This window comes from Chelmon rostratus, chromosome 17 (genome assembly GCF_017976325.1).
Source record: "Chelmon rostratus isolate fCheRos1 chromosome 17, fCheRos1.pri, whole genome shotgun sequence".
Taxonomy (NCBI): domain Eukaryota; kingdom Metazoa; phylum Chordata; class Actinopteri; order Chaetodontiformes; family Chaetodontidae; genus Chelmon; species Chelmon rostratus.
In genome coordinates, this window is record NC_055674.1 from 14,747,887 (window position 1) to 14,851,685 (window position 103,799).

The following is a 103,799-nucleotide window of genomic DNA, read 5'->3' on the forward strand; positions in this document are numbered from 1 at the left end:
AATGCTCCACTTCCACCTGCTGGTTGCTAACTGTGTCCGCTGTTTAGTGCTGAGCAGGTCGTGTGCAGTGGTTTTCTAGAGCTCTTTTGCTGCAGCCTGCTGCTGTTCAGACACAACGCTCGGTAGAAGCAGTGAGAGCAAACTAAAAGAGTAAAAGTTGGGGGCGGACAGCTAAACAATGAATGAAAGACACTAAAATGCTCTGCAGAGCTGAAGGGAACTGCATTGTCGGGTATGCATAACTGTCTGTGTCAGTGACCCCTTTCAAATACTGTACAATTAGTAATTTGTTCATTTTAATAACCTATAATCAGCTGAGAAACAAATAAAACGTAGTTAAGTAAGCATTTGTTAAGATTTTTAGATTATACTTTATATATAATGTGATGAAATGAGCGTTGATGCTTAGTGTAGTTTTTGATGTTTTCACCATTATAACCATTATATGCTTTTTTTTAAAATCATTTAATAAAAATAGATTCTCAGCATGAACATGTATGCATCTCAGTCATGCTGTTTATCTGTTTTCACACCAGTCAGTATGGTATGATAAGTGGACTCTGTTATAGCCATAAAAGCCCAGAGAAACAATGGGAAGCAGACCAGCCATTGTCATCAGAGTATCATCCTTCATCACCAGCCTTTTCTCATCCCTCATGTTAACTCCCTGCGAGTTCACCACCTCTTTCTCTTTGGTTTTTCCTCCTCCTGTCTTCCCCAACATTTGCCTCTTGCCTCTGTCTCCCTGCAGGCTAGCGTCTGCGTTTAGGCCGCCCCTCCGTGTGTTTCCCCTCTGACCGGCGGTGCTGTTGTAGGCCGGCTGCAGCAGTGCAAAGCTCAAGGTGGCTCACTGACATTTAGCTCAATCTCCCTTTGGGATCAGGTTACTGTGGCTCATCCTAAGCACCGTGCTCTAATGCTAATAAAACACAGCAGTGATAATGCTGTACCACCCGTGCAGAGGCACACTTGCACACACACACACACACACACACACACACATACATGTATTAGTGTTCTTGCACAGTGAGGAGGCAATTCTCGAAACACTGGTTTAGGATCATTTCTTGGAAAGAATGATACGGTGTGTATCATGCATTCATGCAGTCATTTGAGCTGTCTGTGGTCACACGTTAACTCAAAAGGACACTTCACCTCAATATTGCAATGACACATTATTCCTTTTGCTGACACCTAACTTTTAAGAAAATAAGTTCGCTTTAATCACAGAATGATATAAATACAAATAGTTTCACTTCCCTAACTTTAATGGAAATGTGCTTATCCAGGTGTTTATTGGTTAAAATAATTAGCTCTGCTTTGCTAACCTTATTCTGACTTTGATGAAGTGATTGTTTGGTGTTAGCTGCCGAGCCAGCTGGTCAGATTTGGCAGATGTACCTATGACATCATGTTTTCAAGGTGCTATTGCTCGCAGAGGGTTAACATGTCATGTTTCCTGTTGTGACTGTTGACTTAAGGATATTTAAGTCCCGGGATATCATGGACAAGGGAGAGGACACAGTACGTCTAAAACAGGACGTCCTCTACTGTCGACCCCTCAGTGCTCTGCAGCCTGCTCAAAATCTCATATCAAGCTCTACAAATGCAAATGTGCCTTCATAGCAGACATTGCTTTGTCCTCTCAGTAACTTCAACATTCACCATTCATATTGTTTTCAATGAATGCAAATATGGTAGATACAACTGAATCTGTTTTCTTTGCACTTCAGTGTATTTGCCATGACCGTAGGTGCCATTATCAACAAAAATAAGCCATAATTACAGTAAGGAATGAAATGATCATTATTTCCAGGTCTCTTTAAAATTGTATTGATGTTGTAGGCAAAATTAAGGACAAATGTAATACAGCAACTAGCAAGTTTTTTTTTTTTAATCGCTTCATCTATAAAACATCTGGAAACATTCTGAAATGCTTGTCCAAGTTTCTCAGTCCAAGGTGACAGAAAACAGAAAAAACCAGATCCTCACTTTGAAATTTGCTATTTTTGCCCAAAAAATTAACTAACTGATTAATCCATTATTGCCTTGGTAGAGTGCGTATCAGTTGTCAAAGGCTGTGTCCTTACCACAATGGGCAGGGTTCGAGTCCCCCTGCTGCATGCTGTCCCCCCGTCCCCCCTGTCCATCCTACAGTCACCATCAAAAAATTATAAAAACAGCAGAAATGTTTAAAAAGCTTTAACAAAACATTGGCTAATTATCACTCTGTCAATTAGCCCATTGACTGTTGCAGCTATAGATGAATAAATCGACACAAACAAATTTTAGAAAACTCTTTTATACCTGTCATGTACCTGCTGGTGAAACATGTTTAAAACAGAAAACATTAAAGCAGACAAACATGCAACAGTCCCTACATTTTAAAGCGTATCTTTAAATACTGTATGTAAGAGCCGACAATAAAAGTATTCAAGTTTTCAAGTTTTGCTGTCTTACAACATTGAAACAAAGTGGATTTAATGAGGCATTTTTAATTACAAATATAAGTATAGTATAGTATAGTATAGTATAGTATGAGTGTTCATCTCCTTTAGTAAGACGCACATAAATCACAGAATTAGTTCAGTGGAGAACACCCGCGTGTCGTCAAGGGGCTGCAGTTGATTGGTCGCATCAATGCACCTGTAGCTTGTTAAAAGTTGTAAGACGGTAAAACATGAAACCTAAATGTTAATTATAAGTGATTATGGGTCTATTTTTGCGCCGTAAATATGTTTTCAAATATAGGGAGACTGGAAGACATGTGGTGGCCATCAAGTTTTACCTCATAAAAGCGGGTAAAATCAAAATTCTAGGACTTCAGCTTCACGGCTGTGACTTAATTATCTTCTAGCTTTTTTTCACCGTGGACTCTGTGCACCTGTCACAAACATCCTGCAGTTAGAGACCACGTCCTCCTTACTCCAAATGATTATGTGCATAATGATTTGGAGCTGGGATGGGGACAGGCTCAGTCGTGATGTAACGAGTGTGTGTGAGGGCTCGTTGGCAGGCAGCTCAGTGTGTGTGTGTGGTGTGTGTGTGTGTCTGTGTGTGGGCAGGTAGTGCTTATACTGCATTGTATTATTAGCTGAGGCAGGGCAGCTGGGGTTTGAAGTGCCCCACTGTAACTGTACCTATAGCAGCAGTTGTGCTCCTCTGGTATAAATAGTGCAGTGGGCATGTGGGCAGGCAGTTATGACACACTGGCAGAATTTCGGTGTTCTTTCAGGGAGGTTTGAGAATGTGACACCCTGCAGGCGAAGACCCTCAGATGCTACCCTGAGGCTTGAAGGTTACATCAAGGTGGGGATGAGTGCTAACATGCACTGCAATAAGAAGTTTATTCTCCTGTTTCACCATGTAAACAGAAAAGCCGTTTTCCCTTCAATTAAAGGATTAAGATCGACACAGTTAATGGAATTGTTCAACATTTTGGGGAAAAAATCTTATTTGCTTTTGAGCTGAGAAGATTGGTACCACGCTCACGTCTGTGTGATAAATAGGAAGCTGCAGACAGCAGCCCATTAGCTTAGACAAACACAAAGACTGAAAATGGGGAAAGATCTAGCCTTGCTCTCTCCAAAGGTTATAAAATCTGACTACCAGCCAACCAACAGAGTAAAAACTATTTCCCTGTTTCCTGGGGATTATTTACTGGGCTGTTTCTTGGCCAGGAGCAGTAACTCTCTGGAGTCTCCACAGGTTGGTCAGAGCCAAGAAAGAGTCCAGCACTTAATCTGTAAAAAATCTAAAACCACAATTTCTCGTTTTTACACTTGAGTTTTTGCACAAGCAAACAAGATACAACATGCTAGACAGTGAGCTTTAGAGGTGCTCATAGGAAGACTTTTTTAACCCTGGACCTAACTGAGGCTAGCCGTTTCCCCTGTTCTCAGTCTTTATGCAAAGCAATGCTAAGTGGCTGCTGGCTTTATATACAGACATGAGAGTTTCTATCTTCTCATCTAGGTCTGTGCAAGAAAGTAGATATGTTCTTTTTCTTTTTCCAAAATGTCAAATTATTCCTGTAACACAGCTTTTTCTGCTGATAAAACCCGTTAACTTTGACATGCAGGCCTAAGCTAACTGTGGTCACTTAGAGATTTCTCACCTGTGCAACATTAATGAGGGTGTCAAGTAATAGCATGCTGAGAATGGATTGGTTTTTTAAAGTAATGGTGCACATTAAACACTCTGCTTGTAAAAGGCTGTAATTTGCAATTTATGGGAAGAATAACAACTTCACCACCTCCTCTGTAAGGTTTTTCTCTGTTAACGATAGCAAGGAATTCTGGTGACTGAAAAACATGCAAATGTATAAGCATCTTCTCTTCAACCTGACGACTGACAGGAAACCAGTTTTATGTGCATGTCGTCAGTGATCGTCATTTAAGTCTCCTGTTAGCTGAATAAAATATAGCGTGTTCCAGTCACTCGCGCTCTTTCTCTCATTGCGAAACTTTGCTTTAACAATAGCAACTACTGTGATCCAGCTCATACGTATGTGTGAATATTCTCCCGCCTCCGGCCATCCCAGCTATCTCTTGCCCGAAATCTCCCTCTTCTCTGTTTCACCCGCTCGTGATTCCTGTCCTCTCCTGCACCCGCTTCATCACTTCTCTGCCACGTGCCTCGAAAACGGTCCCTGGAAGTAAACCAAGGGCAGGCGCTCTCTTAAGTAAGTGCGGCCCTGAGAACATCAAGTGAGGACACACTCCAGGCTCTCGTGTTGCTCTGTTATGTCACCAAATCTCAGAGTGAGGCGCCCCCCACCCCCAACCCTGGTCCAAGCAGAGACTCGAAACCGATAAAGAGCCACTTCCTCCTCAGAAGATCTGTTTGGGCTTTGCAGTGAAGCACAGCCAACATGACACAGGACAAACACACACACAAACACACTCTGCACCCTGTCTCCAAGATCTGTGTTGTGGTTTTGTTTACAGTCCTGTCCAGTCTTTAATAAGACTTATGACATCGGTAAATGGCTCTGTACCAGCTAATGCGCTGCTGAAGTATCTTTGATATATGCCTTCCTTCAAAGTGTCCCAGCTAATCTGTCCTTCAGATTCTTTGGATGGGACCTTAAATTTGATTTTATGGTGTACACACAAGTGCTGTTCACACTTATTTTAGGTTGTAATCAAGATGCCAAGATTATTCTATCCAACTATCAGGGCTGCAACTGCTACTGAGGACACTGAGGTCACAGCCTTTTTCTGAATTCAAAGGTTTTTAGCAAGTTAGGGGGAAACAACTTTCTTATTAGCTTATTCCTGTATTTTTTGACTCATCGTGTATAAATTAAAAAAAATTTAGAGCAAAGAAATGATTCAAAAATAAAGGCATCAGCGTTATTCCCCAAATGTTCTTTGTGGCAGTTTAGAGGACTTTAATATCAGTTTGATCTTGTGTTGAAAAAAAGAAAAAAGGAGTTATAATGGAAGTTACATAAATAAACAAGATGCTCAATATGATATGATATGATATGATATGATATGGCATGAGTTACAGATGTGCAAAGAAAGCGAACATGTCATGGTGAAATGTGCAGAAATATATACAGTTTGAGTATTATCCATTAAATCTATTGAGCAGCTTTAAAACTTGCTGTTTTGGGTTTAAGTTTTTTTACTCAGTTTAAGTGAATCTATTGAAGCACCAGTATCCAAAAACTGTGGAAAAAATGTTTCTTCTAACTTGAAGCTACATCAAGGAAACTTAAGGTACATAGTAGCAACATCAGGATTTAGCTTTTTAATGCTTTCATTAAAATTTGTGTCACTCTGTACCTCTTGCTGTGTGATTGCTCTTGCTCTTGCGTCACATTGGCTTTTACTTTAATTTACCGGATCAGTGTATTACATTTATTATTTCATACTGTGTGTTCAGATGTCTCAGTGTTGCTCTGCCACAGTGACTCAAGAAGAGTTTTAACGTTCCTGAATGCACCTCATAGGTGGGACTGCTGGAGAAAATGCTTATGCTAATGAGTTGTGTGTGTCAGAACCCCTCTGCTCCGCAGTGCACCTCCATCTGCCAGGTTAGGTGGAGGAGTTTGGCATTCTTGGAGCTTCAGAGTATATTTAACCCTGTGGCTCCCCTGCCGGATGGCCCCGCCATATACGGGCCTGAGAGCGGGCAGGCTGGGAATGACTGGGTGCACAGGGCTGGAGAAACGGCAGCGATGACGGGATGATGGATGAGTGTTGAGCAAGATCAGGGAGTCCACTATGGAGGAGTCGAGTTAGAGACATGGAGGTTGTGGAGGACAAGAGAACTCAGTGTTTGTGCCCTCTCTGCTCGTTTTTATTGACCAGCTGTGACAGACTGAGGAGTACTGAAAGATGCTCCAGCTGCAGGTTCAATGCACTTGCATTTAACTGGTGGTATTTATCAACTGATATATCTGTGCTCAGTAGTGGAAGAAGTAGATCCTTTACTCAAGTAACAGTGGGTTTTTAGTTCTTTTAGCCATCAGACAAATGTAGTTAAGTGAAAAGTGTAATGTTTCCCTCTGAAGTGTAGTAAGTGTAAAATTGAACTTATTGGAAATTCTGTCCGTGAGAAGTTGTTGGCAGCATGGACGCAGGCTGCAATCAGAAAAACAAGAGTAACAGCGGCCATGTGAGACAGTATAGAAATGTGACCTTGCAGACAACATCTCTGAGCACGTCACAGTATGTTCAACTGTGACTGTGAGACAGACAGATGGACAGACAGACAGAGGGACAGACAGACAGAGTGTATGGTATGCATCAGACAGGTGTGTGTGTGTGTGTGTGTGGGCATCCAAGCACATGCAAGGGTGTGTATGAGTGTGTGTGTGCGTGACAGGTGTTTAGCTGGAATGGTGCTAAGCTTTAAGTGCTGTCCCAACCCAAGCCCTGTTCCTAGGGTACACACACACACACACACACACACACACACACACACACACACACAGGTGTAACCACGTTTTGTTTCTCCCTCATTATTTAAGATACAGCTGACGGTTCACCAAACCCCTCCCTCAAACAGTGACTGTCCAATCATAGCTTAGCAACTGTAACTAGCATGGCAGGTCTGTCTTTGGACTTCTCTACATACCAAAGCAATGTTTATCGGGCTGAATATTAAGACAGATACCACATATATGAAGTTAGCGTTTGCTATCTTTTTTTTTTTATCCCTTTAGAGCCAAAAACACAAGATTAAAAGTGAAAATGATGTAAGATACTAGCATTAGCATGTCTAAGCTAACCTGTTTCTATGCAACCTATGCAGCTAAACATTGTTTTATTAGTATATTTATTTTTTTATAGTACTTATAATATAAGACTCTACACTGCAATACAAGAGACCTGTTTCTTTATTTCCATGTCTTCTACATTTATTGCCAACCTGTGAGGATGCTAACTTTTTGCTAGGGACATGTAGCGTTAGCCTTTTTTAGCCTCACTTTTTTGTACACTATCGACCATGTAGCCTAGCCTTCAAGTACATATTTGAGAGCTCTCTTTATAAAACAAGTTAGCTTCAAATGTTAAAAAGTCAGCTGGAAACATCATTTACAAACAACTCAAGAAGCTAATGATAGCGTGGTTATCTACGGTTGATCGTTTGTGCCAGTGACAGTTGTAATATTAGAACAAAAGCAACAGTTGTTGGCTGGAAATGAGAAGCTGTCTGTGTAAAATCAAGTACCCATTGTGTCTAAAATTACCAAGACTTTTGAGTGGTGAACTATAGCATAGTGCTGTGTGAAAATGGGAATGCGTGACAGGCATAGAGCTGAGGGGGCCGGGGCTCAGCGGTCGGCCGGGTGGGTTTTTGTGAGGCCTCTTTAAAAAATGGGAAATACATCTAAGAATAAAGAAAATTTTCCACTAATTGCTCTTCAAATGATCTGACATTACAGTTTAAAGTATTTGTTTGCACAAAAGGAATTAAAAAGTACTCTGTCTGCATGCAACTATAGACTACCAATCATGAAAAACATGTAAATCTTATTGTACATGTTTAATGTCCATTCTGTCATGTACAAGCAGTTTCAACAGACCTCATAAACCAATGACAAATGGGCAAATAAAAACTAGCTAACAACCACAGTCGTATCCCCCTTGTGTCACAGTGTGTGTACAGTATATGCAGGCAGGTTGTAGCAGTCGGGGGGAATAGCTGAGGACAGGGCTGCTGGATGGCGACCCCGGGGCCTATAAATCACCTGCAGTATGTGTGGAGCTCGATTACCGCTCCAGAGCTGGAACCAAAAGAGCCCAGTGTTGAAAGAGGAGCCAAGTAAATAATATAACACTGAGTCCATCACTGCTGCTCTGAACAGCTTTCTGTGGGAGCCTGTGATGGGAGAAGAAAACAATGCCCGTGGACTTTTAGACAAACAAAACAGACTGCATATGAGGAGATTTAATATTTTAATGCAAGAACAGATCTTAAAAGTAAGGAAAAAAAGTTTTGTCGAGGTTAGGTCTTAAGAGTTTGTGACACAGCATCTAGGATTAGTTGTGGTGCATATGAAAGCAATTTTATGGTCCTTAATAGTCTGGAAAATGAATGTAATTGACAGTGTGAGGGGTCACGGCTACAAAGGACTGCAAAAATAGTTAGCCGAACAGAAGGTCTCATTTCTCCAGTGCCAGTTGACAACACTTCCTATTTATAGTGAGGATTGTCCTTGGGTATTTTTATAAAAGGAGATGGGTGTGTGTGTGTGTGTGTGTGTGTGTGTGAGGGAGGTAAGGCAGAAGGGGATGAAGCTTTCTCAGAGAAGACGGACAAAAAAAAGCTCGTATTACAGCAGACTTACGCACCGCTCGGCTAATGCGTCAGACTTTGCCTTCACTCGTTGGCTTGCACCGCCCTCCCCAACTCTCCTCCATCCTTCTCCGTACACTTGGTGTCACTTATTCCATGTATCTCTGTTTTTGTCTGTCATTTTCTCCACAGTCCTTTTTACACACACACACCCTTGGTCTATTTTTAGCATGCTGTGGGGTTTGAAGGTAGAGTTGTGTCGACCCCTCGTCTCACCCCAGCTCCAGGCCTTACAAGGACCCCCGGTGGACACTGTTGCCTAGCAACCGGCCATGTTTGCACCTAAGCTGTGAAGGTCCAGCGCGCGACCCGCACCTGCCCTTCATCATCTTAATTATCAGCGGCACCCTCCCCCATCCTCCTTCATATCATCATCGTCATCTTTTTTTTTTTTTTTTTTATCATGGTTTAGTTTGCTAATGCAGCAAAAAGGAGATATGTGAAGTGTGTCTTCAGTTGTGGTGAGGAAACTGATAATGTGAGTGTGGAGTTTTAGTGTTTTTTTTTTTTTTAATAATGTTTTAGAAAGAAAGTTTCGCAATTTGTTCATCACATTTCACTCCTGGCATCACATGCTTGTGGAAAACAAATGGGTTATCAGTCCTTGCAAACATACTGAGTAGCTGAAGCAGAGAAAGCTCAGTGAGGATTTACTAATTAGGAAATCTAAGTATATCCTCTTTCCCTTTTATCATTGAATTCAATGATAACACTTGTTATCACTGTTAAAACACTGTCAGACTCATAATGGACGGTTAAAAAAAGGAACCAGAGATATCTTCTTATTTATTCTGTTCATTCTTCCTGGCTGCTACCTTTCAGACTGCTACACTAGTTTGATATCGCTATCATGTTTGTACAGGAAATACAAAGCTACTGCAAGCAGCACATTAGCCAAGCTTAGCACAAAACCGGAATAAGGATGAAGGAGCTAACCTGGCCCAGTGCAAAGAAAACACAAACTGCCTACAGGGAGTTCTGCTTACTATTTAACGTGTTATATCTTATTCACATAACCTGTGCAAAAAGGGCTAGCTGTTTCCCTTTGTTTCTACTCTTTGTGCTAAGCTAACTAGCTGGCTGTAGCGTCATATTTACTGAGTGATATCAATATAGGCTAACTCACAGAAAGTGTATAATGTCAAACTATTTCTTTAACACTGAACAACCCAAAGAAAGTGTTTTTATTATTGTCCATTTTAGCATCAGACTGGATATCAGGTGTGCTAATATATGCACGTTAATAAAGGTAGTTACATAATTTGCCTTAATTTATACAGCAAATTGAGCCTGTAACTATTCATTACTCTAATGATGAGATAACCCTAACCCTCTAATGATGGGTTCCATCATCATTAGCTCTACAATCAGCTTTGAACATTCAAGATCATCTGTTCAATTATTATCACAAGCACACTGCTATAAAAGCGTTTCCCAGGATTCTTCATCATCATCATCATTATTATTGTCTTTCTATGGCGAGTCACCATTTCACTCCATTTCCCCCCTGATGTCCACCAGTGTCATAAAGTCCAATTATGTCAATTACCACACCAAGGCACAGAGTGAGCAGCACAGGGTGCGACAGTGAGCTGTGATAATGATGGCAGGGCTAGAAGGAGAGTGGAGGAGCAGAAAAGGTCGGGGCCATTAGAAAGAGACAGCTGCTGGAGACAGAGTGACACATTGGAGGGCGGAGGAGGAGCACAGACACCGCTCTACTGCAAGCACCAGTCCTGTACCAAATAAATATCTGCACAGTCTGAGGGCAAGCAGGAGGAGCTGATATAAGGTGACAGCGACACAGAATTTAGTAAATTAAGGGTCAAAAATGGGCGGTGATGCTCTTCAAGCTCCTTCGTTTAATGGAACTGCCGAATGAGTCTGGCTTCACAGAGAGGGCGAAGTCGGCAGACAATGCAAAGGATTTCATTAGATACACAACTCTGATTGTTCCGTCTTCAATTTGTTCGAGCTTGAAAAGGCAGATAAAAGTGTCTGAATGAACCATTTCTGCTGCCCTTTACAGTAAAAATCACGAGTGAATCACAGAGGGCAGAAAACTTCTGCTGCACAGCTCTCGATGAGATGAAACTTGTTGCACATGTGATCACACATCCTCAACGATCAGGTTTTTACATTTGATCGATGAGTCAAAAGGTTCGTTCTGTAGAAACTCATTTTTAGCCACTTGGTGTCAGCGGAAACAAGCTTAGCAAAGAGTTGCTTAGTTACACATCCTCACACATGACAATCCACCTGGAGAGTGTTCCTCCAGTGGTCACTCTCTTTTAGCTCCGTGTTTGGTCTCCACCGACTCTTAAGATATATTCATATTGGGAATATATTATATTCTGCCGTTTGGTGCTGAACAGGTAGCCTGGTGGCTTATGGTCATTATTTCCCTGAATGCTAGTATCCACTTTGTTGAAATTGAGGCGAACTGCAGAGCCACACAATGTTTATTTTTTATTTCTTCATGACAAGTGACCTTGCAAGTAGTCACATGATCCATTGTTGATACACAAATATTGATTATAGCTGCTGTAATGCAAATCATCTGCAGAAACATGAACACATAATAAAGCATTACTGCACTAGTTCATGTGAAGGCTAAAGTAGCTCTTGTGATGTAATGCTTCTAATTGCATGTAGTGTGACCATATATTAAATGATGATTATTTTGCTTGTTACTGATTTGCACAGAAAGTTATGATATAATGCACCACAGTTTGATGTCAATATTATTGCCACATTCTGTAATTACAGATTATTACTGTGCTTCATTTTCCTATCTGGCATTTGAATTACTGAGCAAAACCAAATCAACAGCATCAACTTTTTAGGGCTCTCTCTCTCTCTCTTTCACACACACACACACACACACACACACACACACACACACACACACACACACACAAACACACACACACACAAACAACACTGAATAATGTTGTAATGACAGATTTATTACAGTATAGAAATTACTGCTTATACAAGCTACAAAAAACTCTTCATATAACTCAATCAATCATTCATTTTGAAAAATCATCACGATTCTCAATACTGGACAAATGCATAAAATCTAGTGAAGCGCAGACATGTTTTTTTTTTTTTTTAGAAATACATAATCTAAAAGTTACATAATTATTGATTTTAGACATTGATTGTGTAAAAATGTCACAGAGCATTTCTCCAGGAGCACTAAAAACATCCCTTATGCTCAGAATGTGAACTGAGGAGCCTTTTACAGTGGACGTGATGGCAAAGTAAGGACGGTATAAATTACTCATAATAAACTGTAGTTCACATTTGATAAAAGATGATATCATGTACTCAGACAAAGAATGGATACACACGATTAAGATGAACTCACTTTCATTTAAAGAGTGGAATTAAGTCAAAAATGTAAAAATATACATGACATATGATATATATACATACATTATAAGAGAACCCACTATTAAACCAGTTCTTTCCAGTTTAAAGCCAAAAAGTAAAGTATTCCCAAAAAAAAAAAAAGATTCTTAAAACAAGTTTCAAGGTGGAGGAAATCAATGCCTTATTTTGGGATCATATACTTTTTTTGAAATATAACAAAAAGGGGCTCTGACATGTAATCTGTAATCCACACAAACAAAAACACTCATTCAATTAAAGGAAGAGAAAGTGGATAAACGAGAGATAAATGATGAACTGATTGTCAGGCCGGTTTAACGTCGCTGGTCCCGTTGTCTTTCTAACAGAAGACACTTTAACCTTTCAAATGTTAGTATAAACCTTTAAAAGACAGATGAGCAGAGGGGGGAGCGGGTTGTTAAAGTCATTTCCACAGGCACCAGACTCTGGCCAGCAGGGACTGTCAGGGTCCACACACACACACACACACATACAAACACACACGCACGCACACATACACGCTCACATTTTCAACATGGTCCAGTTCTCCTTCATTGACATATGCATCTGTCTTGTTAGTAGCACATTATACATATACAGTATAACATCTGGATTACAATAACATGAAGAGAAATAATAAAAAGGAGAATACTATATTTTGCAGAATGGCTTGAATTTGTCTGCGGCCAATAGTTAAACAAAAAGCTCTTTTAGTGTCATGGCAATAAAAAAAAGTCTTTCTGATGTCTCCTTGCAAAAATCATTGTAATATCTGCGTGAGAGAAGGTGTGTGTGTGTGTGTTATGAGGTGAGCTGAGGTGCCCTATAGGTTGCTGAAGAGTTCGTTTTTCTTGGTCCAGTCCATGGGCGGGGCTCTCTTGTTGGAGCGTTTCTGGTGGGCGAGCTCTTTGACCTGTTGCAGGGACAGGCTGAGTGCTGGGATGGTGTCTGTGATCAAACCCTGAGTAATGACAAAAAACAGACGGAGATAGAGAACAAAAACCTTAACATATTTCAGCGATAACATGCCATTTGTTATGTTTTGTGAAAGACGGTTGTGCTGCAGAGTATTTTCTGTGACGTACCTCAGGTGGGGTGTTTGTGGGCGGGGTTGTGAGCGAGGCATTGGATGAGGCGTTGGATGGAGAAGGACTGACTGACAGCTTTGAGTCCCTCTCTGCCTCTTTGGCTCCTCTACTGTTCACCTGGGAACACAAATACTCATCAGCATCACTTCGTTATATATACTGACAAACCATTAAATATATAGACAACATTATGAACATTTATCCATTAAAACTGAGCGAGAAGGGAGACACAGTCAGAAAAGTCTGACTGGAAACTATTCTTTTTCTTCCAACCATGGTGTAGCACTAGAGCCCACCACATGGGGGCAGCCTTGGATTTGAGTTTTTTTTAATTGCACACAAGTAGAAGCCTGACATCTTCAAAAAATGTCTTTTGACCACGAATACTTGTAGAAAAGCAAAATGCTGTGAAGCATAACAATAATTATTTTTATTATTTTAGAATAAATTTGTATTTTTTATAATAAAAAGTAAAAAGTATGACGACCATCCTTTTTGGAAATGTTTCTGTCAAACACCCATGTCTGCAAATTTATTGATCTGGGAATCACTGAAAGGAGGCATTTAGCAATCTGTGGGCAGAGAGAAGGTCATGGAATCAGTAAAAGCACAAATTTGAAAACTCTTCCCACTTCTCTTCCTGGTTTAATTAATCGTTTCATTCAGAGTTTTTCATGTAGCAGTGTGAACGTGCTGGAAAGGTTGCAGGACGAGACATTTCAGCTCCAGCGCCTCAGTATAATTATCAGTATTAGTATCTCAAGCTCACTCAACATAAGACAGTAAAACCTACTCATACCGAACAATTCTTTACCCACTCCAACCCACCAGCCTTTAAAGATTACTTCTTGACCTCTGGCGTCATCTCTCCCTCTCAGCGCTTCAACTTTTTGACCAGTGTCTGCTATGCAACAACATGTAACTTCACTGCTACACATACATCCCTGACAAATGGGAAGGCCAGGTCAAGCTTCACTTCGCATATTGGCCAAATGCCCGAGAGGAAGGCAGCCACACAGTGGTTTCTTTCAGTTTGTGTTCTGGTGTCTTCAGCCTGGAATTATCTCTGTCTTATCAACACTGATTTGCATAAAAGTCTAGTGTGTCCATCTGGGAACGAGACACTCTAGTAACATGAGAGACCCTCAAAAAGCATTTCTGTGATGCCACTAGCAACCAAGGAGAGGTTAAAATAACACACACACTCAGAGTTTGTGTGGGAATAAACACTGCACAATCTCAATGTGAAAGTTGGACATTTTGAGGGATACACTTTCCGATGGAGAGTTAAGAAGATTGATAACAAAGTGTACCTCTGAAGCTCACCAAGTAACTTGTTTCTAAGTTGTTTGTTTTATCTGGAAAAAAACTTAAGTGTACAAAGAACAATTCAGCTTTCACAAGGGCACAGTGGTGGAAGAAGTATTCAGAACTTTTACTAGAGTAAAAGTAGCAATACAACACTGTAAAGATACTTTGCAAGGAAGGTCCTGCATTCAAAATCTTACTTTGGTAAAAGTATAAATGTATTAGCATTGAATAACACTTAAAGTACCCAGAGTAAAACTGCTCATTGTGCAGAATGCCACAGAATAATGTATTGTATTATTATTATTATTACTGTATTATATTTAGTGATTAATGTGTATCACTTCATCACTTCACTGTTGGAAAGGTAATTAATAAGTAAAATTCATTTTAATCAATTTATATACTGCTGTGTACATTAACCTATAATAATAGCTAATCATTTATGAATTGACTTATATTGGTTTTATTAATTTTAATCTGCAAATTAGCAAGCTAGCTATCAGTGGATATACCAGTGGATAAATGCAGTGGAGTAAAATGTCCAATTTTTTTTATGTGCTGGACTATTTCTTGGCTGGGAGCTGCAACTTCCTGGAGTCTACGCTGGTTGCCTGGCAACTGCTCATAAGAGAGAAACAGTCTGGTCCATGGCCCCTGTAAAATGGTGATTTGTCATTTGGAAGGTGTGTTCAGGCAGAGTTTCCCCCTCGTGTCGTTCACATGAGTTTGTTTGCTGCTTACGGTTCATATTTATTCACCCCAAACACCCAATGTACCAACTGTGCAGACGTTAGCTGTAACGCTAAGCTAGCTAGCTGTGTGTTTGCGTTTAGCTCGGCCTCTGAATAAACGTCACCAGAACTCTTCCTATGATTGTCCTCCAGTCCCTCTCCTTTTTCACCTTGTCTGTGTATGTAACTTTACGTCTTTTCATGCACGTATGCAGTCGGGCCGCCTCTAAAATAAGCTTCATGTTCTGTCTGAACACAGTTACGCTTCAGTTTTTGTACAGATAAAACTAAAAAGATAGAGTGTGTTAATCAGTGAGCGTTAGAGATGATGGAGGGCAGATTATGTAACCTTTGGACAGAGCCAAGCTTGGTGTTTCCCCTTTTCCCCTTGGTGTTTATGCGAAGCTAAGCTAACTGGCTGTATCTTATATAACCGCCTGACATGAGAGTGGTATCAACATGCTCTTACGTTCTTTATGCCTCAGCTCAAAAGTGTAGCTTCTACTTTTAACATACCTATCATACAATACGCTATAAAGTGTTTGTCAAGCCACTTAATCTATCTGATAATTTTTATCTTGTACACACAATCTGTCCTTGGTCAAACACTTTCAAATAACTCAAAGTTAATGTAGCACCAGCTGGGTGGGGTTTTCCACCGAGCACCACACAATGCACACCACGACTTTAGACAATCACAGGAAAGTCCGCTCAGTACACGTCTCTGTGATTAATAAGTCACTTCAGCAGCGCCTCAGTTCTCCACACCTGAGACAACGCTGCTTTCAGGCCCTGTTCGACTTTGGCCTGCTGGGCTGCCTGTGCCACACGAGGAGCTGCGCAGCATTCAAAGCAGAAGGCTGAATTATTATTGTCCTCCTCTCTGCCAGGAAGGAGAGGCTCCATCGGTGGAGAGGCAAGTTGCCGCTGTGGGAGACCGTCAGCTCTTCACACACTTCAAAGTTCAAATCCCAATTCTGGCTTTGCTCTAAAGCACATTTCCAAACCAAATTATAGCCCTGCACTCTTTTAAGTGTCATCCTGCGTTTGAACGTGTCATGTGTTTGCTGCTGGTGAATCTTACCTTCTCCTCCATCCCTCCGTTAATGGCAGGCTCGGGCAGCGGACCTGTAGTCATGAGAATGACACAAGAATCGGCCATTAGACTTCAAAAACACAACTCTGCCTGTCTTTCCCTGTCTGTCAGGACCGATGTGAAGCCGTGACACCCGCAGTCCTTCAGCCCCAGTCCTGCACCATCAGAGCAGGGAGCTTGGAGCTGCTAGATCAAGAGTCCTCCTGCAGCTCACCTTTCACTCCACCAACACCTACTCTCTTACATAGCACAGGTATGAGCAGATCATCTATTATTCACACGTGGTTCATCTTCTATGAGCTGGAGCTACCTCCTGGTCCTCTTCGCCTCCCCTCTCCTCTTCCTCGTCAAATTAATCCCTCTATGTGTCAGATCGCTGCAGTGGAACGTTTCCCCTCAGCTTGTTTCTCATAAAAGTGCCTCGATGTTCCCCTGCAGCCATGTTTGAACACAGCTTTAGAGAGGTGGTAACTGCATCACATCACAGAGGTCTTACCTTCCATCCCTCTGATCCTTCGTACAGTCCCAAAGTGTTTTTAAGCTAATGATGGTTCTCACAGGAAACAGCAGCTGCTCCTTCAGAGTTAATATCAGGTCCAAGTCCTCCTCAGGTCTTTGCTGTGTGCATGTGTGTGTGTGTGTGTGTGTGTGTGTGTGTGTGACTCTGAGAGGAGCCTCTCCAAGTCCAAGCACAGCTCCAGCTCCAGGCTAAGAGGCCACTTGGAGTGAGCGCCTTGGAAACCAAACAAAGCTGCTGGCCAGCCAGGCTGCTCACAGAGAGGCTGTGTGTGTGTGAGTGTGTTGAAGTTAAGAGTCAGTGTGGGCAGGCGTCCTCTGAGTGGGCAGCATGTGAAGTGCAGGCAGTTACCTGGGAAACACCTCCCTGGAATCTCTCCCCTGTAGGGCGCTATTATTTTAATCCTGGACTGAATCGCTGGAGGGTTCAAGAGTCCAGGAAACTATGAAACATCGGCCTCCGTACACAGTTTATTAACGATCAGTTGGGAGCACAGGGAAAACTGTTTCAAACATCAACACTAATCTCAAATCTAACACATAAATACATCTCTCTGAATACACAAGGCAGCATCTCAGCCCCCTCCATTTGGCCAGACACACACACACACACACACACACACACACACACACACACACACACACACACACACACAAATTTGCCTGAGGATTTGCGGCTGTGGAGGGACAGCCCTCAAAAACAGAAAGGCATCACAGACTGTACCAGAGCTCCCCCTGGGGGCTGTGGTAGGTATACCAGGACCTGACTTGAGCGCCTTTGAGCACAGCAGTGAAGCATTAGCAGCTCCTGGGGTAATCATTTCATTTTTTTGGGAGGGAGAAGAAGGCAATCCCTGGAATCAGTCGTTCATCCATTTATTGGCTTGAAGGTTCATTATTGACCTCAGGAATAGTTTGACATAAAAGTCCTGACATTGGTTCCCTGGTTCCTGGATATTTTCTGGAGCTTTCAGGCATATCTTGTGGCCTTCATCAGAGGATGGACTTAGGTCAAGTGATAATAACCAGACAATCTCCGTGAGAACTGAACCAACTCCATCTGATGATGAGATGCAGTTCAAAGGTGCAGAAATATGCCAAAATTTGCCTTTTTTCTAATTGTGTTTGGTCAAACTGTGTGATTGTTGTTTCATAATTATTTTTGAGTGTCAAGTTGCGATTTAATAATAAATTTTGTGAGACGGAGAAAGAGAGAGAGAGAAAGAGATCTGCTTTTAAGCCTTTCCACTTTGCAAACAACACTGTTACTCAATCCAACTCTGATCTGTCTGATCTGATCTATTTATGTCTAAAAGATTAACTTTCTCCGCAGGGCATCAACATGAGGTGCAGGACAGGAAGTGGCTCAGTGTCTCTGTCTGCCTGTCTTGGCAGAGAGAGAAACAGAGAGAAAAGGAAAATAAAAAGAGCCATGCAGGGCTGAGAGAGTCACAGAGAGATAGAGAGAGTTAGAGGAGGAGAGGGATAGCAGAGGCAAACATTATGAGCTAACTGCAGCCATTCTCCGTCCTCTCACCGGTCAGGTGGTCCGAGGTGGGCACCACTCGGCACCTCTTGAAGAAGGTGTCTGTGTCGGGGTCCACCACCAGCAGACGGGTCACGCTCCCGCCCACTTTGATGGCAGCCACTACCTCTGAATGTGTCTTCCCTTCCACAGAGACGCCGTTAACCTGAGGAGAAAAACACATGATTTCAGCTTTTATTAAACTCTCTTTCTTCTCTTTGTTCCCACACAGAAGCGAACAAACTGTTTTTATCACTGTCAGGATTTCTTTCTCAATATTATCACTCCGTCTGCCAGAGGCTCCGGGGCAGGAAATCCTGTGTGTCGTATGCACACACACACACACACACACACACACACACATTCTTTCAACTACTAACTTAAAAAACAATCATCACAATGTGCTCAATAGTCTGTTGCCCACATAAATCCTCATTTTTTGCTTTACTTTGTTCCTTCAATAAACTTTTGTCCATCGTGCTTCCATGTTATGAGGCACTTGGCTGTGTGACAGCTGTACTTTAACTCTGTGGTGTACAGTAACTCAACATGTCAGGTGGCCCTCCAACACCAGCTGAGCATTCTGGGATAAAATCACCATGGGAAAGCATGTGAGAAATGTCTCAAAGTGTGTGTGTGTGTGTGTGTGTGTGTGTGTGTGTGTGTGTGTGTGTGTGTGTGTGTGTGTGTGTGTTAGGTCATAGGGTGGACCTGCATGTCTTAGCCAGTCCCACAGAGGAAGCTGGACAATAGCTGCCTGGCCAGTAACGGCAGTAACAATGGCTGTCCGCTCCCCACAAAGCCCCTCTCCTCAGTGGGTGGTGTGGCTGTCTGGGGCCCTCTGGGGGACTGGAAACCCCTCGCTAGACTCTCACACAGACCTGGACCTCTGTGGTACTTTTAATCCCCCTGTCCTCTGTCTGTCCTTCTCCTCTTCCTTTTCATTTTACTCTAGTTCTTTCTCAGGGGCTGAGGGGAGGCGTGTATGACCTGCCATCGCTCTGATTGGACCGTGTGATGATGTATTACACTGAATGAGTCAGAGATGTTCGTTCTGAGTAGCTTCTGCTTCTGCTGGCTAAATAATAAGTGGAAGGATGGTAGATGGCATGGTTGTAACATCTATTAGTGGACAATAAAAAGCAGGCATGTGGCCTGTGGTTAAAGTAGAGCGACGGCTCTGTCTCTCACACATTAGGACACATTGCAATCACATTTTGTGGAGCGTAACAGCTCCATCAGATCTACTTTTATCAAACATTTTAATGACAAACTTGGAGGAAATTTGCTGGTTTTCACCAGCATTGTATGACACAGTTTATTTTGAGCATCCTGCGTTGCAGCTGCACCTATGTGACGTGGAAATTACAGTAATTCACACAGTAATTTTTGATTTTTTTGTTTCTGTTTCTGTACACCAAGAAAGAGGGTGGTCTGGCCGACCCCAGACCAGTTTTGAAGCTGATTATTCCAGCATGAGGCTGCTAACAGTGACAGGTACACCAGAGTCCTCTGGGGGATTTAAGACCCCACACAGTGGCTAGTGGTTCACTTCACATTCCTCTGAACACACAGTTAACTTTGAGAAAAGAGCTGACTGAGAGCAGTATTCAGACGACCTGGATGACTTAGATACTACTGGAGAATATCTTTCAGGTGGATGTAATGAGTCAGACATTTTTCTGCAGCGGTGGAGGAAGTATTCAGATCTTTTACTTCAGTAAAAATACAAAAAAAAAACTAAATTAAAAATACAAACCCTGCATTGAAAATGCTACCTAGAAAAAAATATTTAAGTATAATCAGGAAAATGTACTTTATGCATTAAAAATACTCAATATTATTATTACTCATGCATTAATATAAAAACAGCGTTGTGCTGTTGTAGGTGGTTGAGGTGGAGCTCATGTTGAACTATTTTGTATTTTGTACAGCAACTAATAATTATTTTCTTCATTACTTGGTTTGTAAAAATTCTGAAAATATTGAGAAATGGCGTCACATTACACATTACCACGATGCTTGTTCTGCCTAACCAATGGGCCAAACCACACAAGTATTCAAAACAAATAGAAAGTACTAAAATAATCGAAAGGAAACTCATTAGTGAAGCTGAAACGATGAAATGTTTGGTCAATTAGCTGACAACTTCTTTCAGCTGTACTTGTACATTTTCAGAATTTTCATGTTTTTTCTGTGCAAAAATCTTGATTTGTGAAGTAACTAGTAACTAAAGCTACCAAATAATTGTAGTAGAGTAAACAAAATGCATGTAATGGTGTAGAAGTAGAAAGTGGTATGAGAAGAAAAGATTCGAGTCAAGTAAAGGTATCTCAAATTTGTACTTAACTACAGTATTTGAGTAAATGTACTTTGCACCCTGCTTTTCTGATTGAAATTTTTTTTTTTACGTAGCTAGTCCCCCAAATTTGTACTTTGTTACTTTTATATGCCGTCCTAAAACAGCTTAAAATGTCTTAATATGTATATTAAGAGCTGATATTCAGTCACTGATGGCAATGATGCAGCTACAACGTCTGCAAAGTCTGTAACAAGGGTACATTTTCATACCATGTAACTAAAGACACCAGAAAAGCATGAACACAAAATATTTCTCTTCTGTTTTTTCATAGAAACTAAACAGGCTTTCTACGTCATATCGCTCAGTGTAGGTGAGGCCTGATTACACAACACACCATTCTTCTCTATTTTTATCCAAATAAAACAATCCCTCGAGGCTGCCTGGAGTGGAAATATGGCAGAACAATCAGGACGCACTATTCAGGTGGATATTTTTGTGTAACTCTACGGATTCCCGTCATTTACTTCTCATAAAAATTAGTTTTAAGTCAATTTCCTTAAAACGACCAAAGATTGACATTAATGCTTCTTACATAAGACCAAAGTCTGGCACCCTGTTCAAGGAGTTTCTAAATTAGAAAATCCTCTTACCAGAACAATAATAATTTTCCTAAATGTCCCTTTTATCACACCATGCTGGGTTACTGCCTGCATGCTCTCCCAGTATCCCAGCATTGACCTCACAGAGTACCTGGACTATCCTGTCCTTGGGCTGCAGGCCTGCCCTCTCTGCTGGAGAGTCCTCATCCACAGCCCTGATGAACTGACCCGGCCGCGCCCGCTCGCTGTGCAGGTTGAAGCCATATCCGTTGGACCCTCGCTGGATCACGCAGAGACGTGGCCGCAGTTCAGTGCACGCCTCCTGGATGAGGCCAGAGAAGAGAGCAGACAGTATATCAACACGGCGTATTTGACATGCATCAACAGACAAAACACAAGCTCTTAAAAATACCTCCACCATGGGTGTCTGTTCAGGGAGAACAAGAGGCACAAAGATTACGGAGAGCTCCTGTGACTCGTTAACCATGAATATGAAGCCGAGGTTGAACATACAGGTGGCTGCTGCATGCTGATGTGTTGTACAGTGTGCTTTTGACAATCATGAGTAAACCGAGGCTGCAGTTCGACTCCACGTGACCCCGCAAACTGCTCGCCAGGAAGGAAGAGGGGCTCGGAGGCATGTGATTGGAGGTCTGCTGGGAAGGTTCGTGGAGAATTTGGGGAGGGGTCAGATCGACTCTGGCCTCGTCGGCTCGAGGAAGGGACCAGTTCCGGTGTGGCCCGATAGCCCTGCTCGCTCCAGGCCCCGAGGAGGACAATGGAAGCTGGGCGTTGACCTCTGACCGCCTCCCCCTCGCCAGGTCCCGCTCTGGGATGGCAGGAAGAGTTAGAGCTGTATTGTCATCCAGGAAAAAACTGGAGCTCAAACCAAGAACCTCCCTTCCGCTGTATGGATGAGGCAGTTTCTGTATTTAGCAGAGGTGCCTTTAAAGGCGCTGTCATCGAAGAGGTCAATGAACAGAGCGAGTGCAGACAGCGCTGGTGGTCAGGATAATCTTTGTCACTGTGACCAAACCTGACCTGACACTCCCTCCACATCACTCCCCGTGTGCTCCCACCCTCGGTCAACTGAACACTCGAGGACAATCAGCAACCTCTGTTAATGTCATTCAGTGTGAATGACTCACATTCTGCAGAAAACACAGGCAGGAGGCTGACTGATTAAAGCTACTTCAAAACATCAGTGGACATCAACAAACTCATAACAACTGAGGCGGTCTGACTCAACGTTTTCTCTCATACGCTGTACAACCAGCACTGAGCGACTGTCACTTCACTGGATTATGTAAGAGAACTGTTTGAAGCCAACAACCCACCCGCCTCTGCCAAGAATGAACTATTATTCTGTCAGTAAAACACCTGGAAAAAAACAAGTCTCCAGGTCACCCCTGGTCCCAGTTCCATGAGCATGGAAGAAGGAGAGGAAGAAGGAGATATTTTATTTCCTTTTAGAAAAATAAATCAGAATGAATGTAAATAATGAGGGAACCTTTTTAAAACACACTTTGTCATCTTTGAAGATGGGTGGCTTCGAATGAGAGTGAGCTGTACTTTCAAACTATGAATTTTCAATCCTAGAAATCATTTCTGTATTAAGATAAAGAAGCCAAACTTTAAAAGGATAGTTTGACATTTTGGGGAAACATTTGTCTGCTTTTTTGACAAGCGTTAGATGAAAAGATGTCATGTCTGTAAGATACAGTCAGTAGCCGGTTAGCTTAGCTTAGCATAAAGACTGGATACAGGGAGACACAGCTAGCCGGACTCTGTCCAAAGGAAATTAAATTTACCGACCAGTACCTATAAAGCTTTATGCTCAGCCGTGCTAACCGGCAGCTAGCTGTATCTTAACACTTAACGTACAGACATGAGACAGACATCAAACTTCTCATCTAATTCTCAGCAAGAAAGCAAATACTGTAAAGATGTTTCCCAAAATGCCAAACTATTCCTTTAACACAGCTATTTATGCTAACTTGATCAATCAAACCTTTACTAGCTGCTTACTGTCACACACGTCCTCAGATATAATACATTCAGTGTAGTGGCAGTCTGTCTAACAACAGTCGGTCCCCATCAGAGATGCAGATTGGCCACCTTTGCATCCATCTCCGTCAAGGGCCTGCTGATGATAGCCCTACAACATAATGGTAACTGATTAAACAAAAACGGTCTTTGATTGCAAGTCCTTCACCCACTCGAGTGCTACAACCAAACCTCAAGAAAAACCACCTTCCTTTACAATCGCTTTAAAAGGAAAAGATGCAACCCAAAGTACGGACTAAACAGAAAAATGCTGTCTTTTCTATCCCTTCTTTTTAGGGTAAATGGTTGGTTTAGCTGTTTAGTGTTTCTTATTCCAGACCTTTCCTCCTCTAAAAGCCTGGACTGAACTGAGCTTTCTCTGCTTTAGCTGTGTGATGGCAGAGTAAAGCATCATTTGCATGAAGTCTGAAGCATGAAGCTCGCCACAAATTAGATTACAAGGTGTTTTCATTTCCGAAGAAACAATATTTATGCAAGACAGTAACTCAATAACTCAAGTGCCTGGTGTTGGACACCCACATGCAGATAGCAGGTAACACTGAGGGCCATCAACACACACTGCAGCCTCCCACCGGCCTCCCTGACACTCATCAGGCTCTCTGGCTGACCTCAGGCGTCCCGGCGCAGTGAGAGAGGGTGAGAGAGGCCTTGGCAGGGACAACAGAGGAGGGTTTGTGTTGGAGTGGAGTGGAGGAAAGAAGAATCTCCACGCGGGTCTGAAATCTGTGGAATCTGCTGAACACGCACAAGCCTGGGGGGGGGGGGGGGGGGGGGGGACCGAGGTCCTGACTGCTTGTCAAATGTGCGTGCTTGTGTTTCTGCTGCACATCGCTTGAATCACCTGTTAACAACAACAAATGCAACGCAAGTTCTCCAGAACGTTACATCATACAGCTGTGAAATATACTGGTCACATCAAAGGTACAAACACAGAACATTCATTTGACGTTCTGTAAAATACAAACTGATATAACTCCTCCACACACAGTGCAATCAGCTGAGACTTCAGGCTAAAACAACAGCTAAACATTTGTTTCATACAGGGTTAGCGTCGACCTGAGGTCAGCCTAGTCCAGGAACATTTGTGTACTTCCTTTTGTTTAAGATACTTCTCACAACCTAAAGCGTTTGCAAGTACCTGATATGTGTAAGGAAAACCGATTAATTCATCTACTTCCTCTGATTTAGTTTGGCTGTTGTAAGCCAGTGGCAGGGCTGTGAAAATCCTTGACTTCCTCATGTAATGTGACAGTTGACAGTCCACCCTGATACGTTCAGTTCAACAACATCTCATCTGTGTAAAATATTCTCGATGGGGATCAAAAATTAATTTCTCCAAATAGTGAAACGCTTAAAATCCTCATTATTGATATTTCTCACTGTTAGTGTCACTTTAAGATCAAAGTCACGTGGTTTCCTATTGTGTGAAATGTTCCTCTGGGCCCAGAAAAATAGCATTTCAACATTTCAACTCTCTCTGTGACACAGACTTTCCTTTGAGGAGGGAAGCGTTGAACAGGAACTGTTGACACATCTTCCCTCAATATGCTTCCTCCTGCGCTGGCTCAACTTCCTCACATGAAAGAGAAATCAATATACAAAAACTCACCCAAACGTATGCGCAAAAACACATATGCACACATGCACAGCATCATGGGAAAGGAGGCTTTCATGAGCCAGCCTGTGGAGGAGGAAGCGTCTCTGCAGAGCAGAGAATTGAGTAAGAGTGTACGACATCTCATAAAAGAAGCCAGGCATCAACAGGCCTCTCAGAAACGCTGGTTAGCAGCACCGCGAGGCAAATCTGACAAGGCTTAGGAAGTCAACTCGCCCCCAATCCCCCAACATAAACATTAGCTATGACATGACACTCAGATCCAGCCTAAAGCTGAAAACATACAAGCTGGCTATGAGGGAGGGGGGGAAGGTGGGAGGAATGATCAGCTGATGATGCAAACAGTAACGCAAACATGGAGGAACAATTTCTGCAGCGCTCTCTCTTCTTACAGGGACCAGGATTTCTTATTAACTTGGCATCACTGGAGTAGTTTAACATTTAGTGTTAAAACAGTAATTCAATGTTTTACAGGGGGTCCTGTGAAGGACTATTTCTTGGTCGTGACCAGTAACTTCCAGAACAGCCCTCTGGTTGCCTGGCAACTGGTCACAGCCACCCCCCCCCCCCCCCCCCCCCCCAAAATAGGTGTATTTCCCAAAATAATGACGTCCTCTTTTCAAATGAATTAAAACAGCTTGCTGGATCCTTCTTTCATTCTACATCTTGATGCTTTCAGCTGCGTACGGGTGTTAAAAAGGCTCACTGTCTTATTTCATTCATCTCATAATGGTGTGAGTAAATGCACTTTGCTTCATATCAACTTGTCGGCTGGAGTAGATATTCAGCCAACAGAGCCCTCTATTACAGAAACTGAACCACACACAAGGTGAAGCAACACTGGACAGTCCAAATAAAGGGAAACCCCTGCCTGACATGTATAAAGCAGAATTGCATCACATTTGTTTCCACTTTTGCCTACTGAACCACCTTCACTCTAACATCCGCTGCTGTGAAGCCTCTTTCAGGCCGCTCGTGTCTGCGTGTACTTTCTGTCTCCACTGCACAGACTTCAGATGGCTTTGGCAACCAAAAATAAGACATCGCTTTGAATACCAATCACTCCAAAACAATACCAAGGCTCGTATTAATATTCTCAAAACACACTTCTGAGTCACGCGGCTGTCTCATAAATCTCACTGCTGCTCCAGCACAGTTTGTTTCTCTGTGTGTTTTTAATAGTTTACAGGTTCCCCACCCAGAGGCTGATGTAACCCTGTTTCAGACTTGTTTCTGGTTTTTCTCAGGAAACTGCGATAGCCAAGAGATAACATATCAAGGCAAAGTTCAATTTACAGGCCTCTGCTGCAGCAGCAGTATGTACTGTACGTAGAGCTGATCTTGCTGAAGATTTAACTCTCTTGAGCCTTAAGTGAAGTGCTGAATTCCAAAATCCTATAAAAAAAATATTTTTGGAAAATCTTTGCTCTCTGGAATGTAACAGTGAATATTTAAAACACAAATTATAGCTTTGAAAACACTGCATTTGTGTAACCAAAGGTCACAGATGCTTAAGGAATTTTCATGGTCAGTCAAAAGGGCCTTTTCTGTCATGCAAGACATCTTATGTGGATATGAATGAAAGACAGCACTAATGGGCTAAGTAGCAAGGGATGACATTATCAACTATTGCTAATTATTCTATTTCATGCTCATAACCTAGCAAGAGCATGTGTTCAAGGCACAAATTAACCAAATTAACAAAGCGTCTACAGCCACACTAGCAGCTCTGTGCAGAGCTCTGAGCTAAATGTTAATATAATTGTGTGTTAATGTAGAGGATAATTCTTCCTGAAAGGAAAATGTGTTTATCATATTTTATGGCAACCCATTCAGTGGTTGAGATATTTTGCTCAAAACCACAAATGTCAACCTCATGGTGGTGCGGGAGTTTAAGTCAGAGGATCACAGACGTCACCGGGATTCATCCTCTGGGGACCATGAATGTCTATACCAAATTTCATGGCAATCCATCTGATAGGTGTCATGCATGTTGCTCCACAAATACAGCACATGAGCACAGAGGTCTCATTTTTGCCTTCCAAGTACCCACAGGTGAGTGTCTGACAAGCTATATTGATTGATCTGCATCTTCAAACCCCTCTCAGGGAGTATTAAAAAGCACCCGACTACCTCCATAACAACCATCTATCATGTTTATCACGCGCTGCCACCCTCTGACTCTGGAGATTTGCATCTGCCAGGCTCTCCTGCTGATTCTCTTCGACAGAGGAGCGCTGTAGCTGCGAGCGCTGTCTGGCATGGAAGGAGCAGCCTGTGCGAGAGAGATGCCAGCGGCTGCAGCTCTGCCAGTCAGCATGCCAGTTACTTCATATTTTCCTCATGCCTGGCCAGTGGACTAATGTGTAACTTCACGTCTATTACTGTAGGCTTAAGTCAGTCCTGCACAGCTCTGGTTCTCTGACTCAACTACTTGTGTTGTTTCATGTACCCAGAATAAAAAGGTCACGTGCTGAAATTTCCTATAATTACATAAGCACCTCACTGACGCAGTCCAACTGTTCTGTTCAAACAGCCACTTTTGTCCCATTAAGGCACGAGTCAGGGGCGTGAAAGCAGGCAATGCGCTAGGGCCCATCATGACCTTACACCAGTGTCACGAGTCCTGCAAATCATCAACTGAAACCTGTCACACACAGCTGACCTTTGCATGCAGATATGTCCTCTAAAGCAGCCTCTCTTTCATCTATATGTACCGCCCTCTCTCCTTCTGCTGCTTACTTCACCCCCCCCCCCCTCGCTCTTATAAGAGAGGCAGCTCTCCCGTGAGTTTGGCCTCTTTGATCAGCATAAAGAATAACCGTTAAAGTGACAGATTGCCAGGCACCATGGTTACTCAGTGACATGACACGTTGTTGGCCTCCTGGTCCTTGTGATTGTCATGTGTAGTTTTTGATGGAGATTAACAGCCTCAAGGGCAGATGTGATAAATGTTTGATGTAAACCTGGTTTCCTTTTTAACCAGCACAGCACAAGTTTTGTCCCATTGAGTGGCTGGAGCGCACCACTCTCAGGCAGGATGGGGGTGTTGGATTTCAAGCTGGACCATTGAACCAGCTGCGAGGCAGGCAGAGGGGGGGAACAAAGCACCCTACTGTCCCCCCCTTCAATTTGAGGATGGGACAAACTGGCTCTACAAAAGACACCAAAAGAAAGGTTCTGCTGAGGGTTCCCATTACAATAGACTCTTTAGGGGGACGGCCTGGAAATAGAAAAGTAATGCCAGTCATCACAGCAGGGGGACAGGCACTGATAAGACCAAATGGAGTGGTCTTGATTACCAGAGAGGCCTCATCATTGCTTTAAGATCTTTCTGAAAATGGGACTGGCAGGTTCTGCCTTTCCTCAAGGGTCTTCTGCAGCGTCCATCTTGAGTTTGTCCCCACTGCAGTCTACTTTTTTAAAAGCATGATTGCATTCCGCCCACCAAAAACCAAAGAGTCAACAAGCTTTATCTCCTTAAACAGCTTTCCTGTCCCTGACCCTCCACCCTTGCAGACCTGAAACCACAGCCACAGCTCAATGATCTCTAACACAAGTCTCTCCTCCACCTTTAACACACAAACACACGGAGCACTGCAGTGTCTGATGTGAGAAATGCATTTAGAGAAAGAGGGGGAGGTCCTACAGAAAAAAACTGCAGAACCTCATTGTCAAATTCAAGCAGATGTGATAACATGATGGGGTTTATTACAGAGAACTAAATGGTTCCCAGGCACTTGTTGTACCCAGCTGTTAGTGGAGCATGTAGGTGACCAGCGAGAATGAGGCCAAAGGTGTTAGCAGGGGCAAGAGACTGAGAACTAATACTGAAGAAAAGGTCATGCCCTTTACTCAAAACATACCTTGAGGCTGTCTTGCATTATTTAGGCAACTGTTAGTGAAAAAATGTATATTTAATCTCTTTGCTGGTGAAATGTAAAATGACGAGTTGCTGAAGACTTGTCTCTTTGCAGCTGGACATAAAATATCTCAACATAATGGCCACTCCTCTACTGTACTGAATGTCTGTTATTTGTCTCATCCTCTGGAATAACAACAAGATGTGAGTGTCTGCAGCCATGCTAGCAGCTCTGTGAGGGTGTGCTAAGAAGCAGCGATGCTTTGATGCTAACATGCTCACGCTACAAATATTTACAGGTATGTTTACCATGTTCACCATCTTACTATTAGCATGCTAATATTGCTAATTAGTACTAAACACAAAGTACAGCTAAAGATGATGGGGACATCATGCTCACACTGAAGAAAAGCCAAAATGGCAAGAGCACATGTTACAAACAAATGAAGTCATATCTAAACAAGATAGTTTACAGTTAACAATAGAGTTTACAACCATGTATCACAGTGGTGATTTGAGCTAAATGCTAATGTTAGCATGCTAACATACTAACAATGACAATGCTAACATCCTAATGTTGAGCAGGTGTGATGTTTTCCAATGTGCACCATCTTACTTTAGTGTGTAGCATGCTAACATTTGCTAATTAGTGCTAAACACTACGTAGAGGTGATGCGAATGTCATTAGCTTTGTACTATTAGTCATCAAACAAGTAATGGACAATTCATAATTTTCACTTAATGATGGCGCTAGATGAAAAGTGAAGGGATGAACAGTTATTTTCAATTCATCCTGAGGAGTACAGGAATGTGTGAACAAAATTTTATGCTAATCTGTCTTTTAGTAGTTGAGATATTTCACTCAAAACCACAAATGTCAGTCGCATGGGGGCGCTTGATGAGAAGTCAGGAAACGTCCCCTGGGGACCATAAATATCTGCGCAAAATTTAATCTCAATTTATTAAGATAGTTGGACCAAATATACTGAAAGTGGTGGACCAACCGACAGACATCTATAGAGCGTTGCACTGAGCAAAATGCCACCACCTGGAGCACAGAAAGCCAATTATATTACTAATTGTTGACATTAAACAATAGCTGAAGTATTTTGGGATAGAATTTTCTTGCGTTCCTCAGTTCAGTGTGTGTAAATAACACCAACAATGCACACGAATTTGCTCTGTCTTGGTTGTACTCAATGCATGGCGTCTCTGTCTTGTACGGTGGGAAGGGAGGTGTACGGCAGGGGGTGAGTCTATTTCAGGGCGAGCGGCGAGTCATTTCCACCCCCTCCCACCCCCATCAGGGCGCGGCCCTCCGGCGCATTGTCCGACCGGGGTGGTGAACCTTCAGCAGAATGGAGAGGGAAATGGAATGTGGCATTGTAGAGTCTCCGTCCAGTATCCCATGAGACCAAATCACCAGCAACCCCACCACCCACACACACACACACACAGGGTTCAGGTTCCACCCCTGACCTGGGCCACAGTGGTCTCGGCCGTCGGGACGGGACAGTGGTGCTGTTGTTTGGACTGACGTCACTGAGAAGTTCCAGTGAGCGGGATCACTATGATTCGCAAAGGCAACCACTGGTTATTTGTTCCAGCCCTTATCAATAGAGCAATGTAATGTTCTCCTGTGATGTGGTAGAACTGTGTCCTTCTTTTGCTCAAGACGTAACGGTCAAACCTTTTGCCAGTTTATGACTGTGTGACACACTCTATGTACTTGGGTTAGCATTAAAAAAAGCTAGTATTGGCTTGTCCTGGTGGCCTGTAGGATGCTGACCATGAAGTTACAGTGTCTAGGTTGCAGACCTTTGAGAGTCCTCGCCACTTTTCTCTCTCCCTTCCCTACTTCCTGTCATCACCTCACTCAGCCAATAAGAACGCCAAATAACGGCCCACAATACTTACAAAAAGGTGAATACCTGAAGCACTTTAGTACAATCTGTTCCTCTCATGATACTATGTTTCCATAGTTTTGTTTTTTTTTTAAACCTTTTCCTGGCCATACTCTAATGAATTGTGCGTTGACTGTCTTGCAAAACACTGCTGATATACTGGTGGTTATCTTGGCCAACATTTTGTTGATAGTATCGTATCATGAGTTACTCCGTGCGACTCCCACCCACAATACACACAAAAACAGCTACTCCTATGAAAGCCACTGGACCAGCGCTGTGTGTATAACATAGGCTGCCAGCGTTTGGTGGTGGTTACTAAAACACAAACCGAACACATAGTGATCGCTGAATAGGGAGAATCTGGCCACTGCATGCAGCTTGGAACTGTATTAGATAGAAGTGTGGGTTTGTTTACTTTGGTATAGATTAAACGTTATCTTAATGGCTCTATTATAGTTCTGTGGTACACAATTATTGAGTGTATTTAGCTGCTATTAATTATTAAAATGAATAATGTCATGCAAACATTATCAATGATGTGTTTGTCTGTGATATTTGATTTAGTCAGTATCACTCAGCATATCTATATGTGTGACATATATATACATACATATTACGAATGCACAAATCTTACAGTAGACACGGAGTGAAGCCCCTCTGCCATATCTTATCATGGGGGCCATTTCCCCTCGGACACACAGCCCAACAATCAACAGCAGGACAGGGAGGGGTGATTCCCAAACTTTCTCACACACACGCACAAATACAGTAATGTGAAAACACCCACACTAAACAAACACAAAAGCAACGTATACCCAAACCATACTGCGTGAGCAAACGTGGAGCGTCGGCCTGCGTGAAGTCAGAATGAATCGTGGAGAACATCTGATCCGGTCAGACAAACACAGTGACATGCACTCCATTACCCAAACAGAGCCTGAACAATACCTGGCTTTGTCACAGCGGCTTCAGTGATAATAAAACCAGCAAACGCTGCTGGAGATACTGTTTACTTTGAACCACGATTCAGTGTCTGTTGCTGGAGCAACATACTATTCAGCCTGCGTCTGTATCATTGTGTTATATTTTCTGTTTAGCTCAGACACACAGCAATGCTGAGATAGCTTCTTTAACCCTTCAAGCTGCAGTTTACTGTCCTGCTACGAGCTGCTGGGACTCCGGGGGGGCGAGAAGAGGATCAAGACGACGGGGTGGGGGGGGGATCTTCCGGCGATAACAATGACAGGAAACCGGCACAAACGTCCTGGGGTCTGCGCACAGGCCGAGCCTCCCATAGACAGCAGCAGGCAGCCAGAAACACACCCCTGACCATCCTGGCTCGAATACTTACTGTAGGTGTGGCTATTTGTGCCTCTAATGCACGACAAATGGTCATCGAAAGTTTATTCTAATGAAGAAAATCTCACCCAGGGGCTATTCCTGAAGGCAATACATCAGGTGAATGTGGACTTGATAAGAGTTAAAGGGAAACTCTATCCTGCACATGGAGAGGAATGCCTGAGCTGAACAATCCCTTTAAATGGTCCAATCTGCCACTGTGGGAAAAAGTATTTGAATGTCGTAACTGTGATGATTAACTTCAGGGCTTGCCTCAAGCGACACGCACACACAGACACACACACACACACACTGATTGGACTGTTAAATTGAACTACAGAGGATAACCTATTAAAGCCAATTAAAAAGCTCATTGTCATTCACTGAAGGCCATACAGTGAAGTGTATACAAATATAGACTGAGTCCTCCCACGCAACAGCTCGGGGATGATTTGTTTAGGGAAAACACGTCGTCCCGTGCAGTTAAAGGACCACGCTTTCTATGTCCAAACCAAGCATGTGCGGTGGAAGCAGTGGAGGGCTTCGAGCTCTTTAATAAGCAGGTTTTATGTGAATGTGCAGATTAGAGGCTCAGATTAGGGGAGGGGAGCGACAGCCAGCACATCCTCATGAAGTCATCTCAGAGATCACACACACACACTTACGAACACTTGCCAGTGTACCAGATCTCATCTATCCGCGGTCAATTTCATCTGACACAGGCGCTCCTCTTCTCCTGTAATTAGTGTTTATGTAAGCAGCCGGCGCCCATTCAGGAAGACTCCCAGAAAAAACTTCTCACCCTCACACTCCCTTTCTCTCCCTCCCTCTCTCTCTCTCTCTCTTTCTCTCGCTGTCTTCAGCCTGAGTGAAACACTGAAGAAACAGCCAGAGCAGTGCGATGACGCAAACACATTTTAATGCCTTTCACTGGAAAATGTTTCTGCACGGAATAGCTTGTAGTCTACTGATTTGCATTTTTAAAATAATGATGGAAACAAATCTGGAGGGATCATCTGCTTTTCATCAGTGTGGAAATAACTGATCGATGAGTTGAAAACTGCCAAACATCCTTAGAAAAAATAGTTCAGACAAAACAGAACCAAAGACCCCCCCTCGCTGTCCTCTTCACTTGCAGTCGGGGATATTTAAAAATGTTTTGTTTTGTTTTGTCGACCTGTGGTCTTCTCCTACGCACCTGTCACTCCACAGGTGTGCAATAAGTGTTTTGCCCACAAAAAGCTGCTGATTGCAGCTTCTGAAATATGTTGATTTTCAGCTTTTCTCTGTTTTATATCATTGTTAATTGCATGTTTTAGGTTTTGGACTGCTAGTGGGACAAAACACAACATCTGAAGATGTCACTTTAGGCTCCTGCGATGGACATTGTCACGTTATTCCCTGATGTTTAAATGGTTAAACAACAATGGTTGTATTTGGACAGGTTCACTTTTTTAAGGTCTTTTTTGTCTCACAACAACAGTCAGATGCTTGTATGTAAATTGAAAACAGGTTTTGCTTGCTGGAATCATTCCTCCTGTTCATAAAAGATACTTTCCTGGATGAGCTGAAGGATCTAGATTGGTAATACGAGCTGAGAGAGAGCATCCGCTGCTACTTCGCTGCACTCAACAAAGGCTGAGTGAAAATTTTACTGCCTGGTAAACAAAACGACGACCTTTGGAGCAGATGATGTGTTTGTGTGTGTGTGTGTGTGTGTGTGTGTGTGTGTTTTGTTCCACGGTGACGACAGCGGCTCCTATTTTCTTCCCGGGCCACGCTCCACGTTTCGACCTTCATCACTGCTCGTTCCATTTTTTCGCACCTCCCCTGCGCTGTCTCACTTTCGCCTACCTCCATCCTCACACATGCACTGCACGCACACACACACACACACACAGGACATCAGCGTAACCATGGAAACCTCGAGCGAGGCTCCTCAGTTTCCGGAGAAGGCGTCGCTCTCTCGAACCCTCTTTTGTGTCGCTTCAAAGACGAGGCCAGACGGGCGGAGTGCGGACGTCAGTGTGACTGTTGAACCGACGCTGTGTGTGTCTTCCAAGGCTGTACATGAGTGTGTTTGTGCTTTGTGTGCGTGTGTGTGTCCCTGGCCGGGCACAGGAATGCCGGACAGGATGTAGGGAGAAAATTCCAGAAAGAGTCAACGTGAGAAACACACCCTGAGGTGCCTCTGTCTGTAACATGGAGAACTCTAAACCAGGTCCCTCGAGTCTAACTTACACACTCACACACTCTGCTGTGCCTTCTGTCCCCAAGCACCTTCCTCAGCCTGTCAAATCTTGGTTTTGCACACACTGTGCCTTTGTATGCAAAGGAAATTCCCAGCCGCGCTCACTGTTCAGCATGATTCGTGCTGGATTCTTGCTCCGTATGTCAAACACTGGGAGGCTGCTGAAATTAAAAAATCCAAGTGGTGAAAATGAGTTTGTTAGGAGTGCTGTTGTTTGTTTCGACGCCACTTCCCTCTGGGTTGCGTGCCAGTGTGAATTGTACTGCCACAGCTCCATTAGGCCATCTGTGGAGAGTATTGAGAGTAAACACGGGAACAATCGCTGTATATTCCCAGGACAAACAACATAACCCAGCAGTGTTCAAGTGCTGTGCAAGTGTGGGCTGAGAGAGGGAAAGAAAATCTCTTTTAAATTCCCGGAACATGAGTCGAAAAGGCTCTGCATGCTCCGCACATGTGAAAACTGTCATTACACTGGTGTCATGAAAGAAACAATGTAAGGAGGGCGTGAGTGGCTCAGCAGAGCTTCAGTAATAACAATGTGACAGTTCAGTTGTGACCAGCTGGGTTCATCTAAGGAGAGGGAGTTTACTGATAGCTAAGCAACACCATCACTGCAAATTAATGAGAAAATCTCAGAGAAAATCAAAATATTTGGATTTTGTGACCCTGCAGACAGATTCTTTGTGCATTTCAACTGGAGCTGAAACGAGCAGCCGATTGAACAACTACTACAACTGCATCGATTTGAATGATTGATTCTTCTCTTTAAAGTCAGAGTAGAGTGAAAATGCAACAAATTGCAACAAAAAAGAAAAGGTTCAAAGTCTGGGAAATGTGCTTATTTGCTTTTTGCCAACAGTTAGAGTAGAGTGATACCAGATCAACGTCTGTGCAGTAAATATGAAGCTACAGCCAGCAGCTGCTTAGCTTAGCTTAGCACAAAGACTGGAAGCAGGGGGAAACAGCTAGCCTTGCTCTGTCCAGTGGTAAGAGAATCAGCCTACCAGCTCCTCTAAAGCTCAGTAAGTAACATGTTATACTGTATTTTGTTGTTTTATTTGTACAAAAACCAAAGTGTAAAAACAACACATGGTTTTACAGGGGGAACGTGGGCCGGACTATTTCCGATCTTTCCCTCGCGAAGAAGCAAATTAACATCTTTCCCAAAATGTCAAACTATTTATTCAAAACTCACGAAACAACAACATGCAAACTACACTCATCTCACGATTCCTCTACAAAAAGAATCTGCCAACCTGACTGCACACCATCACAGAGTGTCACCACCTTTTCGACATCCGGTCAGTTTTATCAGACGCTGAACAGCAGCATCGTTTGCTTGTTTAAGGTCCCGCCGTTATGACATTGTGTAGAAAAGCTTCAATCGCAGAGCTTGCTCTCAGCTTCGCTCTTGTTCATTTTTGCCTCCACAAGATCATACAGATGCCAGAAAGGCCGCCATCTGTCTGTCACATGGGCGGAAAATGAGATGCACTACATGACGTGTTTACGTGCTATTAGGCAGGGTGACACAGACACAGGCAGGACCACTGCAGGGTCTTCTCTGCTGGCTCTGCACACTGTGGCCCTTCTGCCCACCTCTCTCCCACCTACAGTGATGTACCGAGGAGCAGAGCTGGACTGAGACAGCCTCGGGGGTAAACATCCAGGAGGCAGCGAGGGGCACAGATGTTCCGGACTGGAGGGACCCTCTTCTGCTCAAGAGCTTTTTAATAAACCCTGGTTCTGAGTTCACAGCCACACACACACACACACACACACACACACACAGAGGCAGACAGACAGACAGCGTGGCAGGAGAAAATGAGGGCAGACCCAGCAACAAGTGGCTACTGCGGGAGCGAGAATGCGCCCATAATGTTTTACAGGCGAAGATCAAAAGGTTGAAAAAAATCATTTAGCGGGACTCATTTTGTGGCGATTAAAAAACTTGAAAACACTAAGTACTTCCTGTTGTTTGTTGTGGAGGGGTTAGCAATGTCAGATATTTGTTATGGTCTGGGTTTTTTTTTTTTAACAACACAAAGGCACAACACCACGTCTCTCAAAGTGTTTTCCTCATGCTGGCTTTGGTGTGGGGCTGGAGCCTGTCATTGCTGCTGACTCCATGCTGAACCATGTGGCATCGCTGCAATAACAGAAGGCAGAGCTGCTCTTTGAGGCACTGTGAGACACATCACCATCACTTACTGGACAGCAGCAGCTTCAGAGGTTTACAGACCGACAGAGAGAGAGAGAGACAAAGGGGGGTCACAGTTTAGCTTGGTCCCTGTTCTCTTGATCCCGGAGCTGAACCAGGTTGTTTGTCCTCTCGCCCACAGTAAATGCCCCTGCCCACAGCCTGGCAGCCCTGCAGCATGTGGGTGCAGCTGCCCATGTTATCCATGCTGCACACACAGAACACCTATTCTCTCCAGGGACACCCTCCCTCCGTGATGCGTTCACTAACCTTAATGTCATTAAAGTAAATCTGGAGGAAACAAACGTGAGCATAGTGCAGAAACTTTTTGTTTTGTTTTTTACCTGCACTTCTTCTAACTTTGTCAGACTCACCTTCTCAGAGTTGATGCTCAGCTTTTTCTCGACGTGTCCGTGGATTTCTCCGTTTCTCTCCGGCACCGGCGTGGACTCCCTGGGTGTCCCCGTCTGCTTCTCCTCCTCCTTCTCCTCCTCCACCTCCTCCTCCTCCACCTCCTCGTCCCTCTTAGCGTGCCGCTCATCCCCGTTTTCCTTCCCGTCTACCTCCACATCCTCCTCCACCACCACCTCCTCCTCCTCGTCGTCGTCGAAGGGTAACGGGACCCCGTCGGTGACATACTCCTGCAGACACTTCATGTTGTGTTTCTTCAGCAGCTGTTCCGTGTCCGGGTCCACCACCACCAGCTCCAGCCGGCCCGTGGTGGCTCGTATCCGGGACACGACCTGCTGGTGGCTCTCGTTCTCCACGTCCTCGCCGTTCACAAACACCAGCCGGTCTCCGGCGCGGAGCCCCGAGGTTTCAGCCGGGCTGTCGGGCTCCACCAGGCGGATGAACTGCCCCGTCTTACCTTTCTCCCCGTGGAGGTGGAAGCCGTAGCCGTTGTCCCCCTTCTCCAGCGTGCACAGCCGGGGGCGCAGATACTGGCTTTTGCTCGGCATGGTAGGCTTCAGTCCGCCTCACACTGCTGCTGCTGCTGCGGCTCAACCTGTTGCTGCTTTTAAGTGGAAACGACTGGAAGACCTGCTCAGGATGCTGCCGAGGAGGGGTGTGTGAGTGTGTGAGTGAGTGGTACCCTCTCAGAAAAAACACCCAACCCCCGCCCTCTCGGGGAGATTAGTCCGTGGGAAGCGGTGCTGGTGTTTGTCCCACTCTCTGGTCCACTTTCCCAGACGAGTCGGGGTCTGATGTGGTCTTCACACCTGCTGTAAATCCCCACCGTGGCTTCTGCGTCCAGGCGGTCCTGAGTGAGTGTCCTGACCCGGGGACTGAGACTCGGGTTCACTCGAGTCACGTCGCTTCTTTCAGCGCGCGACAAAAAGTAGGATAGCCACTCAGGAAGAGGGAGGTGCGTTCACGGAACAGCCCAGCTGGCCGCCTCATGCAAAGTGGAGAGGAATGGAGGAGTAAACACAAACCGAGGCTGTCCGGGAAGACTAGATAGTGTTTGGATGAAGTGTTTGGACGTTATCTTTTCGCAGTTTGTTTTTAAATTTGTTTAACTTTTTTCATTTTGTGCACATTCTGCTCACTTCTCTCTCATTTTTGGCATTTATTTTGATTTAACAAAACTTTTAAAATTCCTTTATACTCTTTCATTCTATTTCAATGACTGCTATAATTTTGTACACTTATTTCTTCTAATGTAGTGTCTTTATTCTCTTTAATTGCTATTTATTGCTGCTGATGGGCAAGGATCATAGGGATGAATTAAGTGTCCATCCAACCATCTACATCTATTAATGTCTGTAAAATCTGGCCTGAGGGATGTAAACTACAGTGTGTCTGTCTGTGATATTTCACAGTGATTATGCTGTGAAATTAGCACATTTAAAACCATTTATTTGTAAAATCATATCATTTTCCACTGCCATAAAACAGAATTCCTCTCAATAATGTGATGTTTTAAATACATAGAATATACAACCATTATTACAAAGGGGTTTGAAAAATGATCAGCATCATTTAAAACATGAAATATGAGCGACACGACTGTGAAAATAGAGCCTGACAGGAAGCGGCTGAATTTAAACCTGGTGAAGGATTTGACTTTTCAGCTGAGAATGCTTGACCTGATAAGAGGACAGAGACGGGATCGCTCAACACACTCTCCAACCTCCAATTTAAAGCTACCAGGCATCAGTACTGATAGCTGTAGTATGTTCAGGAGAATTCAGCTGTTTAGTTTAGGTAACAGAAGGTCATGCAAATAATGTTTTTTATTTTCCACAGTAAAGGATAGTTGCAAAGGCTCCTTAATGTGCCTGCAGTGTGACTCATACTGGATGTGAGTGGGAGTGGAGGTGCATTCAGGTGTACAGCCCAGTACAGTGAATCATGAGCACGACTGTGCTCCGTGTTTATAATGTCCACTAACTTCACCTAACATCTGAACACAACCTTAATGCAACCACATTATTAACAACAACAGCAGGATACAGATTCGGAGCATCCTTTCAAAAATGGGAACCATAGAATGACATAAAATAAACTCTAACTCTACCCACATACTCTACAGTATCAACATGTGTGCTGAACCTGCCTGATTGATTAAACACAATACTTGTTCCTAGTGTGACAGAGAGAATAAACAGTGTAGCTGCTGCCACACAGTGGCTCATTAACCTCAGCACATCCTGTCACTCTGTGATTCCCGCCCCTTTCCTCCAAAACCCCAGCACACACACACACACACACACACACACACACACACACAAGACACACAGACAAGACTTACTTCAATAAAACAATACCACATACATTACAAAATATATATTTTATATATATATAATATGATAACAAAGCACTTTTTTATGGCACTTTGTGATCACTGTGACACCTCAGAAGAGGGACAAATGTGACATCGAGCAAATTGGACAAGCAAACATTCAGAATGAACATTGTACAAAGAAACGAGTTACACGATGCGGTGCATGAACAAATACAGCTTCGGTACAGTCTAGACAACAAAGTCCATCAGCAAAGGAGACACAACAATGTTTGGGGGTGCTGTGTGCATCTCTGTGAGTGTGGATGGTAAAAGGCAAATCTCATGCCAAGGAATCTATAACCAAAGAAAAAGAGAGAACATAATGATAATAATCTCTTTGTAAAATAATATGGTGCAATAGTGGTGTGATCCTCCAGCAGAAGTTACATGTAGAGTACTTTGAATGTAATGTAATGCAAGTGTCACTGGCCCTGAATTGAATTTAAAGACAGACACATAGTGGGCGAGCGCCCTCAAAACATTGGCTTTATTCTATCTAACAGCAGTACAGATGTGAACAGACGGGATCATTTTAGCTACAATCCGACTGTGAGACTGAAGTCCACTTCTCAAACACACTCAATTGTCAAAGAATCATATTGAAGACTGGAAGGCCAAAAGGGATTCAGTTCACAGCCTGGTAAAACTGGGATGAAAACAAACTAAGAGCTGCATGGCAAAATGCTATATCCACGTAAACAGTCGCACTGATTGTTCATACAATCATAGATCAGGAGTCAGGCCTGCAAACCCCGGTGAGAGGGAAAAGGCCTTAGTTTTGAGAATGGCGCCAAACTTTTTTTTTTATTTATGGTGCACGGCTTTCAGTGGGTCATGTGCTGATGCTTGACTCAGCTTAAGCTAGGTTTACGTTCAACGCAAGGGTGCGCACACCAAAAAATGACATTATCGCATCTTTCGCATTGAATATGAAGGCTCCGCAACTAGGCACACGTAGACTGACTGAGAAGGTTCACCTTTACAGACACCTCTACGACCCTTCCTTGAGAGACCACAGGCACAGCTAGATGACACTGAATTCAACTGAACAACTTCAACTTGGAGGTAAGCGACAGTAAGTACACAAGTGCAATATCTGGCGGTATGTCAGTGTTTACTACTGTTGCCAGCCAGGCAGCACGTGCAGCCATGTTGGATAACGACGTACTTCCAGTAGCACTCGTTGGCTTCTTGCTCATTCACAGAATATTTTGTTGCCCCTGGACATTTCAGCGAATACTGCAACAAACAACAGAAATGTGCACGCTCCGAGCCAACTTGCCACCTGCAAAGGCCCACACCAAAGTATAAAAAGCAGGACGCTGGCTGATCAGTGCCTTAGACTGTGCCTGTCACGTGAAGCTGCGGGGAGTGAAGCAAGCCCGATAAGCTCAGAGAAACGACGTCATACATGAACATTGATTTCTCTGTAGTGGCAGAAAACACAGCACACGGGCCTGCAGATAACAGTGCTAATTAGTTTTTATCAAGATATGTAGGGCCAAAAGATAGAAAAAGCATGGCTATGACCGGAGAGCCTCTCGTAGTAGAGCTGTTAGCCCCACTACAACACAGCTACCCACACAGTGACTCTCTCAAAGGGTCGTACATGTGCTTCTAGGGACTATCAAAGCTCCACCAGACTCCCGTCTTTCCAGCGGAGACAGAGAGAGTTTAACAGTACCTTCTCATGGCTGGTTAATCACTCTAACTACCAGCTCTACGCTGCTGTTCATGCTCCACTGAGCTGTGGTCAGTCAGTGTCCCGCCTGTCCCCTGATCGTCTGCATCATGCACTGCACGGCCACGAGGTCATATAGGTTTTGCAGTTTGGTGCTTTTGTCCCTGCAGATGGATATAGCATTTCAGATTGTAACTCCTGACTTGTAGTTTGATACAACTGTCACCACAAAGACCACAAACATCTCTACGCATGACATAAAAGAGATTTAAATTCACATTTCAGATAAGGGATGGCAGCCAATCCAGATTCACTTCCATTCAGCTAAAAGCTCAGCGGAGAAGACGAGGACGTCCGCTTCTCTGGTGTGGCGCTGGGATTGGCTTTTTTGTAAGAAAGCAGACCTTTTTACCTCCCTCTCTCCCTCCCTCTCTCTTTCTGTCTGTCTCTCTCTGGCTTGTGATCAGGATCAGCTACATGAGGCCACAGCAGCCAGACTTCTGCTTCTGAGACTCGATGTAGTCGTGTATCTGGAACTTAGGCTCATTGGGCTGCTGTGTCGCTCTGTGCTTCAGCTCCCTGATGGAGAGAGAGATACAGGAAGTTAGATACAGAGGGGGTGGATGTGTGGGATGCAGCACAGACAGGGTGAGCAAATCAAGAAAATGAGAAAGGAAGAGAAATAAAAAGAGCGAGCGAGGGAGAGAAACATCCCTCTGTACTGAGATTTAATCAAAATGCCTCTGGCATGAATCATTTAATCTAACTTGCACTTAAAATACCCATCGCATGAAGATAGCAAATCACCTACATTATTTTCTTCCACAGCTCTGGGAACATGCTGTGCAAAGCGTCATTATTAGACTGAATAACAATCCTTTTCATATTTCCTGCCATTCAGTAAGAAAGGTGTGTGCACACGAGTCTCAGATGTGCACAATCCCATTATAACGAGCCAACAGGAACAAACAACAAATTAGCTAAAAAACCATTAGAGTGTATTAGTTGCAGCAATCAGGGGGAGGCGTGTGAGCATAAATGCCAAGTCAAATAAAAGTGTAAAAATACTCTGAGTCTACAGCAAGATGTCGGCTGTGTGCATGCGGGAGATTAAAGATCCTTTATGTTGAACCTCTGTGTTTGTTACTCCAAACCACACTAAACCGAAAATTGATTTTTTCCGGCTTGTTGTTGCCTTTCTACTTCAAGCAGAGAAAGGCGCAGTTTCAAAAGTACGGTTTGTGAAGAGATGAATTTTCTCACGGCAGAGGACCACTTAAAAGAAGACGTAGCTTCTGAAGCGTAAAATATGTCTTTTGGGGATCACTTGTAGATTACTCTGGAAATGAAAAAGTACAAATAACTTATGTATTATCCCTGAGTGATTTCTTGTGTTTCCCATCATTTTTCTGTTAATTTTCTTTATTCTTAGTAGTTTTCTCTTGTTTTTGTGGGTGGTGGGAATGTAGAGAAAGGTCTATTCCACCTGTCGCTTCCCTCCAGCATCTGTCATGAACAAAAGTGCTATGAGGCCTGGATTTATAGCTAAGAACATGTGACACGTGTCTAAAAATAAAAACTTCACATCTGCATCGTGCTGGGATTTCTCTCCTGTTGTGCATCATATTTAACTAGCTACATTTATAAAATAACACTTCATGCAGTGTATGGTTGGATAGGGGACAACAAATGAAAATGTATTGTACACAGCCATGAAATACACTATATGGCCAAAAGTAAGTGGCCATTAATATGCTGCTATAAGAGCCTGGACTCTTCCAAAAAGGCTTTCCACCAGATTTCAGAAACTGGCTGCAGGGATTTTCTCCCATTTAGCCACGACAGCATTATAGTGAGTTTGGGCACTGATGTTTTGGCAATAAATCCTCAAAAAGTCTGCGTTCCAGTTCATCCCAAAGGTGTTTGTATGGGATTGAGGTCAGGGCTCTGTGCAAACCAGTCAAGCAGGGTCAAGTGATGATGCTCTGAACTACTGCTTTTATATTACTCACAGACATTTCATCCATTGCTAATATAAAGATATGGATAAGTGCAGCTTTAAGACTTACTTTGCTATAGCGAGAAAGGCCAGCTCCACATTGGCTCCTGTCTTCGCGCTGGTCTCCATAAATGGCACACCATATTCCTAAGATGGAAACACATTAGAGGAGCCAGTGGAGTGTCTGTTGTTGAGAACATGACCACATGGGGCCATCACACCTTACCTTTGCCAGCTTCTCTCCATCCTCCGTCTTCACGACCCGCTCTGCAGCCATGTCTGACTGTAAGACAGCACCGGGGAGAGAAAACAAGTCATCATAGCGGAGGCGAAGGGTCACAGATTCACGATGCCATTAGCTACAGTGATGCACCATCATTTCAGCCTGCACGTCCTCTTATCTGCCAGCCCTGCAGCCAGCTGCTGAGCCAGAGCTCCTGCAGACTGATGAGATGTCAGAAACTCCACCTCTAGCAGAAGAGCGGCACTCCCACAGACTGATGCCAACATTTCTGCTGCTCTCACAGCAAATGATCTGAACTGCTGTTGTGTGACATCAATGACCCTGGAGAGGGGTGAGTCCTCTCTGTGCCACCAGAGGGAGCTTATAGATATATTAGCAATGACTGCTGGTTGTGGTGAGACATGAAAATTTCTGTTTTCATCCGCAGCAGTGTTATGGAGGAAATGGTTTCATGCAAGGGAAGCTTGAAGCAAGTGAATGAGTTTTGGGGCATGTTTTGAATGTATCCTACCCAAAATTATCAAATAACATTATATGATGGGCAAGAAATGAATGCACTGATTGTTCGACTTTATTTCCACCACAGGTCAATTCTTTTCAAGTGTGCACATTAAAAACATGAATCAGCAAAGACACAAAAGCACAATGAAGACTCCATTTCACTTGTAAATGTTAAAATAAGCGAGCGACAGTTTGCATTCATGCATGTGCTGCACGGTGGACGCATTTTCCAGCTTTTGAGCACTGCCGTCTGTCTGAGTGGGATAAGAGTGTGTTAAAATTGTGCTAAGGAACCAGTTATCCTCCCGATCTTTCTATGCAATGCAAAAAGGAAGCTTTGCTCACCTTGTTGCCGAGCAACATGATGACCACATCCTTCTGGGCATACTCGTGTATTTCAGTCAACCAGGCCTTTAAAGTACAAAAGACAGATACAGGAGGTGGAGAGTAAGAGAGATTGGTCTCTAAACAAAACAAATACCACCATTTCAAGACTGCACTTCCCCTTTCCTCCTGAGCTGTGTATTATTACCATCCTCCTATCAATCATGGGGAGACTGAGTCGCTCTTATCCTTGAACACTTTTATTGCTTTTCATTACTGAAACTGGGAGCTGTGTAGTGAAGCAAGCGATAACATCATGTCATTTCCAAAGAGGGCTGTGAGAAAATGTTGGAGGACCTCATAGCACTTTGCATGTAAATAGACAGAGTGAGGCGTTCAGCTTGAGAGGCTTTGGGAAGTGAAAAAGAAGAGAGAGCAGGGAGAGAGAGAAAGAGAGGGAGACAAAGTGGGAGGAAAAGGCAATCTGAGACAGTCTTACCCTGATATTGTCAAATGATGGCTTGCTGGTGATATCATAGAGCAGAAGTAACGCTGTAAAAGGAAACAGAAGAGCAGTTTGTTTGCACCTTTATTGTTAATCTGCACACCGTCTTATGTAACACACACACCAACACCTACACACACACTTTCATTGCACACTAATAAAAGGTATAGATCTCAGCCAGGTTGCTCCCTTACCTATACTACCCCCTCCCACACACTGACACACACACAGAGACCATGAGGAAGTAAAATATAAAAAGCAAAGGTTACCCTGGGCATCTCTGTAGTAGGCGTGCGTTACGCTGCGGAATCTCTCCTGGCCGGCTGTATCCCAGATCTGCACATCAAACCACATAATTACACAGAAGCTAATGTGGGAAAACTGAATCCTGAAGAGTCCTTGCAGCAAACCCTCCACAGTCAACAACTAAAGCGGAAACATGCCATTATACTGCCAAATTACAGCAAGTATTTGGTCAGTTCAAGCTCTCTGAGGACAAAAGTTAGCAACAGCTAACCACTAAGGCTAAATTTACTTTTGAAGCCCCTAGTTGTTTCCTGTAAATAAAATATGTCAATTTTGATGAACGAACATCTTGGTAATTTAGTTTGTTATCCTACATAAATAAGGTAGCCACAGAGTATAAACAGAGTATAAAAACAGCTTAACTAGTCATGCTAAACGGTAGGCTAACTAGCCTAGCTGAGCAGAGTGGGAAAACTGAACATCCTCGCTGCAGTCCCACACAGCCAACATCTGATTCAGAAAGTCTACGAATTACAGAAAGTCACAGCAATGAATAAGTCATACATCTACTCAGGAATATGACTGGTTGACATGTGTTTTAGTATATGTACTTCTTAATTTAAACAAAAACAGCTAAAAAGCTATTCAAACAACTAGCCACCCAACCCAATTTTACATTACTTTTCGTTATTATCACCTAGCTAGTAATTTAGAATAGTAACATCTTGGTTATTATTATTTTAATCTCACATGAATAAAGAAATATCTAAATCCCATTATAAAGATTAAAAATATCTTACCAAGTCATGATAAAATCTAGGCTAACTAGCCTAGCTAATGCCAATGCAAACTGAGGAATCCTCCACAACCAGTGGCTAAAGCAAGGACACCATTACACTGATTTATACAAACCATAATGTGATGTTAGTTAAGATTAGATTAGATTAGTCTGACTTATTGATTATTGTTTTAAAATAAAAGATTTTATGCCATAGACCTGTATTTTTTCAAAGAAAACTGCTAAAAACCAAACAGTCAAACAGCTAACCACTTACACTACATCTTTTTACACTTTAGCTGTTTCCTGTAATAGAAATCCATCAATTTTGATGAACGAACATCTTATCAAGTTACTAGTAGTTTGTTATCCTTAGTTTTGTGAATTAAAAATGAGACCATACAACGTAAATGCTACAAAAATAAGGCAGCAAGTACTCAAACAGCTAAAGTCATGTTAAAAGGTAAGCTAACTAGCATAGCATAGCAGAGTAGAAATAATTGCAATCTCATCTTTTGAGTCTAGTGGAGTCCACAATTTGGCTGTTTTGCATCACATATTTAAATGCACTGAATTGTAAATTAATAAATTATGTTATATCTCGGTTAAGGGTTCTCGAAGACATAATGACTCAATGTATGTCAGCCAGAAAATGATTGAGGGTCACACAAGAAAACTCATGACCTTGCTGTATGATTTTTGATTGGTCTCATTATAGTGTTTAACATTAAATTCCTTAATTTCCACTGAATTCACCTGATGTAAGGGAGATCACTTATCTGTCCCCCAAGACCTGACAAAATAAGAGCTGATCCTTCTTTCGTGAAACCTCCTCCTGTTCGGTGGTGGCTTTTCTCACTTTCACATTAACCTGCTGACTTGTCCACTGACGTACAGCACTAGCTGTAGCAGAAGAATGCAATAGTCTCGTGGTCGTAGAGCCTACTTTGGAATTAATCACAGGACTTAATCATGCGCATGGACCGTGCATGAAAATAAATGCTAAGGATTTACTCGAGCTAGCAGAGGAATCTAATTTGGCACCTCCCACTCAGTGTTGAACAAGCAGGTTATGATGATAGACAGGTATGTGCCTCAGATTAACAGCTTGCTGCTGGCACATAACCCTCCGGAGTCTCTTACATTAATGCGATATCAGACACTTTGACTGGATTGGCAATGCAAACAATGACAGTCAAGTGAGCATAAAGCATATTTAGGTCAACTGTTATTTGTAAACAGATTATTTTTGACATCAGTTCAAGTCGATAGCTGCCAGAAGGATGAGGTGATTTAGCAAATGAAGAGCTGACAAGAAGACATGGTCTTACAGATCTGGAGAAAATGCCCACGTTATTACCTGGAGTTTCACTTTCAGGTTGTCGACATCCACCACTTTGTTCTGCAGAAACGAGAAGAGCCGTGAGAGACTGACAATCCACCATATGCTTTAGAGACTGGAGTGCTGCGAAAACAGCACAGAAATGAATGACGAACATCACGGCAGACTAAAAAAGCTCAGAGACTCAGCGTGTGGCGAAAGAAACAAGACAACTAAAAGTGGCTTTGAATGCTGGCAGAGAAAGTAATTTGCAACACCCACACAACAAGGTCTTGGGATTAGACTTAATTACACAACAGTGAGAAAGACGACTGGCAGCATAACAACTGACTCCCCCGTTAATTTCCTGCAGCCCCGTAGGGGTGCCCTCTGATTTCCTGTAAAGACCGGCCTGAAATAGTTCAGGCACCTGAGCTAAAACTGACTAAATGTTTTGACTGAAAGGGGAAAACTGACAAAAAAAATCACGTGGGAATTAAGAATGACTTGGACACAAAGTTTAAGATAACATGCTTGTTCCGACGTGCAAAAGACAGGTTTCCCCACACTCTGTTTATTTTACCATGATGTGCTACAACAAGTCAGGTCACAACCGCATTTCAACCTCGCACAGCAAAAACCACTGAAGAGAGAGCGGCTGAGACGCAGGAAGTGCGACCAGCAAATGTTCTGCAGCACTTCCTCAATCGCTTCATAACTTCATATCAGTGACAGGCCACCGCCAGCCACCCCTGCCTTTCCTGTGAACGCACAAAAGCACACACATGCAACCAAAGAAATGCAGATAGAGTGACAAAAGAAACCTCTGTGATGTGCGCACAGCCGTCCCTGCCAGCTAAAGCTGCCACCTGCTGAATCCTCAGCCTTGGCAGAATGGACATGGTTCAACCCCTGCATTTGTTGCCATGGGTTTCCATTTTTCCCTCAATTATGACGTGAGAGGAGCCTGCATGCTGAGTAACTGCTACAAGGAAGCATGCCGAAAATAGACCGGCCATGTTACAAGCTGCCACAACAGCCTGCCTGCCTATCCATGCACAGAGGACGACCTCAGCATATTGACTCAACTGCTTCTATCAGATAACTCTGTTTCTAAGCAGCTTTGCCCCTCATCATAAACACAAGCAGGTGAACAACAGCAAATCACATTAACAGCCAATCTTCTGACAGTGAATGCATCATGGTTTTCAAGTGTAAATCAGCATCAGTTCCCTTTTTAATGCATTTTATGAAAAGATGCTGGTGGCAGCACTTGAGTGGGGGCAAGATGACACGATCACGCTCCTGAATAGCCGACGTCCACACAGCTGGTCAGATGTCCATTATGCTCTCTAATGCCTACACCACCATCAAAGGAAGACAATACATCACTCTGGCTAATGCAACACAGTTTCCTCCACAAATCACCCCTACTTGACTTGCCATTAGTGTGAGCGTTTTGCCTTGATTGGAGGGAAACAGGAGGTGGAGGAGGGGGTGGCGCAGACCACTTGCTCCAAACAGTCTATTTTTTTTATGTTGATCCCAGCAGAGGAAGCCGTACAGTAGAAACCTGCTCCAAACTTAGCGGCGGACATCGTGTGGGTCTGTGTGTGCGTCAGGTGTATGTGACGAGGAGGGAGCTCGTCTGTCAGCAGTGTGGCTCCTCAAGCCACAATCCAAGCCAATCTTTGTAGGAGACGGGGACGTGGGCAGGCATCTGCCAAGACATTTATGAAGCCGTCCGCAGCGCCTCGCAGCACAAGTGGTCTGTGAACCTGACTGATTGGCAAGAGGGTTTGTACATTCGGTGCTATCATCGCAGGATGATTAAGTGTCCTGTGTGGAAATAAGGTGATAATTGGACTGACGGCACTCTAACAAGTGGGTCTCTTGTTGCTTTTTTAAATATCATTAGGGTGTTTTTGCAATGCTAAATATTTCCTCAGAGGAGTAGCAGAAATAAAACACAAATGACAAACCGGTAACGGCACACACAGAAAGAGTGAGAACATTATGAGTCATTCTGTGAGTCTGTTGAGCAGCATCTCTCTCACCCTAAAGTCTATTCCAACGGTGGCTATAAAGTTGCCTCCCAGAAATGCCCCGTCTTTAAAGCGCACCAAGACGCACGTCTTCCCCACGGAGGAGTCTCCCAGCAGCATCACCTGGAGCCAAACCCACCACCAGAGAAGAGGGACAAAAGGTTACTGACAGCCTATACATGAGGGCAGGATAAGAACTACGTTCCCCCTGGAGAGGAAATTAAAGATGAGGGACATGTTGCATAAATGATTTTGCAACTGAGTGAATATTTCACAACTGGGATCGTGATGTCTATTGTGCAACGTCTTATTCCCTTAATGTGTCGCCTTGTTAAAACACACAACTACAGTGCACTACAGATTGGGTTGAGCTCCACTGTTGACAGAGCTGCCACCAACATGTGATGCTCTGCCAGTATACTGGAGAAGGGGATTAGAGGTGTTGGAGCCAACGCATTGCTTTTCTGCGTGCATCCTTCTCCAAAACTAATCAATAGAATTGCAACAGGATGTGCAGTTATACAGCCCATCCAGCAGCATGTGAGGCAAAGCTCATGTGTCCACACAGTGAGTCATAGCTGCACAAACATACAGTGTGCAAGATGGGTAATCCAATTAAACTTCTGCTTTTGTCTTTGGAAAACCATCACAGGTGTGTCTGTGCAGCGTTTGCACATTTTTCATGGGAGGCTTCCTCAGGAGCAACAAGTACACCCTCAGCAAATATTTGCATATCTGAAAGGGCGGACAAAGCCACCCTGGAGAGATTTACAGGCTCAGAGGGACTTCTTAGTAAAACAAATGAAGGCATCAGGTCAGTAAATGTGTACAAACAGTAAACACGGCCTGTTTAACGAGGAGAAAGCATAAAGACAGACTAGTCTACTCATAGTTAATGGTTTCCACTTAGATTATGCACATTCTCCAGATGTGGAGAGTCAATATTCATGTTGTTGCTGCAGGTACACCCAGTTGTTTCTGAGTCAAAGCTACAGTAAAAGGTACACACCTGTTCCACCACCAAAGAGAACAAAAGAACACACAAGGCAAGACGGAAATACACACCTTAAAGGCAATATCATAATACTCGTTAATAGAAGCGCATCTCTCCAACACATATTTTGACGTTCCGTTTTTAGTCTGCTTGTCCGTCAACGATGTCTTTCTTGCAGACATCGCAATGCCAAGAAAAGAGCTCAGGCTGAGGAAGCCCAACCGCAGTTATCCCCGAGATGTGTCCCAGAAAGGCGCGCACGGTGCCCGTGAGATCTCCGCCGCTCAGTCCCGGTCTCCGCCAGCCTCCAGCCCCTCTGCTCGCATTACTGCGTGTGGCCACAGAACGATCCCCGGGCGCTTCCCGCGGACAGTCACACCTTTGGTATCACGCTGTCACAAGACGGAAGCGACGATGAAAACTTGACAAGCAGTCGGCGGCGGCGCCTCGGCGTCTACGCGGACCAGTCAAGAGAGCGGCGATGGCGAACAGGCGGAAACATCTCTCTGGCTGTGCAGAGAGGAGCGCTGCATCCTGGCGTGGGCAGGCGGTTAGCTTAATGTGCGAGGACGTCGACAGCTCCAGCGACAGCGTGTCCTCTCATTAGTGGAACATCGCTCCGTCTCTCAGGCTGACATTGTCCCCAAGACGGCCGCGGGGGTCAATCTGCGCTGGTGGCTGACTCACCCGCCACAGGTGGTGCTCGATCGCTGAGAGGGTCAGAGCAGAGAGAGGCAAACCCGGAGAGGAGGAGAGACGCTGAACTGTCACACATTAGGTTGAACACACTTCTTGAATGAGGTGAATTTTCCACCTAAAGAGAGATAAAGTGTTCTTTAAGACGGGGGGTGCGCGTAAAATGGCGCATCTCTGCACAAAACGTGTCCAGAAACCTTGTTTTCAAGTGTCAGAATATCTCAGAAAAATGCTGACAAGACCATCTTATATGATTAGAAAGTAGTGCATCTCCTTTATTTTTATAGCTTCTTCATCAACGCCTTTTTCCTCCCTCTTCTCCTCACAGCAGGCCAACAAACGCTCATCCAAGTCTCCCCTCGTCAAGAGCACATGATCCTAAACACATCCCCAATCCCGCCACTGAAGCTGCATGTCATACATGTTTAAAATGGTTTCACCGAGACTCGATTTGCCGATCGAGCCTGACATTGAATCTTTTCCTGCGGTGTTTGTCTCCACCCAGTGTTCGCGTCGGGGCGAAGCGCGCCTCCCCTGCGCTCCGCGGCGACGGGACCGATACCGACACGCGGTCAGAGATCACTTACGTTACATAACTGACATGTAATCTCTTGTTCAAACACATGAACCCGTCGCTCTGTGTGATGGGCAGCTGCAAGGCGACATCTGACCCGAACAAAGACATTCATTTGGAGCTGGAGCGCCGCGAATGGCTGATTTATTTGTGAATGGGGCCAAAAAGAGATGCGAAGATGTGTTCCTGGAACGGACTGGTTGTTTCCTTAAAAGCACTGAAGAGAAGTGCATCTAAAAAAAAAAAAAAAAGGTGCAAACTTAGTCCACCTGAGAGAGCTGCAACAAATGCTCAGGGGTCAGCACAGGAAAACATTTTCACCTTGTGCGCATTTGAAGCAGCATTATTTGCAGGCCCCGTCTCCCCCTTGACTTTAAGCCCAGCAGATGTATGCAGCAGTGATTTATTTAGCTGCTGCTGTGCATTTTCCTGCAGGGTTTTTGAACCTTGAATCATGCGCCGCCACAAACTTATGCTAATGCGAAATGGCAAAGCCAATTTTATACTTCCTTCACACATTTCTGCCGCCTCTGTGCTGCTCTAATGGCGGTGACACAAAGCCAAAGTTAGAGCTGCCACAGCTGAGCATTTTTACACTAAATGAGCCATACATCTTTCCTGTTTGTCTCCACTCGTCTCCACTTGCCACACAGAGCGAGCTCCCCCTCCTCACCGCATGTCGCAAAGCATAAAATCACTCTTGTTTAAAACAGCTTTGTTAAAAACATCCAGCAGCAAACAGCCCGCCGCCATGACATTCATTAGCTGCGCTCTCCTCACAGTAATTTAATCATAGCAGTGGCATCATTAGCCATAATAATGCAAACAACCCCCCACCCCACCCCGTGTACACACAGTGTTATGGATCGTAATGAATGCAGTGAGAAGATGCGACATGCCACACTGGAGCGCACCACTGATTCATGCTGCACTTCGCTGACACACAAACAGCAGAGACACAGAGCAGATCTGCCCCGCTGTCATGATGCTGCCTCAGTGCAAGCGGCCCGTCGCAGGGACGTCAACAGCAGGATGGGGGGTGTGAGGAGGGAGAGGGGATATGTGTGTGTGTGTGTGTGTGTGTTTGGGGGGGGGGTAGAAAGACATGGATGAGTGCAACTCAGGGTGTAGAAGACAGGATGCGTGGACTCACTGTGAAACCGATGCCAACGGTGGCGGTGAAGGACCCCGGGATGAACTTGCCCTGGTCGTACTGGACCAGCAGAGAGGTCTTGCCCACCCCGCTGTCTCCCACCAGGATTGTCTGCAGAGAGAGTCACAGGGAGATGGCATCACGTATCCAGGCTCCTCGCCCGAGGCCTGCACACTGTGTGGGCACATGGTGTAGGTTACTGTACGTGCTCATCTGTTGCTCTGTGCACAGCTCTGTGCTCTGTAATGCAGAGTGACGGCTGGAGGTTGGATTGATGCCTCCAGCAGGGAAGGACAGTGTGCAGTGCTGAACTGGGAATATACCTGAGGGGTGTGTGTGTGTGTTTAGGCCTGAAACTGTGTAACTGTATGCAACATGGATGCTCACATCTCAGGCTGATGATCTGCCTTTGTTCTTGCACCCACAGGGGGACCAAGACCACAACACTGTGGGAAGTAACTAAGTGTATTAACTCAAGCAGTGTACTTAAGTACAATTTTGACTCGTTTTTCAGTTTAATGCCACTTTACACTACAGTTCAGAGAGAAATATTATACTTTTTACTGCACTGCATTTATTTGATGAAGATTAAAGCAGTGATAATAAAAAATCTTTTGCAGTATCTTGTATAATAAGATAAAATTTACAGACTCAGATTCACAACTTGATCAACACAACAGTAAAATGTTACTTACACATTGATGCATAAGTATTCAGTCTACTGATTATAATAGTAATCTTAATAAAAATAATCAGCCACAGGGGCCTCGGCTGCAAACATTTACTTTGGAAACATTTAAATACAGAACTTTAACTTCTCATGGAGTATTTTTTTTACATCGTTTTATAGCTACTTTTACTTCAGTAAAGGATCTGAACCTCTCTCTCACACACACACACACACCCATAAACAAAAACCATCAGTGCTGCTGTGATAACCATCAGTTCTCATGGCTGAGCAGGGATCTACTGATGCGACACCACAGGCATCAATCACACTCATTGCCATGTTATCGTCTCACTGGGGGCTGGTGGTGTGCCCAGCCTGTTGACATGCATCGCTCTCTTCCTCCTCTTCCTCCTCCAGCAGGGTTCCCCTGCCCTCCGCCTGCCTCTTGTTCTCAGTCTCCAAGCGCCCACATAAGGTGCAGCGTGAGAGCACGCAGCTTGCAATGCCATCACTTTAATCACTGACACCCACAAATTTAGCACTTTCAACTTTGCTCTCCCATTAAAAACACAACGTCCTGACAGTCTGAGCAGATGTACAGGATGAAGATCAGAGTCTGTCTGGTTCTTTAGTTTGCAGAACTTTCTTTGACGATGTCGTCTTCCAAACTGCAGAGTAAAGCAACATTTTATGTACCTGCCAATAAAGAGACAGAAATCCAGCAAATAGACAGTGAGATTTTCAAACAAAACATACAGGAGAGAAAGAATCTTCATATAGGAGGCTGTTTTTTCGTTGTTGAATAACAGGCATTAAGAGTGATGCTTTCTGAGGTTGAATACAGAACAATCCTCCACAGTGTGAGTGAGTACAAGCACAGATCGGCCCTGAAGTACAAACGAAGCAGACCGGAGGCAAGCTGCTGTGTGCATGACTCACGGTTTGAAGGGGAAGTTGCGCAGCGTTTAGCCAGCCAGTGTGAAGTCAACATATTACTATTTCATGCCTCCTTCATCAAATGTTGATGCCGACATGTAAACATTCGCCGGACAAACGGCAGGAGTTGAAGAGCGGCAGCGAGGAGGAAGTTAATCTCCACGGGAACTGGATGGAGGATCGAGGTGGGGGGGGGGGGGGTTTACTGTGGCAAGGGTCCTATAGCAGAGATGCTGAGGATTTCTCCATGGCAACATGAGATTTCTCAGAGATGCTTGGGTCCATCAAGAGCGAGCCTCAGAGACGTCTCATAACAAGATCGTTAACGTGAAAATGATGAGTGGAAACCCAAGACCCTCATACATGTAAGGGTCCAGCGGATACATCGGATGGTCATTTAACTCAGTGAGTCATCAGCATCCACTCTTACAGATGTCCTGTCGGCCAGCAGATAACTCCCCACACAGCCCACTTAAATAACATGTATTTAGCAGTGTTAAATAATGGTAAATACAATATTTACAGCACAAAGTTTGGGTACTTTTTTGAGTGATGGTTGAATGAAAAGTACCTTATTTTCTCCCCAGTTTCAGGATGAATAACAGGCTCTTACTCAGACATTTCTTTTTCTTGTCTTTTTTTTTTTTTTTTACATTAATCCAAATGTGAATTCATCTCAAACAACTTATCATTTAGGAGAAAGCCAGGCTTGCCTTTAAATATGAGCGCGCTGTGTGGATTCAGCAGGAACAGAGAGCGGGAAGTATCTCTGCTCTCATGTTTCCCAACCAGGAGATGATAGTGTACTTGCTCTTTAAATGCTGATAACTTTACATTCAGCCTCACATTATGAAGGATTAAGTTTTGCAACAGCATTTACAGAGACACATCATTTCAGTTTTCTACCAAGTTTGTTCTTTTGAGCGGTTCTGAAAAGACTTTGGGACATTTTCATACATTACAGTGTATTCTCAAAGAAATGTATAATTTAATATGACATATTTATTATATTATTTGTCATTGAGACAGCTTCTTCTCATCATTTTCTCAGACCACTAGAAAGTTTATTAGTGTTAGTATTTAAAGAACTGAGGGCCGATTGGTCCATTTTAGCTGGCGGAGCCATTATATGTATTGTAGTGTTATGATGCAGGAGCTTGTTCTGGGCTCACATATAACACTGAACAGCTGAGTTATTGAGGGTCTCGAAGCTTATGAAGGGATCAAACTAGCTGCAGCGGTAAAGCAGGAAAATTCCTCTCACAAACAGAAGCAAGCTGTTCATTGTCATGAACATAATTTGACATAGTATGTTACAACTGCACTAATACAGGCAATAGACAGAACCCATCCTGCACATTTGATTAAAAAAAACCAAGCATTTGTTTCTCTGACACTGAAACTGTCTATATGCAGAAGCGCAGCAGTATTCTTAGTCTGTGTTAATTTAGCCCAGGATTGTGATAATAACCTAAATAGGAATCGGCATTGAGCTGTCACCAGCTAGATACACTGCATAAGATCAATCTGTGTGTGTGTGTTTGTCATGTCTGCAAGTGGATTCATGCATCTAGGCGAGGAAGCTGGCTTCTAATGTGCTGCATGTGCTCACACACAGAGGATGAACAAGACGCTAGTGAGGAATACCAATGGTGTACTCCCTCAATCTGATAACAGTACAGTAGTTAACAGCAGAGCTAATATTAGTGGAGGATTTTAATAGGAAAACTTCTGAGACTCTTTCATCCAGCCGGCCGCCCACACACACACACGCAGACATATCATTAATAGACTTGGGGGGATTTCTTGGTGTGACAGCCCCCTGGCTCTGCCCTGTACAACTGTGGTCACGTCCCTCCTTGTGTCACAGCCTAAGAGCCCGGTCGTGACACTAGAGAAATCTATTCATCACCCAAAATCAAACAAGGTGGAGATTAATCTGTGAACAACCAATCTAGTGAGGTGGTGGCTCAGCTTGGTGGTCCTTTTTACAATGTGGGGCAGATTCATTGGTGTGTAGGTTTTGTTAGCCTACAGAGATGTCATGCTAGATTGCATTAGATTGTATGGATGTACCTTATAAATCGTTTAGAGATCATTAGTGGTTCCCTGCAATGCCTTTTGCAACCCTAAAAATATTTTTAAGAATCGGGAACCAGATGTTTAATATAGAGTCCAGGTGTTCAATACTTAAAGTGAAATAAAAACAGACTTTTGAAAAAAAAAATGTTTCAATAAAATATCTGTGATGAATGAAACCTTATTGTGAAAATTGATGACATAACTTTTCATAGTTGAGTTTTCATAATTTCTTCAATTACTTCACAAGTTGTGGGCTCATTTCTAGACTTTAAACATTCTGTTAATGTATTTGTTTGACTTTCTGTCAGTAGCTGGCATGATATGGAGTTCTATATTTTAGACAGAGCTCATCAAAACTAGTGCAAAAGTAAGAAATCACCTTATGCGTTATGTCTTCATTATAAGGGAAGGTGTTGGCTGTGGGTGTCTGTCCGTCCTCTGCTTCCGTGTCCACCGCAGACGACCCGTACGCACTGTCCGAGGAAACCAGCTTCGCCTCCTCCTGCCGCCGTGCTTCGCATGTGTCATCCATCCTGTTTGTTCCACGGTTTAACCTTGTTTTCTGATGAAAAGCAGATGAGCTCCTGCAAATTAACCAGACAACTTCCTCTCTCTCAGCTTTGTCCGGTCTTGCGTTGCCCCTGCCTGTCAGTCATCACCCCCGCCCCCTCCTGGTCCACTCGGGTTTAGATCCTCAACAAAGATGTAAAACTACCTCGAGTCCTGTGGTTCAAGCACGCACAAACTGGACTAAATATTTATATGAAAGTGTTCTGGTTAGAGACAAACACAGGGGTGTAGTTTACAGTATTTATGAGGTAAAACATGTCAGGCATTTCTCCAAGGATGTGACAATGAGGAGGAGTTCAGCACCCTGGAGAGCGCCTCTCCGTCTCATAAACATGTTCTACCTCCTTCATGTGCTTTAAAGAAGAAAAAAACACCTTATAAACCTAGTGAAAACAGTAAAGACCAAGAGTGGGTTTAGTGTAGGACATCTAGAATATAAACACACAAAACACCAAGAATTACCTCCTTAATACAGCTAAATTCAGTTAAAGCTGACAGTCGAGGTAATCAGAAACAGCATGGGAAAAACCTGCATTTCAAGTGTTTTTGTTTTTTTATGGAGCCGTCAGTCATGATGCCCATCCTATGAGCCTTTCCAGAGGCAAACGGTGACAGGCTGAAGTACTCAGATAAAAGCCACAGGGCTCAGGATGACTCACCAACCGGACGGAGACCCCCCCCCCCAGAAAAAAAAAACAAAAACAAAAAAACAAAACAAAAACAACAAAAAACACAAGGTCTGCTTCAAACCACACAGAACAGGCGGGACTGTCAAATGCAACATAATTAGACAGCAGTTTTTAATAGTTTAACAGAGCACTGGAGATGAACAGACAACACACACACTTCCTCTCAAACAGTATAGAAAAATAACATCTGTCACGCCTATCATTCTGCTCTCCTGTATCAACAACTGGGGCTTCACTGAAGCAACTGTGCTGTGCAAGGTAAACAAGGTCACTTGAAAACTCATATTGTGGCCGACTATTAATTAAGAACAGAAAATAAAACTAGGTAATTAATGCAAACTAAGACACAGGCAGGGGGGTTTCACTATCCTCTGAAAAGGCATTCATTGCACATCTCTGGAAGCTATTCTCCTGTAGTAAACAATTCATCTTTACCACTATGTAAAGGCAGCTTAGATTCTCTTGATCAGCAAAAATAAAATCAGGAACATACAGTGGTCTGTTGAAATACACCTTAGGAAATAAAATGTGAACAATTACCAACCTCGGAGGCAAACGGAGCACACAAAGTGACAATACTGCATATTACTGGATATATCCATGCCGGTAACATTGTGTCTACCTAAGTTTGCAACTTAAAAGTCTTGCATTTAAAAAGAAAGTTGGACACTTTGGGGAGTACGCATTTTCGCTGTCTTGTTGAGGGGCTACATTACAGGAACGACTCTATTTTAGCCAGTCTGGCTCTGTTCAAATGCAACAAAATCCTCCTGCCAGCATCACAAATTAAAAGGTTACATGAGTCTTGTTTAATCTGTGCAAAAATTAACAAATCGCTGGCAACTGACCCGACAAAGAAACGCTGGTAGTCAGACATTAAATTCCTTGTCGCCACCAAGAAATAGTCTAGCACATAACCATCTGTAGGACAGCGTTTTGTGGTTTTTACACTTAATTATTTGTGCGGATTAAACAAACGAGGGAGCTATGGCTGACTTTGTCTGATTTGGAAACCAGGTTAGCGGCTCCCCTCTGTTTCCAGTCTTTAGCTGGCTCCCGGCCGTAGCTTCACGCTCACCATGCAACCATGAGCATCGACCTTCTCATTTGCCTCTCGCCAAGAAAGCCAATGGACGTATTTAACAAGACTATTCGTTTTAAGTTTTATCTAAATTACTAACAAAATTCTGGAGCCCCCAAAAATAAAACACAGCCAATACAGAGGATTTCACCTTCAAAACTGAAACTGGGACATATTTACTGAAGGTTTCAACTACGTCAGTGGTCTTCATCATCAGGTGGGGGCTGCTCAGTTGTCACACAACATTTTGAGTTGAGATTGTCATCTATTTCAGAGGAAATCTGAATGTAACCTCACTATCTGCAGCCTCGATGCTGTCACTCTCAGGCACTTCCTTTGACCAGAAAAACAACTCATAGTGGCTTTTTTTGTAACAGCGGACATGAAAGAGAACTAAACACTTTACAGCCAGTTCAGCGAACTAACAGACAGAACAACTACATACATGTTCAAAAATGTTATGACACATTAAATAGAACTAAAAAAAAGACACAAATAAGACTCTAAACCTAAGAACCCTCACTCCTTTTCCTCATTTTTAACTAGTACAGGTTGGAAGTATTTAGCGATGTATCTGTGCATGGGAGGGACATCTTAGAGTCTACTATAAAATGAAGTGATGTGACCTTATCCATGACCTTTTAACGTCTCACACTGTAACCAAGTGACTTCTGTGTAACATTACAGTCTTACAGTAAAGTGCACTTCATCTGCCTGCTCCATATGCTTACATAATAATGCTTCAAAATAAGCACAATAATATGACTCAGATGTTCTGCTCTCCACTGAAATGAAGACAGAACACAGCGAGGAGCCTGTTGTTGAGTTCTGACAACAGCTTCCTGCTTCTTTCAAAGCAGAAGAAAAACTGAGAGCTGTGTGTTCAAACATGCGCAGAGGTTTCTTTTCAAACTCTGACCCAGACAGACCCGGACTGAAAACCTGTGTGCCAGCAAAATAACACGATGCAGCTGGCATCTGTGTCACCATTCACAAAACAATAACAAGCCTTCGCGCTTGCAAACATCTATGTGCAAATTTCCAGCAGTCATATCCTCCTCTTTTAAGTCTGTATTCCCACTTCACTGAGAATGTCTCGATGTCTCAGATGTTTTGTTGTTTATGTGCCCTTGAGCTCTGACTCAAACACTGAGATAATATCCGGTTCACACAGGTTCTTTTGGAGCTCTGCAGTGCAGGCCCAGCTCTCCCTCAGTCTTCCTGCATGTGTACTGAGATCTATAGTCTCTCCTCTCCTGGGGCTACCTGATCCGCCCATCACTTTTGACTGGACCCAGTTCAGACTTGGGGTCTGGGGACAGAGAGCTCCAGGAGGTTTTGGAGCAAAGTCCTATGGCTGGGCAAGATGAAGTCTGTGCGGAGCACAGGTCGCCTGTAACCCAGAATGCCCCTACGCTGCTATCCACCCATGCTTCGAGGAGCTGGCCCACCAGCTGGGCTTTACGCTGGGCCTCCTGCGTGGCAGACTCCTGGGGCGGCAGCTTGAGCACGGAGCTCAGCTGCTGGAAGCTCTGCTCCAGGTACAGGTTACCTGGAGGACCTGCGTGTAGCCAGCTGTCCTCTTCTGCAGTGGACATTCAGATTAGGAGACAAAGAGAAATTGAGGGCAAATGAGCTTTTAAAAGACCCAACAGAACTTACCAGATGAGTTATTACATGTCAAACTTTAAGTCTTCCATTAGGAAAATGTCCAGTGATATTGCATATTTTTGTCTCATCAACAATTCCATGTGAACATATTGCTGTGGTCAAATTTGTGCGAGTCACACGAGGCAAAAATTCTCTTCACATTTGGTCTGAACACACCGTTACACAGATTTTAACACAAGGTTTTGGTCTTTCATGGGAATTGTTGCCAATAAGAAAAATGTATAACATCATTAGCTTCACATCATGAATCAGTGTCTCACCTTTGCGTAGTGGCTCCTTATCTTTGAAGGTTAAGGGCATGACAAGGAAGCGAACCTCCGCCACGCGCTCCCACTGTTTTAACACCCGTACGGTCCAGGTACCGGGCCGCAGCGGGCGCTGCAAAGGGGGTTTATACTGGGTGTACTCTGCATCCACATCCACGGTAATGTCATAAGATGCTGCCACCACCAGAGCTGGGTCAATCCAGACAATAGTGGCTGTGAGGTTGGGACCACGTGCCCACTTCTGGACTGCCAGTGGTTCGTTCAAAGGGCCGATCACCCCACCGAAGTTACGAAAGATTCGCTCTTTAGGATCCCACTCCGTTCCAATCTGTCGGGGAGAAAGACAGAACGAACAGTCTGTAGAGTCCTGAAACAATAATGGCTTAGGTGACACACAACAGCAAAACAATGTCTCCTTTGTCTTTGACTTTCTGTTTGAGGACAAGGTGGGAGAATATCTTTCTTTCTTCATTAGTATCCTTCCCAATATTAACATATTTCTAAACTAATTAAACTTCAAAGTTCAGTTTTGGCCAGATCTAGCCCTGATAAGACCAACCCAATTTTTTCATATCTGGAAGAACATCTTTCTAGACAGCAGTTTTCTTATGGTACCTTGATATTAAAAGCCATACAGGACAGAAACGGCAACGTTAATGAAGAATCTTCATCATCTTCTTCACACAAGAGGACAAGAAGTATACTTACTTCCAGATTCTTGAGCCTTTCAAACTCCTTAAGGTTTGTCTCCAGGACAAATGTGGCTTGGGGCACTGCCCACATCTCCAGTGTCTCCTTGACCTTTGAACCCACAGCCTGGACTTCCTGCCGCACCAGGTACCCTTGGAAACGGTCGTCATAAAAGTACAAGTGCACTGACAGAGGGTAGCCTACTGGTTCAAACCTGTAGTGAGTGGACACAACAAATCCCACATGAGAAAGGAAAAGTATTTATTTTCAGAACAGACATAACACGTTTGATCACTTAGACATAAAAAAAAGGTGTCTATGGACCTGCAGGCCTCGGTGTTGCTCTGCATAGTCGCCAGATTCTTGAGGCCCAGGCGAAAGAAAGAAGTGTAAGCAGTGAGAGCCACGTCGCTGAGTGAGCCCACGCCGTCCAGCTGCTCAAACAGACTCTCCCAGTATGCCTTGATGGCAACAGTGCCTGGAGCATACTGGCCATACAGGTGAGTGTCCAGGATGTCTATGGCCTCCTGGTTCACTGTTGACTCAAACTTACGGGCAAAGAATGTCGGACGGGTCAATTGCTGTGGATTAGAAAAGCAAAGATGATGCAAATAAGCCTTTAGAACACTGAATAAAAACGTGAGTGGCAAAACATGAGAGACTGGGAAACTACAAGCTAGGCTTTTCTGCAGCTGGCCCTCATCTGGCTCGCTCACCTGGATCCGAATGAGGTCTTGTGGTTTGAAATCGTTGGGAGAGCAGCCACACCAATCCACGATGTGCTTGTACTGGCATTTACATCCCAGCTTACGATTCCAGTTGGTGACACGCAGGTTGTTGTCCACCAGAGTGTCGCACATGTGACTGTTCCCGAGCACGGTGTGGAAGAAAGACTAGGAAGAAGGAGTAAATGCATCATTTCTGCTGTGCAATACAACAATGGCTGCATTGTGTGAGGGTGAAGACACTGCAAACCATTAAAGACATGTATGGACTCGCCACTGACTCTAAATTGCAAAGGTCACGCCTCTATAGCACCAAACAACAGGGAACAAACCACTGCACCTCCTCCGAGACATTAAACCACACAGTCAGATGAACTCGAGTGAACCCTACTCTCGTCTGGCACCTCTGCTGCACACTGCGCATGAAAGCTTAAAGTATTACATTATCTCTGCCGCTGGGCTCCTCTGACTTGGCAGGGGAGGACAAGCATGAGACAGACTTGTATATCAAACTGTCTGTCTCAACTACGGGAGATAAACAGACCACCTAAGGCTTACTTACCTCAGCAGGGAGCAGAGCGTAGGAATAGAACTGCTTCAGCCCTGACACCAGGTCATCTTGGGAGTTGATGACGTACTCAACAAAGCGGCGGGTGAGCGCGAACCAATCAGAGCCGCCTGAGACCTCCAGGCCGTCTGGGATGCTGCGTTCGCCGAGACGCCACATGTGGTTGTCACACTCATGGAAGAGACGGTCAAGGCCCTGCTTCTTAATAAACCTTCAACACAGAGCACAGTTTAAATTGACGTGTGGAAGAGACGCTGCTGTTTCTGCTGCCACGCTTTATTAAATAATGGCAGAAGAATCAGTTCATCACGTTGCTTTGTTGCCTCCCCTGTGTGATATCAACAGCGTGGAGTTTAAACTGTTTTATTAATTGGTCCCATTTGCTGCTGCCAACTCACTGGAATATCTCCTCAGATCCATAGCGTGAGTTTATGTCCATGCATCATTTACCACGACCACAGAGTAACTACAAATTTCTGCCAGATCCGAACAATCCTCTTAATTTACAGGGGAAGAAAAACAAGCTCGGGTTAAATGTCAGCACCCCGACCAAATGTGTGTTTTAGCTGGTGGTGTGTCTTACAGCTGGCACACTCACCTGGCATTTTCTCTCCCGTGGGACTTGAGGAAGTTCTTGTCTCTTTGCTGTGACAGAAATGCCACCAGTTCATCGTTGGTCCTGCAGGAGGGTGTTCAGGTGAGAATTGAAAGGAAGCAGAGGTAAGTCAACAGAGAAAACAGAATTCCAGGAGATTCTTTGGAATAAAAATCTGTCTGATAATATTCATGAATGAAAGCAGCGACTCTGGACAGGATTTGTTTGAAGGAGGCTTGTTCGTGTGCATCCAGCCAATCCAAGCTTATTACCCCTTGGGCAGACTACTCTTTTCATGTGGCAAATGCTATAGCTGCTACTGCTTGCTCGGATTTCCATGTAGTATTGAAAGATTAAGTTTGCAATAAGAAAGGGCATCAATAAAGAATCAGCAAAAACTGTAAAAGCTGTCAAGCCTGAACCCAACACCAGTATTTGCACTGGATGTACTGTGCTTAACACTTGAATGGAGTTGGGGTTAAATGTCCAAACACAGCGATATTTGAGAATTCTGCTGTGGACTAAGGATGTTACGTAATATTACTCTGCAGGACCAACCTGGTGGGGAAATCTGTAGCACTGAGGTTGATGAAAAAATCCCACTTCCAGTCCAGCATGGAGAGCAGGTCCTGCATGCTGCGTAGGTAGGCCTTCAGTAAGCTGGCACCACCCCAGATGGTGACCATCCGCCAGGGCGTGGCTCGAACGTTTGGGTACTGTTGTGCTATCTGCAGGACCTCCCGATGCAAGTAGCCGGACCGCTGGAGAATTTCAAAGCAAAAGGTCACACAGTTAAATCAGTGACAACCGTGTTTCTGCATCACAAACATTCCTACAGATATGCAGCTGCCGCCGCGCCAAGACAACCACACAGAGCTGGCTCGTGCTGAGAGAAGAACAACAGCCAGAGACGCTTTGTATTGTGGATCACCATGATGACAGAAAGAGAAAATTAAAGTGAGCTATTTTTGCCTTGTGGCAAATGTCCATAGGAAACAGCCTCACAGAAGTGAGATGAACTGAGTTTAAAGGAAATGCAGTAAAAAAAAAAGAAAAAGAAAAAAAGACTTAAGCAGGGATTAAACTTCAGGAGGGAATAAAGGATGAAATGGAAGAAATCAAAGAGCCAAGCAGCTGTCAGGCTTTATGAAGAGACATTAAAGGTGGTGAGAGATAAAGCTACGAGTGCCACCATGGGAGTGAATATTGGAGGAAGCCAAAATCTGTAACTTCAAAAGACCTTTTTTTTATTAATTTCCCATTAGAGCTAAATTAGATTAATTAGCATCTAATTAACAAGCAGCCCTTTTCCAAATAAACACAGCTAATACAAGGTTCTGGAGCAATAAATGGGCACTTTAAGAGAATAAGACACTTGGAAATGAATTGTCCAGGGACATGAAGTCCAACTGATTCTGTCCTGTATTAAATAAAGATTGGACATTTAGCACAAGAACCACGGCAATGTATGTTGGAACAAAGGATTTCTTTTTAAGCCTTAATTTTAGCCAGACATTGCAAGAATGTGTGGGGTATCCTGGCTGTGCTCACAACAGAGACAACCGCAGAAAAAAAGGCAACAGAATGACTCATAAACTCACAGCCCTGACTTGTGGACGTAGGAAAAAATAGACATTTGGGTGGTGGAGTGCAGAGGAGCTGGTGGACTGATTCCAGTACAGCCTGACCTGTTTCACAGCCTCATCTCTCAAACAGGCTTTTGTCTTGGAGATATATAAGGTGAGGTTGGCAAAGTGCCTAAAATGCTGTCTGTGGTGTGACTGTCCCACTGACTTCTTATTCATCACTGCCTCCAGTGAGCCTCTCCACTGTCCCTTGGCAGCAGAACAGAGCAGCTCCCGGGGACTCAAAACCTTTCCAGCTACACAGGTGCACTGACAACATGCACCTGTTTCTCTGCTCTCTGCACATCTCCCATATCACTACTCAGCCACACGTTTGTCTTTTGCCTTCCGGCTTCATATGACAGCAGACTTTCCCCCCACTAAATCCAGCCCCTAAGAATAACCGCACTTTACTCTATCCAGGCTAATCCCCTTTAACACACTGTGAGACCCACGGGATAAATTTAACCTTCATAATGCAACAAGACCTTACCGGTAAAAGCATTTCTGAGCTCAGCGTAGCCTGCCCCAAGCAGGGTGCCAAATACACTTCAGCCTGAACATAAATAAACAATACTGTAAGCTAGTATCACCAGCAGAACCTTTTCCAGATGTGATCGCTTAGAAGTTAAAGAATGACATGTCTCATATTTGGATTATGATGGTGTCTGTGTGCAAGCAAGGACAATCGGCCATATAATGGAGCATGTGCGGCAGTCTCCTTTTAGGGCTTACTTTGTCCACATGGATGTAGTAGTAGTGTTCACGGTGATATATGGCTTTGATGAGGCGCTTGAGCTGCCGTACGGCGCGGCCATGGACCATCAGAACAAAAGCGACTCTGACGGGGTTCTCCACTTGTGACAGGCTGTTGTCCAGCTCACCAACGGCCTGGACCTGATTTGATACACCTGAGGACAGAGACATGAAAGACTGACTCAGCCGGGTCTGGAGAGCTTCAGAGAATAACAACTTGTTCAAAGGATGAAATTTGACTTTAGAAGGTTACATAATAGGTTCATGTGTAAAGTGCATACATCTAAAGCAGGGGACGTTTTGTCCTTTTTTCTTATTTTTCTGCCAACAAAGTTTCCCACACACATGAACACTGCCAACAGTGTTCACTGGACGGAACAAACTAGAGGCGTGGGCCGAGTGTTTTGTCCCAGTGCGACCCCAAAACTGTATTACAGCAATACACAAGTTGTTGTTTATAAAATTAGATATGTTTGATTTGACTGGCTGTCAGTGATATCTAACCCTTGGTGTACAAGCAAAGCGGTGGGTGATATAGACCACATAAAGCTGGAAATATATAACACATTTACTTGTGTTCTTCCCAGTGGGTCGAAGGTTTTTGTTTTTAGTGTCTCAGGTATGCAAGATCTCTCTCTGAGAAAATATCTTTTCATTCATTTAGACTTAAAGGTACAATATGTAACATTTCTGTATTAAAATGACTAAAAACTACAGGAGCTATGCTTTATATTTGGTTGAGCTGCTGGTGGTGGCTTAACAATAAAGACAACAACTCCCACAATCACATTCTACATCTTTTGTTTTAACTGTTGACTGAGAGATCCTGAAATTACACACTGTGCTTTGAAGAACTGTGAACCCCAAATCTGCAAATGAACAATTATCACCCGGTGAAAACACTAACATGAAAAAATCTGGGCTTCCTTTGGATGAGGTAACCCCAACACAGATTTCATCGAATTTTCAAGAACATTTAGTACGAGAAATTTTTTGACTGAAACACAGCAAGTAAAAATTAGACCAATAAATGATGAGATATCTGTGTGTAGATTGTCTGCATCATCATGTCAAACGGTCCTCACCGAGCTGTGGGCAGAACTGAGGAAGTGTGTCTGGCATGAGCTGCCCAGCCTGATGCTGACACACGATGTTGGCAATCTCCTGTCGGCACTGCTGTGACCCTGCGCGATGAAGGGCAGACAGCGCGTCTTTGCCTATAATATCACATTTCGGCACAAAGTCACTGCTGGGGGCTTGGTGCGCCCCGTCCACGCTGCCCGGCTCCCCCAGTATGGCAGCGGCAGGCAGCCTGGCTGCGCCATCAGTGCCACCGCGGGTCTCGTTGAAGTTACGGCTGCTGGACAGGTCGTGGAGGACCACACCATCCACTCCGTTTCCCCTCGTCCCCCGCTCCTGGGGAGACTTCAGCCTGATGCTGGGCTTTTCTCCCTTGCGACTGGTCCCTCTCCTCAGCGCGCTGGCTGCTGTGCCCCCCGTCTTCTCCAACCTGCCACTCCATCTGCCCCTGTTCTTCCCTGACAAAAACTTTTGTTTCTCCCAAAGTGCAGTGTCTCTCTTGGGGTCCTGGCTGTTGTGGTCAGGCAGCTTAGACCGTCTTATTTTTCTCTGCAGCGAGAGAGAGAAGAAGAAAGCAGGAGAGAGAGAGAGAGAGAGAGAGAGAGGGAGAGAGGGAGAGAGAGAGAGAGGGAGAGAGAGAGAGAGGGAGAGAGAGAGAGAGTAAAAATACATTTTAAATCCAGATTTGGTGCCACTCATTCCATAAGAACATCTTGGACACACACTACTGAGAGGAGGCATTGATTCACAATCCAAGAATGACATAAGGTAAACGAAGACAGAGGCCCAGAGGGAAGGATGTGTTTATTTGGTTTTGTTTTTTCATTTCTCTGATCTGGGTTATTTTTAGCTGAGCCTCTCTGCCTTTTTGTGGAGCTAATCTGCAAAAAGCACAGTTCTGGATAGCCCCCCCCACACACACACACCCACACACACACACACACTCAAAGACAGACGATGAATCCAGGGAGTCACTGTAGAGACCTCAACAAACCTGCACCCTTTTAGCAGCATGCAGGACAAATGTATACAACTGACTGTGTGACATGTTCTCACACACACCCACCCACTTCATACAGACAGAGACATTAAGGAGGTGACATACAGAATCCTTATCAGACAGCAACTATGTGTGTGTGCCCTAATTTTATGCGTACATGCACCACAACCATCACTAATCTGGGATTCTTCCTATAGTTACAATGTGTGTTATAACATTTTAATTCAAGAGTATGTAATTTAAGAGTATAGTGAGAATCTTACTGTAGTACAAATCACACCTCAGAACTGGAAGGCAGACTTTAAAAAAGGACTTAAGCCATTTTTAAATCTTCTAGCCAAACAACATCGCAGCTTTGGCGCAGTAGATTATTGGATCACAGAAAAAAAGCCCTTCAGAATGTGCACTTGGAGTAGAGGAAGAGGAACAGCGAGTGGGCTGAGGGCTTTCTGCCTCTGTCAGACGATATGGCAGAATGCGGGCTCGCTCGACTCATGCCGCTGGCACGCCGACAGCCCAGAGACAGTGGGAACAGAACAGGGGCTGGGGCTGTGTGGTAGGACAACGAGCCAGATAATACACTGCCAGTGAACCAGCTGCCAACCAGCACAGCGCAGTGAGCTAATGATTGCCAACTGCACTCTCAAACCCATCATAGTAAGAGGCATCGTGGAGCCCAGTTACATACCAGTCATTGCAGTCAAGTCTCTCTCAGTGAGTTTACATGTACTTGTGTAACCTGGTTTTTGTCAGATTTCAGCAGAAACCTGATTTCTGAGACAGCAGCTGAACAAGAAAACTTGGTTACTTTAATCATGGGTTTCCTTTAGGAGTCACTCGGTTCAAAGTGGTACATTTCTGCTAAAGAATTTCTCAGCCATGTACTGTATGCCTGGGTTTCTATTTGGAGTCGACTCCAGACACAGAAAATATTAATATGACAGCAGTATGGTAGTGTCAAAAGTAAAACTTAAACTGAAATAAGTAATTCAAAAGACTGACTGACTCCAGATTTTACAGAATTACTGCAGTGCATTTAATGAGCTTTATGATTTCTGTTTTAATGGGATTTCTCAGAACAACTCCATTTTTTATCTGTAAATCTGTCTTTGTTGGAAAAGTTCCACTTAACAGCAAAGCTAGTAAGCAGCACTGAGGATAAGACAATTCAGTGCCTTTTCTATTCCCATTTTGGTCTCAGTTTTGGTTCTGACACAAACTGTAGCTTGAAAGCACTTCATATTTTAGGAATTAATTATGATAAAAACGTTTGTTCTCAACATCTTTTAACATTTTAGAGTATTTCACACTTTCTCCCACAGTGGTGGTACATTTTCTCTCCATGATGGTTGAAAATTAATATAAAACACAAGTTTGAAGATCTATGCCTTTTGTCAGCTAACACTGATAAAGACTACTACTACTTTTCGACTGCAAGAGTAAATGTTCTCACACAGAAGGCAAGCATGCAGCAGGGGCTAACATTTCAATTTTCCTTATCACTTGTTCTCACAGCTTTTAATTAACACCATCATGTCAAAAATGTATTGATTCAAAGGCAAGCCAGGCAGCGTCTTTACTTTCCAATTAAAGTCTGGCGAAACCGTATCAGTGTCGCCATCTGCTGAAGCGAGAAGCAGCAGCAAGCACTGCGCTCCGTAGGAGAGCGCAGGCAAGCAGAGGATGACACAAGGATGACATAGTCGTCTCCGTCTGTCCTCAAAATCCTTTCCCTCGTCTGTACGAGGGCTTTGACATAATGTATGTATGTGTTCACACATGCACAGCAAGCCACTGATTAGAGCAGATGTGAATTAAGCCAGGGAGCACGGCGTATGGAGGAATGTGGTCTCTGCACTGTTCAGATGTGAAGTGATGATTAATATGCATTCTTAAACCTGAAATCTGATTCTGAATCTGTGTCTGCAAACATGCGAGGGCCCAGTGCGCTGACATTCGCGTAGAGGTCTGCCAACATAGCTGCATGTCAGGCTGACAAGTGCAGTGAGCAGCAGCGTCACATTTCAGAAAGCAGAGTTCACAGGGAAATAATGAGAACAACTTTAAATTATGTACAAAAAATACATTTGAAATTGATTATTAATAAAAGGGCAGTCTGGACAGCACATACTATGTGCAGCTGTGGGGGGATTTTAGCGGTGTACACTTCCGCTCCTTTACAGTCAGAGGTGAGCTTCAGTTAACCACAAACCTCATACAGACATTCCTCTGTATCTTTGCTGAAGCATGTTTAAGCCTGAATGCACCTGATGAGGCCGCAGAAAGGCTGGAGGCTTATAGTGCAAACAGGTGACAGAAGTAAAAAGGGAACATTACTTTTGCAATATGACGAACAGCATTTCACATTTCCCGTTTTGTCACAGTGTCACGTTGAAGTGTGCTCAAAGGAAATGGATCACTTCATCAAGGCTGGCCTCACCTCTAGTAAAAGAATGGCAAAGGGCCAGGCTCTTGATGAGTGTTTACTGTTTGGCTTATAGTGAAGTGAATTAGTCCACATCATTGTCTTGGTGGACACAGGTCGCTGAAAAGAGAATCACAATCCCTTTTTTCCCCTCTCTGATAACGCCTTTCCTCCACCGGAGCCACTGCACTACATCTGCTGCCTGCCTCAGCTGCGCCTCCGGGCACAGATCTGCAATCTGTCCATGTTAGGAGGAATATTATTCATCGTCCCCGCTTGTCATGTCATGATAGAGAAGCAGCACGGTTCCCAACTCAGGTTTCAGCTTGCATTCTTGCTGCTCCATCAGTAACTTACTCACAGTCCTCCATGGGTCACATCTGTTAACGACTCCCCTCACCTTATTTAGAGGGAGAACAGGAACAGGCACTGCCTCAAGGTAGTGTGCTCCAGGTGTGCGAGGGACACACAGAGACGAGCTTCCCACAGTGGACGTGGCTATAGGTATATAAACTGTTTCAGTGGTATGCAGTGCAGGCAACTCTCTGCTTAACTTTAACCTCTATCCCTGGGCTATGCTCCCTCTCTGGGTGCTTTGGTATGATTCAAAGCTTAGTGAAGGTCACACAGACAGAGCAGCCCCGCAGAGAAAGGCCTCTGATGGTTAAAAAAAAGAGGGAGAAAATGAAAAACAAAGTAGAACAGACGCTGGATATCCTGGGACAGCAACACACGGATGAGCTGTTAACGATCAATGAATCACAACGGAGCTCTTTCACGTGTTCCCAAAAAGTTGCATCATTTCGTAGACATCATCTTTCTCTTAAATGAGTAATACGGGTTTGTCCGTTTGCTCTGTCCGCCCACCGTCACATTTTCTGAAAAACCACTGTAACTCCAAATGAAATGTAGAGACAATCACCAGTGTAAAGACCACTGCTGCCCCTTAAACAAGTTAACTACTATGCCATGTAAAGAGTAGCATCAGCTCTAGTAATTTCACAGTCTCGACATGTAGCGCGTTGTATTGTACGTTGCTGTACTGGTCTGTGATGCTGTGGTCAGTGACAAACAGACGACAGGGCTGGTCCGGTTTTAATAAAATGTTTCGGAGCGGCGCTATTCCCGAACTGCTAACTTAGCTAGCGTCAGCTAACGTTACTGTATCATAACACACCGTGAGCTCAGCTAAGCGCTAACGGCTAGCTCTACAATTAAACCCAACCGAATCACCGCCGAGACATAAATAAGCGGAGGGACTGCAGCTCACCTCTGCCTCGCCTTCTTCTAGACTTCTCAGGCTCCATACGACAAGCCCTTGGATCAGGAGGATAGTTAATGCGGCGGCGATCGCTAGTTTATATCGGCGAAGGAGCTTCTGTACTCGAGCGCTGGCCACCATTTTTCCGACTCGAGTTGACGGGGAGCGCGTGCAGGGCGCATTCTGAACTGCGCGCGCACACGGTGTCGCTCGCCGTCCTCAGGTTGCTGCAATGTCTCAAAAAAAATTATAAACACTGTGTCATTTAGGTTTTTTTTTATCTACTGTGTATTTTTGTATAAAACAACATTGTTAGGAAAAAAAAAACGTTTGCTCCTTTTCCATCGTTTTGAGCACATTGAAACTCTCAGACCCCTTCAGGGCCAGGTGAAATTGTTGTGCAGTATAGTTGCAGTGCAAATGTGTGAGTGTGAGTGCTGTTTGGCATCACAACCAGCCACTAACCCAGGCCAAACGCTTCCAGCCGGCCCGGCTCATATCCCATACCCTCTCATTCAAATTTCCTCTTGTGTCACACTTGGGTTCACTTACGTCATAGCAATGTGCACAGTTATGTCCATGCTGTGGCACCCATATGCATATGCGAGGGGAGGGGGGTGTCTGCTTGGGGCAAACAGTAGGCAGGCCAGCATTTGTATCAGGGTGGCCATGGCCCCCTTTGGCTACCCCTCAGCAGCACCCCTGCATCCATGATATTGCATCTAGTGTTCCACTACTGAAGATTATGTCCCGTAAATCAGAGTTGTAATGATTGTTGTATGTATGAAAAAACCCAACCCAACCATTAAACCTAGGGGCCCCCTGTGTGTGAGTCGGGACCCTGGAACGTTTCATCTGTTACTTTGTTAAACAAAACAATGTATTGTTTTCTAATTTAGCTTTTTTTGTGAAATGCTGGATCCTGTCACCTCTTCAGGCCTCAAAAAAACTTTCAAATGAAACAACCAAGGAAGGAAACATTTTTGGTTGAACTGCTGGAAAAGACTAAGGCCAGGGTGATGAGGCGTCACAGTTGCATTATTTTAATGGGTCACAAACAACAATGTTGAATCACGGATTTAACCCATGTCCTGACAAATACATGTCAAATTACAGTATTTATTGATGTCAAGGTACAGTACCCATCCTATGGCAATGGGCTTCAAGATCTGTAGCACTATAAATTAAGATAAATAAATAAATAAAGCAGAACAACACACACATAGACAGGCGAAAGCTCCCCTAGGCCTATAGTCACACCACAGATTCACCTAAAAATGCCAAAACACATACAGTAAATGCATACACACCCATGAAAAACTACACCCATACATTTACATGCACCTACACACATTACAAACCATTTCCATATCTCAAGTATCATTAGAAGCTTTAGGTTAAGTAAAAAGAGATGCCTCAAAGAAATAAAAGGAGGTAATATATCTAAGTGAACTAGGGAGGGTGGTTTAAATTTAAAGGCACATGACTGATTTCTTCATAAATTCCCTGCAAACATTAAACATAAACACATACAAACTAATTGTCAACATCTATCCTCTCTCTGAAGAAAACATTCTCACTTTAATATGTTATCTCTCTCGATTTAGCGTATTTCATCAATAAATCATATAACAGAAAAGACATTTGAAGTTTCTCTTTAATCAAACCAGTAGTGATGTGATGTTTCTGAACTCTTTCATTCTCTGAGGACTGCAAATAAAATTTAGCCCAGACTTGATGTTGCTTTTTACATGTTACACAACTTTTTCTGCAGAAGTTTTATCATAACATTTTCCCATGGAGCCCGTTAAGGGTTCTCCAGTACACAACTTCAGTTAAATGCAGCCGTTTTTTCTACATTGATCTACTTTGAGCGTCTACATGGAAGATCAAGGTCATGGCCATTTCTGATTAAAATTAATTAAAAAGACATTTCTTATGTGCTATAATTGCAGAGCAGAGCTGCAATGCTTGAGATTCAACCCTCCAAAAAAAAAATGCTAAAATGCCACAAATTAAAGGTAATTTGAGCTGAAAAGGAATGCATATTTTCCATAGCTCCCATCCATGAATACTAACGCTTCATTTCGACCCTTTGTCTGCATAGAAATCATCTCCGGACGGGACCCCCGCGGTCTCCAGGGTAACGGGAGTCCAGCTCAGGCATGCAGTGTGTTAACCCGCTTGTCTGGACGGATTCATTACAGGCGGCGGAGGGAGCAGCAGTTGTCCACTTCCTCAGTATAATAATGAATAAGTGGCACATGTTGACGCATGGATCTTATTTATATCCAAGTCAGACATCTCTCCCGCCTGTGGGACTTCTTGTGGGTTACAAAAATGTCATTTAGCGTGAGCAGTAAGTCAGTTTGCCTGAGTGGCCGCTGCTGTCTGCCAGTTAACCCGTGAACCAAACGCCGGCCACAGCGACGTCACGCGGAGAGGGCGTCAGCGCGCCTTCACGGGCTCCTCGCACGCGCTGTGGCGTGTTTACCGACGGGAGAGTTTTATCCGACTCGCGGAGCGCATGTGGACCGCCGCTCAGTCCGGGACGCAGCAGGCGATGAGGGAGGGCAGCAGCGACGGACTCCACTTCCTTGTTCTCGGGCGCGTAAGATGAGAGGCTTTGCGCTGAGTCTGGTGAGCTCAGGAGGATTTCTGAAGGGAACAGTCACAGTTTCCACAGAAGACATGTCCACAACTGCAAGTCCGACCATCCCCTCCTCACAGCTGACATCGGAGCAACTCACAGTGGTCGCTGCATCCTGTAAGTGAAACATTCAGACTGACAAGAGTATTAAAAAGAAAGAAGATTCTGCTTGATGTCCTCTAAAATGTGTCTTTTTAATCACACGATTCAGCAGATCTTTACTTGTCTGCTTGCTGAGTTGTATTTGTACTTAATCTATAGCCATATTGCAGCATTATCAGGGTTACTAGATTTTTTTCCCTTGTTCCACATGTGGCGACAGTAGATAGCAGCTAATTTGATTGTCACAAATTGCACTCCAAGCACTGAACCATAATTACAGCTAATGACAGAATTAGTCCACAGTATCAGGTCTATTATTTTCAAGCTGTCATTGTTTTTGATAGACAGGCAGAGCGAAGGAGAGAGATCAGACCTTCATGTGCTCAAAACGTGGAGCCAGACTGTCAATCAAACGTGCTTAGAGTGAATCTGCACACATTTACAGATTTAACCTGCTGAAGCTGCTCTGACGCTGTGCTTTTAGGAGTTGTGGTGCAAGGTGTTTGGCACGACTGAGACACGACGTCTGTTTAGATGTGATTAACAAACATTTCCTTCTCTCCTGCAGTTTCTTCTCTGGTGTTCTTTGTGGTTATCGTGGTGCTGCTGTCCATTATTTACCGCAAGGATCCACAGTGCTGCAAGCTGCGCTCCTATCAGGGCCCACATGCAGATATGGTAAGAGGGGGGAAAAAACAAAGGGGAGAAAGTGGCTTTTGTGCTGAGTTTTCTTTTTTAAAGTGACCTGTGTGCTCAGCTGTTGAGATGACACTGAAAGAGAGAGGACCAGCCAGTGTAGAGCCATTAAGAAGTGTCACATTCAATTTGCATGGCTGTGGGAAAAGGCCTAGAATAAACTTGATATGATCATTGTCAGGCAACGGTTTTGCCTCAGTTAAATTAGCTGCCCTCCAGAGATCTCTCTGACTGCCACAGTAAGTCTAATGGAATTGGACAGAATTAGCACTTAACACGCACATTGACGCTAGTTCGGCACCAGCGTAATGAAATCATCACAAATCAGATTCTGTGTCTAACGTCAGTGTAGCAGGTGAGGCAAAACAACCTGATCTTTGAGGTTTTTAAGGGAGCGCGTGACGTTTTGTGTCATTATTAATCTAATTCCTTGCAGACGCCACCCCTCCACCACTGCACATCTCTCCAGCTACTAAAGATAACTGCTTGAATGTGTGTGAGGCTGGAGGCGGTGGCGCAGGATGAGGTGAAAAGGAAATGTAAACACAGCACTGAGGTAACTTTTCATTGGTCGCCCATTCTCCCTGCTTCCTCTTCCTGACTTGTTTCTCGCCTCCGTGAGTCCCAGGGGTGAAGTTTGAGGGTTATCATCGGGTTGCAGAGACACACACTCAAACCTTCCCCCCTCATCAGACAGGAAGCGCGGCTCGGCCGTTGATTTAATGGAGAAGCTCTGTTGCCCCGTTTGAGGATCTAGCAGAGCGGTGCACTGGTACAAATTGGTCCATGCTGACCTCTGGTTACAGCTGTATCCACACACAGTGTGCCTGATAAGACAACACTGGCTGCTTCAGCTCACTGTCAGCTGCCAGAGTCTGCACACATGTAGTAGCTTCATTTGTTGTGGGAATATTAATAAATGCATGAGTTGTCAGGTTTTTTTTCCTGAACATGTGATTGACATGTGATTAAAAAAGAAAAAGGCTTTTTTGCTTTTATTATAAGAAGACAGAGAGGGACGTCACAGGCACACACAAACACCCTTTCATTGTGTTCCTCTGGGACATTTCATGTCTTCAACTTCATAGTCACATACCTTTCCCTGCCTCAGTTTGCACCATGAATAGTGGGCAGACCCCACTGTGGGTGTTGGGGACACAAGGGGGACAATGGAGCTCCTTTAGGATTGCGGTGGTGAAAAAGGCACGCTGCCGCTGGGGTCCTCCCCCGACTTCAACACTGATTTTACACGGTTGTGCTTTTTCACACTGGCTGAATCAATGGCAGGAGACAAAAGGACAAGTCTCCTTTTTTTCTCTTTCCTGAGGACTTTTTTTTTGGCTCTTAAAGTACAAATCAGTGAGGGAAAGTGACCTTTGACATCACCTTTTTTGTGCCGTCTCTCTCTCTCTGAAATGATGTGAGGGTTATGGCAAAGGTCGTCAGAACGCGTCACTCTAAGTTTGAGTGATGTCATTCTTTAACCAGCCTGGGAAAATGATAACTCTGATATTTCAATACTGCTCATCGTTATTGCACGCTGAAGTCCCATGTTTGTTGCCTCTGAGTCGTAGGATCCTGTCATCTGTCCCAACATCTCTTAACCTCATGCTGGATTTAAATCTCAGGCAGGCAACAAATTGACTTTGTTGTAGTGCGTGCCCACATGACATACGAGGCCATAATGTGTATTGGAGTGTGCTCGTTAAGAGGTACCTGCTGCATTTACAAGGGGAATAGAGAGACGCTGAAGACCACACGGTGTGGTTTGTTGCCTAGGGACCCTGATGACACAGTAGGACACCACATTGTTCTCCACACAAAGGAGACTCATTTAGACCCAAAGCAATTACCTAGTTTTCCTGGCGTTTTTTTCAGGATTCCTGCACCTCATACAGTGAGACTCTGACAGCTCCTGTTTTAGAGGGGGTGGGACAGGGAGGAGGCACGGAAATCGGAGGGTGTTCGTCTTATTGATTAGATAATTTATGGTATTGCTAAACCAGCCAGTGTCTACAGTGATTAAACAAGGCGTGAAAATTGGTCAATTGGGCTGAAATGAGTGGATTTCTGACTAATTGCAGTGTTGGACAGAGCAACAAGGAACCATCATGTAGAACATCAAGTTAACACCTAAACTGATAAATGCTTGGAACAGTTTAATAAGTAACTAATGTTTTACAGGATGCGCCCCCGCAGTACTACAGCAGCAGGCAGACACTGGTGGGATCTCCTTGTCTAGAGCAGACTCAGATCACGGCTGACAACAACGCTCAGGTGAGAGCCCATTAGCGCACCGGCATCATCTGCTATTAGCTGCTCAAAGCATCAGCCTTCCTTCCTGTGTACGCTGCTGCAGTCGATAAAGACACACTCAGTTTCCTCTCACAACACACACTCTACAGTTAGAGGTAGATTTGGCTCTGAAACGAATGTTTCAAAGACTGCAAGTCTTTGGTTCAAAGTGGGTTTCAGTGATGGGGTATACTTGGACCATTGGCCACAAATTCTCAGCTCATAAAAGCGTCGGTTTCCTGTCCTTCATAACCGTCCCTCTGTGTTTGGGCCAGCAGGCGGGTCAGCTGTTCTACGTTGGCCTGCCCTCCAGCTACAGCCTGCCCACACTGGAGGCCCCCCTGCCGAGGCTCCCCTCCTACGAGAGCGTCCGAAAGAAGGACCGCCAGAGGCAGATCCACATGATGATCGCGGACCGCTTTGGCCTCAATGGACCCATTGTGACTGAGGTAGGCTAAATTAAGGATTAGGGCTGCGTCACAGCACCTGATACAGTCAGAAACGCTTTGACAATGAAGTGTTTCAGGTGCTGCTGTTATAGAGAAGTTATTGTCCTCCTATTACAGTTTCAAAGAATGCTGAAGCTCATATAAGCTCATCTTATTGTGGCGGCCCCTCATCTGTAGTTTCACAATGAAACGGAGATAATAAGAAGTAGACTCACCGCTATGACCGCCCTGTCGTACAATATTGTAACAAGAGCTCGTTCAGAGATTAGGCTGCCTTCAGAGTGCAGTAGACAGGATGCGCTATCAGCTCATCTAATGCTCACTGCTGAGCTGCGCTGGCAGCCGCGTTTCAAGGTTTTACTGTGTTGATCTTTCGCTGAGCTTTTGACTCCCACAACGCTTCAGCAAACAAGGTAATGAGAAAAAGGCACATCAAACATAATTAAAGCCTGCATCCTGAGTGCAAACAGCGCCTGGGAATGCAGCTTTGTGCTCCTGTCTTCTACTGTTTTTTTTTTTCCTCTTTGACCTCCCATTTTTTTCCTTAATTAAACAGTCCCTAGCATGACTGCCCATGTCTTACACACACACACACACACACACGCACACACACAAAGAGAGCACATTCACACACTTTCCAGTCAGCCGATCACTAGTCACTGAAAAGTTGCCCCCCATAATTTACCCCTGTCTGTCCTGTGGCCCCAGGCAGGATAGTAGTAAAACTTTGTGGCCTGATGTGTGTGTGTGTGTGTGTGTGTGTATCACACAGAGGGCAGGGTTGTGGGGTTGCTCTTGTCCCCTGAGGGTCCCCAAGCAATTAAAAGATAAGAAGACTAAGTCAGGGAGTGTGAATCTACCAGATGTGATCAGAGAGATAATACATTGGAGGGAAATATGTTTCAGGGGTCCGACATGGAACACATTAATTGGTAATGTAAATACAAATATATTCCACTTATTTTTAGGGATAGGTATCAGACCTCAGGATGTTTTCTAAGCAACACACTCATCCTGGGAAATAACATTTTCTGTCTGTCTGCGTCTGAGGTTTTAATTTTCCTGAATTTTGTGGTTATTATCTCTAGTGGTTATACAGTTTCTGGCTTATAAAGTGCATGGCTTATTTTTATGTCTGTAAATCACCATAATATTGTCAAATGGCTTCACACACTTGTATTAGACAGGGAGCGAGTGAGGAAAAGCTCCATAAAAACTGGAAAAAACAGAAGAAATCTTTGTAATAATCATAAGTGAGCAGCAAGTGAACCAGTTAATCAACTACCAAATGAAACTCAACTTCTATTTCAATCAGTGCAACAAACTGTAAATGCAGTATTGCAATTATTATCACATAAAATTATCATGGTGGACATGTTCGCAAAAAAGCTGGCTATTTGCCCATCCTGCAGACAGAGAGGGACATAAGCCTTCATTTGGAGTCGTGTTCGTTTCCACATGGCGAATGTAAGTCGCCCTCGTTTGACTCTGTATTTGGTCTCCACCGACTCCTGAGGAAAATGACTGCGCTGCATTGGATATTCACCATTTATCTGCTAGCTTTACCTGTCTGTTGTTTGGTGCTGGGCAGATAATGTACAATGAAAACAGCTGCATGCTGTGGCTGGAAACAAGATTGATGGGAAGCTGAACAGTAAACAGCAAAGAGCAAAGTTTTGGCCCATAAAAACCAAAACAATGAGCTGAAAGACGTTAAAACACTCGAGAGGAACTGCAGAGTCAGGTGATGGTTTCCTGTGGGTTCATCCCGATGATTACATTGCGAGGCAGCTGAATTCATGAGATACACAAGATCACACAAGATCACTTGAGCTAAGAATCCATCTTGCCAGGCTTCAGGTTATATGCTTGTGGCCAACCACAATCATTTCAGTCGAATCAGCATCCTATGAGGAACTACTGACAGCTACAGGTGTCATTTAGGTTCTACTTAGGTGAAGGGTTCTACTACAACATATGGTTTGTTGATCTGATTGGTGTAAGTTAGCCCGAGGTAGATGGTAATAGGCAGTTGGTTCATCCAATCACCTGCCAAGTGTTTTTTGAAAGCGCCTGCCCTTTTAAACAGTTTCCATGGACGACTTTCAGGAGTCAGGACCACTCTCACATAAAACACAGTCACATGATCCATTGTTTTTTTTGTTTTTGTTTTTGTTAAAGTTTGCTCATTGCTCTGCTGGATAAATGTGCAACATTCAAAATGAAATAACACCATTCATTCCAAAGCCTTGTATTTAGTAGAAACACATATCGATATAATGTAGTCCAGAACAACAGCATCACTAGGACCACAATGCTGAAACACATTTAATTAACACCTATCTATGACAGCGTCAACAAACACTGAACATCATAGAAGTATTATATTAATTGCATTACACTACGCAGGATACCTAATAACGTCTCTCGTTTTTCCTTCAGCCTCCTCCAACATATGAAGAAAGTATCCGCCAGTCTATGGAGCTACCATACAGCATCCTGTCATCTAGCCTGGACGTCCCTCCTCAGAGCATCTACACCAACACGGAGCCCGACACACCTCGTCCAGTCGGCTCGGACACCAACAGCACTGTTCTACCTGTGTGATGCTCATCGAGGGCATCGGCCGCCTGATGAGTGGGAAGGACGTTTGATAGCTTTATGGACGCGGTTACCAAAAGACTATGCCTGCTGAAGATCGATCAGGATTTGGTCCTTTCACACTTGATGCTGATTCAGATACCTCAAGACTGAGTTTATGTTATGAGACGGACCGAAGTCAGGAGGGGACACCTCTGGCTGTGTGCATTTGAATGTTAAAAAACACTTTGTGACAGTTGACTCTACTGTGCTGATGGATTTCAAAAGAGAATCACTGGATATGAACATTTACTGAGGTGGCTGGTACATCTTGAAGACTACACGACTGCAACATGCCAAAAAGAGAACCACTATTTACTTTGTTAACTATATGTCAGTCAACACTCGACTCTGCTGTTTGCTCTTGTCTTTGGTTCTGCAGGCCTCAGTATCTGGTTTTTGTGATTATCAGAAGCCTGTTTGATTAGGAGTTGCTGTAAAACATGTTTCTGTGTGCTGCTGAGGCTGTGCCGCATTGCTCCAGCATGTGGCTCAGCCTGTGAGAGGGAGACTTTAAAAAGGTGCTAATGAGAGTGCCTTCCATGAAGTTATAATCAGAAGAATATGTATCAACAAAAGTTTTTTTTTATCTCTTTGCATCTGTTAAGGCAGATGGGACTCGATGATTTCTCGCTTTCTTATGAAACATGTGATCCTTTTCAGCATCGGGTCTGTTGTTCTGCTCTCCAGAAGGCTTCAGCTTCAGCTGGAGTGAATGTTAAATGAAAACAATGGAGAGCTTCTTGTCAAGACCGGTTTTGTGTTTCTGTTATTTTCTGTAAACGACCATGTGCACATGCCAAACGTTCGCCCCGCACATCGTCATGTATTGTATTTATTGAAGAAGAATGAGGGCCTCCTCATTTTGTCTCTCAAACAAACGTAATAAACACTTTTATTGTTTTGTTGATGGACTATTGTTATTTATGTAACAGAGGCACATCATGAATATTTAAGCAGCTTATAAAACAGTTGTGACAAACAACTTCAATGCCACTCATACTGACACTGACCTTTGATGGTGTAGTTATATTTCCATCGCTGTTTGGGATATGTGTGTGTGTGTGTGTGTGCAACTGGACTGAGTTAAATATTCAGTCAACATTCTGCCTTATTCAGTAAAACTAGAATAACTAGTACTACCAGAAATTTTTCAGCTGAAAGTAGCACTGAGAAAATTGAATATCATATAAATTATGTGTATTTGGTTCTCAGTGGGTAAAAAAAGCCTACCGTCAGCAATAAGGGGTTTTTTGTTAATATTTCCATATAAACAATAAATGATGTTTCATGTTAACAGTGGGAAAGTCCTGTCGAGGTCCACAGGCCACAGAGGCTGCAGGCAGAAAAGTGTCTCAGCTGTCTCCTTTAACTGAAAAGGACCAAGATATCCCTGTTTGTCAAACTTTACAGTTACCCTAATAAAACATGAGTCTCATATGAGCCCACAAGCTGTGCTGTCCTCTCTGGCATCATTAAAAAAACTTGGAAGAGGTCAAATGTTTTTTTATCTTGTGTCAAAATGTTACCGCTTTTGAAGTTTTATGTGTTTTATGTGTTTTATGTGTGACTTCATGATCTGGGATATAGGACCGATTCAGTCACATGGGCAGAAATGATATGAGCCAAGCATTTCAATGAGAAATGAGGAGCAGACCTACAGTATTACCTGCTCCACATTTCACATATCAACTCTATGGTCAGGAAGCCAGAGGGGGGCAGCATTCTACAATCTGCTGTGAATGTGTGACGGGCTGAAATTCAAAATACCAGAGATCAGATATCAGATCAAGTCTGACTGCTCTGAAGTTAAAGGGCAGAGTCCTGCACTGAAAACATTAGTATTATAGATTAGTGTTATGTTATGAGGCAGCAGACTGGTCACTGAGTTAGAAACAGGAGTTTTATTACTGACGTATAAACATGTAAGAAGCATTTTAATCTTCTACTACAAGATACAACATTCAAGATTCAAGATTCTTTATTGTTATTGAGCATGACATATCAATGAAATTTGCATTGCACCCCCCATGTTAGAAACAAGATAATAAGAAAGATTAGAAAGAATAAAATTAAGATAACTAGAATAAAATAAACCAACATGCAATAAAAATATTCGTAAATGCAATTAAAAATATACCAGAATGAAAATATACTAAGGCAATAAAATATACTAAACAATAAACAATCACATATACCAGTGAATGCAACTGTTGGAGGTGGAGCTCATTTTAATACCTTTATTTGCCACAAGTACTAGAGTAAATGTACTTAGTTACTTTCCAGCACAGTTAAAGTGTTTGCAGCTAGAAATCACTGTTTTCACTAAAATCTTCTAAAACTTTTTCTCGTGTCACTGGCAGCAGCAGGACCTTACAAACATGGCTGCGCGCTGTGTCCACCGGAGAATCTCGAGCGTCACTGACGGAGAAAACCGAACCTGCCCGAGCAGCCGACTGTCAGTCTGGTGTGTAAACAAGGTCAGACACTGCAGCACGCAGACCAAACACTTCCTGCGCCGGCCGCCTGCTCGCTTTTTAACGCAACAGAAGCAGAAATCGTGTGTACCAGACCTCTGTGGAGACAGGTAAGCCGCGCGTCATGATCGACCGGGTTATTTGTGTTGTTGTGCAGGACGCACTGCAGGGACGAGTTGCTAGACATAACAAGAAACATGTACAAAAATACGACTTTCTGTCAAATGCATAGCTGTAGATAAATCAGTTTGCACCGCGTGTGAGGATTCGCACTGTATCTATAATCCCGGTTTGCCGCAAAGTCACACGGCTGTGTGTTTTACCTCCTGCGCAGTCATCAGCTGGCCTCTAACTGGGTCGCTCTCACGCTGCAGAAACTGCTTGGTCATGTTTTCCCACGACATTAATAATCCTTTCTGACGGAGCGTTTTCTTTTCAGTTGCCTTGCAGCTTGTTTTCTCTGCAGTTCCGTCATCTGTCAACTTACATATGCAACAATGTAGTTTGATATGTTCATTTTTGTGTGTGAATCAGCATTACTGAATGCATTGTACCAAAGCACATGAACCACATAAACAGATTATGTACATACAAAGAGCTGAGTGCTGCAGTTTGACTGAGCTGTGTGGACCTTTTGTTTTTTAATTAACCACATTGACTTAATTCATAGCCTAACCTGGACTGTTTATGGCTCTGTTTAATGATAAACACTAGTTTTGGAGCATTAAATGGGGGTGAGGTGACATGCATGTCCAGATTTATTTATGCAAGTGCAAATTTACCAACATCATCTCAGTCTGGGACGGCATGAAAGCCTGTGAAGACTGGTCGTCCCGACTGCTTCGGTGCCAACCAGGCACAGGCTTTGCTCACGTATTTCCTCTGCAGATGATGCTGGAGAGAAAGTGAGAGGGACGTAAAGAGAAAAGGAGCAAGACAGACAGAAAGAGAGAGAGAGAGACTAACCAAGGACACAGTCAGACGGCAGCTGAGGCATGACTGTGGCACTGCCAGTGTGCAGGGCCAGTCACGTTTCAGACCGCCTGCTTTTCCTGCTCGATTCTGCTCCAGTTAATGATCGCTGGTGTGTTCTGGCCTCTGATGTGACCTGAAAAACTTTGTGCTGGACCCTTGTGTCTCACCAGAGGCGCTTTCAATTTCTGGTGGCACAGACATGAACAACACACAGCTTTTAATAAGCTCTTGTGATCGCGCTCAGGTGTCATGTTTTCTGAAGGCCCATGTGAACTTTGCATCACGTGTTTAATGATTCACATGACATACTGGTGTTTTGCATTTAAACATTAGCGGTGTGCCAGTTCACAGGCTGACTGAATGCCAGCGGGCTGATGAGACTGTGTCAAGTCTCGGAGACGTAAACAGATATAGGCTGCAACACCTAAAATCAGGATTTTAACACTTACCCTTGAATATTTGAAGAAGCAGTGGTAAACTGCCTGATTTAACAAGTAACCTTCCATATAGCCACGTAGCTTGTGTACTAACATGTATTTGTATTATTCCTTGCAGGACCCTGCTACACACCAGCCAAGATGATGCAGTGTTTTCACTTCATGGTGGAGCCGGCCAAAACCTTAACGGCCAAGATAAAGGTATCAAGTTTTGGTGCAACACTCTGTGTTTAATGTACAAACCTGTTATTTTGGGTCACCTTCACACTTAAGTCGACAGCTGACATAACAGCATTTTTTTTTTTTTGTGCCGTGTGACTGCACGCATTTCTCCTATTCTGGTTGAATTTAATGAGAGAGCCACTGTGTGCAGAGTTGTTAGAGAGATGGGTCGAGGCAGGGAGTCTGGACGGGAGGGGTGTCTTTCTTTTCTGCTGACGGGAACAGAGCCACGATGTGCATTTTAATCAGGCTGAGTGACCACCTCCTTTTTAGTTTGACCTAATTACTCTCTAAGGCAGTTGTAAAAGCAGCACTTATGTCCCTTTTTTAATGACAACTCTTCCCTCTCCAAACGGTTTCCCACAGAAAATCCTTTCATTGTTTTTCAGGAATCACACAAGAGGGCGAAGAAGGAGAAGAGGGAGCCTCTGGATGAGGATCAGCTGTTTATTGTGGATCTGGCTAGAGATCTCAGCCGAGTGTGCCAGGTAACAGTTCACTCAAGAAACCAGGATTGTTTTCGACATGGGCGATCATTATGAGTTACAAACCATCTATTTCCTTTGTCCTTATTATCACAAATGTGGGGCCAGTAGACCACCAGGGTGTCTCTTTACCGCTCTGTCGTTCTATCACCAACCCCAGGTTTCTCTCTCTGTTTTGCCACTGCAGAGGTCAGCTGTCCTGGAGCACATCTGGAACCAGAATGACACCTGGCCCACCTCTCTCTGCAGGGCCTTCATCCTACAGTGGGCCTCCATGTTAGAGAGCAAGGTGCTTTTCTGAGTATAGGGACAGAATATCAGTGTGCTTACTCAAGGTGTAGAGACGTTTTTTCACTGAAGGCATTTATGTTTCTGCGTGCAGAAGAGGCCCATGCAGACAGATGGATGGCCCGAGATGGATGAGAGCAAACAGCCCGATCTGATTAACGAGCAGGACCTTCTGGAGGCCAAAACTGTGATCCTGAACTGGATCAAGGACCTGAGAGCTCAGCCTGAGGTGGGAAATATTCAAATTAGATTTCCTCCTCACGTGACTCTCGGAGAAACAAAAATGTACTCAATCGACACATTTTATTCACTTTGATTTCCTGCAGCAAAGTGTGTGGCCCGGGGAACCTGTGGCGAAGGTTCTGGAGGACCTGCAGTCCGCCTGGCGTTGGGGCCGCGCCCCCAATCTGCTGACCGCTATGGAGCTGGTTATGTGGACTTTAATGGTGCAGCGCCCAGATAAGGTAGGAGTGCATGTAACGATTCAGAGTATGCTTAACTCATTGTATACCAGCTGGTCATCGGTTTATGGTGCAGGTGTAATGCAAACCTGTTTGGGGCGTCCTTGCAGGACACCATACCGCAGCAGTGGCTCATGTGGAAGCAGAGGACTCAGAAGATTGGTTTGTAAATCAATACTGAATCAAGTTGCATTTTATTGTAAATCTGGAGACTCTCGTTTTCTTATGCGTTCTCTGTTATGTCCTTCCAGGTGCCATCTCCTACATTCCTCAGCCAGGTGAGTGATATACTACATATCAGTTTACACACTGAAAACCAGATACTTTACACTCACAGATTACACCACAGATCACTTGCAAATTATTTAAAGCCAAGACATACAATCAGATCCACTGGTTTACCTGAGTTATCAACATTACACAGCTCTTAGTGTGGACCACCTTCTCTTTGGCAAAACTATTTTTAATTGTGGTTGTGGGCTCAGTTGGGTACAGATGCACAACAAGTTTTCAGTCTCCCAAAATTTAATTGATGCAACGTTGTGATCTGCAGGATCTTTGTCTGGCGGCCGACAAAAAACAGGCAAATGAAAAAAATAAAAAAGACAGTAACACCCATATCTACATATTTACTATGCACAGAAAAATCACGTAATGTCCCAAAAAAGGACTGCAGCTTATTCCGGACACATTTTCAATATGTACGTGGGCTACGGTGCTTCCTTGAGGACATTATGTGTGTTATTCTGTGCACACAGGACTAAATCGTTTGGGGATTTCATCTTTTGCATGTAGATGTACAGTAGCCTCTTTTCGTTCACATGGACGTTTGCCTGGTGAAACGTTAAATGAGTGAAAATGTTGCGAGCTTTCAGCGGGAACAACCACCTCATCATCACATTATCCTCTTCATGGTCCTTTAATACTGGTGGTACAGCCTCTGTCTCCATACTGACGGCCTTCTGACTGTGTGTGATCAGCTGTTTGTGATCAGTCCTCTTGTTTTGCAGTGTGGGAGTGGATCACAGATGCTGCAGGTACAGTATTCATTTCATCAAAGCATTTATCTGTCTAATCTTTACCGAACCCGTCTTATGATTTAAACCTCTTACCTTCTCCCTCAAAGTTGAGGTGACTCTGGATCAGGACACAGCCAACCCTGATCTGCTCATCACTGACGAGAAGAGGATGCGCTGTGGCTTCGAGAGGAAGGATGTTCCCAACTACCACCAACGCTTCGACGGCTGGTGGTGCGCTGTCGGCCTGGAGGGCTTCAGCTCAGGCCGCCACTACTGGGAAGTGGAGGTGGGTGAGCGGGACTGGCGGCTGGGTGTGGCCAAAGAGTCGGCCCTGAGGAAAGGCTTTAAGTCCCTGAACACAGATACGGGTTACCTGACCCTGCGGCTGGAGAGGGGCACTGAGCTGAAGGCGCTGACGGTGCCCTTCACCGCCCTGCCGCCGGGCCTCATCCCCCGCAAGGTGGGCATCTACCTCGACTACGACCGCGGCCAGCTGTCCTTCTACGACGTGGACAAACACTTCCACATTTACACCTACAACGAGAGCTTCGCTGACAAGCTGTTCCCCTTGTTTGGCACGGTGGAGATCATCAAGGATCTGGTGATCAAGTCTCCAGCAGCTAAGACCCAGTGTCTCTGCCCCACACCCTGCCTCTGGGGATGAGTCTCCCTCTGCAACCCCTTCCTTTAAAATCCGATAGATATCATAATAAAGTCTAACAGATCAGGTTATATAATAATCACTGGGAGGAATCAGAGATCCTGATGTAAAAGACCATCATCGTGCTATTGAATAGCTCTGCTATGTGACCACTGCTGCTGCTTCAATGTGATCGTTGCAACCACTTCCTCACTTTAGAGCTATAGTGCTGCTGTTTGCTCACATACATGACGTATTTTCATATAATAAAAAGGAAGCTTATTGTATTAATGTAATGTAATGTGCAATATTAACCTCTGCAGTAAGAATGCATCTCTGTGAATAACAAATAAACCAAATCCATGTCTTACGTTTCGGTTTGCTTATTAGTGCATTAGACAATGCATAAGTGATCTGTATATATCACAGAAACCAGGAATCACTCTGCAGCCTGCACTAAAAAAACAGATGAATCTTAAGTTAGAAAGAGAAATCTGACCTCACAGCTGAAGTGTTCTGTCTGTGGTCAAATGAAGTCCCTGATAGGTCACAGTATCTTTGCTAAAGAAGCTCGTGGTGTCAGTTATCATCTGTTTCTCTCTCCTCGCCATTCCTCTTCAGCCTTTTCATCTCTCCTCTGTCTCAGTTGTGATTATGTCACATCCTTACCATGAAATATTTTTTCAAGCACACTGAAAGAAGCCACTTCTCTGCAGAGCATAAGGTGGAGGAGCATAGTAGGACAGAAATAGCACCCGAGCCTGTCACGTACCCGCCATCCAAGTGTGGTTCAAGCTTCATTTTCAATTCTAGTGAAGTTTCCGCAGTAGATGCCAAATATATCAAATATGTCGAGATGGAAATTTGGGGGGGGTGAAGAAAGCTTCACAGGACATCCACAGTGTTTCAGTTTAAGGATCACGCAGCTGCAATTAAATGTTGACACACATGTAGAATTTATATGTGTGAAAGTAAGTACGTTTACTTTACTATTGTATATATCCATAGTTTTGTGGTACTTTAAATTAACTTGAGCATTTCTATTTGTTTCTGGATTATTCAAATCCACCAAAGGAAAATATTGTACTCCGCACTCCTGCATAAAGAGTATTTTTACTTTTTATAAGTTATAGATATATTGTTCATAATACTTCATTAACTACTTTTATTTGAGTGATTTGAATGCAGGACTTACTTGCAATGAAGTATTCCTATGGTACTGTTTTCCTCATTGTGTAATGTAACTAAGTACATTTAATGAATGATGTTCGTCTGTACAATTTGGCTTGTATTTGTAGTTGTACATTAGTATTTTCATTCTATAGTACTTTGTGCTTCTACTCCACTACATTTGAAAGGCAAAAATTGTAGTTTTTACTCGATTACATTTAGTTAACTTGCAGATTCAGATTATCAATACAAAATATAAATCAACCCAGAAACTATGATGTGTTATTAACGGTTAAGATACACAGCAGTATATAAAGTACTTAAAATGAGACCCACCAACTGCAACACAGAGGTAATTAACACAGTAATGCTTCAATAATTATAATCCAGTAATAAAATAAATAGTATACAGAAATGGTTACTGTTACTGTTACTTGTAAAGGGACAATGCATGTTAAGAAAAGATGTGACAAGCAATAGTATTATTTATTTATAATTGTATTCTGATAAGTTCTCATCAGTCTGCACTGAACCAATCATAGGCTGAAGCATATGATCTCATGTTGTAAAATACACAAGTTCAAAGTGTGGAGGCAACTTAATGTGCATGTTATGAATTATACTCATGGAATATGGGAAATTGTAACTTCAAGACTTCTCACCACTCCTAGCACAAAATTTAGGATCACTGCTGTTCATTGTGCTCAAACAATGTACATCAGCCAAAAATAGATCACTATATTGGACTGATCTTGGTGTCTTTGAATAACACTCAGCCTGGCTGAACTCAGTATCCTCTAGCATAATCAAAGATCAGAGATCAAAGAGAAAACGGCAACAGTCCAAACTGGGAGTAATTGGGGGCATAAGTCATTAACAGCATAGAGGTGATACCATAATTTGTTCTTGTGTAGTATCTGTGGCAGCTGTCTGGGTGACAAAGATTTTTGTAAGAAGAACAGGGATTAACATGGCAAAACCCACACTGAGGATGGTGGCGGAGAGCGATGGGAGTGATCTCAAGGGACGGCAGCAAATATGTACCACTGAAGACAATTAAGTGTCTGGGTCAGAATGACCTGAGGGTAATTAAGGAACACGATGGTGTACAAAAACTGCTCAAAAAACAGGATTCAAGATGTGTGTGTTCCAAAAACAGCAAACACCCACTATTGTTTTCTTAAAAATGGGGAACAGGTTTTTACCCTGAAGTGATCTTTCTAGTCATAAACACAGCTGTCAGTCACCACCTGATATCCTTATAAAAACCTCTTACAGCAGTTGAAGTTACTCTCGAGACAACTCGGTTTGTCTGTTTTCTGTAGAGATGCAAACAAACCTGCGTGGAGGGAAGATTCTCCATCTAACTCGTTTATTGTGAGTCTACGTTCTTGTTTAAGTTCTCTTAAAATTCATTTAATTCTAACAGTCAGCCTTCAAACTGTCATTAGAATTGGGCAGGCTCATATTGCGAAGGAAACAATACACTAGAGGAGACAGAAAAGCACTGGGAAGCTCTGGAGCTGGAAGCTTGAGATCAAACTTCTAGTTCTTCTTGGGATCATCCTCTTCATCAACCAGAAGATGAAGAGGATCAACTTAACGAAGAAGGGGAACCCATGCCATACCACATGGGCCATCACAATCCCCTGCTCAAGTAGTCACACAAGTGAGACTCAGACACTGCAGAAATATAAAACTCAAGGATCACCCGAGGGGACCAGGCAGTGAAACATACTGCAGGATACATCCTCACCGTGGGGACATCATGTGCCACCAACCAGGGAAACCTGCTGCCAAGCCCCTTTTTGTGCAGGCAAACATGGCAGGATCCTTGTCAACCAATACTCATGATGCAAAGCCATTTAACAAGTATCACTCTGCCGCCAATTGCAACAGGTTTGGCACGTGACTGCTCCTTTCAGTCATAAACAGAACCGTCAACCACCACCCCAATATCTTTATAAAAATCCATCATACAGCAGTTCAACGTTGCTCTCCAGATAACTTGGTTGGCTTGTATGCTAATCCTTAATGAGATTTGTGGTGCATCACAATAGTCAGAGAGCAAAGTAATTTAATAACAGTCATCCTTCAAACGGTATCTGAGGAGGAAAACTCTATCACATGCGTAAGTAAAGTATCTGAGGGTTGTCCATATACTTTTGGCCATATATAGTTTCGTTTCCACAGAACGTTGCGCGTGTCCAACAGTTGTGATCAGCTGAAAGGCGTGTACCAGCTGGACCAATCAGAGAGCACGAACATACTCTTACAAATTATAGAAGAAATGTAATAAATTGTAATAAAAATAAATTATAACAAAGAAAGAAAGAAGAAGTTAAATAGACTGCAAGTCACATGAAAAAAAACTTAATTCTCAGTGTCAGCCTCTCGCGACTGTAATGATGTCATCGGCGTGCGACGGCGCCTGAGAGGTTTATATGAGTTCACTACGGAGATCCCGACGATGACAACAACTTTAAAACAAGCTTTAAAAACCCACTTTGGGTTCGACAGCTTCAGGTCTAAACTACAGGAAGATGTTGTCAAAGCGGTCATCAGAGGTAAGAGCGCGGACAGTCTGTTTATCTGCCGTGTTAGTTTATCTCTGTGCTAACTAGCAGACGTTAGCTGGCGTCTAGCAACGGACAACCGGCAAACTTAACTGACGTTTTCATCTGTGAATGTGAGGCTCAGTCTGGGTTACCTCTCACAGGTAGCGCTGTGACAGACCGAGAGGTGTGTAGCTCGGTGGTGACTGGTGTTGTCTTTCTGTAGGTGACAGGGATGTGTTTGTGTGCATGCCTACTGGAGCAGGAAAGTCCCTCTGCTACCAGCTGCCCGCAGTTCTGGCTGAGGGCATTACTCTGGTTATATCCCCGCTAATCGCTCTCATTCAGGTCAGTCTCTGATTGTACTGCTCCAGTGCAAACACTTCAAATACACGCAAGGTGTTGTGTGCTTATCCCATCACCTGTTTCTCCTCAGGACCAAGTGGACCGCCTGAAGGGTCTGAACATCCCTGCCTGCTCCATCAACTCCAAGCTTCCAGCAGGCGAGCGCCGTCTGATCCTGGCTGACTTAGGGAGCAGCAGCCCCAAGCTGAAGCTGCTCTACATCACTCCGGAGATGGTGGCCTCTCCCTCGTTCCAGCCCTGCCTGACGGACCTGTGCTCGCGGGGTCTGCTCTCCTACCTGGCTGTGGACGAGGCTCACTGCGTCTCCCAGTGGGGGCACGATTTCAGGCCAGACTACCTCAAACTGGGTGGGCTGCGTGCTCGCATGCCAGGCGTCCCCTGTCTGGCCCTGACGGCGACAGCGCCTAAGAATGTACAGGAGGACATTGTTCAGTCCCTGAGGCTGTGCTCGCCGCTGTCTTTTCTCACACCTGTCTTCCGCAGTAACTTGCACTATGATGTGATCTTCAGGGAGATGCTGCCAAACCCCTACGTCCACCTCCACGCCTTCATCAAAAAGGCGCTGGCACTGGACAGCGGGTCCAGTGGACAGGTTGGTAGACTTGACTCTTTGAGGAGGTGGGGTTGTTTGTGCAGAACTACTCCTTTGCTCCCTTCTTTAAACATTTATATTGAAATTATGTTGGAGCGGTAGGCAAAGAAAAGCTATAGCTAAATAAGAAGAGCCCTAAGTTTGTGGATTTGAGCAAAACAAAGCCTTTGAAATACTTGTTTTTTTTTATTTTGATACTTTGCATAAAATATTGATGCCAACATTTTTGTAGTTTTACTTAACTAAAAGATCTGAATGCTTTTTCCACCACTAGTATTACTACTTTTACTCAGACATCTTAGCACACAGGGGTGTCCATATACTTTTGGCCATATAGTGCAGCACTTGCAGTGAGTCTCAAAAAGGTGTGACAAAGCCACTTTCTGTCAGTTTAGAGCCGATTCTGTTACCTGAATTTGGATATCTGCCCATACAGATACTGATATCTATATAATGAGAATTTCATAGAGTTAAAAGGCAAACTGACAACTCCTTCATAAGGTTTTCATTGAAATGAAAGTGCAAGAAGAAGCAGGCTATGGAATGTGGATCGGTATGCAGATCTGTGACGTCTATCCGATATCTAATGAGTGAATTGCCTCAGTATCAGTATAAGATCTTTACAAACATTTTCAACTGTAAAAGTTTTAATGATCTATATAAAAATGTGTATGTAATATGCACTGATACATCATTATCTGACTTTTCTAAACTCTCAAATATCATTATTTGTACCTGCTTCATTTTTTAATGTGGCATAAAAATCATTACCTGTCAATCTGTGACGAACCAATCTTAGCTGATTATTTCCCTTGAATACGAGCGTAAGAGCTGGTTTCTTTAACCTGCTGTATGTAATATGTGTGAACAGGGCTGTGGGATTGTGTACTGTCGGACCAGGGAAAGCTGTGAAACTGTGGCTTACCAGCTGACCAAGCTTGGAGTCTTGGCCAAGGCTTACCATGCAGGTTAGACTTTTTTCCACCGTGTAGGTTGTAGGATTGGAAAACACAGAAAGATTTGGGGTCAAGTGTTTGACTTCTGCTTATGTACTGCAGGTCTGAAGGCAGGAGATCGCACAGAGGTCCAAAATGAGTGGATGCAGGAGAAGGTTCTGGTTATCGTAGCCACCATCAGCTTTGGGATGGGAGTAGACAAGGCCAATGTCAGGTGAAGCTATGAGGTTTAGCCATATTCTTTTTTAATGGCTGCTTATTTTGTTTATATGTGCTAATGTTTTTGTTAATCCTGCAGGTTCGTAGCTCATTGGAACCTGGCTAAGTCCCTGGCAAGTTACTACCAAGAGTCTGGGCGAGCTGGGAGGGACGGACTGCCCTCCTCCTGTCGCACATACTACTCTCCGAAAGATTCGGAGCAAATGAACTTTCTCATCCGCAAGGAGGTCGGCCGCAGACAGGTCAGCTCAAATGCATGAGAACTCAAAATGTTAGGAGCTCCTATAAATAGAAGTCAGCATCACTTTAAGGTTTGTGAACATTTTGCAAACTTGCCTGCAGGAAAAACGTGGCTCTGCAAAGGAGAGTGACAAAGCAGCCATTACAGACTTTGAAGCCATGGTGTCGTTCTGTATGCAAGAAGCGTAAGTAAAAGTGTTCAGAGTGCATATGCATGAAAGTCTCATTTGTTTATTTCATACAAATCACACCATTACATAATCCACCTGTTGCACAGATATAACGTGCAGTTTTACACATGAAACATAACTTTCATCATACGCTGTGCTTTTCAAAATACAATCAGAGTCCATTTCAGTTTGTGTCCAGCAGAGGGCAGTCTTGATCTCACTTTGAGACTTTGTTGTGAAGTGTCAGGGAACACTTTCAGGTTTGAGAACAGCTTCCCCTGAGGAGGATCATATGTAACTAAGTCTGACTGCCAATTCTCATTCCCTGAGAATGACACATAGCTAAGTTTAGAAAAACATTAATGAACCAGCTTGACTTCCTTTTCCTATCTCACCGTGCAGCTTTTAAATGATTCCACACATTTTTACAGCTCATATTCCATGTGTTCCCCGCATTATTAAAGATACTTTGGGTTTGCCCCACCTTGTCAGGGTCAGGTCAGGGCTGGTGTTGTTGCTCTGTAAAGCGCATGGATGCCCCAAAGAATGCAGGTTCTCCTGAAAATCGGGCAGCTGTAGCAGGTGTGTTCAGCAGCCAGTCGGGACGTCCTCCTCTGTGTTTGTCAGGTGCTTTGTTGGGTTGGGCTCCTCTAGTGTCACTGAACACAACCTGTACGAGGCTTCACCGCTCACTGAAATCTGTCTGTTGATTATATTACCATGACTCTCGGGGACGTTTTGCACCGTGCCCTGTTAGGTTTGCTCAAATGTTTGACCCCTTCGTCTTGGTTTTGCGACAGCAGCAGCAGCTCACGCAGGTCAGCACCGTCATGAGCAGGACCACCACTGCAGTAGAGCAAATAAAAACAGCATTATGATCAGCTCACAATCTAAAAAAAATAGTAGTAGTAGAGCGGAGACTCACAGATGAAGGTTAGGAGGATGAAGAAAGCTCCCAGCTCGACAGGGCTGGCGTTGGGCAGACCCTGCAGCTTGACCCATATCTTGTTCAGGAGGTCCAGCGTCTCCTGTTTGGCATCCATCCTAGTGAGGCAAAAACAAGGGTGGAGGCACTTACAGTGAAATGGTCATGCTTGAGTTTAGTTTACACAGGATCTCATTTATTAACCTGTGTTCGGTGTCACCAGGATATAACTCCTGTTGCTTGTTACTGACACCCTGAGTGGGTGAGACGGCATCGCTGTTGTGTTGACACAAGCACATAACTTTGAGCTTTTTATCTATGGACGTGATAAAGTGCTGTTTAACAGTTTCTCAGTCTGTGGTTCCCTTTTTTGAGAGAAAGTGGTGAGTAGAGAAAGGCGCAGATGTAGAGCGAGTGATTTATCTATCCAAGAGTGAGTCTGAAAGTGAATCTGTTATCAGGGTAATGATACAGTGGGTGGTGCGGGGGTTTAAGGTGTTAACCCTCTGTCAGGCTTGCTACATAACAACAGGGTTCAGATGAGATGGCTTCCCTGACAGCTGTCTCATTGTGTGTAATGTGTATAGACTGTAATGTGTTTTTAATGGGTGGTGCTCAAGAGTCAAGTTCTGTGTGATTTACTGTTGACTGTGTTATTGTGCTCTACAGTAACTGAAATGGGTGTGACAGTTTGTGGGTTCAGCTCTTTCCTGGTTTTGGAAGCCACAGTTTGCTGCACTGGGTTGGAATAAACAGTATAAAATAATAGCAACACTGTATAACAGAATAATGTTCGTTACATTGTTAAAGGAATAGTTTGACAGTTGCACTGAGAGTTAGATGAGAGGATTGATACCACTGTTGTGTGCGTGCGACATGTAGCTGCAGCCAGCAGCAGACTAGCTTAGCTTAGCACAAAGAGTGGAGACAGGGGGGAATTGTTAGCCTGGCTCTGTCCCATGGCACCAGCACCCCTAAAGCTCAATAATTAACACATTATGTCTATTGTTTTCAACGGGTGTAAAAATGACAATTCACTGTTTGCAGTGTTTTATAGTTCTGATTATTTCTGCACTGGCAACAGAAACTTCCTGCACCACCACCGGTTGCCTGGCGACTGGTTCTGGCTAAGAAAAAGTCCATCACATAACAAAATGGCAAAGTTTTTGTACAGATTAAAGAAACAAGTGTTAACAAGTCTTAATTACTGAACGTTAGAGGCAGTGGTAGGCACACACAGTTAGGCTAGCTGTTTACCTGTTTCCAATATTTGCTGTTAGCACTGCTAAACTAAGCTAACTGACTGCATGGAAGCAATTTCTGAAAATGTTAAAAACATTCCTTAAAGGGTCAAAAAAAGGCTTTTATGTTATTTGGTCCCAAAAATCCGAGCGTTGTTGTGCTGTGTTGCTTTGCCCTCTAAATAAGTTGAATTTATTGTCTCCATTGTGTCCTAATGTCAGCTGTTAGAATAAACCTTCTGTGTTTCCCAGCAAAGGGCTGGTAAACACTGAATCAGCACCTCGATAAAACAGTTTAAACTGAATATTTGAACCTTCATGAAGCTGAGATTTGTTGCAGGGCTGCTGTATGTAGTAGCTACACTGCATACCTAGCACTGAGTGCTACTGAATGTTTTCATGCTGTCTTGTGCATGGAAGCAGCCTATTTTAATGCAGCAGAATTCAAACCTTTTGAGGTGGAGTTTGAGATTTACCATCATGCAGATGACAACCCCCAGGCTGTCAACATATCAAGGTATTTAGCTAGTGAGGCAGATGACCCTGATTGATTTCTCCACAGTCCCTGCTTGGTGGGTGTTAATTTTAAACCCTGTTTATATCCTTTTTAGAATATTAAATTCATGCTTAAAATTGCTTTGATCTGTAGTAGACAAACATTTGTGGCACTTTTCCTTTTGATCTGACTTTTTCTCTTATATTTTTCTCACCAAGTCCAGACTTTAACCCATAAACTCTGTGTTTTAGTGATGACCATGATCATTTACAGGTTTTGTTCATACAGTGAAAAACTCCTCAGATATTCAGCTGTTCAAGATGCCATTTTTATAACAACAGTTACCCAGCATTCTTATTTCAATATGTTAACTAATCTTATCTTAACTTTCCAGCATATATTTGCACCTAACTAGTCTTTGCTAACGATTTCTGAGTGCATTCTTCACATTCTTCTCAGCCTGGAGTATTTCTGAGGTGCTTCGCCTCTCAAACTGCACATGCACAGGCACACTCACGGTGAAAGGCGCTTACCTGTGAGAGTCTTTGTTGCTCCACACACTCAACCCAGCCCAGACTGAGTGGCAAAAAATGTACAAGGCAGAAGTGAGCAGACCAGTTGATGAGGCGGAGAAGGCAGGTAACTCCTTCAGGGGAGAAATCTCATCACTGAGTCTTTATTTGTTGCTGAAACGTGCAGTGCGTCATCCAGAGGAGGAGTCCTCAGATAAGCAGATGGAGATCAGCAGTCAGGTCGAGGTTCGGGTTACGAGGGATAATTCCTCAAAGAAATCCCATTCATTGCTTCTCTGTCCACCTTCGTGCTCCTCTTTCTTTTCCTTTGGTCCTCAGGTTTGTTGCTCTTCTCTTCCTCTTCTTCCTCTTTTGGTGTTGAAACATGCAGAGTAGTTATTTGCTGTGCCTTACTTTAGTTTGTCTGCCTCCAGGGCTGTTTTCTCCTCTCTGGGAGTGACTCTTCACAGAGTCTTGTGTGCCTGTCTGCCTTTCCCCACCTCCTCTCGTCAATCCCTCTTTCACGGCTGTGCAGACAGCGTTTCCATTTCCAGCATGGTAGTTGGTATGTTGTTGAAGTGGCTACTCTAATGTACTGGTTCCCAAACAGACTCTATGTGTGTTTGCTCGTGTGTGTGGCTGTGTGAATATTGCCTGTTACATAATACTGGATACAGAAGTGTGAGGCCGTTTTTTATTTAAGAACTCACGTCTGAAGCTGGGATTGTAATAAGAAACATACAATGTAGGAAGAAGGTGAGCTCTCGTTCCAAATGAAAAGAATATTGTGTTTAAAAAGCATGAAATTGTAGGAAAATAAGAAAAACGACCTTCTTATTAGGAGTACATGAGGAAAGAAGTTATTACAAAGGCTAATAGGTCTACGTTTAGCTTTGTGATTTTCAGACAGTATTTGTTTTTTTATGTGATAAGGGATCCCTGTTTCATAACAGATTCATTGATCATAGTCGTGTGTGACGGTTGCACAATAGATGATAGATCAATGACACACTAGATGGTCAGTGTACGATGGAGAGGTGTTTGCTGTGTGCTCAAAAACATCGTCAGGCTCTAAATGCGCACTTTAAGATGTAAACAACTTCAGGCTGTGTTGCGTGTGTATCGCTCGCCTGTCCTGACATGCCAGTTCAGTTTTTAATAAGCCGTGTTTCTCATCTTCCCACCAGTTGTCGCCATGCCACCATCTCCAAGTTCTTTGGGGACAAGACGCCAAACTGTGCAAAAGCCTGCGACTACTGTCAGAACCCCAAAGTTGTACGAGCCCAGCTGGAGAGGGCGGCCGCACTCAGCACCAAGACTGAAGCTCAGAGCAAAGAGCCCAGAGGCCCGTTCGGCTTCCAGTCGGACCTTTACGGAGGAGGAAAGAAGGGCTACGGCTTTGAGAGGCAGGACGACTTTAGTGACGCTCTCTGAAACATTTGATTGTCCGACTTGTGTAACGTAAAGTAACGGTGAACCCGTGGACTGACGCTGACATCACACCTTTTGCAGGTATGATGAAGGGGACGGCAGCGGTGAAGATGATGCAGCACAGAGGAAAAAGGAGTTTTCTGACATCTTCAAAAAGCAGATGAAACTTCGGAAGGTGAATCATAGTCACCAACGCACGCAAACTGTAGAATTGTTTATTTTCTTCAAGTAGAAAAACATGCAGTGTTTGAGTCTTCGGACATCTGCTGGCCAGCTGTTGGCAGCAGGAAGGTATGAGGCTGCTGAGGCCCATGTACGTGAGGCTTGAGGTAAATCTCTCCCACATGTTCGGTGGTGCGACGCTGAAGTAAAAGTATTCCTCTGCAGGTCCGAGTCGAGCTTCTCCGGTTTACAACAGCAATAAAAGCAGGAATGCCATTATTGTAAAATCGTGGAGAGACATGGGCAACAAATAAAAGTTTAGGAGACGTGGTGATGGAAAGGAGGCCGCTGACACTCCCATCACACACCATTCACAAGTGCATTTAATCTCTTATTGATCTACCAGCTTACAGTGATATTCCCCACAAACACATATTTTTGTAAGATTGTTTGGACGATACTGAGCAATGTTTGGACAGGTGTGAGATAGATTATTCTGTGAAGTGGATTAAGAATATGACGTGCAGACAAAACTGTTTCTGCTATAAAAGCTGCTGTGAATCAGTCGTACTCCGACTAAGTTCAAGCTGACCACAGCTGCTGATTTAAAGCCATTCTGTAGATGATAAAGGGTCTGCTGCAAACCCAACAGATGCATTTATTTATTTTACTACTTTTTGGGGGCATTTTGGCCTTTATTTGATTGTGCCAGTAGAAAGATGACAGGAAACGAAAGAGGTAGGGAGACAACAAAGGTGTGTCACTTCTACTTCTCTGATAGTGACTTTGTTTTAGTGAATGTTCAGAGAATTAACTTCTGTCTGTGCCCGTGTTTCTGTAGGGAGGTGATGGGCCGAGGGAAGACTTCGTTCCTCCAGGTAATGTCGAGAAGAATACATTCTGAATGTGTCCGGGCTCATCAGCGCTGTCATATAACCGCTGTGTCCTGCTGTTTAGATGCTGACTGCCCACTCAGAGAGGCCAGCAGCCAGAGGATCCCCAGGCTCACTGTGAAGGTAAAGCACAGCACTCGAACACATTCCTCACGCCCGCTGCACTCATTTACACGTCCGCAGGAAGTCAGCCACTCATGTGTCACAGCCACACTATTGATGTAAATTACAGTGCATATACAGCAGCTGAATACAGCACAGCAGATGAGAATACAATGCTGCCGCTCAGGCTCGTCTGTGTATTGCAGTGCAACATTTTGTCCAGTAAAGTAGCTTCACTATCCGAATCCTCGGCATCGTCAGCCCATCATGGTGAACTATTTTACAGACACAAAACATACTAAGATGCAAAGATGTTTCTTTATGATTCATGCAGCTAAAACACTTTTGAGCATTTCTGAGCACAAGGATGTAAGATTTTATTCATGTTAGCATTTTCTGTGAGACTGCAGCAACATTTCCCTCTTTTCATTGGTTTATCACTGAATATGATGAACCGTAGATAAAGTATATATTCTGTTTCAGGCCAGAGAGCACTGCCTGTGCCTCTTGCAGGAGGCATTACATGGCCACCAGGGGGCAGAGGATGCATTCAAGTAAGAGTGCAGACATGCGCTTCAAACATCGTTCCCATGCATAGTTGACTTCCTGCAGAAATGTCGCTCTACATTGTCTTTCATGTCTCCCTCGTCTCTCAGTTGTGACACCCTGTCTTTAGCGGTGGATATCGAACACGAGGTCTTCAAGAGCAGCAAGTCCTCCAACTTGTACAAAGCGTCCATCCTGAAGAAGGTGACTCCTGGCTGCTCCGCCTGTCACAGCATCACTGGTAGAAAATATATTGCTGAACTCGTGTCTTGTTTTAAAGGTGTCAGAGATGAAGAAGGAAGCACCTGCTTCCACCGGAGGAGAAAGTGACAAGACTAACAGCAGCAGTGGGTCCAAAGAAACTGAGTCAAAACTCAACGAGGGAGCATCCTCCTCTTCCTCCTCCTCCTTGTCTGAGGAGCTGCAGGGATTCACATCTGCATCAGAGATCTACTCTGTAAGATACTCTTTACTACACATTTGCTGTTTTGGGTTCCTGGGGCTGCAGACTGTCTAGATGTAAACAAATGTTCTCTTTGTTCTTCCTTTTCCTTATTCCTCCAGATGAAGCGTAAGAGGGTGGGGGCAGGCCAGAGGGGCTCGTCCAACCCCTTCCTGACTGCAAAGGATCTGCTGAAGCCCTCTGAGTTGGAGGCTATGTCTAACAAAGGGACGGAGAGCGGGGGATTTTACAACGACAGCTCTGGAGGCTCTGGAGAGGCAAACAGAGATGCACCTTCGGCCGTAACGTCTTCCATCAGAGCCAGAGCAAATGCCGCCGCTGCTTCCCTGAACAGCCCGACGAAGGCCGGCAGAGCCATGAGCAAGAAGCAGCAGAAACTCGCGGAAGCAGCAAAGAGTTCCCGCAACATATCCCTGTACTTTGCGAAGAAACAAACATCGGCAAAAAGCCAGGAGGAGGAAGAGGGGGGACTTGATGCTATGTTATCTCATACTACTGCTGTGGTCCCTCAAGAAAACAGTAGCCAGCAGGAACAGTCACCCGTCGCTGCGGAGGCTGTGGAGGTCAGCCCTGTGGAGGCAGAGACTCAGGACGTGATCCAGGTGATCCAAGAAGAGAGTAAAACAGAGGTTATAGTTATACCAGATGAAGAAGAGGAAGAAAACCTTAAAACGTTTGAGCTGGAGCGGGTTCAAGACACAGCTAAAGAGTCCAAGACAGAGTAAGAGATGTTCAGTGCAGCATTTTAAGATGATGGAAAAGTCTTCTTCTCCAAACGCTGACATTATTCTCTCTCACACAGACAAAACAAACCAGAAAAAGAAGCTGCAGCACCTCTAATATCAGGGGTAAGTGTCTGCTTCCTGTCCAGTCTTTAAGATTTATTCCTGCTCAATGACTGATGGTACGTGTGTGTGTGTGTCTCCAGCTGACAGATATGAAAGTGAACAGAGAGTCGCCTCCCCCAGCGAAGCGCAGACGCCCCGCGGACGGCCACAGCAGGAGAGTCACCTTCAACCCTAATGTGCAGGAGAGGGCCCTGCACCCCGTGAATGAGCCGCCCAAGCCTGTGACCCTGAAGGAGGCAGCTGATATCGTGGTCCACTACCTGGACCCCTTTTACACACAGGGAAAGTTTGCGACCAAGGTGAGAGAGGCGAGCGTCTCAACGTGTCAAGTCTGCAGAGACAGCAGCGGGAAATGAAAAGTCTCGCTTGTTTTTCCGAGGTATTCTCAGCGGTTGCTCTTTTTTCGGTTGCAGGAGCTGTTTAAGTCCTTCGCCCGCTACTTGTCTCACCTTCTCGCAGAGGGGAGGAGTCGGGGGAAAGGCCAAGGTAAGCAGGAGATCAGTGGTCTGAGACGTGTGCCGCGCTGCATGCGGCGGGCTCCTCTCTAACGCTCGTCTCTGCGTCCGCAGTTAAAGCAGAAGCCAAGGCGCTCATCAAGAAGTTCTTCAGCAGAGTCAAGCGCTGCGAGAGCGAGGCAGACTGGAAGCACCTGAAAAGGCCGCACAGCTGCGAAACCACGGAGAACAAGGAATGATGGGAAGGGGAATGTAGCCATTTCTAGGGTCAAACCCTTCCTCTTTGTCAGTGCCTAAGCTTCCCCTGTTCCGGTGATAAAGGGCTTCGCCACATATGCCTGCCGACCAGATTTACGGTTGATTTGCTGCTAGAGTTCTGCTGTTTTCAGGCCCGTTGCTGCTACAGTAGCTTAAAAAATAAATAAAAGCAATAACGTGGACTATTAAAGGCCAAGAGAGCAGAGGGAAAACTGTGCATACTAAAAAAAATTTTTTCTTTATGTTTCAGCCCATTTACTGGAAATTGTGTCTCTTGACGTTACTGATGACCAATATGTGGTTTTAAATGGACTCTCCTCTAAAGGCAGAAATTGGTGTTCATTCATTTCACTGAAGTGTGGAGCTTTGTGATCCTGCACTCTTCTTTTATTCATGTCCGCAGTTAAACCTAAAACATGTTTCAAGTCTCGGCAAGTTGATTTACACACTGAGCTGAAATGAATGGAAACCAGAGGCCCCTGGGAATAAACCACACTGAGTGTCTACAGCCATGCTAGCAGCTACGTGAGGTATTTGGAGCTTAATGCTAATGTCAGCATGCTAACATGCTCACAGTGACACGAACACGCTCATGTGCTCAACAGCACTGAACAGAAAGTACAGCTGAGTCTGCTGGGAATGATGTTTGGCCGTAAACCAAAGCATTGGTCACAGTGAAATTTTGACTGCTAGGTGAAAAGTCAGTGGATCACCACAGCCATTAGGGTTCATCCTCTGGGGACCACGTGATTTCATGGCAATCTAACAAACGGTTGTTGAGATATTTCATCTGGACCAAAGTGGTGGACTGACCAACAGAGCAGCTGATATTTCCTCTGACAACAGCATGGTGTGGTAGAAAGTGTTGACAGTAATGTGAAGAATACAGAATTTGAAGTAAATGGAGATATATATATATATATATATATATATATATATATATATATATATATATATATATATATATATATATATAAATACAAGAACAGTGGAACAAAGTTTTAATATTGAATGTAAAGCAGACGGTTCTGTGTTGTGGGAGCCTGATAGATATTTTTACTACTGCTACATATGTTTGTGTTTGGCTGCTGAACTGCAGAACGAGAAACTAAGTAAATGGACATAAATGACATAGTGTATGAGGTAAAACTGTCCTGTTTTGTGTGTTTAAAACTAAATGCAGTTTTGTTTTCGGTTATGTCTCCTTTGCAGAATACTGTTGTTTTTTTTAGTAACGATGAGGGAAATGTTCCTTAGCTGTAGTGCCTGTGAGGCCTGTGAGAGGCCACAGCTTCTGTCCCCACAGTCAGGAGGTGATCCTGGGAGCACAGAGGCCTGGCTGTGTGAGTCTGAGCAGCGTCTGTACCCTTTGCTCCGACATGTTTACAATAAAGTCTGTGCTGATCAGGAGCAGACCGTCCGGAGAGACCCTCCCTGTGTGTTCATTCATCAATAATGTCGGGAATTGGACAACTGAACTTATTGGACGTTTAGGGGCTGGAGGGGGGGAGACGTCCGTGCCGGGGACGTCGTCAAATAGACGGTGACGTCATCTTCACTGGTGCTGCCTTCAGGTGCTCCTTGTAACGTACGGCTTTTATCTCCCTACATTCTGATGAGTTTAAAGAGGGGTTGTAAATTGTAAAAGACGACTACCTTCATTTGGAACAACATGGCTGTATTGTCTGTGCCATCCCGTCTAAGGATCACGTTAGAAGACTGAAGAAATGCAACAAATGTAGAAGGTTGGCTCATATTTGGTGAATGCTGGAGGGAGACAACAGCAGCCGCCACAGCTATTAGTGATGGATCGATAGAGCTGTGGAACCAACATGCACTGAAACACACACCTCTGAAAGCTTTAATAATGTAGAAATTTATACAGGTTAATATATAACTTTATGTCTCATAGAGTGATAATTTTGAAAATGGCTACAAAGACAGACACAAGAAGTGAAGTAGGACTGAGGAGCCACAAATCTCATCATTTGTTCATCACAGCATTGATCTGACCTTTGATGTAAAAAAGCAGCTGTGCTTTATCTTCTCAGGTAAGTTTTATTATTTAGCTGATGAGGAAAGGTGATGAGGTTTGGGGCTTTTCTAGTTAGTAATTTCCTTGGAGCACAAGTGACAAAGTGCGCTGCTGCACCCAGCGACCACAAAAGGTCCGGACTTTCTTTGTGTCTTCTGGATC

General features: G+C 43.9%; 6 protein-coding genes and 1 long non-coding RNA gene across 7 annotated transcripts; 3 read left to right on the top strand and 4 right to left on the bottom strand.

The window, feature by feature from the left end:
- Nucleotides 1-11,889: 11,889 nt before the first annotated feature.
- Nucleotides 11,890-37,944, bottom strand: LOC121621363 (Na(+)/H(+) exchange regulatory cofactor NHE-RF1-like). The gene is made up of 6 exons (XM_041957799.1): nucleotides 37,002-37,944; nucleotides 21,536-21,706; nucleotides 18,496-18,649; nucleotides 16,431-16,474; nucleotides 13,302-13,421; nucleotides 11,890-13,177 (listed from the first exon to the last, which is right to left on the bottom strand). Exons 1-6 carry the CDS (start codon nucleotides 37,584-37,586, stop codon nucleotides 13,040-13,042), a joined length of 1,212 nt encoding a protein of 403 aa, XP_041813733.1. The 5' UTR covers nucleotides 37,587-37,944; the 3' UTR covers nucleotides 11,890-13,039.
- A 1,464-nt stretch (nucleotides 37,945-39,408) lies between these two features.
- Nucleotides 39,409-51,117, bottom strand: LOC121620739 (ras-related protein Rab-37-like). Its single transcript, XM_041956916.1, has 9 exons — nucleotides 50,125-51,117; nucleotides 49,072-49,182; nucleotides 47,054-47,095; nucleotides 44,939-45,005; nucleotides 44,664-44,716; nucleotides 44,186-44,251; nucleotides 43,322-43,378; nucleotides 43,166-43,242; nucleotides 39,409-41,675 (listed from the first exon to the last, which is right to left on the bottom strand). Exons 1-9 carry the CDS (start codon nucleotides 50,233-50,235, stop codon nucleotides 41,570-41,572), a joined length of 690 nt encoding a protein of 229 aa, XP_041812850.1. The 5' UTR covers nucleotides 50,236-51,117; the 3' UTR covers nucleotides 39,409-41,569.
- A 6,393-nt stretch (nucleotides 51,118-57,510) lies between these two features.
- Nucleotides 57,511-71,308, bottom strand: xylt2 (xylosyltransferase II). Its single transcript, XM_041956729.1, has 11 exons — nucleotides 71,176-71,308; nucleotides 66,486-67,029; nucleotides 65,380-65,555; nucleotides 63,578-63,780; nucleotides 63,023-63,103; nucleotides 62,419-62,635; nucleotides 61,848-62,024; nucleotides 61,456-61,712; nucleotides 61,150-61,345; nucleotides 60,436-60,769; nucleotides 57,511-60,089 (listed from the first exon to the last, which is right to left on the bottom strand). The coding sequence occupies exons 1-11, from the start codon at nucleotides 71,305-71,307 to the stop codon at nucleotides 59,767-59,769; spliced, it is 2,640 nt and encodes an 879-aa protein (XP_041812663.1). The 5' UTR covers nucleotide 71,308; the 3' UTR covers nucleotides 57,511-59,766.
- A 2,334-nt stretch (nucleotides 71,309-73,642) lies between these two features.
- Nucleotides 73,643-80,685, top strand: si:ch73-364h19.1. The gene is made up of 5 exons (XM_041957898.1): nucleotides 73,643-73,933; nucleotides 74,487-74,596; nucleotides 76,799-76,891; nucleotides 77,188-77,358; nucleotides 79,801-80,685. Exons 1-5 carry the CDS (start codon nucleotides 73,783-73,785, stop codon nucleotides 79,963-79,965), a joined length of 690 nt encoding a protein of 229 aa, XP_041813832.1. The 5' UTR covers nucleotides 73,643-73,782; the 3' UTR covers nucleotides 79,966-80,685.
- A 1,785-nt stretch (nucleotides 80,686-82,470) lies between these two features.
- si:ch211-120g10.1 (butyrophilin subfamily 3 member A3) lies at nucleotides 82,471-87,360 on the top strand. Its single transcript, XM_041957692.1, has 10 exons — nucleotides 82,471-82,585; nucleotides 84,006-84,088; nucleotides 84,499-84,597; nucleotides 84,782-84,883; nucleotides 84,977-85,111; nucleotides 85,209-85,346; nucleotides 85,454-85,505; nucleotides 85,595-85,621; nucleotides 86,354-86,380; nucleotides 86,470-87,360. The coding sequence occupies exons 2-10, from the start codon at nucleotides 84,029-84,031 to the stop codon at nucleotides 87,024-87,026; spliced, it is 1,197 nt and encodes a 398-aa protein (XP_041813626.1). The 5' UTR covers nucleotides 82,471-82,585; nucleotides 84,006-84,028; the 3' UTR covers nucleotides 87,027-87,360.
- Nucleotides 87,361-90,603: 3,243 nt separating this feature from the next.
- On the top strand, nucleotides 90,604-102,518 carry recql5 (RecQ helicase-like 5). Its single transcript, XM_041957643.1, has 19 exons — nucleotides 90,604-90,739; nucleotides 90,954-91,075; nucleotides 91,164-91,685; nucleotides 92,557-92,653; nucleotides 92,744-92,855; nucleotides 92,940-93,102; nucleotides 93,203-93,285; nucleotides 97,632-97,850; nucleotides 97,957-98,050; nucleotides 98,879-98,915; nucleotides 98,995-99,053; nucleotides 99,516-99,586; nucleotides 99,689-99,782; nucleotides 99,859-100,035; nucleotides 100,143-100,762; nucleotides 100,844-100,889; nucleotides 100,970-101,188; nucleotides 101,303-101,375; nucleotides 101,459-102,518. The coding sequence occupies exons 1-19, from the start codon at nucleotides 90,643-90,645 to the stop codon at nucleotides 101,581-101,583; spliced, it is 3,030 nt and encodes a 1,009-aa protein (XP_041813577.1). The 5' UTR covers nucleotides 90,604-90,642; the 3' UTR covers nucleotides 101,584-102,518.
- On the bottom strand, nucleotides 93,320-96,874 carry LOC121621250. The gene is made up of 3 exons (XR_006007618.1): nucleotides 96,466-96,874; nucleotides 94,196-94,314; nucleotides 93,320-94,116 (listed from the first exon to the last, which is right to left on the bottom strand). It is a non-coding gene; the product is annotated as an uncharacterized LOC121621250 (long non-coding RNA).
- Nucleotides 102,519-103,799: the final 1,281 nt, after the last annotated feature.

Excerpts from the sequence above, each read along its gene's own strand:
- recql5 (XM_041957643.1), top strand. The coding sequence starts at position 90,643 with ATGACAACAACTTTAAAACAAGCTTTAAAAACCCACTTTGGGTTCGAC. Across the intron at positions 98,051-98,878 it reads AGCAGATGAAACTTCGGAAG|GGAGGTGATGGGCCGAGGGA; the intron begins GTGAATCATAGT and ends GTGTTTCTGTAG. Across the intron at positions 99,054-99,515 it reads TCCCCAGGCTCACTGTGAAG|GCCAGAGAGCACTGCCTGTG; the intron begins GTAAAGCACAGC and ends ATTCTGTTTCAG.
- LOC121620739 (XM_041956916.1), bottom strand. The coding sequence starts at position 50,235 with ATGTCTGCAAGAAAGACATCGTTGACGGACAAGCAGACTAAAAACGGA. Across the intron at positions 44,717-44,938 it reads CTACTACAGAGATGCCCAGG|CGTTACTTCTGCTCTATGAT; the intron begins GTAACCTTTGCT and ends TTCCTTTTACAG. Across the intron at positions 41,676-43,165 it reads GCCTTTCTCGCTATAGCAAA|GGAGCTGAAGCACAGAGCGA; the intron begins GTAAGTCTTAAA and ends TCTCTCCATCAG.
- si:ch73-364h19.1 (XM_041957898.1), top strand. The coding sequence starts at position 73,783 with ATGAGAGGCTTTGCGCTGAGTCTGGTGAGCTCAGGAGGATTTCTGAAG. Across the intron at positions 73,934-74,486 it reads CACAGTGGTCGCTGCATCCT|TTTCTTCTCTGGTGTTCTTT; the intron begins GTAAGTGAAACA and ends TCTCTCCTGCAG. Across the intron at positions 76,892-77,187 it reads CGGCTGACAACAACGCTCAG|GCGGGTCAGCTGTTCTACGT; the intron begins GTGAGAGCCCAT and ends TTGGGCCAGCAG.
- xylt2 (XM_041956729.1), bottom strand. The coding sequence starts at position 71,307 with ATGGTGGCCAGCGCTCGAGTACAGAAGCTCCTTCGCCGATATAAACTA. Across the intron at positions 67,030-71,175 it reads TAGAAGAAGGCGAGGCAGAG|AGAAAAATAAGACGGTCTAA; the intron begins GTGAGCTGCAGT and ends CTCTCGCTGCAG. Across the intron at positions 60,770-61,149 it reads AAAGGCTCAAGAATCTGGAA|ATTGGAACGGAGTGGGATCC; the intron begins GTAAGTATACTT and ends TCTCCCCGACAG.
- si:ch211-120g10.1 (XM_041957692.1), top strand. The coding sequence starts at position 84,029 with ATGATGCAGTGTTTTCACTTCATGGTGGAGCCGGCCAAAACCTTAACG. Across the intron at positions 84,089-84,498 it reads CCTTAACGGCCAAGATAAAG|GAATCACACAAGAGGGCGAA; the intron begins GTATCAAGTTTT and ends ATTGTTTTTCAG. Across the intron at positions 85,506-85,594 it reads GCAGAGGACTCAGAAGATTG|GTGCCATCTCCTACATTCCT; the intron begins GTTTGTAAATCA and ends ATGTCCTTCCAG.
- LOC121621363 (XM_041957799.1), bottom strand. The coding sequence starts at position 37,586 with ATGCCGAGCAAAAGCCAGTATCTGCGCCCCCGGCTGTGCACGCTGGAG. Across the intron at positions 21,707-37,001 it reads TGAGCATCAACTCTGAGAAG|GAGGCGTGCACTGAACTGCG; the intron begins GTGAGTCTGACA and ends GGCCTCATCCAG. Across the intron at positions 18,650-21,535 it reads CCAAGGACAGGATAGTCCAG|GTTAACGGCGTCTCTGTGGA; the intron begins GTACTCTGTGAG and ends TTTTCTCCTCAG.